This window comes from Lethenteron reissneri, chromosome 41 (genome assembly GCF_015708825.2).
Source record: "Lethenteron reissneri isolate LAM-NWPU_2019-01 chromosome 41, ASM1570882v1, whole genome shotgun sequence".
Taxonomy (NCBI): domain Eukaryota; kingdom Metazoa; phylum Chordata; class Hyperoartia; order Petromyzontiformes; family Petromyzontidae; genus Lethenteron; species Lethenteron reissneri.
Window position 1 is genome coordinate 5,243,655 of NC_083819.1, and position 127,949 is coordinate 5,371,603.

General features: G+C 47.9%; 3 protein-coding genes across 6 annotated transcripts; 1 reads left to right on the top strand and 2 right to left on the bottom strand.

Annotated features, from left to right (window-relative positions):
* Window positions 1-22,365: 22,365 nt before the first annotated feature.
* BRF1 (BRF1 RNA polymerase III transcription initiation factor subunit) lies at window positions 22,366-38,741 on the bottom strand. Of its 2 annotated transcripts, XM_061568370.1 has the most exons (19): window positions 38,545-38,741; window positions 37,838-38,066; window positions 35,782-35,862; window positions 35,056-35,229; window positions 33,750-33,781; window positions 33,571-33,643; window positions 32,449-32,598; window positions 31,500-31,593; window positions 30,813-30,939; window positions 29,675-29,717; window positions 29,441-29,533; window positions 27,924-28,259; window positions 27,072-27,133; window positions 25,982-26,063; window positions 25,799-25,854; window positions 24,708-24,967; window positions 23,832-23,883; window positions 22,972-23,218; window positions 22,366-22,688 (listed from the first exon to the last, which is right to left on the bottom strand). In XM_061568370.1, exons 2-19 carry the CDS (start codon window positions 38,022-38,024, stop codon window positions 22,645-22,647), a joined length of 2,193 nt encoding a protein of 730 aa, XP_061424354.1. In that variant the 5' UTR covers window positions 38,025-38,066; window positions 38,545-38,741; the 3' UTR covers window positions 22,366-22,644. The 2 variants fall into 2 exon arrangements, with proteins under 2 accessions (XP_061424354.1, XP_061424353.1); XM_061568369.1 differs by having other exon boundaries at window positions 37,838-38,741.
* A 9,080-nt stretch (window positions 38,742-47,821) lies between these two features.
* On the bottom strand, window positions 47,822-70,843 carry LOC133352586 (potassium channel subfamily K member 10-like). 2 transcript variants are annotated; one of them, XM_061568326.1, is made up of 7 exons: window positions 70,328-70,843; window positions 68,671-69,587; window positions 65,375-65,495; window positions 58,874-59,034; window positions 58,214-58,400; window positions 53,717-53,859; window positions 47,822-51,995 (listed from the first exon to the last, which is right to left on the bottom strand). In XM_061568326.1, the coding sequence occupies exons 2-7, from the start codon at window positions 68,857-68,859 to the stop codon at window positions 51,600-51,602; spliced, it is 1,197 nt and encodes a 398-aa protein (XP_061424310.1). In that variant the 5' UTR covers window positions 68,860-69,587; window positions 70,328-70,843; the 3' UTR covers window positions 47,822-51,599. The 2 variants fall into 2 exon arrangements, with proteins under 2 accessions (XP_061424310.1, XP_061424309.1); XM_061568325.1 differs by having other exon boundaries at window positions 68,671-69,713.
* On the top strand, window positions 68,676-109,411 carry LOC133352585 (tyrosine-protein phosphatase non-receptor type 14-like). 2 transcript variants are annotated; one of them, XM_061568324.1, is made up of 8 exons: window positions 68,676-68,811; window positions 83,156-84,716; window positions 90,183-90,323; window positions 92,809-93,003; window positions 100,482-100,610; window positions 103,187-103,460; window positions 105,773-105,936; window positions 108,355-109,411. In XM_061568324.1, the coding sequence occupies exons 2-8, from the start codon at window positions 83,727-83,729 to the stop codon at window positions 108,481-108,483; spliced, it is 2,022 nt and encodes a 673-aa protein (XP_061424308.1). In that variant the 5' UTR covers window positions 68,676-68,811; window positions 83,156-83,726; the 3' UTR covers window positions 108,484-109,411. The 2 variants fall into 2 exon arrangements, with proteins under 2 accessions (XP_061424308.1, XP_061424307.1); XM_061568323.1 differs by lacking the exon at window positions 68,676-68,811 and adding an exon at window positions 80,235-80,783.
* The last annotated feature ends 18,538 nt before the right edge of the window (window positions 109,412-127,949 follow it).

Below are 127,949 nucleotides of genomic sequence, written 5' to 3' on the forward strand. Positions count from 1 at the left end.
GAGCGGGGGGGGGGGGGTGCGAAATACACCTTATAATCTTCCAGAAAAGCAATCAGAACACGTCCAGCGAAAATAAAACAAAACGCGTCGGATCGCGCAAAGTCAAATCTGCTCTCGAGAGTTCATCCCGGTGTCGGGGGAGGCAGGGGTGGGCGGAGGGAGCCGCGCGCGTGACTTGATTCCACCAGAACTCGACGATGAATCGGCGCTGAAACCCGTGGGGGAGGAGGGGGGAGGGACGAGCGGAAACTGGCGAGCAGTGGGCCTTGAACAGAGCGCCGCACGAGCCAGGGTCTGCAAAACATCCGGCCGCGTGCAATCCGACTTGGGCCCTTGCCGCCGAGTCAGGCAGAGGCCGTGCGACCGTCTCCCCCCTCGAGTGGCACTCAAATCTGCGAGCCACCCCTACCCCCAGCCCTACCCCTACCCCACCTCCAGTGCCTCAGCCGGCCGAGAGGGTAGTGCCCGCCCCACGACGCGCCCGGAGAGCGCCGAGACACAGAGCGGCAGAAATTCGAGGACCCCCCGGCAGGAAAATTAATGAGGTCTGTGGGGACCCATTACGATCAAGCGGTGAGAAATCAATGGCGCAGACCGCGGCCGCCGTAGCGCAGAGCGGAGCGAGAGGGACAAAGTGGGCGGAGGTTTTCATTAATCCCTCGCGTCGGGGCCGACGTCTTCCTCCCCGACGTTCAAAGCTCAGCGTGGATTCTCCGCAAAGGACGCGGCACGCCACAACCTCCGCCCTCGCTCGGCGTGCCACGGATGGGGGGGTGGGGGGCGGGGAGGACCGCTGGTGCGTCGAGCGCGATGCAGCGGAATCGGACCGAGGGTCTATTTTGGCGATAAACGAGGAAGAAACCCCGATGCACGCGCGTGGATTCTGCAGCGCGTTCCGACGTGCCGTGTGCAGTTGCACCGCGCGCGGTTCGTCGCGACGTCCGACTCTTTCGCTTCCGCCGCGCTGCCAGCTTCTTCGGCTCCCTGGGTTGCCGAAGCAGCGCACCGGCACCCATAACGAAACGTCGGACATGACGGAGAAAAAAATAAGCGACACAACCCCGAGAAAAACGCATCGGAGAGTTGGTGAAAGTCCAACCCCGTCCACTCCTGGTGTTTTCCAACGTGCGCGCAGAGCGACGTGGGAACCGCTCGGGTGCGTTTGGACTCGAAAGTTTTTGGTGTTTCGTGTTCAATGAAAGTGTACGACTTGGAACAAGTGGCTGAGTTCATCATTCGAGCATTACCCCATCCTTATAGTGATATTATATTTGATGTACTGGATACAACGAGAAAGCATGGCAGAGAATGAATACCGGACCTGTAATAAATAAATACAAATTATCCACGTCTTTAAAGAATACTATTGCTTAGGTGACGTTATAAGGCAGGTTTCAGGCATTTTTCATCTGTGGCGAGCTAATTCCCTCAGCTCAGTCACCATTTAATGTGGCTAAACTCAAGCTCTCAGAATAAACAATATTCGTTTGACTGCAATGCGGCAAAACAATGCTCTCACGTGACACGGCTGAGCGCGTGGGAAAGTGCTGCTCCTTATTGTGCGGACCAGAGGTCGCCTTCTGGGAACTCAAGAGGTAGTTTTGTGACGTCCAGTTACAGGGGCTGTTCTCTAACAAGGCCTATTGCCCTGCCCTGCAAGAGCTCCAAATGGAAACTCTGTATCGTGACATGACGCATGTAGCCCTATCAGGATTGAATCTTGGCAAAATAAATATGATTATATATTTTTAAGTAACAATCTTTTTGCAGCAAGTGAAAGAATAATGAATGGCTCTGGGTTACCAGCCCCTAACGCAGCTTCCCAGGTCACCCATAACAACCTCCAGCGAGCGGCAAGTTGTATATTTGTCGCTTGTTAACCCCAGACAGCTCCCCTCCCTGCGCGTTGAGGCCCTCTCAGGTCACCGCAAATCACAAAGCCATGGCAGTGGCACGGAAGTGACCGCCGTGATCAAAGAGAAATGTTACCCACACCACCAGGCCCTCTCTCCCAGCTCAGCCAACTCTCTCGCCACCACAACGGTGCACTTCAGCGTGGCGCTTGCTCGCTCGCAGTTGCATCGGCCCTGTGTCGTAGCTACAGTAATCGTTAACCACGTTTTATTCACCAGGTTACGTGTGTATGCATGTGAGCGTGCAAACAAACATGCTCTGATAATTAAATATGCATTGTCTTTGAAACGAATTTGATAGTGGAAAAACGGTCCCATGATATGTTGAACTTCTTTGGCACCGTACATAACCAACCGTGCTCATAGGAGGTGCGGGGGGAGGACGGTGATGCCGCTGCTGCATTAGCAGCGGTGCACAAGCCCAAATAACACAAATAAACTCAACTTGTTCGTCAATAACACTGTGGCCGTGACGTTTCGGGCAATGGCTCTTCTTCATAGCGCATAAATAGAGTGACTTTACCGAAAGAACCAAAGAGTATAGATTCCTGCAGTCCTGAAAGCTTCAAAACAACACTTTTCATATTCATTATTATTCAGGCTTCATGGTGTTAAAGTGTAGTCTTCCAACTCTTTGAGTATCCACTCCGGCTCACTTCTGGCCTCTCTGCTCGTAGTGTGATGATGATGATGAAGGGCCTGTTGCTCGTCACGTCGCCCTTGTTATGAACGCTTTCCACCAAGGTCTGAAAAGCGTGAATGCATTGACGCTTCGACTCCGTCCAGTGCAATAGCCAGCGGAGAAAGTTACATCCGAATAACCGCGCGTCCTTCGCTTACAAATAGACGATAACCCACAAGGATGAACGTCTGTGTTTCACAAGGGAGATCTGGGTCATGAATATAGTCACGAATACGCATTGCAAGAAATGGTCAACATATGTAACTATCGTAAACCTGATGCAAAGCTGGATACTGCCTAAGCACAACCCTCATTAACACCGTTTTTTTATTAGGAAGCTACTGGAGATATGCACTTGTAAATCTAAATTGAAAACTAATTTTTTTAGAAGTGCTGTTTGTGTTTTGTGTTGTCGTTCCCCCGCACCTCAGATCAGCACGGTTGGCTACGTACGGTGCGAAAGAAGTTCAACATACAGTTCATATATAACCCTTAGGGAGGCCGTCATCCAGCAGTGGATTGAGCACGTGCTGATGATTAATCGCGTTCAGTGCCGCGTGATGATGAAGGTGACGAAGACGATGCGCGTGCACTGAAGTTCCTCTTTGCAAACCCTCAATTTGCCTCAAGACGAATTCGTTCGCATTCACAATCCATCTCCGATGCAGCAGCAGCATCAGCAGCTGCCGCGGTAGCAGCAAGCCAGAGAATTTGTGCTCTTGGCAATCAATGACATTTCTGCGCAATAAAGATCACTAACGAGCTCAACGCGTCCCAGGAGGTTACCACAGTCATGGCTACGATCACCGTCTCTCCGTGGCGACAGCTCGTCACCGCCCCGCGCAGAGGCCCGGTCGAGGTTCGCAAGCCGTCGATTCTGCTGCAAACTTCCCACGTGAGAGTTGGGGGGGGGAGTGGAGGGGGGGCAACCAAAATCGAACCCAGATGCCGGTGAGATGGAACGCACAGCAGCTCGCTCAAGATGCCCTCCCGAACTGCAGGCAGAGCAGCAGGTCGCCGTTACCGCCACCATCGCTCACGAGCTCAAATCCATGGACAAGCAACAACAGATTTGCGTCCACGTGCAGATGATTCTCACACATTATTAGGCCAGTGGTGTATTAGTAGTATTTCCACCACCCACCCCACCCCGGTTACGGAGCACAGACGCCAAGTGGCCAGCGACAGTACTATTGAAGCTGCGCTCGATAACAGTTGCGTGGACGTATTTTGAACTTCTTTTGCACCATGCATAGCCAACCGTACTAATCGGAGGTGCGAGGAAGGACAGCAATCTAAACACAAAAAGCAGTTCTAAAGACGAGTTTTCAATCTAGACGATTCAAAAGTGCATTGCCCCAGTGGCTTCCTGATATCGGCAGCGCGTTCCAGACGGCCAATTCGGGCCAGTGAATGTGACCGCTTGCAGCCACAAGGCAAGACCCAGATTTTAAGACTTAATGCAAACCGTATTGTTCCACCTATGACTAAACCACCTGGAATGCACCCAATCTCATCCACTCTCGGGGGCTAAGCAAGGTTCATGTTCGGACGAACATGCACGGAGAGTTGTCATAGGGTGGTCAGCGGAGGGCAGTGAAGTAAAATCCGTTCTTGTACTGCATTTCTATGGTCCCACATCGACACGTATCCCGCTTTCACAGACCCGCACTGACTCGTGGCGGTGAGGTGCAGTGATTCACCCCCCCCCCAACACCACCCACACGGCATGGGGAGGCCCTCATCCAGCAGTGGATTGACGGACGGGCCATACCTGTGCACGCAGTGCACAGTTGGTTGCTGGTGCCTATTAACGTCACGTGTTTCAGTTTTCAGTTTCATGTATTAGGTATAGCCCCGTGAGCCATTCAGCTCTTGAATCGGGTGCAACCGCAACAAACACAAACATGAACAAGAAACATCTTATATTGACGACGCGCAACAGAAAAATCCAGGAAAAAACAGCAAAGTCTTCCAGAAAAAACACCGTATATCAACGCTGTGCAAAAATCCCAGTGGGATGCAAGTCAAACATTAACAACCATAAGACAATTTCGATTACAGTTATCAGTCTAACTCTGTACTAGAACAAGCAAATATGGCTAAAACCAAAACGTTTTCGAAGTGTGCGAGTGGTCACGTGGTCACGTCGTGCCGTGCGCAAGAATGGACTCGCACAGAGGCCCGATCCACGTTGGGATGCCACCAAGGACGTAGACGGAGGAACGCCCTTACATCCTCGGTATCGAGGTTTCGATGCATTGCATGTTGAACTTCTTCGCACAGTACGTAGCCAACCACGCTAATCGGAGGTGCGGGAGAAGGACAACAAACTAAACACAAACATCAGTTCTAATTAAATTAGTTTGCAATCTAGATGTAAAAGTGGATAGCATCTGTGGCTTCCTAATATCGGAAGGAAGGGCATTCCAGATGGCAGCAGAAGCCATGTACGAGCTTTGACTGTTAAGCAAACACAAAACCGCAACGCTACATTTTTCAGCGAATTAAAATCTTTCCGTACATTTTGATTTTTTTCTAGGCTGAGAGTTGTGGAACGGTTTAGCAAAAAAAGTAAAAAGAAATTTAGAGAGGCGAGATGGAGGGAATAGATTTTTTTTTAGAAGGCGGCTGATAACCGTGAGGTTTTGTAAAGGGAATTTTTTTTTGATCGTAGTAAAATGTGCAAGATATCCTCTCGTGAGTTTTGGGCCGCCGCGTCGGCTTGGAAGCGAATGAAAGAGAAACTGTGGAGCAGACGGGTCTCTCGTTTTGGAGTGAATCTCCGACTACGGTGCGGGTTTGGAATGGCAACAGTGCAATTTTACTGCCAGCGGGAGCCATGGCAGAGGTTGCAGTGAACGTGCGATGTTTTTCAGTTCCTATCCGAGAGCAGCAAAAACAAAACACTCTTTGTATGATGGCGCAGTCGAGGGGCTTTTACATAATGCACAGAAACATGCGTGCATCAGTGCACTCGTGCCTTACTCTTAGGTTCTTTCGGTAAAGTCACGTAGGTAAAAAAAGAATAATAATAAAATAAAATAATAATAGATGAAAATAACTCAATTATTTTCATTTATTAGTGTTTTATTTTATTAATTAAATAACAATAATACAATTAAATAATAATAAATGAAAATAACTAAATTATTTTCATTTCTTATAATTTTATTTTATTACGATGGGGTGAGATTCAAGTTTATTTTGTTGAACCTGGTGGTGAGAACTAAAGAAGCCACGATGGGAGAATCATTTGCACGAGTGAGCTGGGTAGCTGTGATGACAAAAGCACACAAAAAAGCTGATTTAAGTGCAGTCATGCCTCTTACAGTGCTCAGGATGCGTTATTGGTCAACAGAGCGCTGTATAAAACAGCGCTGTAGAAGGGCATTATAACACGGCTCCAATGGAGATGCGTGCTGACATCGCTATTCTTTACCTATGAGCGATATAACAGGGCTTCATTGGGGGTTATCGGCAGCATCTCGAGAGGCGAGACAACGCAAACTCCTGTAACACCTCCAAGTCAACCCCACTTCCTGGACACGCCACAACAATGAAGCATGGGAGCCGATGCCTAATCGTAAAGAGGGTGCATCCTCAGGTCTGTCTGTCAATTCGAGGGCAACGAACGCCTTACACCATCTCCTGTCTTGGATCGGACCCGTCGTCTGAGATATTTCCACCGTTTTTTGCTTCTTTATGACCCTGCGAAAGAATCGTATAGCTCGGGAAAATGAACGTCTGAACTTCCGAAGGTCTTTATTTGACGTCCTAACTTATAAGATGTTGAAACGCATTGGGTTTGATGTAAATGAACAATAGCTGATTTCCTGAGAGCTACCGTTGTCACCACACCTTACCCACGGTGGAAATCCATAAAGGAAATGTTGCCTTTTAATTTATTGAACCTCTTTGCCCGACTTTTATCCCCATTGTACTTTCGGCGCCGTGTCAAGACACGACCAAACCATTCGGACTTCTCCAGAGCGGTCACAACTCCTTTGTCTTCGGGAATGTTCCACACAAGGGGATATCACACAGCTGCCTCCGAAATCTACATAGTAGTGGGCAGGCCCCAAACCGCTGTTCGTCACTTGGCAGTCAAACCAAAGTTTTAGATTTTTCAAAGCTGGAAATTTCGCTCATTCTAGTGGACAACCAGAATGAATGTGATGGCTTTTTTTATCCAATCATCGGCGACCAAACTGAAACCATCATCTCACTACACTCGCTCGTGTCACGTTTGCTAATAAGACATTCTTGTCGCTCGAGTTCACACCTGGCTGAACAGAATAAACTTTAAAACATTTCAATCGCGGTTGGCCAACCGGAATTCGATTTAATCTGCTTGCAAACTTCGCATCACTGCCGCCCCAACACAACAATGAAAAATAAAAAAACGTGCAAAAGTGCATTTGCCAGCGCGTGTATATATATATGTTATCCACGACATAGATCTCCTTGTCTACGTCGACCAGAGGACACGATGTTTCATGTTTCATTCCAAACTTTACGATTGCCTCGCCACTATCAAAAGCGTGGGATCTCGGCCACCATCGCGCGGACGGGGAAAGAGCGATGATGGGCACCAAAAACATCTCCACGCGTTCCGCGCGATCTGGATCCCTTTCTTCTCCGCATACAGGCACATCACGTTAACGACTAATGGGAACCACGGGGGGACCCCCCATCGCGACGTGTGGCATCGCGCCGAACGCTTCATCTGTAGTCGTGCCGAGATGCCGCGCGACCGCATGGGCTCGGTGGCACGAGAGTTTGCGGCCACAATCGGATGCCGCCAGCTGATGCACATTACGACTGGAGGCGCGATGAAACAAAGTCCGGCGAGAGAGGAGACCCAATCCCCCCACAATGTTGGGAAACGACCAAAAGAGGGGTGGGCAATAATCTTTTCGTTAGTCCACCTGCAAGGATCGGGTTTCTGATGTACTGCGGGGCGCGATTGGTGCGTCACGCAAAAAGAACGGTTGGAGCGTGCGTCCGTCCGTTCATCCGTCCCCGTCCGTTCATCCGTCTGTCCATCCGTGGCGCTGTCCGTCTATCCGAATCGCACTCGACACACCCACACACACCCACACAAAGACAGGAAATACAAAAAGCGGCCGTAATAATCAATGGGTCAGTCTCGGGATGTGAACCATCACTGATTTATACGTGTCATGACATGGGCCACGGATTCCCTGCGGTGGCCCTCCATGCCCATGTATTTCTCTCCCCCCTGCATTTCATGAGCGGTGGCGCGTTCCAAGAGACGCAACGTAAACTGAGATTTCTGTGAGGGCCCAACGGGGAGAAGTCCCGAACGACGTTCGCAAGGCCCAGAATGGGATTGGAGCCTCAATGCAAAACACTGATCCAACGTGAGTTGACCAACACCTGAAGACACAATCCTTCCAATTGGCACGCATCACAGTCAGAATAATAATAATAATAAAATGTGCCTTATTCACATATTTAAGCCTCGCTGAGTCTCAGGAATCTTCTTCAAGAGGGTCCTGCATTGAGACGTTAGGACGGTTGCAGTGATGAGCGTTCGGATTAATGTCGACGAAAACTGCGGTGCATGGAGAAAACTCGAGCACACGAGGATATAACTGCCGTATTGCCAACTCCTGGGCACCTTGAAGAGGCCAAGCCTGCCGCACCCGGCATTCACAAGAAGTCTTCTCCCATTCAAGTGCAAATCTGCTCAGCTTCTGAGAGCCGGCGAGCCCCTTTCGCCATAATTCACTCAACTCACTGCCACCTCAACAACCGAAGCGCGAGAAGGCATTTCATCAGCCACTCGATGGAGCGGTCGTTCTTCACTGACATAACCAGAGCTTAATTTCTCATGAGATGTTTTCCGGGCCAGCCAAGCTCGAACTTTCTCGAACAGAAGGCATGGGGAAAGGGGGCGGGGGGGGGGAAATATTTTCTGGAGCTCAGCCCCAGGCAGCTCCAGCTGACACAGCAATGAGTCAGTTCATGGTGTTGGCAAGCAATTTCAGACTGTGCTTGCCCAAGCTGCCAATGCCCACCTGCTTCTGACAGCCCCAAGATGTGCCTCTATGAGCAACTCACCTTGGCTTTTACTGTAAAGTGTTATGACTGTGCACGACACAGAGCCACAGTTACATAATGCGCCAACATGCAAACACCCCCCCCCCCCCCCCAGAATTCTATATTCCCGCAATATTAACACCAATATATCAAAGCTAACGCAACCTAAACACAATGGATGTTTTTATTGAACACCCAAATTCCCACCGAATGTATTAAGCGCAACGGACACTGTACATTGCACGAGTTGACATATTGTTTTCAATCCCACTTGCTTGGTGTTCTGTTTTCTAATAAATTGTCCGTAACAAGAACGGGCCCTTCTTGGCCCATTTGACTGAGCTGGTCGCCTTAAGTCGAAGCACATGTGTTGGACTTAACTTCGTGAGAAGCTCCAGAACCAGAGGGCAGAGCTGCTCAGATGCCACGGCCAGTAATGTTGTACAGACTTCGCAGCTTGTTAGGGACAGGATGGACAACATCCAGTGCTTTCATAAGTTTGATTTAACATCCTTGTCATTGGCTCGGCAGCAGCGGTGGGATAACAAAACGTAAAAACAACTACAACGCTCTTTTCTTAATTCGTGTGTCCGCTTCGCGGATAAAACATCGTACAAAGATCACAGATAGTCCGTAATGCGACGGCGGACAGAGGGTAACCAAACGTGGAAATGCATCGTCAACTCTCGCCCCGAGCGACACTTTTGTGGGAGACCTCAAGTAAAGCAACAATTAGCGCCCGAACCCGTGACGTGTGGCTCACGAACACCAATGTTCAAGTCGCGCTTTTCTCACAAGATTAATTGCAATCTTTCTTTGCACACCATTTTCGATTCCCCGGCTAGATCAAAGGTGGGGGGTGGGGAGGGGCAGTTGTTTGAGCATACTTCACCACACTGGTAGATGCGGGTCTGTCGAAGGCAGGGAACAAGAGATGTGGGACCGTAGCAGTACAGCACAACAACGGATTGTTGCTGTGCTGCCCTCTGCTGACCACCTCACGGCACCATCTCCGCAGCCGCCTATATCAACCAGAAGTACAAACTGGTTAACCGTTACCAGCACTGTCAAGGCACGTGCAAGGGAACCACAGGGCCTGTTCAGATATCGCTCACTAATGACGTTAGCCGCGGAATCGAGCTCGGGTCCGGACATGCAGGCCGGTTTTTGCGCCTTTTGATCTCTGTTAAGCTGCCAAAAGCTGTTCACGAACGAAGCCGAGAAATGGGTCCGCTGCAACTCCATTCCTGCATGGCCGGACGTCACGCTGCCTCGCTCAATAAGAGGCTAGGCTTCAGTGGCCTCGAGCAGGGCACAAATCACGATAAACGAACACAGTCCTCAATACTGCTGCTCTAATAAGACCAAAAAAAAACAACATAACCGGTGACCAGTCCGGGCAATGTCTCTTCTTTACGATGTCTCTGCTATATAAAAAAGGGCCATTATCTTGAATGTTGTCTAATATATATTTATACACGTTTTTTATATTATTTACTATTTATAAATACGTTGTTTTCCTTCGAGAGCAGTGCTAGTGACAAATTAGTCATTTTGTTTGTGCACCGCTGCCAACGCAGTACAACAATGATGTTTGACAAAGGCTGCATGTTTGTGCTGTGGCCACTTATAAATAATTGTTATGAGCACATTGTAAATGTTGTACTCAACGGTGTCACGCCACAGGGTCTCACTCTCTCATGAATGTGATCGTTTCCCTGGCAAGATACGTCCCGTACCCCTTGATGGGCTCTCACTCAGTCATAAAGAATAAATAAAATTCCCGATATAGAAACATGGATCATTAGCAGAGCTGTGGTGTCCCGACTATTGATTTGATCGCCAAATGATCGGTTGGATTGCTCGACGGATCGGATAGAACGCGGAAATAATTGGACAAAAAGGCATCACACCTTTGTTCCTGCACATGCTACTGGACGGGAGGTGATGGGCGGGGCTTGATTACATCAAATATAACACTGGTCAACACACTTTTTCTGACATAAGGTATTCCAACGATTTTAATGTAATTTTGGGGCGCTGATTCCAAATCTGGCATCAGTTTTTGTCTATCGCATCAGGTTTTTGAGATATCAAATATTGCATTTTCAATAAAAACTGCAGAAGAAAAATATTAAATAAATGTGGATATCTACATAAAATGATATTATAAACACACTATCCTAAAAATACAGCACCATATTTTAACACTAAAGCAGTCGGTGACTCGCAACAACTTGCAATCATAAGTGACAGAGTTAATTTCGGGTAAAATCAATGAAAATGGGGTATGCCGATAGCATAAAAATGAGCAAATCTGAGATCAAATTTGGAATCAGCACCTTGAAATTAGTCTAGAACAGCTGCAAGAGTCCAGGCCATAAAAAAATGTTTTTTTGTTGACCAGTGTAATTGACCTCATCAGCCACATCGCGTTGGCCGTGGTTTGTAGGAGGATTTCAAAATCGACCAAGAGAAAGGTTGCTCTCCTTCTTGGTTCTTTCGGTAAAGTCACGTAGAAGGGAAATAATAAAATTATAAAAAATAAAACATTGTATCTTCTTGGTTCTTTCGGTTAAGTCACGTAGAAGGGAAGTAATAAATAATAAAAATAAAACATAATAAAAAAATTCTCACGAAGTTTCAGCCACAACGCAAGCAGCCGTCCTCGGGTGAAGACCAGGTCTGTCGGGAAGACAGACAGCGTCTGTGTATTTTACTGTTTTATTTTTATTATTTTATTATTTCCCTTTTACGTGACTTTACCGAAAGAACCAAGAAGATGAATCCCTGCAGTCACGAAAGCTTTAAATCGAAATGTAAAGGTTGCTCTGTTATATATCTCGATCGACGGGTTCGTGAGACCCAAAGCGACGCATTGCTGATTGATCATGGCGTTAAATCGTAACAGCAGAATGAGCACAAATCACCACTCGGGGTAAAAAAAGAATTTTCAACGAACACACACGGCGAATTGGCGTGAATAAAAAAAAAGTCATATTTAAAATACTTTTTTCTAAACACGCTTTAATGAAATGTAGCGTACGAGTAATGGCAGAACTCCAGGAAGTGGCCCCGAAGCTTGCCGTGATGTAAGGGACCGCGGTGATTTACAGCACAACGTGAGTTGAGCGTGGACAATTAGACCCAAGGCGAAACATAACATGTAAAAAAGATTTAGAAATCTTTTTTTTATTTTAATGATAGAATATGGTATTGTCATCAGTATGACATAAGTATACCAAGTTTGCAGTCGATACGACATTGGGAAGTGGGTTAAAATTGAGTTACAATATTTCAGGATACGACAACAGAGTGAGTTTATCAAAAGCGTGTATAACAATGTTTTAAAATATATGTTTTTGATTTGTTTTATGATAGAATATAGTATTGTCATCAGTATGACATAAGTATACCAAGTTTGCAGTCGATAGCACATTGGGAAGTGGGTACAAATTGAGTTATAAGATTTGAGGATACGCCAGTCACTAAACTTTGAATTAGGTTGAAGCATCTTCTTGGTTCTTTCGGTGAAGTCACGTAGAATGGAAATAATAAAATAATAAAAATTAAACATAATAAAATAATTCTCACGACGTTTCGGCCACAACGCAAGCAGCCGTCCTCAGGTGAAGACCAGGTCTGTCGATAAGATAGGTGGAGAACAGGTCTGTCGATAAGACAGACTCTGTCTTCACCTGAGGACGGCTGCTGGCGTTGTGGCCGAAACGTCGTGAGAATTATTTTATTATGTTTTATTTTTATTATTTTATTATTTCCATTCTACGTGACTTTACCGAAAGAACCAAGAATATGAATCCCTGCAGGCACGAAAGCTTTAAATCGATATAGGTTGAAGCAATAACAACGCGCAAACAAGCTCCTTTCTTGTGCGACGAGGTCAAAGTAGAGCCGTTTATCAGCAGTGGGGTAGGTCAATGCAAGGTCAAGAGGTCATCATGACCAATGTCCTTGATGCCACCGCATCTCATGATCTCTCCCTCCTGCCAGATCCTTTACAAAGTCGACACGTGACATCCAATATATTTCTGCTCTTGCAATGTCATCACCTGGTTTTAGAACTTTTCCTTCTTGTGACACGGTTGACACATCCTTCAAGGACCTCTCTTACAGTCTCATCACCACCACCACTTGACATCAGGCTTCACATTCGGTGGACGACCTCTGGGTGTCACCAAGGCCTGTCTCGGTCACCTCCCCTTCTCCCCGCTGCACACGTGTCTCAACACAACGAACCAACAATCCCCTCTTGCTGACAACATCCACAACCATTTCCAAGGTTGAAATATTTGTTCCACACTTACAAGTTGCTTGCCCTACTCTGCCATAAAAAAATTCCCGGCATTCTCTGCATGCGCCTGTACTCTTAAGATGTTTTTTTGTTCATGCTTTTGTTTTTTGTTTGTTGCGGTTGCACCCGATTCAAGAGCCGAATGGCTCACAGGGCTACACCAAATAAATGAACTTGAACTCTGAAAACGAGAAGCGCCTCTTCCAGTTGCTTTGCTAAAATCCACCTCTCCCAAGCGCAGAGCGACAGAACAGGACAAGGCGTTTATCGCACCACAACTTTACTGAATGTTGAATTCACATGCTCACGCGCGATTCACGAGGGTTGTCGTGCCTCCCCTATAAGCAAGAGCGCTCCAACGCAACGGCACGTCTGCCTTGCAACGAGCGCCAGGGCGAGAACGCAACTGCGGTCCAGCGTCTGAACAGAGGCCAAGCACTGCCCACCAGCCTGCCCACCCATCTACCACCTGCCCACCTGCTCGCTTGCTTGCCTGGCTGCCTTCATAAATACCAAGCGCAGAGGCGATGGGCTGAATCTACATTTAAAACCACACGTTCGCTAACAGCGGGAGGTGTCCATCGTCCATTATTCACTTTGATCAGAAACTGCATTTGGTTGAAACGTATTTTTTTGCGCCCATTTGGTTTTTGTTTTGAGGTCTTATATTAGATTGTTTTTATTTCCTTCAAAGTGCGAGCGAATAACGGATGACGTGTGGCAGGACGTTCATGGGCATCGCATTGTTTTTATGTGTTTTGGATCATCTTTTAAGCTCTGGGTTCGGGATATATTATCGAAAAGCTTGAAAATAAATTATTCTGAAAAACTATCAAACAATTGGTCATTATCAATGAACTTAACGTTTGAAAAATGCCTGTTTCTTTCTTGCATTTTATTTGATATAGTGATTTAATAAATGCTCCTCTGGGATTCATAAAAAAGATTTTCACTTGAACGTGCTTTAATTTGGAATTTGGCTTTCACAGTAAAGCGTTGGAAATAAATTGAATAATTCAAAAATGTGAAAGCCCCTAGGAGTCACCTGGGAATGCTTTACGCTCACTTGTGATGTAGCGTACCGGTTTGAAATGAGCACGAGTTAACTTGTTGAATCCTGGAGGTGTTTATCTCCAGACAGGCGCGTGCTACTCGAGGCATGCGTGGGGCTCTTACGAAATATGCAAGGCGCACAAAGCGTACGCACGCGGCATAACATTCGACTCTTTGAGCGTTGTACGTTTTGTTACGCGCAGACGTGTGCTCTGCCCGTGGTCCAAGAAGCACACGTGATACCACCACAAGTGGGTTTTTTTTATTTTCGCTCGTGGACCACTCAACCGATGCAAACATTTCTGCAGAGCACACAGCTCCCCCACCCCTGGCCACTAAACGCAATCACACTTCTCTATAAACACCAGGAATACAAAACGATTCATATTACCGGAACATAAAAAAACATTTATTTTTTGACGCATCTATAAGGGTTTTTAGGGGGTAAATTAATCAGGGTAGCTTACCTAAGTTAATTTTTTTTTATTTTAAATACTAATAGTCCGTAACAAGAGGTCATTGTTGTTTTGTCGGATCAATCTGCATTCGCATCTCGGCCCCGCGGACCCACCTGGAGAACCTTCGCGGACCACTGGTGGTGACAGGGACCGCGCTTTCAGCACCACTGCACGATAAGAATAAATCACACGAAACGAGTATTGCTTTAGATAAATTCCTCCAAATTCGTTCCATTTGTGCTAATGGCATCATGCCGCGAAACCGAGAATCATTTTGGAAATCTCACTGAGCAGTGTGACTCGTGTGTAGAAGATTGGCCTAAGAGATCTTTCACCGGACTTCAACTAAAAAAACTGCACAGGACTTCAATTGCCCTTTTTTGATGCTATTCACAGGAGGAGGCCCACACTTGCGCACATTCTGCTACGATATTAATTTATCACGTGACAAATGTCATGGCAATCTCATAATTCTAACGAGCTGCAAATAGCCAAATGAACTGAAAATCAAATCTGTCATGGAATTTTCGTGCAGTGACCATATAGTAAACCACAATACCTTGCTGATCTCGTCAAAGAGCATAAACCATCATCACGCGAACTCATCCTCGCTAGCAGCGGCTTTTGGCTGGCCATCGACCAGGGACGGTCACTGCATCGCGTGCTTTCAGATGCACTTTTGCGGCCGTCTGGAACGCTCTTCCTTCCGATATCAGGAAGCCATTGGAGCTATTCACTTTTAAATCGAGATTCAAAACTAATTTCCTTATAACTGCGTTTTGTTTAGTTCGTTGTCCATCCTCCGGACCTCCGATTACGGTGCAAAAGAAGTTCAACACGGAGCCGACTCTCCCTTAACGGAGGAATAGAAAAATTACGAACTCTCCTGAAGTCTTCTTCTGGCGAGTACACCTCGATATTGACAATGTATGCACCCCCCCCTCTAACCTTCAATAGACTGTTGGAGCAAGTGCTGTTAGTGAGCACCTATTAATGCCGGCACATCACGAGGGGGTGGGTAGCCTCGCCTGCCCGTCCGCCTTTGTCTCCCCAATGCTATCTGCGCCGGCAAAAGACCCGTGTGGATATTCGCCACTGATATGTACACTAACCAATTGGCTATAGGTACTGTATTGCCATACACATGAATATAATCACACTTAAGACTTAAGTTTATCTGCGATAGGTGGCCGAAACCCAGATTCAAAACCACGAATCTCAACGGCGCCGTCCTCGGTACTGTCATGCCTGTGACACCTGGTCGCATCTGGGCAACTTAAAACGTTTAATTAAATCCACGAAGTGATAAATAGCCAGACTTACATGTCAGCTAAACGTAACATTTGCTCCACTCTTTTTGAGTGCCGGTGCCGAATAAATACGACACTCGCACGCGCTTCGCATCCCCACTCGTAGCCCCCCCCCCCCCCCAAAAAAAATCACAGCGCCAAATCGTTTAAGCAATCGCAAAAACACATCGAAAGCCAGTTAGTGTAAATATTTACTCGATTTTTCTCTCCCCCCCAACCACCCCCTATCCACACCCCCTCCACCGCCCGCACGCGCCAGGCACGCTCACACCGCGGCGTTAATGAGAAGCCGGTGTTCGTGGGACGGTGCGACATGGCCCAGAGGAATCTGCCGACTTTTTTTTTTGGAGGTTTCGGAGCCCTACCGTGAACTGCCGCTCGCACTCACTCTGCGTTGGGTAGGCCGATCACTTCGTTTTTTTGTGGGGGGGTGGTGGGTGGTGGGTGGAGGTCGGCACATCCACATCACAGAGGTCGCAACCGGGTACCCGATACCCGTACCCTACCCGATACCCGGCTACCCGTAACCGGCCGGGTAAGGGTAGCCGTTTGCGACCCTGGTGCGGCCGGGTACGGGTACGGGTAGGCCTTGTGTCACTGGTGAGTAACCGTTTGTCACTCATTTCGGGTACGGTACGGGTAGGGAACGGGTACCCGTACCGTACCCATTTGCGACACTGGTGCGGCCGGGTACGGGTACGGGTAAGGAATCAAAACCCGTTTGCGACCTCTGCCACATCATCACCCATGGCGACTTTGTCCCGCACACACAGGCGACTGAGTTCCGTCAAAGCCAACGGAAACTGAGTTAGTTGCGCAAAGTCGGCGTTGGTGGATGATGATTGGTTTGCAGAGCACGCGACCTCGACGCGTGGCGGAATGTGCCCGCCCGCGATCCGATTGGAAGTTGAAATTCAAGTTGCCCCTCTGGGTGGAACAGCAATCAGAGTTGTTCAGATTTGGGAAACTGCGAACGGTAAAAGGTGCACGTACTGCACCTTCACGTAAAAAAAACAACACCTGCAATTATGGGCAAAGATAATCTCCGAGTGACAATTTCGCAAAATAATTCCCGGCTGTAGCTTTGTATTTCATGGCCATGTTTGCGCCAAGCTCTCTCTGGGCCAAACTTTCCTGATAATTATACGAGTGAATAATGAATGATTTATTCATATCGATTTGAAAATCCACTCACTGCTTTGATTAATGTTTCCCGGCAATGTATGGTTTGGTGAAGGAGAGACCCAGGATTGCTTTAGATATAACTTCACTGCTGATCTTAGCCATTATCTGGAATTAAACTCTGGTGTCCAGTATCCACCACTCCAATGAGTTAATGATACAATAAAGTGTATATAGCGCCTTTAACAATTCATCCAAAGGTGGTTTATCATATATAAATATAAATGTAAACTTAGCCCATCATTGCTCAAACGTTCCTGCGACACGAGCCAGGATGGGATAGCGACCCGGAAAATCCTTACACGTCCGGAACACCACATCCATAATACCTTTCAATATATAACTGTGGCTAAATGCCCCCCCCCCCCCCGGGGGGTTTTCCCACTCCAATCTACCAGCGGCCCCAAATATAAAAAACACAGAAACAAAGCCCCGACTCAAGCCACGAGGAGGCGACGGCTGCCAGCGGACACTTTGTGGCGCTGTCTTGGCAGGTGGCGTGGCAGGCGGCCAGCGTCACACCGGGACATCCTTATCCCTTGCGGCCTTCATTTCAGGCCAAGTCTTCCTGCCGGGGGAGGGGGAGTCCCCCCCCCCCCCCAGTACCCCCCGCTCCGACGCCAGGTGTGACGGCTGGAATGAGACCCACGTCGCTGGGATTGGAACTAGATAGTGATTGGGGCCGTGGGGATGGGTTAGCACACTTGCACGTTCACTCACGCCACGTGTTCGTGATAAGCCCTCCCGGCATTCCACCGAGCAATAGCTGAGCCAAACCACGAAATAAAACAAAAAAACCAAGGCCCTTTCAAAATACCGCATGTGCCTGACGTCGAGGACCAACAGCAAGATCCGCTCGCTGAACTGGACAAGAAAAGTCGATCACAAAAAAATCCTCTGCAGTGGCAGACGTAAAATACGTTTGCGAGACGATTTTTCTTTGCCAAGCAGAAAGGCCGTGCGTGCTTCAAATGCTGTTGCTGTGCCGTCTCCGATAAGCACGGTTGGCAAGGTACGATACGAAAGAAGTTCAACATACATACACGGGCGATACAGTGGCGAGATGTTAACTACCTCGACTGGTATACTGGAGGCCGTGGGTTCGATCCTGACCCAAACACCTGCTGTATATTTGGAGTTTTGATGTTCTCCCCGTGGTCGCGTGGATTTTTCTCCGGGTCCTCCGGTTTTTCCCTCCACATTTAGGATCAACACGCGTTTATAGTGTTTGGCTGCTATACATTTTCCACGCTATAAGCCAATTCGTTGAGCTATCATTTGAGGCCACGCCGCTTTTGAAAAAGAGCTACATAGCTCAGAGGGCCTTACCTGGTCAAATAAAAGAAAAACACGTTTAATAGTTTTAACATGTTCCACAGCGCCACCCCTCCCTCCTTCACAAACACATACTGACCAGAATGCAGCATGGCGAAATAATTCCCCACGATAGACCCACACAGGCGTACGGCGCGGCGAGGAACACTCATCCAGCAGTGGATTGACAAGAGGGCTGTACACGCAAGTTGTTCGTTGCAGTTTTAACTCGGATTTTTGGGTAGATGCTTTCTGTAATTTCTGTAATTTCTGACGCTTTTTTTAACCTTTTTTACGTACCGATTTAACTTCACAAACTTTGCTGGTTAAATGTGAAAACGTTCTCGCTTTTCAATGGGAATCGTAGAGAAGCATTGCTCTGCAAGTGATTACATGCTCTTCTTTCACCTCGAATAAAGAGGAACAAAAACATAAAAAAAACCGACGTAATTATACTTAGCCCAAACGGAGGTTTACATTCGGAGGGCAATAATTGTTCATTCATTTAATGCACAATTAAGTAAAGGAATGTGGCAGAATGCATTAGTGGCACTTAGAAAAAGCAGTTGAGAAAATATTGGCCCGGAAGTGATTAGATTTGACTGGACTTGCCAAGTAGCGGAAACGTGGAGCTCATTATGTGCCTCCGAGTTCAACAGGCCACTCCCTGCTGACGAGGCAATAAAATCAAAAGCGGCTCAAGGGACTGCTTCCTTTAATTAAACGCTCCCGGAATATATTGACATAGGTCCATAGGCGGATGGATAGTAGTTATAAACCCAAAAAAATTATAATACATACATGCCCGTCAATCTACTACTGAACGAAGGACCCTACACACACAATGCCTGTTATGAGGGTTATTTATGCATACTTCACCACGCTGGTCAGGTCGACTTCGTGAAGGGGGTTAGCTGTGCCGATGGAATCAAACTCGGTTCACTCGGTCCATGGAGCCGAGACCGAATATTCCACTTGCTGGTACCGTCTGAGGTGACTTACCTTTTAGTGGTTTCAATTCCTTCACGTGGCCAATAACGGTGAAATATGCGATATAAACACATTCCTGCGGAGGGAGCTGGTAGGAACGTTGGGTTGCTCGGTCAATGGCCAGGGTCAACGGCGGCGTGGTGTATTCCACAAATATGGCCGACTGTGAGGGCGGGCACAAGCCGGCGTGAGTAGGTTAAACGTTGAGTTTTATAAGGGCACCACGGGGTGACCAGCCCCTCCCCACCCAGCCCCACTCCTCCCACCCCCACCCAGCCCCTCCCCACCCTCCCAACCCAGCCCCACCCCTCCCACCCCCACCCAGCCCCACCCTCCCCTCCCAGCCCCACCCCTCCCACCCCCACCCTGCCCTCCCCACCCAGCCCCTCTCCACCCAGCCCCACCCCTCCCATTTTTGGATGCACGACGGACGGACAGACACAATAATCCCCTGTGGGCTGGTGTAACCAGGAGGTTCCTACCAGTATAAATGAATGTGGCTCACTGCTTTGTAGAATCGGCATGCGCTTTCTTCCAGAACACCGCAGAGTTTTGCTAAGTAATAGTTCCGACTGAGAAATGTACGGGTTTGGTCTGTGTGAATGGTGGCGTGCCCAGTGTGCAGTGGTATGACAGGAATTAAGCTTTACTCAGCTGTTCCCCGTCTCGTAATCAATTTAATGCTTGCGGAAATCAGTTGAAAGCCTCATTCGTTCACCGCACGGGAGACACGGATTGAAATTGGGCGTTCTACTGCCTCCTACTGCTCAAACCATCACACAACATCTCAGTAGAAGGGAAGTAATAAAATAATAAATATTGTTTTATTTTTATTATTTTATTACTTCCCTTCTACGTGACTTTACCGAAAGAACCAAGATGATTCCCTGCAGTCACGAAAGCTTTAAATCGAAACATCTCAGTAATAAACACATTCCTGCTGGAGGGAGCTGGTAGGAACGTTGGGTTGCTCGGTCAATGGCCAGGGTCAACGGCGGCGTGGTGTATTCCGCAAATATGCCCGACTGAGGGCGGGCACAAGCCGGCGTGAGTAGGTTAAACGTTGAGTTTTATAAGGGCACCACGGGGTGACCAGCCCCTCCCCACCCAGCCCCCCCTCCCACCCCAGCCCCACCCCTCCCCACCCCCACCCCTCCCCTCCCCACCCAGCCCCTCCCTGCACGACGGACACAATAATCTCCTGTGGGCTGGTGTAACCAGGAGGTTACTACCAGTACAATCTCCACTTGTCGGGCGCATTCCATCCGTAAATCCTAAGGCGTCGTCGTCGTGGATGGAAAAGAAAGAAAAAATAGAACCACGGCAAACGGCCAGAACTAAGAGGGGGGTAACGGCAAATTGAAATTGGCGACTTTTCAGGGCAGACTTAAATAGCTCAGAGGGCGTCGGTCTTATTACGGCAGCGCTGCGCAGTTCTCCGATGAGGTTCGTGTTGTTACCACGTGTTGTGGTGGGGCACGATGTCCGACGTTTCGTTCAACGTGTTTGGGACGTCTTTTGAATTCAGTTTCTGAAGCTACCGATGCTGCTGCCGCTGCTGTTGTTGTTGTCTGCCGGCAGCCGAGTCACTTTTGGAAGAAGAATAAAACAGCTTCACAGGCTCTCAATGGGTTTGACTCGGGGAAATAAACTTCCCGTTTGGATTCTCGCAGCGCGTGGCACAAGCAAGAATGTCGGGGGCAACATGCTGCAGAATGCGCGGGTGCAGCCCAAACGCATACACGCCCGAGATCTTGGTGTGCATAACGTTTACTGCTCCCGGACATTTACTCGTTACAGATTAATGCAAGTCCAGCTTAAATGACTGCCACTCACACATTTATGGGCAATTCATAAGTGAAATGAATGTATGTTCAGATCCTTGGTATACTGTATACCCCGATTTAAAACACACAGGGTATTTTATTTGACCAGGTGAGGGTCCATGCAAGTTGTAGTTCAGATTTTAAACGAATCTTCGACAAAACCATACCTGGGTACAAGTTACTTGTTATACTGGTACACGTACGGCCATTTTTTCATTCCAATGGTTGGTGGGTGAAAGACTTCCCTGCGCCGTGCGGATAAGCGAGCCTTATTAGAGCATACTTCACCACGTTGGTCAGTGCGGATTGGTGCCGACGGGGTGCACAGACTTGCGATCATAAACGTTTAGTCCAACGTTGTTGCTGCTCTGACCTCTGCTGCCCACCACGTAGCCCCAGAGCCAATTAGAGCAACCTTCAGTGCACCGTGGTCACACGATCCAGGCTCTATCCTGGCTTAGATTCTGACGGCTGATGAGATTCAGTGCATTCTGGGCGATTTAGCCAAAAGGCTTAATTGTTATCATTGGCTTGTTGTTACGTCGGATTAATTAGCAAATAGTCGAAGCATTCTGGGTTGTGGTTCGAACATCGGCTCGCAATGATCGAAAAAGATCTCCTCTTGTGAGCAGATTCCCAACTGTGTGGAAGCTGGCTCTGCAGAGAACTGGCAGCCCAAGAACATTGTTCTCTCTGAAAGATGATTTTAAAACCATGAAGCCTACTGCAAGTTTATCAGAAGGATGAAATTAGCAATAACACTATGAGGATAATGCGTGTACTCTATACACTGATAAGGCATCCACAATATAGGTTTTTGTGGGTTAGATCGCGTAAATGTGTCGTAAAAAGCTGCCAACACTTGGACACAGCCAATTTGTAAGGTTTGTCACGTAAACAGAACATGCCAATTCGTTACTAGTACAGCACACCGGTGTGTTGGAGAGCAAATCCACAACATTAACAATCTGAGTAGGACGTTTCAGCAGTAATTACAACGAGCATCATCAGGCTACAGTTTTTCGTGGATTTACTCTCCAACACACTGGTGAGCTGTATTAGTAACAAATTGGCACGTTCTGTTCACGTGACAAACTTTACTAATTAGCTGTGTCGGGTGTTGGCGGGTTTAACGACACATTTATATTTACGTGATGTAACCCAAAAAAACCTGTATTATGGATATTGATCGCAAAAGCCTACGTGTGATGTTAAACTGTTAAGGCAATTGTGCACGCTTAAGCAGCCAGCAGACGTTTGGTTTAAACAAAATTGTATTGTAGTTTTGATGCACTTTACAACATTTGATTGTAATTATACACGTAAAAAGCACAACTTGTGCAGCGTTTTCACTGCGCCGCATATATCAATCCAAAACGGCATTTTCTCAAATGGAAATTCATGAATCCTCATCGCTTTTAAAACAAAGCAGGCACTCGCCTTTGTAAAGAGACAAAGTCAGTGCTTGAGCCATCCTCGGGTTTAAAAAAGTCCTCGCTACATGATTTGTAAATAAATTAATTCTTCATCCTCCTTCAGTAGGCGTCGTCAAATTCTTCATCGTCATCGCAACCGTAGTCTGCAGCAACAAAAAAAAACACGAACGCACACAGATTTGCGATCACAATCCGGCTCATGTGGAACCCATATTTAGCATCTACCGAGAGAGACCGCCCGAATAAACGAAATATAAAATGACTTTCCGCGACAGGCACTCTCAATTACATGTAACTTAAATGTCATTTCATTACCTTTGTAATTTAGATATAAATTACATCCCCCGTGTTCCGGAAAACGTACCTCATTAAGCAAACTGTGTATAGCCGAAACACGCGTTTCTCCGAATGCCGACGAACACTCACCAGCCTGTCCCATGAGCGCGAGCGCGCTGACGCACGGCTCCTCCTCCTCATCCTCCTCTTCCTCCTCCGCCGCCGCCGCCGCCTCCTCGTCAGCCTGGAAGCGAACGGGCCCGCTCTCCACCACCACCGCCGCCGCCGCCACGTGAGCTGGATCCGCGACTCTTGCCGGTCCCGAGGCTTCCGTCAGGGCCAGGGCAGGACCTCCCAGTGCTGGGACGGCCGGTGGTTCTTTGCGCACGCTGGCAGTCTTGTGTCGTAAAAAAAAAAAAAAACATCAGACATCGGCAGCGGTGGTGATGAGAAAGTCCTGATTTTGTATACGAGAAGCCAGTGGCTTGAAGGAGGATGCAAACCAAAATAACTGTCATTTTATTTTTGATAGGTGTTTAGGAGGAGGATGCGTGTAGTTATTCTGTCTGTGTTTTAAGCTTCCTGAATGAAAAAACGACTTTCAAATTAATGGTCGCCGCAGTGGTCATGGAAGTGACACCCGTTGAATGCTAGAATGGAGCACTAACTTCTAAATCCTTTTCTCTTAGGACCAAAAAATCCGACAGCCCAGAACATTAGGGTTACTTATTCTGGATTAGTGACCTTAACTACTTCTATATCTACAAGATAACAGCTGTTTGTATTTTGGGTTGAACACTTCACCCCAATGAAAACTGTAGCCCAACTATTACAACCACACGTGTTCTTCATGGAACATTGACAATTATCAATAAAACCAAATGAGTGTAGAGGTTGGGAAATGCTAACCTGAAGGGAGTTATGTTCCTTACACATTCAGGAATATGGCAAAGTATATTTTAAAAAAAAGAGGGATGCGTCAGCCAATCAGACAAATGAAAATCACTTACCTTGTCCAGGACTAACTTCTTGGCCGACTGAGATGACAATAGAGGCTTTATCCTAAACACAACAAGACCGCAGCAACATTAATACATGTGCACTGATATAGATATGTTAGCAAAAACACGAAATAATTTTAAGTATAGAAAACACAAGACGTGTTTTGGAGAGCTTGTAATGTGTATGCATACTGTGTGTAATGTGTACGAATATTGTATATAAGTGTATGTGTAATTTACACACGCGTAATGTTTGTGCACACTGTTGCGGGGAGCGGTAGCGTAGCGATTAGTGCTACGCTGCCCTACGAACCCAGCAAACAGAGTTCGATTTCCACTCACGGCCAACACCAGTGACGACAATCTGAATTGGTCCAATGTGAATTGGTGCGGTGTGTAAACATCGGCACTGGGGAGACAAAGGCGGCCACGCGTGGTTCTGGCCACTAACCCACCCCCTCGCGTGCCGTGCCGGCCTTCATGGGTCCTCGCTAACAGCACTCGGCCTAACAATCTGTTAAGGCTATACTGGGGGCATCTCTGTCTTATGAGTGTTAACAGCATGCTGCTTGGTCTGGTATACAACACGTTCCTTCGGAGTGGGCAGGTAGGAACTTGGTTGGACAGCGCATTCGTGCACGACAGAAAGCTCGCAGTCACGTGACGCACTTCAACCAATCCGGGAGCGTACATGTTTTGGAGGGGCTATGCACGACAGACAAAGAATCCCTGGTGGGCAGTGTGGAACTGTTGTTCCTACCTGTATAAAGCTATCCCTCTACTGCACAGCTGTCTAACGACGGGGGCGGCACAACAACGGGAGGAAGGAGCTCTTAGAAATCTCGACGTCACCAGCCTGGACGCAAGGCCGCGATGTTGGCTCACCTCTTGCCCAGGGAGTTGATCGAGGTCAGCCTCATGCGGTCCCGGGACTCGGGACGCGGCGATGCCGGTACGGCCGTGGTGGCCGCAGTGTCATCGCGACGCGGCGTCGAAGCCGCTGAGCCGCCCCCTTTGTTGTTCAGGTCCTTGAGCACCTCGTAGTTGATCTTGCTGGAGATCCTCTTCTGGGCCAGCATCTTCTCGATGGCCTCTCCTGCCGTGCTGGCCCGGATCGGCTCTCGCCTCTTGCCCGACTTCTTGGGCTGAGGATGCGAAGTTAACCGTCATATGGGCATTCAGTCTGACTTTCAAGATTGGAAAAATTTAATCAAGAATATAAAATGCATCGTAAATGTCCCTCCAACTCGTGCACTGCGCTCATTCTCCTCCGAGATAGATATATTTTATATTTGTTATTAAACGATTGGGAAAGAATAATAACAAATATAAAATGTATCTCACACGTCCCTCCAACTCTTTGCACTGCGCTCATTCTCCTCTACTGCGCCGGACGTCTGGAACTCTTTCCCCTCAGTCATGCGTGCTGTCGATTCCCTGCCCCTGTTAAAGTCTGGGGCTCAAAACATTCCTTTTTCCTTCTACCTACGACGGACTACCTTTCCCTACACAAAATATACCCATCGCTGTCTTGAGATGAGATGCTGTCACATGAGGTCACCTATCCCAAAACGACCACCACAAATTGAAGAAAACCAGTTTGGTAGAACTGTGTGCCAACAAATAGCGCCGATCGTATTTTATTGGAAAAAGTGTATTTTCGAAAAGGTATAACGATGCACTGATTAATCGACGAATCAAGTCTTAAGCTCATGATACATACATCAATTTGCGTGAGTGAGAATCAGTATTTTTACTTCTTATGTATTGTAGGTCATGGATTCAGGTGGCCACCCTTATACAGCCAGTCGTGTCCGCAGAATGCACTACACAATGTTACAAACGATCACATTGTGGAATGGCGACCCTGAATCGTGAAAACACATTGAATCACCGGGAAGTAGACACGAGTATTATGAGACCCCCACCAGAATTATTCTTTTTAATCCCACCAGAATCTTGCATGGATCACTTACCTTCTTCTCCTTGTATATGCCAAGTTCCTTCTCTTTGGCTTCTCGGTCAGCTTTTTCTTGAAGGAGTAAGACAGACAAAATGTTACTGCACTGATCTAAAACCGTTTCCTTATTATATTAAAGTGGTTATTTTACAAATCCTCCGCAGACACCCTTCAAGATTCACGTGGGAAAAATATATACCTTGTTGTTCCTGGAGAAATGCTGCATTCTCTTTCATCCAGAGTTCTGTTTTGATGTCAATTTCTTGCTTGCTTAAAAGGTACTGCAAAAAAACACGATACATTATACCCATCTGAAAAATCTTTAAGGTATAAATAGCAAATACATTTGTATTGAAGGTGAAATTAGACATCCAATCATATAAATTTAAGCTCACAATAATTGCATCAAATAAGACAAAGTTTTGATGTTTTATACAATAAATGCACATAACCCATGCAACCACTAGAGGTCACCACAGTCGCCACAATAAAATGATTGCAACCCAGAATTGTAATAATGAACTCAAATCGCCAGGGGGTAAATTGCAACATTCCTGACCTAACCCATCCCTAATCAAGAGGTTTACATCCAGTCTGTCGACCAATCATTGTCCAGTATACACACTCTTAATCAATACCTGCTTCGATTGGGGACGGGAGAACTGTCATTCTATTTCATTGCCCACCCGCGTTGCCAGTCGCTCAAGGTTAACGCATTGCCGGAAACAATTACCTTGAAATTGTGGAGTAGATCGTGGCCTATAATTCTCTGTGACAATATTAACAGTGCGAGGTGTATTGTTGGTGCAGTGGTCAGTTTATTCCTAGCGAATTCCATTCCTGGCAATGGCTAACATCGGTGAGGTATCTGAACTCTCACACCCACACTGACCAGCATGGTGAAGTATAGGTCATGCAACCTTCATAAGAAACATAGCAGTGGGGATGGCTTCATCTATTGATGGTTTAACAAAGAGCTGTCATTTATGTTTTTACTAAAATTGTGGGGTAAATGTGATTATTGTTTCCAGCTTACATTATTTAGAATTGATTAAAAGCCAAACAAATAAAACGTCTGAAGTGCTGGTGTACTGCATGCTCATTCTTAACAAAACAAAATTGCTGTTCATTCACTATCCTCATACAACCTTAACGAACACACTTCTATTCCCAGGTATGACGGTCATATTAGAACCTTATGGTATTGTTTATTTTTGCAGCAGACGATCCTTCCACCATCTACAAGGCTGCACTTTTAAGGTACAAAATTTCAGGCCAACGACACTCACAGCTTCAATTTCCAAGTCATCAATGTCGGTGAGGTCCAGGTCCCCATCTTCCTCCTCCGCAACTGCACGTGCAAAAATAACAACAGAATCAACTTGCTCTGTTGTCCCTTTGCAAGCAGTGAACACTCTTTTTTTAAATATATATGAAAGTTGTACAAATTGTACCGTTGTTGCATGCTGCGTGACTAAACCGAATAAGCGTTTAAAAACATTATTTTGACAAATTTATGGTAGCAGTGACACAGTGGTTGGTGCACCGCGCAATTAACTCGGCCACTCATGTTCGATGCCTGGCCACAGTTAACATCAATGGTGAGTGACATCTGAACCGGTCCTGGGTGCCACCTTCACCAACCCTCACTGACGGGCATTGTAAAATAGTCAAATAACTCCCCTTGGAGTGGGGAGCTTTTCATCCAGCAGCGGATTGACAAAGGTCTAAACATAATTATTATATTTTATTATATTAAGACGCTTAAATTAGCAATAACTGATCATTTGCAAAACGATAGATATCATTCTCATTGACCTCGTATACATAAATAAAAATCCAGCCATCCTCAATCCACCAATGGTCTGCGTACAGCAAGTCGTTCAAATAAGCTTTTCGAGCCTACTTCACGTCACTGGTCAGTACGGGTTTCTGAATGGGTAAAGGGCAGGACCAATTCCGATATCACTTGCCACTGATGTTAACCATGGCTGGGAACTGAACCGGATCGCCGGGTTCACAGCACAGCACGCTAACCCCACTGCACCGCCCCATTGACCTTGTGTCCCCACAACACACCTTAGGATCCCGCCACACCACGGCAACCCTGGTGTAGGCAAGCGGTTCAGAGTGTCACCTACGTGGCTCTGCCTCATTGATGGCCATGCACTCCTCGATGGACTCCTTGAGGCCCAGGCTGGCAGCGGTGGGCAAGGGCCCCAGCACCGCACGCAGGCTGTTGTCCACCTCCAGGCCGGGCGAGCGCCACACCGCGGGGCTGCGCGGTGGACACGGCGAGTCTCTCGGCGGCTCCGAGGGCTCGCGGTCGCTGCGTATCTCCGACTCGATGTCGTCCGTGCCCAGCGGCAAGTTGGCGTCCATCAGCACGAGATCATCCTCGTCCTGACCATCCTGACCGGCGCCCTCTTTGTCCTCCTCGAGGTCAGGCATCAAGTCGTCCTTGCTGTCGCTGCACACTGGCAGGAGAATCGCGATCGGTATTTGGAGGTTGAGGACAGGATTTTTACCTGTTGAAATTCATGTGAAGCTTTTCTTGGTAACAACATGATTTGCACATCGCTACGGGTTAATAATCAGAATACTTATACTGGAGGAATTCGATGAGCTATAAAGCTCTCTTTAACAGATGTCAAGTGAGGGCGGCTAAGATCGTTACAACATCAAACAGTACAAACACATGATAGTCGTCCAAAGTACAAGAAAGATAAACAAATCACCCAAACACATACAAATAAAACTAACCATACCCATCCTACCAGGCAAAGCTCACCGAGGTATTCAAAAGCAACCTGGCCATGATGGCCAGGGGGGGGGGGGGGGCAGAAAATTACTGAGTTGAAGCCAAAGGAGGGGAAACGCCCATGAGAGATGTCAGTCACAGAGATGGAGGGATGAGATTGGCTCGATTGCAGGCGATGGGTGGACTGTTGCATTGTGGGACTGAGGGTTGGCTTGGGGGGCCTTCATCCAGACTAGACAGATTACGGTTGATGATGATGACGAAAGGCAATTAATGCCTATCAAATTCAAATGTATTTTTTAGACCAGTTGAGAACTGAAGACTCCAAGATAATCTAATTTCCAAGAGTGACCAAATCACGCGGAAATGTGCCAATGTCATCAGATCTCAGATTTTAAGCTTGGATAGACATTGAACGGGTTACCACCATGTATAAAACAGATGTTGTAGGCTGCTGTGAAGCTACTCACTGGGAAGCAGAAGACAATGATGCACAATAAATTAGTGGAGTCCAATGCACCCACATCTATGCCCCCGGCCTTCAACAACCCACACGGACCAACGTGGTGAAATAGTAAAATAACTATCGAGACCCGTACGGCATACAAATTATGTTTTTGTACTGTTTGTTGTTGTAACGTTTTTACCCGCCTCTAAAGCACATCTGTGAAATAGAGCTTTACAACTCATCGGAGTCCTCCAGTATAAATATTCTGATTCTGCTATATGTACGTACGTATGTATGTTGAACTTCTATCGCACCGTACATAGCCAACCGTGTTAATCGGAGGTGCGTGATGGGAAGATGTCCTCATCCAGCCATGGATTGACATGTACAGAGTGAAAGTAACAAGTGAAGGAGTCTGCTCATTCCAACACCAGGTCAGACAGCTGTACCTTCCTTGAGCAAGCTGGCATAAAGTCCTCTCAGCTTGGGCCTCCGCGATTCAAGCTCGGTCTCAATCTCCTGCTGGAAAGAGCTGATCTCCTCTGTGAGTAAAGTCACACACACACACAGGATTAATGGTGTATGAACGTATGTATTTGATTCATTCTTTAAGTATGTCTTGTATGAAACCGAAAACAAAGTTAAGATAGTTGAAGGGTACGATGAATCGGATAAGGCCCCACCTTCATATTCATCGAGTTCTTGCTTTGATACTTCCAGGTCCATCTTTAAAAGTACAGGGTTCAAAGATGTTAGTAACTCATACTCTTTGGTTCTTTCGGTAAAGTCACGTAGGTATAAAATAAATCACGACGTTTCGGGCAGACTGCCTCAGCAGCAGGCCATGCTTTCCCACCCGATGACGGACGCTTGTGTTGCGCCCGAAACGTCGAGATTTATTTTCTACCTACGTGACTTTACCGAAATAACCAAAAAGTATAGATTCCTGCAGTCACGAAAGCTTCAAATCAAGATTGTTAGTAATTGTATACACTGATTATAAAAATAAGAAAAAATAAGCAGATGTACGCAGAAGTAATAACCGAGTGCAACTTGACAGTTACCCCCCCAAGATGCAACAATGAGGAATGATTAATTATCGTGATATTTGCATTGTCTTGCATATGCAATAATAATGTTTTTTTTATCTATATTTGTTGCAATGATTTACGTGATCTCTGCAGCCAATCGAGGCGTTACCATTCACTGCAATATTTAAACAAATCATTCTTGAATTTAATTACGGTCACGAATTAGGACAATTCATCAAATCGCCTTGCGGGTGAATCGTTACCCCACAACAAAGAAGCAAACACTTTAATATTCAACGTCTTCACAAGTTCATGAGATTACAACACGGTGTTTAAAGTTTCATCTACAGGCTAAACACTTTTTTTTTACTATACCAGTCTGCCAAAAAAGCAAAACACCCCAAGATTTATTTCCGATTAGCCACAGAAATTTCAGCCGAGCAAGAGCATGCAAGTAGAATCCTGCATCGAGTGTGGTACCCGTGGGTGGGAACCGAGAGGTACAAAAGTGGGTCACACAACTAAGTCTTATTTACGGCTTGCCGTTCGGGTGCCTGTCGGGTCACGTCTCCCGCGTGAAGCAGTAAAAAAAACTAATTCGTTCCGACTCACTCTTGCGGGTACCCGACGCAATGCAGGACTCTACATGCAAGCAGCGTGCACTTGGTGCGACGCGTAACAGCCCTCGGGTCGGTTTTATCCGCGAGTGAAGATTTACTGCAAGCGGCGACCATAACAGCCGTGTTCTCCCGGCACGTCCGGGCAAGGCTGGGTGGAGAGGTGGCCATACCTGCTGCACTTTGGCCTTGCGTTTGCCGCTGATGAATGAGGGTGGGTCGCACTCCGCCTCCAAGTCAATGCGCATGAACTCATCGATCGTCAGCTGGCTTGTGGGCGTATCCTCAAACTCTGTGAGCCTGCAGAGCAGGATAATGACGACGGCTTAATATCTCAGTAGGGTCCGAGAGTCATTGACTCAGAAAAAAAACACGAACATGTCCCTGCACTCAGCACACCACATCCTCGATTCCTCCCGCTTTGGTGACTACAGTAACAGCAGCAGCCACTAATCAATACCAAGTGGCGGTATCTTCTTCCAAGCTGGGTATGCACTGAGATCATGTGGTATGATAAAGCTTTTTGGCAGGAGACAGGACAAACTGGGTGATGTTACAAGAAAAAGGTGTAGATTTTTGGTCGTGTCTACAACACATGGAATAAATGGAAATATACCGTATATTAACAGGATTTATCACAACTAAAAAGAACAAATTATATATGAGCTGTATACTACTAGAAAAATGTGTTTATTCTTGCATCCGATGAGCAAATGTTATGGGTCAGAAAAGTATGTGCCCTGACATCGAGCCGGTTTGCCAAGCCAATGCAAAGTTCAACTGAGGGGCAAAGCTTTGGGGTCACTGGCAAACATTTCACAACGGACAAGAGCAGATCAATCTTAATAAGCAAAGTTTACCTTTTCCTTAAGGTCGACTCACACACTTTCACCACGCGAATTACTTCCTTTACGGTCCGTCTGAAGTCATGCATGCGTGATGCGACCAGCAATGCTGCAAAAGCAAAATGCAAATCAAATAATAAATTCATAGATAAGCAGACCAGTGCATCGAACCTGCTATGATATATATAGATCAGAAATGTGGACATTAAAAATGGAACAAAAACTCAAAATATACATCACTAATTTATTTTATACCTACGTGACTTTACCGAAAGAACCAAAGAGTACAAAAGTGGACATGTTTGGAATCACACTAAAAAACAGAAACACGTGGATTATAAAACACACACAAGTCATATCACATTGCCTGTTAAGTGGGATTGGGCCAGGTACATCACGATAAAGGATGATGGCCTGTGGTTGAGACTAATAACGGAGTGGCAGCCAAGACAGGACATCCACCGGGCAGATGGATCGATGAAAACAGCCCACGTGCAAGCGCTATGTGGAATATCACGTAGCGGGATCATGACCGCAACAACTTGGGAGGCTGTTATCTAGCAGTGGATTGATCGTGGCTGATGAGGAGCATAGATCAAATATCAAAAACAGGAAATTATAAAAGTATTATTTAACACGTAGGCTTTCGCGACCAATATTATTCATAATCAACTTTTTGGGTTTAGATCGCGTTATTTATAAATGTGTCGTAACCCTCCACCACCCGACACGGCCAATCAGTAAAAAAGTGTCACGTTGACAAAAGACAAAGTTATTTTGTCAACGTGACACTTTTTTACTGATTGGCCGTGTCGGGTGGTGGAGGGTTACGACATATTTATAAATAACGCGATCTAAACCCAAAAACGTTGATTATGAAAAATATTATTGTTATGCCTTTGCTTGCACGCTGCCTGCAATGCGGTATGCGCAGTATCGGACGACATGGACTGAGAGGCGATACCGGCTCCGCAGAGGCCTGAGGGGCGGCGTCCTGTGTGCATCCAGTCGCGTTTCATTCGCGCCACCAGGCGCATGGCCGTCATGGACACCTCGTGCGTCTTGTCTCCAAACTCCAGCATGTGGGCAAACCGCGGAATGTACAGGCAAGGGTCTGCAAGTACGCACACGCACGCGCACACACACACTCATCAGCACGGATTTGCAGTGTAGCACGTACTCGTAATAAATGTGGGTATATACCGTGTCCCACATATAATGGGACTTTCTGGAGCGCTATCAAATATTTGAAAAACGATTGCAAGAATTGTTTTTATTGAAGAGTATGAAAAGTAATGATAACTTTTTAGCTGCGTCTCCAAGCTGCGATAAAAAAACATCACATGCCAGGCAGTCGAGAGTTTAATACTGCAAAAAACTACTGTAGAATTGAAATGTGTGTTCTCAAATTATTCTGTGTTTTTTGGTGGTTTCAGTGGTAGTATTTGATATATATAAACCAGAATAAATACCATTACAAGTTGGAATTGGATTAAAAAAAAGATATCCGAATGGATTAAAGGGTTTTGGTAAAAAAAAAATTGATATACTGGGGCACCCCACCCCCGAATTAGTCTGGTATTTTATTAATACACTTAAGTTCAGTGTTTATCCAACTCTAGTAGTTGTGACCCCTAACGGTGCAACATCCTGCGATCACAATCTGGTCCATGCACCGTGATGCAGCTTGATTTACGTATGAATTAAGAATGTCAGCAAAAACGAACAGCTGCACTGTGGAGGGCCTTACAAGTACCAGTGTCTGGAAAACACTGCAGTCGTATATGTGCACTAGGATCACAATCACAATATTGCCAGCATTACACGGCGCAGCCACTGAGTGTACAGGCAGTGGTTCTGCTCCAGGAACCACGAGCCACTGGAGACCAGGCACTTGGGGTACAAAGAGAAATGAAATAGCAGCACAGGGCAAACCATTTCATTCCTTGCACCAGGGACGATGCCAACAATGCTACACCACCGCATAGTCGCCACCCACAATGGTAAGTGCAAAGGTAATTACAGGCGATATTAGGGAAAGATGTATTGATCAATAATAATAATATGTATACAATAACAGCCATACCTATCGCCGGGGCATTGATGCACAGGGATCTTGCCAAAAGAAGGAATGTTTTTCCAAGTACATAAACATTTACCTGAAGCACAAAAACAAATTGAAAATGATTACATTAACATCAAGCACTGTTACAGGTTACATTTTATGAAAACACAATGTAATCGATAAAAATGATTGGAACTTACTTGTAAGAGGTCACTGAAATCCAGCAACATATCTGGAAGTCACATGAATTAAGGAAACCTTTCGGGAAAAATGTTTTGGTGCATAAAAGTAGACTTTGCTAAAACATTAAACTCTTGCAGGGTGTCAATTTTTGGACTCAATATAAAACTGAAAAAGGCTGTGAGCAGAACTTAATTGAAACTTACAATAGACTGTTTCTTGCAGTCACAACTATATTTCTACGTATGAAAACATGGACAACTTTTTACTGACTACAAAACTGCCAATGATTTAATAACCTAATGCAAGTCTGTTTACAAAATATACTCCCCTACGTTGTGAACCAGGAAACCCGAACTGAAATTGCGGCTATGGCTAATACCAGTGGCGACACCTGTAAAAGGTCTATCCTTGTCACTAAACCACAACGGCCAGGATGGTGAAGTATCGTCAAACGACCCCCTTGACCAATACGGCATGCAGAGGCCTAGTAATATGTTTCAAGCAATGAGACATTCAAAAAAGTTTGCATGTCTCTAGCACACCTTTGTACCCACAGAAAACATATGCCAGTTACACAAAGGTTCGTATTCATAACTATAAAATAATAAAGTCCAAACTAAATAAGTAAAACCGCTTAAGAATCTACTCATATCGAATGGAACAAAGTCGGCTTTAAATGCCAAACGAGTATGCTTCAAATACCTGTAAAAGGTCTATCCGTGTCACTAAACCACAATGGCCAGGATGGTGAAGTATCGTCAAACGACCCCCTTGACCAATACGGCATGCAGAGGCCTTCATCCAGCAGGAGATTGACAAAAGGGCTGTAAAAAATCACGCTCATGATTTTCCACCAGTCCATCATCTACTCCAGGGGTCCCCAACCCCCGGGCCACGGACCGGTATTGGTCCGTGGCCTGTTAGGAACCAGGCCGCACAGCAGCAGGAGGTGAGAGCGGTGAGTCTGCGCGTGGCCCGCCCATTATTTTATTTACCACTTCAGTCCGTGCGTCTTTCCCGCATTACGCACTTGTCTCAGTGACAGTTTTGGGAAGCCCACAAGCTCTAACCCCTAGTAGCCAAAATGAGTAAAAAACAAACGTCGCTGGAGAGCTTCTTTGAAAAGGTGGAAAGACCCAATGATAACCCCCCCACCCACCCGGTCCGTGAAATAATTGTCTTCCACGAAACCGGTCCCTGGTGCCAAAAAAGTTGGGGACCGCTGATCTACACACCATTGCCGTGCAAAATGAATATCTGCGAAAACCAGAATAATTTAAATAGAAACAATGTTCATTGTCGTGCAGCTGCTGTCCAGGATACGTGGTGTGCTCTCTGTGCGGCACACCAGATACAAGCAAGCTGCCACCACGTGGGTCATCTTGCGACCACGCGTAAGCCGCTTGCTCACTGCCATCTTGAAGAAGTTGAACGCCGTGTCCAGGCAGTGTTGATTCAGCTGCAGCTGGCTACCCAGCTGGGTTATGTGCCTCCGACCTGTTCAACAGATTATTCATTACACTACATTAGTAATATATTCTGAATCGAGCAATATGTTTCAAGCAATGAGACATAAAAAAAAGTTTGCATGTCTCTAGCACACTTTTGTACCCATAGATAACATATTCCAGTTACACAAAGGTTCGTATTCATAACAATAAAATAATAAAGTCCAAACCAAATAAGTAAAACCGCTTAAGAATCTATTTATATCGAATGGAACAAAGTCAGCTTCAAATGCCAAACTAGTATGCTTTAAATAAAAAGTCTTACATCAGAATCTATTTAACATCAGTTCCAATCTTAATTACCCTTGAGATATTATCACAAAAATTGATGCCTTGGCACAAATCCACAACAGTTTTTCAACATACACAATCAGTTTTCCACATCTTTGCGATTTGCATATGTAAGATTAATGAGCATGTTAGACACGTACCACATACAAAGCAAATACCCTATCCAAAAATAATAAAATTCAGGGTTTGTTAATACATTACACAATACAAGTAAATTTGCACAAGGGTGTCAGCTGGGTGGGGAGCTCACCATTCTGTAGCGTAAGTGCACGAGACTCTTTTCCAAGGCCAGTGTAGAGACCTGTGCCAAATGAGGGTGCTTTGCCTAGACCTACAAAGCAAAGCGTTGCGGTTAAAACATGCACCCAGGGTCAATAAAATATCTGCTGGGTTCACTTTAATCACAAGAGTAAAAAAAATGGTATCCCTTGCAACTCAAACAGTGTATATTGTGCAATGATCTTATCAAAATTTTGGTTTTGTTGATAAAACTCGAGTACCCTTCTTTCTTGTTGGGTGCACAGTTTTATATTTTGTATATTGACACGATGACATTTACACCCAATAGGGTGATCCACTCATAGATACTCCACTAAAATAAGAGGGAGTTGGTTTGGGTTGTTCAACAGTAACCCATAACTATTGTCAAAGTGGATTTAACGATTCTAATTGTCGGCAACCGGTAACCGCTTCCAGTGAAATATTAGTACAGTAATGCACCAATTTGCACGCTTGAAACTACAAGCTGTGATCCCGTTGAAAGCTAAAAGTGAAGCCCTGCAATTGCTTGCTCGTGAAACTGCTGGAGGGTGTATGGTCTACTCTTCTTCACTGACCAGACGTATTAGAAGGCCGAATACTTTACCCCACCACACGCAACCTGCCAGTCAACTGCGGTGCACTCATTTATACTGTTGGGTGGACAGAGGCAGCGGAATGATTTTTTTAAAATTACGTATTAATTCAACTGCCGCGATGAGATAGATACAAACCGGCCACCTCTGCATTACAAGTTCAGTGTGCCAACCATTACACCACGGCAGATCCCTACCTAATCTGTTAAAACGGTAAAGTTGTTGTTTATTGCGAAAAATGTCTACATGTGGGGCTACTGGTTTCACTGTTTGTTTTCTTAATACAAAGGGTTTGACAACCCTGGTCATTATTACAGAAATAATTGTTTTATTTCAAAGCCACTACATATTAGGGGCCGTCCATAAATGACGTCACACACCTGGGGGGGGGGTCAGACATTTGTGACGATGTGTGACGAAGGGGGGGTTTGAGAAATGTGACGTCACATAAAAATGCGCAACTTTAAATAGACAGCACGTTCTACTTAATTAAATATACTTTTAATGTTCTCCTACAACATCAGAGTGCAGCGCCACATTAAATACGCACTACAATGACAATATTTTAAAGCGATTTGAAGCATGTTTATATTTTGGGGGGGGGCAGAGCTTTGTGACGTCATATTTGAGGGGGGTCTGACTTTCTGTGACGAAAGGGGGGGTCAAAAATCGTCCAAAATCGCGTGACGTCATTTATGGACGGCCCCTTACCCACAAATTTATGTACAATTATTAAATCTACCTGTCAGACACCGACCCATTGCTGTCACAATATTCAATCAGTTGACAGGATGGTCATTAGAGATCGAAATCTATTGTTTTTTTTTCAGAAAGGTCTTGCATTTGTGATGTTTGGTTTTATTTGAGATTAAGGCCACGGAGCTATAAATCTTTTTTTCTGATGCGACCTGATCATAAATCATAACTCAACGAAGTGGTTCACAAAGTGTCAATTTCAGCTAAATACTCTCTAAATGGCGGAGGGAAAACCCGGAGGACCCAAAGAAAAATCCACGCGACCACGGGGAGAACATGCAAACTCCAAATAAACAGCAGGCGTCACAGGGTTGGGATCGAACCCACGACCTCCTGTATACACAGGCGAGGTAGTTAACATCTCGCCACCGCGGCGCCCAAGCCAAGGTGCCTCCTCCTGTGCAAACGAGCATTGGAGTGAAAATTTTGCATTCGTAAGTTGTTATGCCGCACGACAATATCTCGATAGCATAACAAGTTCTCTAACTGAGATGCATTTTCTTGTGCCACTCCCATCCACGCTACCCGCTGCTGAAGTTTCACGGTGCCATCACAGCCCTCGGAGGTGTATGTGACTGAAGGCGAGGTGATGATGATGATTTAACATGGGCAATTTACAGCAACTATTAGAGGCGCGCTATGAATGCAAAACAGGATTATGGCAAAACACACGCAATTAAAACTGAAGTGGCAAACCTTCCGATGAGACGAACTGCCCGACAACCGACGACGCTCCTCCACCGCCCTCCTGGAATTGCACCTCGGACACGATGATGTTGTCCTCAAGCACCGAGCCACAAGCCGTGCAGACAGCATCCCCGCGAGCCGAGTCTGTCTCGATGTCACTGCAGCCGCAGTTCTGGCAAACCTTGCCACCGGCCATAACGCAGGCGAGATGTCCCAGAGGCCGAATGAGGAGGAGGCACTGCCGCCACCAATATGACACGGGGATCACCACCCACGAAACGAACAACCACAACTACCACCAATCCCACTCGAGTTCCTACCTAAACCTCCACCATAATTACCACCTAAGCCATTTAAACCATCTGCACTACTTCCAAAACTGCATCTAAAGCACCATCAACTACAACTCGAACCCCCCACACACGCGCACAAACCACCAACACCTCTAGAACCATTAATTACGTAACGCTGCCACTAAAATCTGAATAACCCAACGATCACCTCTAAAAAACACCTAAACCACCACAACCACCAATTCAAATCTATAACTTATGAGAAAAGCCCATTATAACGGAATAACAATGCCGTCCCATTCGTTTCACCACACGGTAGGCCGCGAGTCCCAATTAAAAGCCTTTGTTTCCTGACGGCCCTGCCGCGGAATGAGGCTAAGGTCCGCCGGCGGAGTAAGACCACGCGGTGTCCCCCCCACTAACCGCGAGTCCAAGAAGGGGCTGCTTTCACTTTCGCCGCTCATCTATTGCATTAATGTGTGTTCACTGCGAGGCAGTGTAGCCGCATCCACTGTTAATTACGAATAATTGTCGTGCTAATTAAGCCATTGTCTCCCTTTCTACTGCTGCTGTGAACAAGGCCTCGAACCGGTCCCATTGAAGTCAGCTGGAGTTTGAGAGTGAACTTCCGATTCTTTACTACCATTCGATTCCCACGTACTCACTGCACGAGTCGAATCGTCTAATCGAATCGCTTATTTCGATTCCTAAATGACCTGTTAATTCATTGCAATGTAGAATCGAAATTATAGGCTCACTTACATAGGAATCGATCCTTGTCGAGTGGACCTGGGGAATGGAACCAATTCTTAACAGCTTAATCCGCTGGAACCTTGAATCTTTAATTATCATGATCCATCCACTGCTGGATGAAGGCCACTCCATCGTACCAATATGCCTGAAGAAAAAAGATACTTCATAAAAACACATGGCGCTTTTTTCAATCTGTGCATATTACCTGCATTTACAGGAAAATATATAATAGGTTTGGGCCATGACCCTTCTTCATAGCACATTTAAACTGCAGAAGGGCCGTTGGCTGAAACGTCGCCTATATTTTTTTTCTTTTAAAGCCACAAACATTGACGACATGTCCGAGGCTTCGTGGTTTAGGTCCTCGAGCCCTCTGCAGGAGCTAGGAGATGAGGCCCCCGTCAGGGGTAGAAATCTCCGATTAGAATCTGTAATTCACCGACTCTCATAGCAATTGGCGAATAACTTCGAGCTGAATTTGCACGATGAAGTCATCCAGACACTAGGGGGCGACAGTGCTGTAGCCCTGCAGTCGATCTATCTGCAGTCAAACGTCCTGTACGGACGCAGTGGGGTGTTATGAATAATGTAATAGCATCATGACTCATGGTACGAGCCCTACTAATGGTGAAACTAATCATAGCGGTCGTCATCTAGGACAACAGCAGGGTTTAACAAAAATGATGATGCAATTACAAAATATAAAATAATAGTTAAATTAATAATTTAGCTGTCGGTACAAACCTCAAACAGCGTTGGCATGTGGTTGGAAAAGTTGGCCCAACGCTCCATGTTTACTGGGCTTGAATCTTGCCTGATTTCGTAAACGAAGCAGAGTTTGAGACGGCATAGATTGGAGACTGCCTGGGAATACCAAATATTGCAGCCCGCAGGGCAATATACTCTCAAATCTTTCGTGTGGAGCTGTTGAGTGTGTGGCAGATTCGTCAGTTGCCTCCCACAGTTCAAAACGTTCTTTGGTGGAATTAGCTAAACATACCAATGCAGGACCCTCCTGAAGAAAAGAGTCCTGACACGTGGTGGGGATTTATTTTGTAAATAATGGACATGTATTAGTATTATTAATTCAGATTTGTAAAGTTGAATGTTGTGGTAATGGGGTTGAACGCATCATGACAATTATAATACATATCCAAGTAAGAGATATTCTAAAGAGTTCAGTGAAGGAGAAAGATGGGAATTTTTTTAAAAATAGCACATTCTATGCAACCACACATAGCCTTTATCAGAAAGCACAAGGTATACATCACTAAAGTAATGGGAACAATTATTCGTAGTTTTTTCTTGTAGACTCAGAATAAGGATGGGACGTGACAACCATAAGTACCTCTCTGTATGTTTGTCTATGCTAAAGTAAGGTGGCACTTAAAAAATCAATTGGTTTGAGATGCGGATAATCGTAATACTCTAAAGAAATCTAGAGCTCTTTGCCAATCCACCGTTGGGGGGGGGGGGGTTGTTTCATAGCTTTATTTTGGTGATTTCGAAAAGTGTATTTGTTTAGCAATGTTTGTTTGTTGTAGTACAGAGTTAGACTCATGGCCTTAATCTAAGTTGTCTTGTGGTTGTTGTTGTTGTTGTTTGACTTGCATCCCACTGGGATTTTTGCACACAGCGTTGGTGTACGGTTTTTTTTCTGCAATATTTTGCTGTCTTTTCTTGGATTTTCTGTTTGCACTTAGTCACATATTCACTTTAAGTTGTTATTTGTTCATGTTTTAGTTTTTTGTTTGTTGTGGTTGCACCCAATTCAAGAGCCGAATGGCTCCCAGGGCTCTATACCTAATCAATGAACTTGAACTTGTTTGACCATGCTTCGCCATGCTAGTCAGTGCGGATTAGTGAGGGAGGGGTCTAAGCTGGATGGTGCACTATGGGAACCTCATTTGCCAGTAAAAATATGATAATTGTTTTTTTACCCTTCTATCTGGCAACAAAACTGACACCTTTTTACAAGGAGTCATGTTTGCATAGACCGCAATACCTGCAGTCATAATACAAACAAAAGAACATAACTCTGATAATGTGCACTGTCCTTGAAGTTGATTGGTCCACACCCGAGACAGCTTACCTTAGAGCCTAGTCTCACATGGGTTGGCGTCATCTGGTCCAACCCATGTGAGACTAGGCTCTAAGGAAAGCTGTCTCGGGTGTGGACCAATCCACTTCAAGGACAGTGCACATTATCAGAGTTATGTTCTTTTGTTTGTATTATGTCTGCAGGTATTGCGGTCTATGCAAACATGACTCCTTGTAAAAAGGTGTCAGTTTTGTTGCCAGATAGAAAGGTAAAAAACCAATTATCTGGACGGTGCAGTTAACACCATGATGCTATACCGTGGCCAGATAATCTATTTACTGTAATGTTGAACGGTTCATCGTGCAGTGCGCGAACCACTTTACCAAGGCTGTACTCCAGTCAACATAAGCGGAGTCAAACATGTGAACAATTAAGGGGGGGGGGGGGGTCGGGGTGGGAGTTCCATACATCAGTGGATGATAATGATCTTTACTCAGAGTGAAATTAGACAACGGTTGCTATATAGCAGTGCCACACTACGCTGACGATCCCCAATAAGGATGACACCGGTGTACAAATACCATTCATAAGTTCAAAACTAAACTGAGCTCACGTCAGTAACGCTGTAATATTTGTCAGTATTTCGTGGCAAGGCTGCTAATTAAAATTCGATCCTGGCCTAGACGCTTTAAGTGCTTTATTTTTGGTGCAAGAGTGGCCACCTCATCTCGCAAATTAAAGAAACCCGCGGTGCCTGCGTATACTCGTCCGCACTTTTCAAATGAGCGGGAGCTGTTTGCGGTGGCCAGCTGCTGTGGTTGGAAATTACTGCCTGCCCTCTGCCCCCCAGGGGTAAAGACCCTCTCGTTTTAGGACGGCAGTCACATCGGGCACGAGATTTTTTCCACGGGGCCAAGTGGCTTGGGCACGAACACTAAACGCGAGAGAAACTCCAAACCAACATCCGATATAACAACAGAGACCCCACCGAGCCGATAGCCCTTCCTAGAGATGGTATTTCCACAAATAACACAACTGCCAAGCCTCAACGTCACAACAGTCTCAGCGGGGCGGCGGTGGTGTAACGGCATCATTTGAGAATGTTTCGGGAGCCGCCTTTGACTCTGGGTTGATGGACATAAATTATCTGATGTTACAAGCCAGAGACATGTGTTGTGATGGTTAGGATGTTAAAAACGAACAGTACCAGCTCGTTCACGTGAAAAAATGTCCTCATAAGCACGCACCACATATAATCTATCATACGGGGCCTTTAAATTTTTACGCGTAAATCATTACGGCAAGAGTAAGGCTTTCACGCCATGCAGTGTGGGCTTATGCACAAAGACAGACTTGATTTGGCTAAGTCCGAGTTAATTATTTATACTGAGTTAAACAGCATGCTTGTGATTGAAAGCCAAAAGTATAATTTCATTACAGTATTAACTAATATAATCAAGCTGGGAGAGTGGTGGCACAGAGTGGCTTGTGCACTGGCCTATGAATCCAGCAATATGAGTTTCAATTCCAGCCACGGCAACAGAAAGATATCAGTGAAGGATATCTGGAATCCTGGTCCCATCCTTCACCAACCCACAATGACCAGAGTTGGAAAGGATTTGGTCCAACAAAATAGTAACAAAGGACTGTACATGAATCAAGCTACAATTATGATATTGAAAATTAAACATATTTGTTTGCATTAATTTCAATATTGGCATTAGATTAGCATCTTATTTTAATTATTTCCAAACTGCATGTATTTCTCATTTTGACCGATTAGAAAAGTCAATCACACTACAGAAATGAACTCATCGATATAATAAGCAACTAATCTGTCTAAAAACAGTCAACTAAATTATTTATTTTATTTATCACGTGAAGCTCATTGAGCTGTTAACTGTTTTTTCAAGGGCGACCTGGGCCAAACATCGAAGTGGCTTATCATTTGTGGAATATATAGTAGTCAAGTAATGTAGACTCGAGAGAACTTCTCGTAATTTAGGGTCAGATGAGTGTATGACAGATAGCGTGGTGGGCGTCAGGTGAGTTGGTGACGGTCAGGAGATTGATTGGCGTCAGCTAATCCCACCCGTACGACGGACTGCCCTCACGTATCCCATACTCGGCTACCCTGTGCGTCTGTTTTTGCAGCGGTAGTGTAGCGGTGAGCACGTTGCGCTCCAAACCCGGCGAGCCCAGTTCGATTCCCGCTCACGGCCAACACCAGTGACGATTATCTGAACCGGTCCTGGGCCTCCACTAGGTCGACTCAGCCTCAAACGAGTACCTGGTGTGGTATGTAAAACATTGCCGCTAGGGAGACAAAGGCGGCCAGGCGTGGTGTTGGCCACCCACCCCCTCGTGTGCCGTACCGGTGCTCGCTAACAGCACTTGCCCCAAAAGTATGTTCAGGCTATACGAGGGATTCATAAAAAATATACGGGGGATCTTTGTTTTTGTCTTGCAGCCGTTATCCCAGTGAACATGCAACATTGAGTCAACGTTGGTCCAACGGTTCCAATATTTATGCCAACGTTGGGACAATCTTGTACGTTTACTGGAATGGGCCCCTTTCGACACACGGACTGCACTATGCCATCATGTCTTCATCCTTTACCTTAAAGGCCATCGTACCGCCAATAAAAATATATTTTATGACGCCACTGGGAATTTTATCCCAGGCAAAAGCCAAACGCACTTCAATTAGGAGATTTTCCATCAGACAGCAAGACACTAAACATAAAACAGTGCAAAGGCTTGGTAGTAGCGTTAATGGTACAGTACAGACCAGCTGCTGGGGTCACCATCTCCCCTGGTTTTCCCAACATTGTCCTCTTTTTTGAGATAGCTGACGTACTGGGAAATCTCACGTCTTCCTGGGACGTTAATATTCCTGTTTTCTGTCAGCTGAGGACGAATAATACTGGTCAACACACTTTTTCTGCCATAAGGTATTCCAACAGTTGTAATGTAATTTTGGGGTGCTGATTCCAAATCTGGCATCAGTTTTTGTCTATCACGTCAGGTTTTTGAGATATCAAATATTGCATTTTCAATAAAAACTGCAGAAGAAAAATATTAACTCAATGTGGATATCTACATAAAATGATATTATAAACACACTATCCTAAAAATACAGCACCATATTTTAACACTAAAACAGTCACTGACTCGCAACAACTTGCAATCATAAGTGACAGAGTTAATTTCGGGTAAAATCAATGAAAATGGGGTATGCCGATAGCATAAAAATGATGTGATAGAGCAAATCTGAGATCAGATTTGGAATCAGCACCCTGAAATTAGTCTAAAACAGCTGCAAAAGTCCAGGCCAGAAATTTTTTTTTTTTTGTTGACCAGTGTAATTCACCGGTCAAGACGATGCATTTTGCATTTAGGTCTCCCCTCTCCTGGCATTGTGAGATCTTCTTCCATCACACGTCTCAGTTTTTTTCTTACACCTCAGAGGTGGCAACCCTAGCCGCTGCGCGTACACACACTGCCACTCATCACACACGTGGAATAAGCGCGGCTGACATCCAGAGGTCGCAGCCTTTAAAGAAACTTAAAGAATGCCGCCCGAAGGTGGAGAGACATATACGCCCAACTTGTGGGACCCAACAAAGACAAAGATCACCCAAATATCCTTTAACAGGCTGTTAGGGTAAGTGCTGTTAGCGAGCACCTATGAAAATCGGCACGGCATACGAAGGGGTGGGTGCCCAGGACCACGGTGGACCGCCTTTGTCTCCCGAGCGGCTATGTTTAAACACCGCACCAGGTACTCATTTGAGGCGGAGTCGACCTAGGGGAGGCCTAGGACCGGTTAAAAAAATCGTCACTGGTGTTGGTTGTGAACCCATTCGAGCGGCACTGCTCTCCAAATGTGGCGCTCCAACTGAGCCGAGCATACACACACGTAAATGTATTGTCCTGATTTCATTCTCACATAGCTTTCAAAAATAAATTGAAATTCATTCTCATGTAGCTTTCAAAAATAAATTGGTAAACCGGAGATCAAAAATCTCCGGTTTACCAATTTCTCAGGACAGCTATATCGTGTACTTAAAACATATATTTATATATATAGGACGTTCTGTAAAAACCAGGACAGGTTGGCAATCCTACCACCATCGTTGATGCTCAGACATTGCACATTCGGGTAAGGCGCCACCATAAATCACATGCGCGTGCGATACCGGGAGACGCGCCGGTTGAATGGTTCGCCCTGGCTCGGCAGTCATCGCCACTGCAACAATACAATCATACAAATCAATAGCCCATGTCTTAGTGCATCAGATCTGAAGCACAACTTCGGTGGGTAAGTAAAAGGGGCATTTGCCCCCGCCCGCTACCCAACCCACAATGTGTGCGTGCGTGTGTGTAACCGTTTGTGTTGCGGTAGGGAGCTGGTCCTGAGCCAGTCAGTCAAGCCATGGCACCCGGGTCTGTCCCATGACCTCCTATCGCCCTGGCGTGACCTCAAAGTGCATCTAGCCTGGCACAAGCGCTGTGGTCATGTTACCATCAGTTGATGGTGAATGGCAGCTGTTGTCAGTCATGCATATGACAATAAATGTGAAATGTCTGTATATATATATGTGCATGCATACACATAAATGCCGAAATAAAACAATTTGCTCCCTACAAAATAGTGACTGGGTAAGCCCCAGTATGCTACTGGATTCCTCCAGTGTAAATACATATTCTGATCTGACAACCAGCCCATGGTCAAGGTGCAGCCCTGCAATTGCTTGGGGAAGGGCCTCCACTAGATGGGCTCTCAAGAGTCCCCTCGAGGGGGTATTTTGCCTACTCTTCCATGCTGACCGGACAGGAGTACCCACACTTTACCCCACCACACAGGAACTGCCATCCGATGAACCACGTGGTGTACCCGTGTGTACTGCTGCGTGAACAGACGCGCGGAGGTTTTAAATCAATCTGACGACTTCCCATTCGGGTGAATTTGGTATCCTGACACCCCTGAGATATGTTCAGAGTGGTCATACCGTACAACGTCACATATGCGACCGTCATATATCTGCCTTGATCCGTCAAGCGCTCACACTCAGTGCAGTATTTGTGCACAGTGTTGTAACCGAAATGTTCTGGAGACGTTCACGTATCCGATCCGTTCGCATACCCACCAATATACACGCTCAGTCCTCAGCCAGTCGGATATGCGACCTTGCGCTTTACTGTTCAATGTTGGGGCATTTCTTTCGTCTTCCTCGTTTCGTTGAGCACTAGCTGATATCTGGCCAAGATTGACATTAGAAATGACACAATGTTCACAATAATAGAATAAACGCAAATGCGCATTGAATAACAAATTAACTAAGACGGGCGGCTAATGGATTGCTTAGACGCCAATGTGGAAAGCTTGTTTTGTGCAGCGTTTCTCGTAAAAAAATAATACCCTACTTAATGGTAAATGAAATTCAATCGCCATTTCCGTAATCTGATAAACAATCTGCAAGCGGTCGATCGCAGAGAAACTTTTCCCAAATCCTGCCTCGAATTTCTTTAATGTGCTGTCCCCGAGTTGGATGTAACTGAGAGTATTTGATGCAAAGTTCTTGAGTAAGAATGTCATGGGCAGAGTTCAACAGAAGGCCACGGCCCCCAGCGTCTTTGGGAAAGGACGTGGCCACGTCGAGAAAGAGAGGTTATGTTGACACGAATCTTCCTGAAGAATTCATACTGGTAGGAACCTCCTGGTTACACCAGCCCACAGGGGATTATTGTGTCCGTCGTGCAGGGAGGGGCTGGGTGGGGAGGGAGGGGCTGGGTGGGGAGGGGAGGGTGGGGGGGGGCTAGGTGGGGAGTGTGGGGCTGGGTGGGGAGGGGAGGGTAGGGAGGGGCTGGGTGGGGAGGGTAGGGAGGGGCTGGGTGGGGAGGGTGGGGAGGGGCTGGGTGGGGAGGGTGGGGAGGGGCTGGGTGGGGGGTGGGAGGGGTGGGGTTGGGTGGGGAGGGGCTGGTCATCCCGTGGTCCCCTTATACAACTCAACTTTTAACCTACTCACGCCGGCTTGTACCCGCCCTCACAGTCGGGTATATTTGCGGAATACACCACGCCGCCGTTGACCCTGGCCATTGACCGAGCAACCCAACGTTCCTACCAGCTCCCTCCGCAGGAATGTGTATAAAGTGCGATAGGCTAATAGATATGTAAAACAAAATCAACACATTCGTCAATAACACTCTGTGCCCTCCGATTAGCACGGTTGGCTACGCACGGTGTGAAAGAAGTTCAACATATTTCTGCAAAAGAAATATAACCAGCGACGTTTAAGGCAATAGCCCTTCTTCATAACATATCAAACGGATCATTTCCACTGCCCAAAGCGTTGCTGATCATATTCTTGGTTCTTTCGGTAAAGTCACGTAGAAGGGAAATAATAAAATAATAAAATAAAACTATAGAAAATTCTCACGACGTTTCGACTGCAACACAAGCAATCATCATCAGGTGTGAAATCCACAGCAAGAAAATTTTCAAATTTGATGATTGCTTGTGTTGCAGTCATAACGTCGTGAAATTTTTTTATTGTTTTATCATTTTATTATTTCCCTTCTACGTGACTTTACCGAAAGAACCAAGAATATGAATCCCTGCAGTCACGAAAGCTTTAAATCAAAAAGTTGCTGATCATATTTGTCTTCATTAAAGGCAAAACACTTTGATTGAGGAATATGTTGAGTTGTGTTTGTTAATTGTGCTTATGCACCACTGTCAACAAAGTATCAAAAATTATTTTATTTCATGGGCCTGTCGTTCTTCAAGTTGATTTTTCACTCTTTCTGAATAAAATGATGATTGAGGCATCATTCCACGATTGAAGGCTCCCTGTGTGATTGGATGATGACTTTTAAAAAATCCACCCTTAAAAACCACAGTCTCTTCACATCTGTGCGTTTTAATCACAGTGTCGTAAGGTACAATTATTGTGCAGCAATATTACATTGCAACAATAACACGAGCAACAATGTACATCAGTTCAATAAAAACAAATTATTACAAAAAAAACATTTATGAGCGAATAACGAAAGAGGCTGAATAGTGCAATAACGCATAGCGCTACAGGGGGGGGGGGGGTAGTCCCACAATTCAGGTGACCTCACAACATTTATCCTAATACCGTATTCACCGGATTATAAGATGCTCCGGAAAGTAAAATGCACTCCAAACTTGTGTCGATAAAGTTACACAGATCTGGTCTCACATGGTTGGATACGTACGGTGCAAAAGAAGTCCATACATACATATGCCCAAGTTTAACACAACCCCAAATTTCCTTCATAACACAGGGGCCAAATTGCATATCATCCTCCGGAGAATACAGCGATACATACAGGGTGTCCTGCTGAAGGTAGTTTATCAATAGATTGAGAAACTGTAGATTATTTCATGGATTAGTCAATGATTTAACACATACACGGAACTGTATGTAGCATTGCCAATCTCAGCGTGCTCTAAACATTCGGTTCGTCTGAGTAATTCTGACACCACAGTCTCTTTATGAGCACAAAGTGTCCACCGAGCAAGGAATTATGGAATTACAGTCCGACTTGGTGTATTATACCCGAGTAAAAAGCCACTCCATGATTAGACCAAAGATTGCCCGCATTCATAAAATTTTCAATGCGTATATCCCAATTGGTGTAACTGTCCATGGGTGAAAAGTATCCAGCTACATTACTTCGGGATCGTTCCACTTTAGCATAATTTTCAATAGCATCCATAGGGTACGAATCTTAATTATCTCCCTCTCCTCGGCCTCTTCTCCCCAGAAAGAGCACGTAAAAATGTCGATTCTTGAAGACGAATAAAAAAATCGAGCTTTTGGTATTACATTTTTTAAAATTAAAGCTTAACGTTAGGCTTCACCATTCTCCCTGCTAGCGCACCGCTTGCACACGCGTGAAAATGTCGATGGTGTTCAATGATCCCTCCGTGCAAGGTGATATTTATAGAGGAGTATGTGCCGGTCGACATGACCCCCGTTCCTTCCAAGAACCGCAACCCTTCCGCTCCCTGCTGAGAGTTTACCTGCACCACTCGTTAATCAACACATTCACGAGCCTCCCGATTGCTGCTGTTCCCACCGCTCATACAATCTAACTACAGGATACCTCCTCACATCCGCAACCCTACTTTTCTTCTAGATTTGAAGTTTTCGTGACTGCAAGGATCCATACTCTTTGGTTCTTTCGGTAAAGTCACGTAGGTGAAAATAATAATAAAATAAAAAAGTGAAAAACAACTAAATTAAATCACCTATTTTTCTTATTATTCGTGGATTTTCCCATCCTGATTTTAGAGGCCCGGTTCCCCGGTATGCTCTTCTATTCACCGGCCCCTTTTTCCCAGCATGCACATCGAGAACATAGATCGTCACTCCTATTATCCACCAAAAAAAGAATCGCAGGTAAAAGGTGCTTGAATGGGAAATGCGTCCTATTATCCGCAAAATTATCCACGTTTCTTTTCCTGGGGATAATAGTGATCCTCAGTGTTCGTGCCCCACACCGCTGCGGATCAGAGGAGTTTCTCCTCTGCTCTTGGTAATCTATGGGCACATAATCCGAAAAATGTACAACAAAAATACCTTTACACTCACACTCCTTTAAGTATGTGCTGCTCTTCACTCGTCGAGGGTCAGTGTCTTGTAGCGCACATGAATGCAAGCACGCGAAGAAGTAAACCGATTCCAGTAAGTCCTCACTTCACGAGTTTTCACTCAAAGCATCTTCGATATAACGCGGTTTTTCCATTAAGATCCCAGGATGAAATGCGCGTTGTAAATTTAAATTATTATTAGGAGGAACGCGCAACGTTATAACGCGGTTTCTGAGCGGCCAGTGACGAACTACTTTCTTGAGCTGCGGCAGCTGTGGGATTGTGAGAATTCTGGGTATGCACGCGGAATGACAGAGTACGCAGGCGTACCCTCATCTCGCTTCTTTCGTCACGCCGTCTTACTGCGTACATCGTATCTCGCAAAACCACATCTTTTACATGATTTCTTACGAGGAAATTGTTTTTTTGGCTCGCGTGTCCCTTTGCTTAACGCGGTGATTTTCAGGAATGCACCTACTGCCGCGTTAAACGAGGGATTAATGTCCTGTAATGAGCAATAAAAACAGGTGAAGTGTTGTACGTCTTCACCGCCATTCTACGGCGATAAACCAACAAAAAATTTACAACCTGACTATCATGTTTTGCATTATTCGTGTTTTGCCTTCATCCAGGCTACATATCCCTCCCATTACCCCAGATAATACTTGCAACAAAGCACCTTACATCGAGTAATGCATTTTAAATCCAATTTGGGAGGCAATTGAGAATGTCTCTTTTTACACGCTTTCTATTAACTCACTCTGTTGTTGTTGTCGTTGTATCCTCAAATCTTGTAACTCAATTTTAACCCACTTACCAAGGTGGTATCGACTGCAAACTTGGTATACTTATGTCATACTGATGACAATACTATATTCTATCATAAAAAATAAAATAAACGTTTTTTTTACAATCTTTTTTACATGTTATGTTTCGGCTTGGGTCTAATTGTCCACGCTCAACTGACGTTGGCTGTAAATCACCACGGTCCCTTACGTCATGGCAAGCCTCGGGGCCACTTTCTGGAGTCGTGGAGTTCTTCCATTACTCGTAGGGTACATTTCATTAAAGCGTGTTTTTTTTTGTTTTTTTAACTATTACTTATTTAAGGGACAACTAAAACTGTGGCTGAAAACCGTAGTTCCCCCATCATTCACCATCAGCACCCAGCTGACGAACAGGTCCGTGCAGGGCAACGATGATTTCCTAACTTCTTGAAATGAGTAAACAAAGTCTGACCTTCGCAAGAAGGTCAAAACCGAGGCGCTTTCCGGAAGGGTTTGCGCACCTCTCGCTGAAGGTAGCGGGGCCACGCTTGGCAATCGCAGCAAGCACCACGTCGTAATGGGCACCATGCAATGCGCCAGCATGCGTCGCACTCGGCCTCTAAGAGACAGCACTCACTCTTAATAAATCACGTCACTCGTACCCATTTTTCCCACTGGCACGTGCGAGCCATAGCGGCGCGGTGCCCTGATTGTACGCGTGGTTTATTTTTTGTCCACCGGTTATTTGGCGTGCCGAGCCGGAATCAAATCGGTGACATACGCTGGCCTCGCGAGACACGAATCTGGCTCGGGGCCAAGCAGGGCCAGAGATAATTACGCATTCATCGCGTGCGACGTCAATCAGTAGGGCTCAAATGCAGCATCACCGCGTCACCTACATATTGTCTCGACTCAATAACCGCGTGCAATGACAATGGCACGGCTCAGCTTCTGCAGTGGAAAACAACCTGGCCCCTCCCCAGCCAGCCCGTGGCTTGGCACGGCCGCGTCACCTGCTCGGGTGTGCAGTGGAAAATAAGAGGGAGTGAGTGACGGCAAACACACACGCTGTTGTCTACAAAGTAAATTTCACACAGCCGTGGCTCTCGGCTCCTTCTCGTCATCCGCAAAGCCGGCCCTGACCCGCGTCCCCTTCCGGTTGGCCCTCTCGAGCGCCGGGGTCTGCGTTGCGTCGTCCAGGTCCGACTCGGGAAGCGCGAACGGTGGCTTGCGCTCGGGCGACTCTCGCTCCACGGCACCGTTGTTGCCGACGTGAGCCGCCGGGTTCTTAGTCGACGCCTTCCGGCCGAGCGCCTTGGTGAGCATTTTTGCGCCGGCGTCGTCCGGCGAGTCTGGATTCTGCCAGCCGGGCCAGAACGCCGGGCCCGTGCCGGCTTGGGCCGTATCGTCCTGGCCGGCCGTTCTCATTTGGAAAAGGGGGGTGAGGAGGAGGAGAAGCGGCGCCCTCGCTGCCAGACTGTTCGCCGCCGCTGAGCTGATCGAGCTGGTCGCCGTCCGCGGCGCCAGCACCATTCGGCTTGCGCTTGAAGGAGCCCGGCATTCGCTGGCCAGGCAGCGCGGTGCTGGCCGCCTTCAGCTTGTCGTGAATGCCGCCCGTGAAGCGGCTTCCCGACTCCTTGAAATCGGCCGTCCACTGGGAGGCGTGCGCCGAGATGCCGCCCATCTGCGCAGGGATGACAGGAAAACCGCGGAACACAGGGAGTTGGTGGGGGGTGGGGCGGCACGACCAACGGATTCACCGACAGGACCGCTACTCGCGGAAATTTCAGTTCACTCTCTGAAACTTTACAGCGTAGGTTGAAAGTGGTTATGCATATCTGTTATGTCTGTCGGAGGAAAGAATATCAAATATGAGTTTAGGATGAAGTTGTCTTTCTATTAGGACCTTACCCTATTGACAATTGGGTTGCCCAAAACCAGAACAAAGAGGCCAATTTGATCATATTTTAACGTATTTTTTCCTGCCAGCTACCGATAACATAATCCACGTGTAAACACAAATGTTTCCTAACCTTTTAGAATAAGAGTCAATCAGTGGAGCGGTGGTGCAGTGGTTAGCGCACTGCGTTATCAAACCTGGCGACCGGAGTACAACTCTCGGTCACGGCTAACATCAGTATTGACTGATGTGGCTATACAACCTCCACGGCCGACACACCATGGAGTGACGTTCATGCAGCATGTAACTGATAGGGCGAAATGGTGGTGAGATGTTAACTACCTCACCCGGTAAACAGGAGGTCGTGGGTTCAATCCCGACACTGAAGCCTGTACATTTGCTGGTCGCGTGGATTTTTCACTGGGTCCTCCTGTTTTTCCTTCCACATTTGGAATCAACGCGTGATTGGAGTATTTGGCTGCCAATAATTTCCGAGTGGTAAACCACTTCGTTGGGCTGTTGTTTGTGGCCAGGTCGCGCCTGAACAAGAGCTACATAGCTCAGTGGGCCTTACCTGGTAAAATTTATTTATAATATTCAATAGCTTACCGTGTTAAAGGACTGTACAGAGCCCTTTATTCGATTAAACAATACTCGGGAAAACATATATTTGTATGGCTAGCAATGTCAGTTTAACACGTAGGCTTTCACGACCAATATCTTGCTCCAAATGCGGTAATCCCCACGCAACACGCAAACAACCATCGCACACAGCAGATTCAAGACACCGATGCCAGTGCAGCGAGCAAGGTCAAGATTTACCACCCCACCCCCCACCCCGGGGGGAGAGATATTTGCACTGCCCTGCCCCTCTCACCAAAAGAGCGGCGTTGATGTTGCGAATGCACAATGACCGAAAATATACTTGGGGCGTCACGCCGCTCGGCCAGGGCACTCGGTCTGCGAAATGCCTGCACGCGCTCTCGCCGACACGAGGCAGCGTGGCAGGCCGCTGGTCTTTGTTAGCCTGTCGTGAATTTACAGCGGCGCACCACTTAGGGTGATTGCTTTGCTGCAGACGGGGGTGTCAGAAAAAATCTTGTATTTTTGGAAATGTTTAATATTTATAAGACGTGATGGTCCAATACTAAGGGGGCGGGGGGGGGGTGTAATACTGTTGTCTGGCTGTCTATGAATAACCTCGTTAAATAATGGGTTTTGGAAAGAGAAATTCTATACAGTTTTTTTGTTACAAAAACACAATGCACGATCGAATTGTGCTACAAAATTGGAGTGTGACGGTACGTGACCCCCACCCCCCAACACCACCCCTTGGCGAATCCATGACTATTCAGAGTCCGCAATTTCGACTCGCGCGCATTGGTCATCTTTCACAGCGGTGGGGAATGCAGCGGCCTCTAGTGTCTGCAGGGTTCGCCCCGAATGGAGGACGGGTGTGCGGAGTATAGAACAGGGGGGGTGTGGGGGGGGGTCCACGCACGAACCTCATTGCGCGTCTTCTCCGACAGCTTGCGGAGCCAGTCCCCGATCATGCTGAGAATGGCAGCAAAGTAGGCCATGCCCAGGAGGATCCAGAACCACACGAGCGGCTTGTACCACTCGCGGTACACGATGTCGCGGTTGCCGCCTGTCGTCGCAAGCGCAGCGTGGACGGCGGCACAATGGCACGGGTCAGAGTCAGGCCTGTCTCAACACTGATGCGTTCTCGCGGCCCTTTATAGTGGCGGACGCGAACCGTGCCGGACCGGCGCGGTTTGTTTCTTGTCGCAACGTACGTATGTGTAGCAGTGTATGTATGTTGAACTTCTTTCGCACCGTACGTAGCCAACCGTGCTAATCGTAGGCGTGGGGGTGAAGGACAACAAATTAAACGCAAAAAGCAGTTCTAAAGAAAGGAGTTTTCAATCTGAATGAGTGCCATAGCTCCAGTGGCTTCCTAATATCGGAAAGAAGAACGTTCCAGACGGCCTCAGAAGTGCACCTGAAAGCGCGCGATGCGGTGACCGCCGTCTTTGTTCAATGGTTAGCCAAAAGCCGTGGCGAGGATGAGCGGAATTCGCGTGACGATTTATGCTCCTTGACCAGATCAGCAAGGCATCGCGGTTCATTTGCGGCAAGCACTCTGTGCGTAATGAGTGCGGAAGAGCCGCTCGACTCTTCAGTTGTTGGCCGCTATCCAGAGGTCGCAACCGGGTACCCGATACCCGAACCCTACCCGATACTCAGCTACCCGTACCCGGCCGGGTACGGGTACCCGTTTGCGACCCTGGTGCGGCCGGGTACGGGTACGGGTAGACCGTGAGTCACTGGTGAGTCACCGTTTGTCACTCATTTCCCAACGTCTTGTCTCTTCTCACAATTCAAGTTCCTAGAATCAACCCACCCGCGCCTGCAACATGGCTTCATCCCAGAGGTCGCAATCAGGTACCCGATACCCGGGTATGACCGAGTACGGGTACGGGTAAGGAATCAAAACCCGTTGGCGACCTCTGCCGCTATCCCTGACTTAACGCGGTTGCACACTAGACGTGCCTGATGATTGCTCAACACATCCCTGCGATGTGGAGACTACCGATTCGATTTTAGACATGCACGTGCCAGCCTTTTCCCGGCAAGCCAGGGTTTGGCACCTCAGTGGCCACGGAAAGTGAGCCTCGCAACTCGTGCGTGATAGACCGACCCTCGCTTCCGCGGCGCTGGATCTTAGGCGTGCGCCGACACTGCCCGTTGTTACGATTCAACGTCGTTATGCAGTGGCCCGGTGCAACAGGCCGTAGTATACCCGGGGTTAAAACGGCCTAGGCTAGATTATACCCGGGTATATTATGGCCTAGGCCAAATTATACCCCTCTAGGCCAAATCATACCCCCATGATAGTAATAGTGTTGAGCGATATACACATGAATTACTACATTTTTCCAACATTTTATTTAAAACTGTAAACACATAGACTTTGATTGCTTCAACCAGAAAAACTTTAATAATAACCCTAACCCTATCCCTAACCCTATCCTTAACCTTAACCTTAACCCTATCCCTAACCCTATCCCTAACCCTATCCTTAACCCTATCCCTATCCCTAACCCTAACCCTAAAAATGCTTCAATTGATCAAATCGAGATTTTTACTTCCATTTAAACTCTTTTTAGATATCGATTGAAGTTCGTTTGAACTTTCACATGGGGCATGTTCTGGCCTGGAGGGGTGTATGGTCTGGCACAGTCGAGTTTAACCCCCCGGGGGGTATAGTTTAGCCTTGGACACTTTATCCCCCCGGGTAGACTCTGGCCTGGGCCAAACTATACCCGGGTTTAATCGGGGCAGGGGTTATTTCAGCCTGTTACACCGGCATTCATTACCGTGCGGTCCTCGATGTACTCAGAGGTTAGAGGCCACCTGTTGACCTTCCCCCGGTTTGGCTTTGAACCCGGGCCACCGTCAGCAATGGAGGCAACCGTTGTTTCACGTGTCCCAACGTTGTTCTATTTGACGTGGTGGTCAAACACGGGGCCGAGGAAGACGCGTACGCGAGGAAGGTGAAGCTATCGCTTTCACGCGTTTGCTCCACTGGAGCGACTGGAGAGGGTGGGGCGAGGAAGTGGCCCGGGACTGAGATGCTAAGATCATGGGGCTGCATCATGCCCGTGTCGTATTGCACCAGATATCCACCTTTCTCGTGCCCGGTGTTTTTTTGTCGTTGCCGTTACTTACCCACACGGCAAGATGTACCACTTAAGCGGACCCGTATCGATTTAAAAATGGATAGCTGTGTTATTGTTGTGTCTTTTGCGGAGTCTTAAATCTGGTTTACACTCCAGTGCTCTCTGCGTGACGTCAGCACGCGGTGGGAGGGAATTCATCGGCTGAAAGAGCGATCAGCAACCCCTCCTCCCAAACTGCCCCGTAGATGCCTTTACAATTATACTCTTAGGTTTTTTCGGTTAAGTCACGTAGGTAAAAAAATTATAAAAATTAAATAATAATGAATGAGAATAAATCAATTAAATCACGACGTTTTGGAGGCAACACAAGTCTCCGTCTTCAGGTGGGAGCGTCACAGCTAAATTTACTGTGTCAAGATGATACTTGATACAGTAAATTGATTTATTTTCATTTATTATTATTTTCATTTTATTATTTTTTACCTACGTGACTTAACCGAAAAAAACCTAAGAGTATGAATCCTTGCAGTCACGAAAGCTTCAAATCTAGCCATTACAATTGTATGGGACGCTCATCCAAATGACTTTCATTACTCAAGAGACCGACAAGGGGGTTGGGGGTGGGAGAGGAATTGAAACCGCCCAACCTGTCTGATCCTCAAGCCGGCATCTGAAACCACTGATGGTTTTTAATTGTCTGTCAGATAAACAAATAAAGAAATACTAACAAGTTGTAATTAATCTAAATGCATTTCGGCCTGCTATGATGGCGAACAATGCTGCACTGGAATCAGTTTTGAAATAAGTGGATAATACCACCAGACCGCCAATGTGATATACTCGTAATTGAAAAATGGATTAGACTTAATTTCAGACTTCAAAAATAGACATGCCTCTGTTTGATGGGCGACCACCATGCATGACAGGTGTTATAGGTTGCAGGGTCTATGTCGTGAGCAGAGGAGGGAAGTGCAGCAAATATCATCGTTGTACTCGACCTTAAATGCTGCACTTCTATGCTTTACACCTTCACCGACCTGCATTGACCAAGCGTGGTGAAGTATGGCAAAATATTTCGATTTAAAGCTTTCGTGACTGCAGGGATTCATCTTCTTGGTTCTTTCGGTAAAGTCACGTAGAATGGAAATAATAAAATTATAAAATAGAACATTATAAAATAATTCTCACGACGTTTCGGCCACAACGCAAGCAGCCGTCCTCAGGTGAAGACCAGGTCTGTCGGGGAGACAGCGTCTGAATGAAACAGCACCATGCTTGGGGGATGGCAAAATAACCCCCCATGACCCGATCGGTGTGGGGAGGCCCTCATCCAGCAGTGGATTGACCAACGGGGCTGTGCGTGTACACGCGTGCACAGTTCAACAGCATATCTCATTCCTGTTTTATGATCTGGCTTGGCTCGGGAAGCCACGGGCAAACCCATCAATTCCTAAAAATCCCCGATGAATTTCACTCCTGCTCGTAGCGCTTCGGGGGCCTTCCTAACTGAATTCTGAAAAGCACCGAGCAGAGACGAAACAGCTGTCTCGACGCGACAGAAACACTTGCCCAAAACGCGCTAATTGCTCAAGACGCCGCCCTTATTTCACCCGAAGCAGGAGGGCGTTACATTTGTATCCTCTTCATGAAGTGAAAATCTACGCTTTGCTCTCCGATGCGTTGTCGTTCAGTTACACGTGTTGTTTGTCACGATGTGGGAAGTTTCTCTCCGAGTGGATTAAGATTAATCGTACCGTCCCACAAAGACGTGCGTTGAGATTAATTGAAATGCACACTCCCTTTCTCTACGTGCCACGTCCTTTCTCAAAGACGCAGGCGATCATGGCCTTCCATTCAGCTGTGCCCATGATATTACTCAAGAACCATGCATCAGATACTCCCAGTTGCATCCAACTGGGGGACAGAACAATGATGATCACTAGATGCCAGCCGACCACGGGAGCAGGCAGGGTTTGGGAAAGGTTTCTCTACAATCGACCACGTGAAGACTGTTGATCAGATCACGGACCTTTGCAATTAATTTCAAATACCATTGTGGCTGTGTTCAAATTATACTGAATGAAATGCACAACCATGTATTTATTTATCTATGTATCTATTGCATAAGACAATGTGGTGACCGTACGTGATTAATAGTTTCTTGCTTCTGGGTCCGATAGATCAAGGAAGGGGGGGGGTCGGGGGGTTAAATCTAGTGCCTACGTTTTGCAGCGTTACCACGGCTACGATCCACGTGCCGTACCCCAGCGGGGCCCCGGTGAGCGTTCGGTGAGGAGCAAAAGCCCTCTGCGTTCCCACCTGCCACGTAGTCTCCGAAGCCGATGGTGGTGAGCGTGATGACCACGAAGTAGATGGCCTCCAGCGGCGTCCACAGCTCGATGTGCATGAAGATGATGGTGGGTAGCACCACGAAGAGGCCGCATCCCATCATGATGAAGATGATCGTGGAGATCACCCGGATCCACGTGGCGCTCACGTGCCACTTCTGGAGGCCGGCGAACAAATGCCCACGCGCGCACGCACGGGCCGAGAATACGAGAGAGTACAATTAGAACAAAAGTATTATTACTAATAAGGGTTTTCCCCTTTTTTTCTGGCAACAAAACTGACACCTTTTGCAAGGAATCATGCTTACATTAACCACAATACTTGCAGTCAAATGCAAACAAAAAATAGTACTCTGATAATTTATGCATTGACTTTGAAACTGATTGGTCCACACCAGAGACAGCTTTCTTTAGAGCCTAGTCTCATATGGTGTTCGACCAGATGACGCCAAAAGGCCACCATAGAGGAAAACGCTCATCTGTGAAAACTACTGGACATCTCTGATAAAGAGCTTAGTAGCTCATCGGATTCCTCCAGTATGAATAAACAACACGATTCAAGAAAGTAGGGAATGCCGATGTTATGAGTGGGTGACGTTATGGAGGAGCGTCACAGCAGGAGGGGGCTCACCATGAAGACCTTCTCGACACGCGCGATGGCCTTGCCGAAGATGGTCCCCAGCTGGTCGCCGACGCCGGCGAGGAGGAAGCCGAAGATGGGGATGCCCACGAGCGCGTACGCCGTGCAGAAGATGCGGCCCCAGTCCGTGCTGGGCGACACGTTGCCGTAGCCTGGCGACGACACGGAGGGACGCGAACACGGAATAATCGATCGTGACCGTCGTCAACCGTCGTCATCGTTTTTTGTCGCCCTCAAATCGTCGGCGTCATCATCGCCGACGACGGATCAAGTATCGAGTGTGTGCATGTTGAACTTCGATTTAAAGAAACGTCGTGAGAATTATTTTATTATGTTTTATTTTTATTATTTTATTATTTCCATTCTACGTGACTTTACCGAAAGAACCAAGAAGATGTTGAACTTCTTTCGCACCGGAGGTGCGGAGTGTGCAGGTGGTGTAACTGCACCGGGGCCCACGGGTTGGCGGGGCCCAGGTGCCAGGCTACGATGATGGCTTGGGGGCCCTGGCAGTTCCAGCTTTAGGCAACATAGGAAATTGGCCTGGAGTGCTGGCAGACTCGGGAGGGGCACCAATGTCAAGTTCTTTAGTCTTGGGGGGGAGCGAATGACACCGGGGGTGTCATGTGACCTGCTCACGTGACATCAAGGAACCTCGGCCTGTATCGGTAGAAGTGCGCGCAGTGATGGGACACGAGGGGCCCCATTGCATTCCTTGCACCAGTGACCCAAGCGACGCCAGTGACTGCTACAACCTTTTCGTCCACTACGGCCTCACCAAATCCCTCATGAATCCACGACGATTCAAAACGCTGCCGCCAGATTGCTCACCCACGCCAGCAAATGTGGTGAGCAAGCCACCCCCAACACCGCACTATGCTCCCTCCACCGGCTCCCGATCCAATCCCAAGATCAACTTCCGGGCTGCGTTCGCCATCTCGAAGATCCTCCGTTTTTTGGCGAGAGAGCACTGAGACCATGAACTCGTTCCGCTTGACAACTTGATTTAACCAAGGGCGGTTGAACCACAAATTTAAACCCAAGATATCGACGGTGCCAGCGCCGACGCACGCTGGTATCCTAATCCACCCAATCACCGCAGCAAGAGGTCTCCATAAGCCAGGGGACAGTGAGTGAACACTTGGACAAACTGGTCACTCGCAACTGTGTGGCTGTCAGCTTTAAAGGGGCACGCGGACATTTGAAACTGAAAGGGCAGAGGTCTGCGAGCAGGGGTCAGGGGGCAGAGGGGCACATGAAAGGGATAATAATTTACGCTGAAGCCCAGACAGTCTCGGCCACCTTGGGCCACCCCGTGCCATCTGGCCATGAGTGTGAATGTGCCCCACATTTCTTATATATATATAAAAATAGAGCGGTAGAGACACGCTGATCGCCAGGGGTGGGTGTCGGCCGTGGAACTTTGCGATACCGCCGTGGAGTTTGGCTCCAGTCTGTGCGAAGTAACATCATCGTCTGGTCAAGATGGGGTCACGCCGGTGCTTGCCACTTAACGACAAGGTGTGAAAAAATAATCCTGGGATTTCAAAAAGAAAAAGTATAAATGTGTGCAAGCGTCCAAGAAATTCCGTTTTCTTACACATATATATCAAAAAGGAAAATATCTTGTTCACGAAAGACAATCATCGCTTGTGCTCACGACTTGTATATGCGCTCGAAAAAGTGTAGCTTGTTTGCCAGCTGCGTATCGTTTTACTCTGCGAATGAAAAATAAAGATTAAGATTTATTTTTGAAATCCTTAAATATAGTCGTAACAGCTGCACACTGCCGCTCGTACATAAATTAAGAATGTAACAGTCGGAGGAATGATAAACACATCTGCGGTGTGTTCTACAGACATACGAAGCAATCGGCGTTTAGTTATTGCATTAAAGACTAGCAGCATTACAGATGTACAGAGTGATCCATTGACATAAACCCAGTTGTCAGAATCTGCCAGGGTTATGATGGTACACGCTATACTGGCGCTACTCAGAACACCACGCACATGAACCGGATTCTATTATTACGCTACCAATGTTTCCGCAGAGAGGAAATGAACTTACAGACACGGGCCTCATTCCAGGGCTTCTACGATTCCATGTGGAGCGTTGTGAATGCCCCCACGTGCTAAATCGGTTGAACCTGGGTCCCACGTGCCGTGACGCGTGGGTGTTATGGGAGGAGACGTTTTTCGATTGTTTTTTTTTCGTCGGAGATGGAGCAATCGCATTGCCCCAGCATTCGCCTCTGGATATTTTCTCTTTTAAGGGCCAGGTCAAAGACCTTGTGTGTGTGTGTGTGCGCGTGCTGCGATAGTGTAGCGGTGATCGCTACGCTGCGCTACGAACCCGACGACCCGTGTTCGATTCCCGCTCACGGCCAACACCGGCGACGGTTATCTGAACCGGTCCTGGGCCTCCCCAAGGTCGACTCAGCCTAAAATGAGTACCTGGTGTGCAGTGTGTAAACATCGCCACTGGGGAGACAAAGGTGCTGGCCACCCACCCCCTCGTGTGCCATGCCGGCCTTCATGGGAGCTACCCGCTAACAGCACTTGCCCCAACAGTCTGTTAAAACTTCACTGGGGGATCTTTGTCTTTGTGTTTGTGTGTGTGTGCCGCAAGATATCGGTGACCTCGGCGTAAGTGTCGTCATCACGGAAGGCTTGTAAAGCAATTCACAGTGGCTACGTTGGACAAAGTACATCCGGCGAGAGTTAAAAAAAATATATATAGTAATTTACGTTGTTATTGAGATCGGTGGGCGATGTGTCGAGGCTTTTAATTTAAATAGTATTCTCCCCATACGTACAGGACTGTGGTAATTTCTCCCGATTATTTTAGTGGGGTATCTACAAACGGATCGCGCTATACCATTGCGAAGGTGTGTTGCCATCTGAAGGGTGCGCAGTCACAAACCTGTCAACCCCTTATCAGTGCCTACCTTATTACAGACCAATTCAGACCTTATTGGTCACCCAGTGCCCTTATCAATCTCAACGTTCATCCTACAAAGTCCCATCACATGGGAGAAACACAAACAAATAGACAAAACAACTTAAATTAAATTGCCCGTATCGGAACGGCTGTACACCGTACGGACCTAAAAGCTCAATTTCCCTGCACAAGAATACGGGTGGGTTGACAGGGAAGCAGTCGCCACGAATCATCGTCCGTCATCTCGGACGAATGCCGAGCCCACCATTACCACCGCTACGACACCCAACACGCGGCGTGGTAACTCGAGAAAAACGTGACCCGCGGACATCTTTCTCCGCGCTCGCCCGACAGCGCGGGCACTGCAAGAAGCGGTCCGCTGCGTGCCACTTCCACGTGACCATTCGCGCATTTAATTGTGGGTGGCATGGGGGTCCAGCTTGCGGTCGGGACGCTGGTGCTTTCCGTTTGATTTATGAGTAAGGGGATCACGAGTGAGCGGTGGTTACGTGGCTAGCTCTTGGCTGGCCATCGAACAAAGACCGTCGTCGCCGCATCGCGCGCCTTCAGACGCGCTCCTGCGGCCGTCTGGAACGCTCTCCCTTCCGATATCAGGAAGCCACTGGAGTTATGTACTTTTAAACGTGGATTTAAAACTCATTTCCTTAGAAATTATTGTTGTTCTTTCTCCGCATCGCACCTCTGATTAGCACGGTTGGTTTACGTACGGTGCGAACGAAGTTCAACGTACATACCTACAAATATGTCAACCTGAGTTTGATTCCAGGCGCTGGCTAACATCAGTGGTTAGTGATATCTGAACCAATCCTGAACCTCTCCCTTTTCACTCACCACCACTGGTCAGCATGGTGAAGTATGGTCAAATGACCCCCCCCCCACCTCGACCAACAGAGCATGGGGAGGCCTGCATCTAGCAGTGGATTAGCAAAAGGGAGGTTCAAGTTGCGTTTTTCAAGTTTATTTTATTTCACCACGTGGTGAGAACTCCAGAGACGGCTGAGTCGCACTTGCAAGAGTGACCTGGGGCATTGGTCTGTCTGTAGGCGGCGATGATTGCTGTGCATAATTCCCATTGAGTATTTTAACACGTAGTCTTTCGCGACCAATATTATCCATATTAAAAGGGTTTTTTTGGGGTTAGATTGCGTAAAAATAAATGTGCCACTAAACCTGCCACCACCCGACGCGGCCAATTAGTAAGGTTTGTCATGGTAACAAAACGTTGCCAATTGGTTACTACTTCGGCACACCGGTTGTGTGTTGGAGATTAAACCGACAACGTTGACAATTCGAGCGCTGTGGCGTTTCTCTGGTGATTACAAACTGACTCTAATTGAGTGACTTTCGGGTAAATTTCGAATTAGCCTAATTTTGACCTTCATTATCTGTGGGCAATGGGTAACGATTTGTGGTCCGGATGCTGGGCTTCCTCTGTGCATGTGGGAATACACGTACTCACAAATGTCTTTGCACACGGGGGAAATAAATGCTTCTACAAAACACACCGGATGCAGGCATTGCACTCTCCAGGGTTAAAGCGTAGTTCTAGAAAGCGTAAAGTGCTCATAGCACCTTGTTGGAGAAATGTGTGCATTTACGCCACGTGGCGATGAGATTTAACATGGAAGAGCAACTCAATGGCTCCACATTATCCTATAGCCATTCACCAGCGTGAGTTTGCAACTGTCATAAATGTTTATAGCCGTGGCACTCAGAAAATGTTATTTTTGTGGGTTTGACAGCGCTTTTCTCCACATCCCTGGAGTTTTGTGCGTTAAAAAATACTACCGAGCGGATGCCCGCCAATATTTACTTTGTTTTAAGGATGAGGATCGATTTCTCCGTGGCGTGTGCGATAAGCGGAACGTAATAATGAAAAGCCACCCACATATGCACCTAGAGAGAAAACAATTATCAATGCATATTATCTAAATTTCGATTTAAAGCTTTCGGGACTGCAGGGATTCATCTTCTTGGTTCTTTCGGTAAAGTCACGTTTTATAATGTTTTATTTGTATTATTTTATTATTTCCCTTCTACGTGACTTTACCGAAAGAACCAAGAAGATGGATATTATCTGTTGTGAAATATGGATCAGAAACATGAATGTTAGCAAAGGAAATGTAAAAACAGCTGAAAACATCTGGCCACGGTGCCGAGATGTTAAGTACCCCACCTGGTATACAGGAGGTTGTGGGTTCGATCCCGACCCTAAAGCCGGTGTATCTGAAGTTTGCATTTTCTCTCCGTGGTCTTGTGTTTTTTTTTTCTCCGGGTCCCCCAGTTTTTCCCTCCACATTTAGAAACATGCGCTCAGAGTATTTTGCTGCTATAAAATTTCCGCATGATAAACCACCTCGTTGAGCTATCATTTGTGGCCAAGCACGCTTCTGAAAAAGAGCTACATTTCTCAGTGGGCCTTACCTGGTAAAATAAAAACATATGCGTTAATAGTTTTAGTTTAGAAAAGTGCGCAGAGAAGTGTGAAGAAGTGCCTGCTGGCGAGTAAACGAGGAACTTTGGGTCACAGTGGGGCCCACGCTGCTGGTCCAAGGGTTCCAACCACATGCCAAAGTTGGCCCACAGTAATAACCAGGGCAGTCGATGGATTCGAACCGCTAACCTCTGCAACGGGCGGCAAATGCACTCCTGCTGGGCCACCGCCTCTAACCAATGACCACGACATCTAACCAGCAGTGACCATGACGTCTAACCAACAGTGACCATGTTGGTCAGACTGCCCCTCGCCTGAGCAGCTGCTCTTAACGTAAACCTGCACAATCGGCAGTTCACCAGCGTCGATTCAAGAAACACTGTGCGTCGAAACAGCTCTGCAGTTGTTGGCGATTGTCTCGAATCACCGGGGCTAAAATGCCGTGGCGGCCGATGGGCCGTGTTCAGAAATACTTTGATTTGTTCTAGATTTGAAGCTTTCGTGACTGCAAGGATTCATACTCTTAGTTTTTTTTTTCGGTAAAGTCACGTAGGTAAAAAATGAAATTAAAATTAATAAAAAAATAAAATAATAAAAAAATCACGACGTTTCGGAGGCAACACAAGTCTCCGTCATCAGGTGGGACCGTCACAGCCAGATTTGCTGTATCAAGTGAGGCTTTGATTTGTGTTGTTGTCGTCGTCGTGTTTGAATGTGGAACGTGTCTGTCTGTCAAGTCTGTCAAGGAGACGTGCCGAGTCGCTCTCAGCTATCGTGGTTGAGCACGGTGCCGGCAAAGAAGAAGAAGAAGAATGCGCTTCCTAAATCCCACAGGCTGCTGCTGTTGTTCATGAACGGTTGGCTAGAGGGCCCACGCCAGATTCGTTCCAATGTTGGAAACGGTGCCTGTGAAGGAAGGCGTGCCGAGTCGCTTTCACCTATCGTGGTGAACACCGTCCCGGCGAAGAAGAAGGCGCTTCCTAGATCCCACAGGCTGCTGCTGTTGTTCATGAACGGTTGGCTAGAGGGCCCACGCCAGATTCGTTCCAATGTTGGAAACGGTGCCTGCGAAGGAAGGCGTGCCGAGTCGCTCTCACCTATCGTGGTGAGCACCGTCCCGGCGAAGAAGAAGGCGCTTCCTAAATCCCACAGGCTGCTGCTGTGGTTCGTGTTGTTGGCGAGAGGGTCCACGCCGGCGCTGATGGCATCTTTCACGTGCTGCGTGTGCGTGGATGTGCCGCGGACACAAACAGATGCGGAGATGAATGCGGATTAATACACAGAAATGCCCGGCGACACAATGAATTTCCCATAAATATGCTAAATTCCTCTTGATATGCAAATTATTTTGTCAAGGTGCTCCTCTTCCCCCCTCCATCCCAGCTTAAATATACGCTGCCAAGCATGGTCGTGCCCATTCAGACGCTGTCTTCCCCCCGACAGACCTGTTCTTCACCTGAGGACAGCTGCTTGCGTTGTGGCCGAAACGTCGTGATAATTATTTCATAATGTTTTATTTTTGTTATTTTATTATTTCCATTCTACGTGACTTTACCGAAAGAACCAAGAAGACTAACGACTGCCGTAGAGAAAATGTGACACGGTTAATGCGTTCGGGATCAAGACGTCATCACGGCCAAAGCCGCTGATGCCCCCCTCACCATCGCGACCACAACGGTCGAGAAACGCAGCGACGACCCCCGAGAGCTGTCCTGACAGTCTACCCCACCTCTTAGGGTCTCCACCCGGTCACCATGCCTGGATGTAACATCGTTAACTCGAATGCTTCCCATTTCTCTGTTGAAATGTAGCCTTCGTGAGAGCGCATTTCCTTGCATGACTCGTGATTTGTATTTTTGTTTTCTTGATGCAGTCTCAACACAGCTGCTCCCAATTTTAGAAATGGTTTTGATGACATCTAGATATTTTTGGTTGTTATATCAAGGCCTTGGATCGTGAGAGCTAATGAATTAAATCAGTTTCCAGACTGAGGCTCACTTCTCTGCTTGCTCCTTTCTTTACTCTAGCCCCTCTCTTTCCTTCCCTCTCATTCCAGATATCTTGGCCGGGTCATTCAATTCTCTAGAAGTGCTTTTTTGTGTTTAGCTTGTTGTCCCCACCCCTGCACCACCGATAAGCACGGTTGGCTACGTACGGTGCGAAAGAAGTTCGAACATACATACGTCATTTATTATTTATATTATTACTTCTATTAATTTTATTTTTATTTTTTACCTACGTGACTTTATCGAAAAAGCCTAAAAGTATGAATCCTTGCAGTCACGAAAGCTTCAAATCTAGAATTAATACATACGTAAATTAATTTAAAAAACGGACGCTTTTTTTGCGAGTATCAAAGTATGAAAAGATAAGAATAGGTTTTACCCTTTCTGGCAATAAAACAGGAGGTGTTAAGAAGTTTCAAACAGCAAATATAAACCTTTTTCAAGGAATCATGTTCGCATCAGCCACACGTATGCTTGTGGTCTGACACTGGTGAGACGAGGCCCTGGTGTAGGCCAATCAGTTTCAAAGACGATGCCATATATAATTATCAGAGCATGTGTGTTTACATTTTCACCACAACGAGTGTGTGTGGTTAATGCGAACTTGATTCCTTGCAAAGGGTTTCTGTTTGGTGTTTGAACATCTCAACACCCGTTTTATTGCCAGAAAGCGTAAAACCTATTCTTATTTTTCATACTTAGGAGCCGTCCATAAATGACGTCACGCTATTTTGGACAATTTTTGACCCCCCCCCCCCCCTTCGTCACACGACGTCACAAAAGTCAGACCCCCCCTCAAATATGACGCCATAAAGCTCTGCCCCCCCCCCCCCAAATAAAACATGCTTCAAATCGCTTTAAACTATTGTCATTGTAGTGCGTATTTAATGTGGTGCTGCACTCTGATGTTGTAGGAGCAAACATTTATTAAAAAGTCTATTTAATTAAGTAGAACGTGTTGTCTATATTCATTTTCATCGTCACACATCGTCACAAATGTCTGACCCCCCTCCCCCCCTAGGTGCGTGACGTAATTTATGGACGTCCCCTTACATAAATTCCTTCTGCCCTTATCCTCCCTTTCCTACGCCTCTCTCCTCCTTCTCTTTCCCTGCTGCTCATCTTCAGCCGTACCACCCTCTTTGTCCATCTTGGGTACCTTTGTCCCGACATCCCTTCAATTCCCCCCGTTGCTCTTTCCACGTCAATTGTATCCCTGCCGCTACTCCCCACGCGCTCGGCGTGCCACGGGTACCACGGCTTTATGAATACAAATTAGTTTTGGACACGGTCGTGGTGGCAATTACCAAATGTATTTCACGTTCGTATTGACCAAAGTATGACTCCAGTTACTCGTTGGAAACGGGAAGACTGATTGGACAATCTTCAGCAGGAGCAAAGATCATTAGCATCCTAGGTGGCCAAACGTCACTGGCAGGCCTAATAATGTATTTTTATGGGCAGTAAAAGTTAATGATGTGATAGCCCCATTCATTTGAAAAGTTTCTAGGCGTGTCACGTGGTTCACTGCGGCTGGCTATATCAATACAGGAGGGTAGTACCGCAACACGTTCTGCCACCTTGCGTGGTACTGACAAGTTCAATCAATCCAATAACTCAAATGAATACTAATTGTAATCCGAATGTTCATCCACTGCTGGATGAAGGCCTCCCCATGCTGTGTGTTGGTCGTGGGGTTTGTTTGACCATACTTCGCCAGTCTCGTTAACGTGTGTTGGAGGAGAGGTGTGGGGGGGGGGGAGCAGGTCTGATTGGAATATCACTCGCCATCGGTGTTAGCCGTGGTCGGGGAGCAAACTCGGTTCGCTGGGTTTGATGGTGCACGCGACCATCAACAATGCACCCACTGCTCCACCGCGAACCCTTTAACCAAGGAAAGCCTCACGCAGTCTCTGGACTCTTTGTCGGAAGGTTCCCGCTACCTACATGGCGGATACTCGGTGGCTACATCCATCAATGGGCGTTTGGCTTCATGCGCGACGGAACCGGGAGAAGCCGGAGGCACCCCCCACCCCCCCAAACACGTCGCACGCGACCTGATAACACACGCAGAGCGCCGCACGGACAGATGCAATAATCGGTTACCCCACTGCCATCTCCTGGCCACCTTGCGGACAACATACAAACGACCCCAGAGGGCTTCTCAGGCAGTCGCCCGTGCAAATACGAACCAGGCTCACGCTCGGCTCAGGCGACAGGACCTCACACAGCTTGGCGTGGAGTCGCGTGCACGTTACGTTGAACTTCTTTCGCACCGTACGCGGCCAACCGTGCTAATCAGGAGGTGCGTGGTAACGGCAACACAACACACAGCACCAATTCCACGTCGTCACTCGCCTCCATCTCCTCATTCATCCACTGCTCACCTGTATGAGGGACATCATCTCGTGTCGGCTCACGCACTCGTGCTTGACGAGGAAGTCCACCCTCTCGGCGTTCATGGACGAGCGCTGGCTCATCTCAAACGGCTGCTCCAGCGCTTGGAAGACTAGAGCACCTGCCACCAGGTACACCAGCACCACGGCCAGCAGCACCAGCACCGCCTGCCACTTCATTGCCCCAGCAGCGGCGGCAGCACTAGCAGCGGTAGTAGTTGTAGCAGCGGTGGTGGTACTAGCAGCGGTAGCACTAGCAGCAGCAGCGGCAGCACTAGCAGCGGTAGTTGTAGCAGCGGTGGTGGTACTAGCAGCGGCAGCACTAGCAGCAGTAGTACTATCAGCAGCAGCGGCAGCACTAGCAGCGGTAGTTGTAGCAGCGGTGGTGGTACTAGCAGCGGTAGCACTAGCAGCAGTAGTACTAGCAGCAGCAGCAGCGGCAGCACTAGCAGCGGTAGTATATCAGCGGTAGTACTAGCAGCGACAGCACTAGCAGCAGTAGTACTATCAGCAGCAGCGGTAGCACTAGCAGCGGTAGTTGTAGCAGCGGTGGTGGTACTAGCAGCGACAGCACTAGCAGCGGTAGTTGTAGCAGCGGTGGTGGTACTAGCAGCGGTAGCACTAGCAGCAGCAGCAGTAGCAGCAGCAGCGGTAGTACTATCAGCAGCAGCGGTAGCACTAGCAGCGGTAGTATATCAGCGGTAGTACTACCAGCGGTAGCACTAGCAACAGTAGTACTATCAGCAGCAGCGGTAGTATATCAGCGGTAGTACTAGCAACAGCGGTAGCACTAGCAACAGCGGTAGCACTAGCAACAGCGGTAGCAGTAGCAGCAGTAGTACTAGCAGCAGCAGCGGTAGCTGTATCACGACCAGCAGCGGCAGCAGCAGCAGCAGGAGCAACTGCTTCTGCAGCAGCGGTAGCAGCAGCGGTAGAAACAAACCAGAGCGCACTGAATGAATGAGCTCAAAGCTCAGTGCTAAAGAGAAGACATATACACGTAGAATGTATGTATGTAGCAGCAGTAGGAACTCCTACTACAACAGCAGCAGCAGCAGTAACAGCAGATGAGTAACGGCAGCTTGAGTAGCAGCGATACGTAGCGGCAGTAACAGCGCAATGGTAATAGCAGCAGCAGTAACAGTGATAGCAGCAGTAGGAATAGCAGCAGTAGCAGCAGCATCAGCAGACACGAGCGCACGTGATGTGTTGAATCAGAATATGTATTTAGACTGGAGGAATCCGATAAGCTATAAAGCTCAGAGCTAAAGGGTAAATATATAACACTTGTATTTATATGTGTATATGTATGGGCATGCAATGTTTTGTCACTTTACTTTAGAATTATATTTGAGTATGGAAGGATAAATCATTACGAAGTACTCTATTGTGCATCCTACATAGAACCGTGGTTGTATATTTACAAACCGTATTAAAACGTCTTAAATTAGCGATACAATTATTTTCTTATCTATTTGAAATGACTGTGTTAAGTTAAAAAGATCCATGAAAAAATCAATTTAGAAAGCAATGACGAAGAAAAAAATGTGTAATAATTAAAAAATACCATACAATGTATACAGAAGATACAGAGAACACAGAGAACGCGTTTAATATTTGTAAATTCCACCTGCCCAACGATACTCACATCGCGGCTACCAACGGTGAGAACGAACAAGTGACGAGACACTCCCAGATGACGGTGATTGTGCTTGAGGCGAGTGGAGGGGTAGGCGTGGGGGGGAAGGGTAGGCGAGTGAGTGGAGGGGTAGGCGTGCGAGAGAGAGCGAGAGAGGCAGAGGAGGGTTCGTCTAGCTGGGGTCTAGACCGAGACGGAGAGAGACGCAAGCGCGGCGCGCTTCCACGCCTCGGCGAGAATGAATTGCCTCCGCGGAAACTCGACGCTTCGTGGCTGTGAGATGGCTCATTTATTTATATATTTACCTATTCACTCTGAACGCACGCCCGGCGTGGGATATATTTAACTCGTTTAGGCAACGATAGGACCAGTGCACCCGTCTGCAAAGACAAAGCCAAAGACCCCCCCCCCCCACCCCGTATAGCCTTCACAGGCTGTTTGGGCAAGTGCTGTTTGCGAGCACGGTGCACGAGGGAGTGCGTGTTCAGCACCACGCCCAAACGGCTTCGTATGCCCAGTAGAGATGCTTAACACACCGCATCAGGTACTCATTTGAGACTGAGCCGACCTAGGGGAGGCCCAGGACCGGTTCAGATAATCGTTACTGTGTTGGCCGTGAGTGCGAATCGAACTCTGGTGGCCGGGTTTGTAGCGCAGCGCGCTAACCGCTACACCACCGCTCCCCGTCTGCACACACATCACATCCACGTGTGCGTCTGTTGAACTTGTTTCGTACCTTACGTAGCCAACCGAACTAATCGGCGGTGCGGGTGAAGGACAACAAACAGAACACAAAAAAACAATTCGAAAGAAATAAATTTGCAATGTAGATTTAAAAGTGCATACCTCCAGTGGCGCATGCAGTGGCTAGGCACATTGTGGGGAGCGGTGGCGCAGTTGTTGGAGCACTGCGCTACGAATCCGGAAAACGCGAGTCGCGATTCCCACTCGTGATTGATGGCAACGAATATTTGAACCGGTCCTGCGGCCCTCGCCTAGGTCGACTCAGCCTCAAATGACTATCTGCTCAGAGTTTGCTGAAATGAAGGCTGCTGGGTAATTTAATGGTGTACGGACTGTCTTTAGGGATATGGACTAAACCGTATTTTATTTTTACGTGGAGAGACAGAAAGGAGGTTGATTTATTCACGCGTTTTACTAGCGCCACGGATGAGACGTGGCATTCAATGGAACCTTGGTAAATTAATCTCGAAAAAGGCTGAGCTCTATTAATAGCCATGACTAATATTCTTGGTTCTTTCGGTAAAGTCACGTACTGTATATGAATCCCTGCAGCCACGGAAGCTTTAAATTGAAAATTAAAGCCACGTCTCAATTAGTGAGCCATCATCATTATTGGCTGCAGGCATCCTCCAGTATGAATATGCGATATGTTTGGATTTAAAGCTTTCGTGACTGCAGGGATTCATCTTCTTGGTTATTTCGGTCTTTCCGACAGACCTGTTCTTCACCCGAGGAGGGCTGCTTGCGTTGTGGCCGAAACGTCGCGAGAATTATTTTATAATGTTTTATTTGTATTATGTTATTATTTCCCTTCTACGTGACTTTACCGAAAGAACCAAGAATAAGTATAACCAGTAAAAACTAAGTTTTTCACTATAAATCCTTTATATGCATGGCGGCTAGAGTCCTCTCGTCCTCTGGCTTGAGATGGCTGCCACCTATGGGTCAGATGATTGTCTGCCAGTATTAAGCAATTGGTAATTAAATATTTAATTTGTTTTCCCTAAACAGTGTAAAATTTTGGGGAAAAAATTTCACGAACATTAATTGTCTCGCACAACGAGTCTGTGTGCAAAATGTCAGCTCGATTGGATCACGGGAAGTGGGTTAAAAAACGACCGAAAGATTTGCACGGTCGTAAGCAAGCACGCACGCAAGCAAGCAAGCGAACTTAATATAAAGGATTTAAAAATATGCGAGATGTAACCATTGGCGCTCGCCAGCAATCCGGCACTGTGCAGGAGGCAGGGAGAGTTGGTGGCTGGGACAAATGACAACATGAGCATCGAGGTGCAATACTCTCACTCGCCCGCAGAATGCGGCACAGCAAAGTGTGAACTGATATCATCTGTCCCTTCTGTGTGGGATCGAGTGCTGCCCCCTCGCATGCGTGACTTTTCCCTGTAGATTGAGCCCCAAAATCGGAAGCGATAGAAAAGTCACGTCCACGCTTTTACAGGAGAAATGTGGTGTCACGTTGCATCGGACGAGGTCGCTCTTGTTAGCACGAAACACAATTGACGTTCGTACACCATGAACATTCACCCGAAATAGATCCAAAATTGTCCTTTAAAATCCTCATTTTTGAAATTCAAACTCACCCATAGTGCGTACTGGCTGCCGAGGGCTCCTTTACCATTCTAATAAATTAATTTATCGCCTCTTGCCCCCCTCCCCTCTGCCCCCCATCCAAACCTCACACGTCAGATGTTGATTATTGCCATCGCGCTCTGGGAAGCAGAAGGAGGAGTCCACACATTCCAATCTTGCCCTGATTGGTGTATCGACCTCGCTGGCACCACCGTTTGGCAAGCTCACTCGCCCCGCACCGCCCTGCCTCCACCACGTGAACCGCCATCCCCGCAATTCCTGCTTGTTCCATAAACTCTCATTAGCGGGCCCTCTCATCCGTCTTTGTCTCTCTCTCTGCTGTCGGAAACGCGCAATCGCGTTGACACGGTTTGGACTGTGCAAAAAAATGTGAACTACGTGTGGAAGGTCCATGTAAAAGTGACATGTGTGAAAATATACTTACGTGTATACAGTCAAACAACAATGTGGGTATAAATCTGTAATGCCACTGCATCAGGCTACGATTGCTCCCCGTGTTAATTCTGCGGAGGACACTTGCATCTTTGACAATCTCCAATTTGCGCGGTTGGCTACGTACGGTGCGAAAGAAGTTCAACATAATACAATCTGTGGTTTGTCTAGTAGAATCACGTCGGTAGCATTCATCATTTGTCAATGTGGGCTATTCCAGATTCCTTCTTTTTAGAAAGTGGTACATTATTCTCGAGTGTAATTTTTATTCTGGCTGAGAACTCGAGCAGACGCTCACCTCTATCATTCCTCACTCCAATGCCAAACCTACGACTCATCTTGTCAACCCGCGCACCGTCTACTTACGTTCACGTTAAAGTCGCCGCACGAGCGTGGAAGAGGAGGCCAAAACACCACCAAGAGGGGCTCTCTGGAGCCCTCCGTAGTGGAGGCCCCTCTGCCAGGAGTGGCGTGAGCAACCAATTGCAAGCACTTCACCTGTACCTTTACCATACCACAATGCCAAAAAATGCTTATTAAAAAACAATATTCAAAGGGGGGGAAATGTGATCCGGGGAGGCCAAAAGGAAACCGGCCAAGAACGGAGAGGCAACTTCAAACGCGTTGAGTTGATGGATGCAATGGTCCGGAGCCCCTGCTGAGTGTCGCAGTTATCGATCTGGACGCAGGAGAGCGATCTCTGTGTGGAGCGGCGCTGTCCACTCGCGGGTGACTGCTGTGCACACGCCACTTGCCCGACGCGCCTGCCGCGTTGCGCTCAGCGGGCAGAATAGCAGGCGCATCACGTGGTCTCGCCGAGCCACTATCCACCTCGCTCCCGCACATGAACCGATTCCGATCGGCGACGTGCGGTGCGAAAGAGGTTCAACACACGTGCGTGACATTTCGTCGCTCCATCTCCGCCGCGGTGGGCGTCCGTCGGCCTCTCCCGGTTTCGTGTTTCCCTCCTTTGGCTGCCGTTGCATCGCCAGGCTTGTCCCTCGGGCCTTCTGGCTCGCTTGCCACCGTCCTCTGCACTCAAATATAACCCTCGTGACTGACACAGAATGTGGGCTTCGTCCATCCTGTAATGGATTAAGTATTGTCTGGAAAGTAAATATTTACATTATAAATATATACTCTGTGGTTCTTTCGGTAAAGTCACGTAGAAAGAAAATAAATTAAATAATAGAATACGACGTTTCTATTGCAACAGAAATAGTCGTCATCAGGTAGAAAACAAACCTAGTGAACTTCTACATTTGAGAGAGAGAACAAAACACAGACACGGAGACACACAGACAGACACACAAGCAGAGAGAGAGAGAGACAACACAGAGACACAAAGAGAGACACACAACACAGACACACAGAGGATATAAATATCGATTTAAAGCTTTTGTGACTGCAGGGATTCATCTTCTTGGTTCTTTCGGTAAAGTCACGTAGAAGGGAAGTAATAAAATAATAAAAATAAAACATAATAATTATTATATAGAAGGGAAGTAATAAAGTAATAACATAATAAATAATTATTATATAATTATTATATAATATTATTATATAATAATTATTATTACTTCCCTTCTACATGACTTTACCGAAAGAACCAAGAAGAGGATATAAATATATAGCTAGATACGACCCTTCTTCATAGGTGCTCCCTAACAGCACTTTCCCCAAGAGTCTGTTAAGGCTATAGGGGGGCGCGGTAGATCTTTGTCTTGTTGCGAATACTTACGAGTTGCGTGTGGTCTGATGGCCCGCGTACGCGTCTACACATTTGGCGTCACAATCAACAGGAGCAATCAATGCACCGCAGAGTCCCATTTCATTCCAAGCGTGGCGAAAAAGCAGGGATGCACTCGCTATGGCTGCCTTTGGCGATTCGAAATGTGGACTCATAATCGCAGTGCCGTTCGTCACGACGGATTTTAATGGGTCTCATTTGGCCAGCCGATAGCCCTGCTGTATGGCATCGTCTGGTCGTGTACGTAATGAGAGAGGTTTCATCGAACTTCTGCCAGACAATCTGGAATGCGTTCAAATTCACGTTGTACACCGATGAGTTAAAATTCGCCGCAGTGCACCCATAATACGACACCACGCTGGAAACCAAACCTCACCTACCAGGAATCTTTAAGACTCTCTCTGTAAACATCAATAGCTGCATTATGTCGTTATTTCCTGTGACAGCAAACAACAACAAAATCCCTTGTTGTGATTGGTTCTAACTAACCTTCTATTTAAAGTACAAATTCACCGAGGCAGCAACTTGATTGCTATTGTAGGACTTGCTGTAAATCGTAATTAAACATCCATCATGTTCATTATCAAGCCTATGACCAAATGACTCTCAAAAACGCGCGATCTCATCAGATCTCAGAAGCCAAGAAGGATTTGAACGTGTGATATATTCCATACAGAATCACTTCCATTTGGCAAAATCTGTGGCTCTTTTTGTACTCGCAAGTCATTTGGAATTAAGCGAATTGCACTACATAAGTGTGACACCTGGAAAACTTTCGATGAAAACAATTTTTTTTGACAAATGTCCATGATTGGCATTCAGGGCGGGACTCGGACACAAAGAGGCCCTCTGTGCAAACGCACCCACGATTGACTCCCATCTCGCCCCGGGGTAACGATTTCGCCGTCGGCTGCCGCCGATAGACACACATGGAGCAGCGACACGTTCCCGTTTCTTCCCTCCGTGGACAAGAAGTCAATTGCGATGCTTACAATCTTAAAATCCCCCCCCCCCCCACCGAAAAAAAATCCAATCGAAGTCGTACATTTTATTTCTCCACATTAAGGCCTAGCCCCGTGAGCCATGTGTCATTTATGTCGCAGCCTCAAATGAAAAAAAAGCAGCAAAATTTTACTGTTTAAAGAGAAATAAAGAAATGAGCCAAAAATGTGTGTCCCGCGCGTGACGTCACTCCACATGAGCCCCCCCCCCCCACTCATTAATTATCGTGAACGAGTGACGTCACTCCACATGCCGCACCCCTCCCCAATAACCATGAAGGGTGACGTCACTCCACATGGGGCAACCCCGCTCATTAATAATCATGAGCTGAACAATTTTTCTATTGAATATTTCAGATTTACTGCAATATACACCCGTCCTTTGACGGGCAAACAAGCTAATTTAGAAATCAAAAACGTGGGCTTTGGTTGTCAAAGGAGAGAACACGCCGTGATGACATTTGCCCGCCGTGGAAACAAAATAATATCAGGTTGATTTGAAGCTTTCGTGAATTACTCTTTGGATTTTTCGGTAAAGTCACGTAGAAATGAAATAAAATAAATAATAGAATACACGACGTTTCGATTGCAACACAAGAAACCGTCATCAGGTGTGAAATAATGCAAGCTCGGAGAGAGACACACACAGAGAGAGAGACACACACAGACACGGGGAGGGACACACACAGAGAGACAGAGAGAGAGAGAGACAAACACACACACACACAGACACAGAGAGAGAGACACTATATATAATGCTTCGCCACAGAGGCGTTGTTTCTCTGTGTCTCTGTGTGTGTCTCTCTATGTGTGTGTCTCTGTGTGTGTGTGTGTGTCTCTCTGTGTGTCTGGGGAGCGGTAGCGTAGCGGTTAGCGCGCTGTGCTACGAACCAGGCGACCCGAGTGCGATTCCCGCTCGGGGCCAACACCAGTGACGATTATCTGAACCGGTCCTGGGCCTCCCCTAGGTCTACTCAGCCTCAAATGAGTACCTGGTGCGATGTGTAAGCATTGCGACTGGGGAGACAAAGGCGGTCGGGCGTGATGCTGGCCACCCACCCCCTAGTGTACCGTTCCGGCCTTCATAGGCGCTGCTCGCTAACAGCATTTGCCCCAACAGTCTGTTAAGGATTTCCCTTATCGGCCTCTTCCCCCCTCTTTTGGACCTACCTCTGGTGCTAGCAGCCACACCACTAACTCCTCGTGCCCCTCGCCGGCTGATAATAGATGGTCGCAAACAGCGCTTGCCTCAACAGTCTGTGAAAGACAACACGGGGGCGGGCATTCGATACGGTTGTGTGTGCCAATGTGCGCGCGCGCGCGTGCGTGCGTGTGTGTGTGTGTTGTACACCTCAGCGTGATGCGAAGCAGAGACACTGAATTCTATTTTACATCATCCCTCTCGAACGGCGCCAAAGCCACTCAAGAGCTTCTGTGGCTCATTACGCAAAGCTACAGCTGCCTCTGGGAGATGCGCTCGATGTCCGAGCCAGGCGTCTTGCTGACTCCAAGGAAGGCACAAGCCACGTGTGTGTGTGTGTATATATAGTATGTACCATCAATTGCCGATGACATCAATTGCCTAAGACCTAGAATGCACCCGAGATCGTCACATTGCGGAAGCTAAGCGGGGTTTGAGCCTGGGTAGTGCCTGCTTGCTTATTGGATGGTGCATCGTTTCAACCCCGAGTGATTATGTAATGCGCCAGGGAACGTGGGTAGGCAGGAGAAGGAGAAAGGGCGATATTCCAGTCTGTGCCCACGTTTAAGATAAATCAAATTCACAATGGAACCTGCCTTTGCAGCCCTAAGATCAGAGATAACATATACCATTTTCGTCGCGGGGAAACCTCACCCATCGCTCATCATGACCCAATATGTCTTACATCATCGTCATAATCGTCATCATCAGGCGAGCGGTAGCACATTGGCTAGCGGACCCACGCGATGTTCCCAGTAACGCGAGCTTACTTCCCGGTCACGGCTACCACCAGCGACGAGTGATATTGGAATTCTGAACGAGTCCTGCGATCCCACGGAAACTCGTCTCCCCCGTTGTGCCGCGAGAAACTGGTGACCAGAGTTCGATTCCCGGCCATGGCCAACATCAGTGGCGAGTGAGATCCGAACCGGTCCTGGTTCTCCGACCCTCCGATTCACCAGCCTGCACTGGCCCGCGTGGGTGAAGTATGGTCAAACAATGCCCCACATCAACCAGCAGTAGATTTTAATTTTGGAGCTTTCGTGACTGCAGGAATTATTCTTTGGTTCTTTCGGTAAAGTCACGTATAAAGATAAAATAATAACATATACCATTTTTTATCTTTATACGTGACTTTACCGAAAGAACCAAAGAATAAAAAAACAGCAGTAGATTGTCAGAGTGCCGTACATGAACAGGTTTTACCTTGAGGGCGGTCAGAACAGGCGTGGTCAGAACAGGGTGGCTCGCGGATTTGTTTTTTTACGTTGTCTTATCGGCGAGAAATCGTAATTCTTTGCATGTGTCCTGAAATTCCGCATCAGCACGGACCGTAAACACAGCTGACACTGAAACTGAGAAATGCATTGCAGTGATGTTTTGGCTACTGGTGCCCCAATCCCACGTTCATACCGCGCGGTTTGGCTACGTGCGGTGGGTGCGAAATCAGTTCACCCTACATGCATACATACCGATGCAACTCGCTCGCTCATTCATCGGCACGGTGGAATGTTCGGAATTCGGGTGTGTGTAAAAATAGCGTGAGTAAGCATCTTCCTATTCTCTCAGGTGTACAAGTACCCACGGTTTGCTATTGCCAATCCACTGCTGGTTGAGCGTCTCCTCCCCATGCCGTGCCAATCATTGTGGGCTGTGTGGCCGCACTTCACCACGCTGGTCAGTGGTGCAGATTGCTGAAGGTGTGGAGTATGGGGGGGGGGGAAATAAACAACATGCGATAGATAATTGGTTTTTTACCCTTCTATCTGGCAAAAAAACTGACACCTTTTTTACAAGGAGTCATGTTTGCATAGACCACAATACCTACAGTCATAATGCAAACAAAAAACACAACTCTGATAATGTGCACTGTCCTTGAAGTTGATTGGTCCACACCCGAGACAGCTTTTTTTAGAGCCTAGTCTCACATGGGTTGGACCAGATGACACCAAAAGGTTCCAATGGTGAACATGCGATAGATTTCGCTGCACTGTCCGTCTGCTGCGCTACGCGTATCTCCACAGCCGATAACAACCTGTTGTGCACGGTGATGGCTCATTCATGCACTCGCCAGGCTCAAACCTGCTGAGCCTACGATGTCTTTCAACCACCATCATCTTACGTACAGTTGCATAGCTGTTGTAAAGTGCTTTGCGATAAGGCGCTATGTAAACCTATGTCGGATAAGACACGATGAGATCGGTGATTTTGGTCATAGGCTATGCTCACACATACGCACTGATGTTGTTTGACCATACTTCAGGACGCTGGACAGTGCAAGTAAAATTAAAGTGTCGTGGGGGTGGCAGAGGTGGCCCATGACCAGTTTAGTTATCACTTGATCACTGATGTCAGCCGTGGCCGGAAATCAAACTCACCACGAATCAACGTCCCTCCCTTCTCCGCGACGGTGTTCCTAAAAATATTCGAATGATTCGTGTGTTTAAGCGCTGTCGTGGCTACGCGTTGTGGAATGCCACTTGTCAACATTGCACAATGTTAACTAAAACATCCTTTATAATATATACAGCACCTCTAAGTGGCTGGGTTCGAATCCGGGTTTTAGCCACGCATGATTAAACTCTATACTCGAGAGCTTAGGTCAATTGTCGTTTCAATTTTATGTTGAACTTCTTTCGTATCGTACGTAGCCAACCGTGCTAATGGTAGGTGCAGGGGAAGGACAACAAACTGAATACAAAAAGCAGTTATATGGCAGGGACGAATATCTCATATGATAATTAATCACTGTTGACGTCCTCGACAAAATGGTAGTAATTTTATCGACCCCCCCACCCCAACACTCCCGGAGAGATGATGGGCTGCGTCGACCCACAACCAGGATTTTAATTCTCAACCTTCCGATTTCGAGCCTCTCCCACTGAGCCACCTGGCAGATTGCTCTGCTTAGTTTCCAGAGCATCTCTCGGCGAGGAAGAAGGGACATTTGCCTGAAACGTCACCCATTCTATAAATATTTGCGCGTGCGCCTCTTTCCTTTTAAGGGCAGTGCATGCGTTGTGGCAAACCATGTTAAATGCCCGTACCTGTACAGTGCTTTAACACTCGACAGCCTGACTAGGCGGGGCTGACATTCTTTCAGTTTTCGTTGCATGCCGACCTGGCACTGGATTCCTGTTTCGACAGTCATTTAATTTTACACACCCATTTGAAGCCCAAGGCCAAACAGTGCTCGGCGAGGCAAGCGACACCCAACTGAAACTACGCTTGAACACTTGTCAGGTACAAAGGCGCGCATTCGCCAGGGCGCATCTGTGGTCTAATTCGTCCTGTCCTGCCAAGGCCTTCAATTAATTAATAATAGCGTCGTTTTCTGCGCTTTAACATCGTTGACTAGTCGCAATTTTTTTTTAAGAAGTAGAAGAAGAATGATGATGGTGATGTACGGGTGAATGAGCGGTTCCTGCTTGTCGAAGACGGGATAATTCAGCGTCGTCGTCGAAATGTGTGGCCGGCTTTCGTGACGGCCACAAACTAAAAAGTAAAGTGGCTCATGGGGCCCACGCAGTTAAAATAGACGGACAAAAGTCAACAGGCAAGAGCTAATCTCGCCGTCTTTATACAACAGCAACAAATATCGAAAAAAGTGCCACCGTTTAAAAGGCCCTAACTGCATCAGCTGCTTCTTAATTAAACTCACTTGAAATGTGGAGACAACGCGATCTGCAGATGCTACTGGTCATCATCATCACTCCGTGATGTGAGGTGGGTAGCAAATCTTATTTTATTTTCGCTCAGCGTGTGAACAAAGCAGCAGCAGCAGCAAGGGGTTACGATTTTGTTGAAGGTCATTAGCCACTCCACGGTATCGAGAGGGGTAGCTGAGTGGAGCAGTCCGCTTGTTACACCAGAGTACGCGTGGTTGTGTTGGGGTAGCTGAGTGGAGTAGCCAGCTTGTTCGACCATGGTACGTGTGGTTGTATTGGGGTAGCTGAGTGCAGTAGACCGCTTGTTTCACCAGGGTACGCGTGGTTGTGTTGGGGTAGCTGAGTGCAGTAGACTGCTTGTTTCACCAGGGTACGCGTGGTTGTGTTGGGGTAACTGAGTGGAGTAGCCTGCTTGTTACACCAGAGTACACGTGGTTGTATCGGGGTAGCTGAGTGGAGCAGTCCACTCGCTCCACCAGACTACACGTGGTTGTGTTGGGGTAGCTGAGTGGAGCAGTCCACTCGCTCCACCAGACTACACGTGGTTGTGTTGGGGTAGCTGAGTGGAGCAGTCCACTCGCTCCACCAGAGTACACGTGGTTGTGTTGGGGTAGCTGAGTGGAGCAGTCCACTCGCTCCACCAGACTACACGTGGTTGTGTTGGGGTAGCTGAGTGGAGCAGTCCACTCGCTCCACCAGAGTACACGTGGTTGTGTTGGGGTAGCTGAGTGGAGCAGTCCACTCGCCCCACCAGACTACACGTGGTTGTGTTGGGGTAGCTGAGTGGAGCAGTCCGCTTGCTCCACTAGAGTACACGTGGTTGTGTTGGGGTAGCTGAGTGGAGCAGTCCACTCGCCCCACCAGACTACACGTGGTTATGTTGGGGTAGCTGAGTGGAGCAGTCCGCTTGCTCCACCAGAGTGCACGTGGTTGTGTTGGGGTAGCTGAGTGGAGCAGTCCACTCGCTCCACCAGAGTGCACGTGGTTGTGTTGGGGTAGCTGAGTGGAGCAGTCCGCTTGCTCCACCAGAGTGCACGTGGTTGTGTTGGGGTAGCTGAGTGGAGCAGTCCACTCGCTCCACCAGAGTGCACGTGGTTGTGTTGGGGTAGCTGAGTGGAGCAGTCCGCTTGCTCCACCAGAGTACGCGTGGTTGTGTTGGGGTAGCTGAGTGGAGCAGTCCACTCGCTCCACCAGAGTGCACGTGGTTGTGTTGGGGTAGCTGAGTGGAGCAGTCCGCTTGCTCCACCAGAGTACGCGTGGTTGTGTTGGGGTAGCTGAGTGGAGCAGTCCACTTGTTACACCAGGGTACACGTGGTTGTATTGGGGTAGCTGAGTGGAGCAGTCCACTCGCTCCACCAGAGTGCACATGGTTGTGTTGGGGTAGCTGAGTGGAGCAGTCCGCTTGTTACACCAGGGTACGCGTGGTTGTGTAGGGGTAGCTGAGTGGACTACCTGCCTATTGCATATATGTAGGAAATATCCGCACACTCTTTTTCCTCCACGTGTTGTACGGACACACGTTAGAGTGGGTCCCCACCGCCGTCGTGAATTATTGCATTTCACAAACATGCTTTATCTGGCCTAGGAATGTTGCGGGTGAGTTTTTTAAAGAGTTGACGGTGGTGGTGGTGGTGGTAGAGGCGCGTGGTCCCAGACCAAGAACATGCAGCAATTCTGCACGGAAATGTATGTACGTTGAACTTCTTTCGCACCGTATGTAGCAAACCGTGCTAATCGGAGGTGCGGGAAGAAGGACAACCAACTGTAGGTCTCTGTGTGAGTCCATGGGTCTCTGTGTGAGTCCATGGGTCTCTGTGTGAGTCCATGGGTCTCTGTGTGAGTCTATGGGTCTCTGTGTGAGTCCATGGGTCTCTGTGTGAGTCCATGGGTCTCTGTGTGAGTCCATGGGTCTCTGTGTGAGTCCATGGGTCTCTGTGTGAGTCCATGGGTCTCTGTGTGAGTCCATGGGTCTCTGTGTGAGTCCATGGGTCTCTGTGTGAGTCTATAGGGTTGCCGTGTGAGTCTATGGGCCTCTGTGCGAGTCTTTGTATTTATGTATGTTGAACTTATTTCGCGCCGTACTTAGCCAATCGCGCTAATCCGAGATGCAGGGGGAAGGACAACAAACTAAACACAAACAGCAGTTCTACAGAAATTGAATGTGTCAATCTAGACATAAAAGTGCACAACTCCAGTGGCTTCCCAATATCGGAAGCAAGAGCGTTCCAGACGGCCGCAGAAGCGCATCTGAGAGCGCGTGATGAAGTGACCGTCTCTGTTCGATGGCCAGCAGCCAAACGCCGCTGCTGTGTGAGGATAATTGGAGTTCGCGTGATGGAATGCCCGTTTAGTAATGGAATGCGTGTTTACTTCGAAATTGCGCCCGCATGATTACATCGTCTGATGTTTTTACGTGTTTGTCTTTGGCAGTTAAAACCTTCCTGGTGGTGGCAACCTCCTCCCACCCCACAAGAAGATGATTGTGGAAGCCAAGTAAATGATTTACGACTACTCCTGTTGTAGCGGTAGCGGAGACACACACACACGTGGATACACACACACACGACTAACACACATATCGGCGCCGACAAACACACACACACGAAGACAAAACAAAACAGAGACGCACATACACAGACACACACACGCACAGGCACACAGAGACACACACAGAGACACTCAAACGTACAACCACCGTTCGCCGCCAAGTTGCGGCGACGTCATCACGGCGCTTGTGCCAGGCTAGGTGCACATACATACACACACTGCCACAGACACGGACACACACGTACGTACATACAAAGATACAGACACGCACACATACAATCGCACAAAGACGTGCACACAGACACATAAAGACACACATACAGACACAGAGACATACAAACACACGTCCACGCAAGGCTAAGGACACGTACAATCGAGGCGCACGCGGACACTCACAGTTCCACCGTCGCCTCGCCGTTCACCGGCGAGACCAGAGACAGCGCCTCTGGTCGAAATGTCAAGGCAGACAAACAGAGATCTTCTCAGCAATGGGCCCGCGAGCAGTGTGACTCCGAAGCAGCAGCCCAATGGACCCACCTCTCCTCGCCACGGCATCCTCAAGACCAAGCCCCGCAGAGACCATGGCCAGGGTGTGGACGGGAGGCCGCTCGAGACGACGGCCGATTACAAGGGCAAGGGGATTGAGCGACAAGGAGACTTGCATCCGTCCGACCGCTCCTCGGAACAAGTGAGCGGTTCGAACCGCTTCTCTCAAGAGCCAGACACCTCCAAACACTCCCTGGAACGCAGAGGCACCTACAACGTCTCCTCGGAAGATGCGGCTCACGCGAACCGCTCCTCGGGAAGGAAGGATCGCTCCCAAGGTTCCTCGGAAGACCTGGGAACGTCCGACCACTCCACTGGTGCCCGGACCTCTCGCCGCGCCTCGGGAAATCTAACAACGTCCGCGCGCTCCTCAGGACGCACGCATCCCTCCCAACACTCCACGGAAGAACATCGGAGATCCTCCACCATCTCCTCGGGGGGTCTCGGCCCCTCCGCCGACGACCCCGCGGGGCATGGCCACCAGCCGGCGGAACGCCTCGAGGGGGCCCGGCCTCAAGGCGGCACCGTCCCGAGACGAGGCTCAGCGGACGGGCCGCCGTCGACGGCGCAAGACTCCTCCATCCTGATACCCTACGTGAACGTGCCCTACAACACGAGGCTGCAGCAGGCGCTGGCCAGGGCCGCCCCGTCGCGCCTCAGGTCCATGCGCGGCTCCCGGTCCCTCGATCTCCTCGAAGGCCCCTCCGGCACCGGCGCCGCCGCCGCCGCTCCCGCCGAGGGCGACGGGGACCGAGCGCCGAAGAGGCCCGAGTTCGACCCCGGAGCCGGGTCGTCGGTGAGGCTGCGCAAGTGGGCCAATCCTGGCCGCGAGAGGCCCACGTCGGAGATTCTCCTCCCGTCGAAGAACATCCGATTCGAGAAGCCGGACGGCGTGACGGTGAGGTGCACCCACGGCACGGGCGCGCACGGCACACGATGGGCTAATGCGCACAGCACAACCGGGACAGCACTCATGGCATAGTACACAGGGCAGCACACGTACACACACAGGTACACCTGGGAAAATGCACGCACAGTACACACGGCAGCACTCATGGCATAGTACACAGGGCAGCACACGTACACACAGGTACACCTGGGGAAGTGCACGCACAGTACACACGGCAGCACTCATAGCATAGTACACAGGGCAGGACACGTACACATAGTACAACTGGGCAGTGCACATAGGTTAGTACACAGTCTAATGAAGGCGGTACACGTTGCAGCACACGGCACAGTCTGTGTGCGTGATGGGCTGTCCCTGGGCGCTCCGCTTTCCTCCCACGGAGATCAAAGTGCACGCATCGTGAACAACAGCGTGGCACTGGCCAAGCATTCCAAAGAAGGAAACCCTCCTGAAAATATAAGAAACCCACCTCACCCACTGGGATTTTTGCACACAGTGTTGGTGTTCGGTGCTTTTTCTGCAATATTTTGCTGTCTTTTCTTGGATTTTCTGTTTGCACCTTGTCACATATTCACTTTAAGATGTTTTCTTGTTCATGTTTTAGTTGTTTTGTTTGTTGCATTTGCACCCGATTCAAGAGCCGAATGGCTCACAGGGCTATACCAAATAAATTAAACTTGAAACTTGAATATCTTGACACTCGGCGCAGCGAGGCGTCTACGCGAGGGCACGTACAGCCCTTTGTCAATCCACTGCTGCACGCTGGTATATCCCCAGGCCATGTGTGCCTTTGGGGGGGAGGGGGTATTTCACCATACTTCACCACACTGGTCAGTGCGTTTTTGGTGAAGGTGGACGGCATTGCAGTAGCGTACAGCAGATGATGTTTCACGTACGCGATGGATTTCGATCTTGTTTCGTCTCAATGCGTATTTGTACAGAGTTGGGGAGTGGCTCGCGCACTGCACCTGGCGATCTGAGTTAGATCCACTGCCAGGGCTAGCGTCAGTGATGGCACCTGAAGCGAGAGCCCCCCCCCTCCCCCCCTCTCTCCCACCCCAACAGCAGTGGACTGACAAAGGGCCGAACACGATTATTAATGTACAGAATCCAAAATCAAAGTCGCACTGGTCAAGCGAACATTTGACAGTCTTTAGAAGTGGTTGGATAAAAACAAAACTCCACATTCCCGTGACGGGGACCAGTCCATCCATAGAACACCCACCGTAGACCTCCAGCGACGAAGTGCTGCTGCTCGCGTGATGGGACGCACGCTGTAACAGTGGCACAGCGGACTTGGCATGGGCCCTGCGGTGAAAGGCATCAAATGGGGCAACCCCTTCTTGTCCAATTGCCGCCCCCCCACCACCACCAACTCCTCCTCCTCCCCTCTTCATAGCCCGGCGCCTGGGCCCCTCCTCTTACGCGTGGGCCCCGGTGCAGTTGCACTGCCTGCGCACTCGACAGCTGCCACGCCACCACATGCCCACGATGACACATCCGCGGGCGTGTTGCGATGCTTATTTCTTGCAGGCGACGGTTAACCATTCACGTGCTTGGTATTTACGGTGGTGGTGGTGGTGGATATTTGTAAAAGTTGCCCATCAGGGTGAGTGGAGTAGCCCGACCCTGCGGCGGTGGAGGGAGTTAAAATGATTTATTTCTGCAAAACACAACTCAAAAAAAAACTTGCAGCAGTTTCATTCAAACTCGTTTGGTACGGCACTCACGTCGTACCTGTGCGGCTGAAGTGTCTGGCGATCGGGCAGAGATGGTTACGAGTATGCTGGTCTCAGCTCTGCTTGAGCTGCACAGTGTGGCTTTCCAATAATTGCAATGTCTGTTAATCATTGAAATGTGCACGTGCAGATGGCGAGTCCACATTGCGCTGTTGTAACGATGGTGCCACCGGTGGAATTTCAACTTGGGGGCCTAAGCATGTGCATGCAATGAACTCAGGGGGTTTGTGCCTGCCAGGCAACGGTGTTCTTGTTAATACCAAAATTAATGTGGCTGTCAGCGAGGAGTGGATATTGAATTAATGATCAACAGATAAGAGCCTCTTCTTGTGCCGTGTAAAAAGAATGAACAGTTTTAGGCCATAAGCGGATCAGTTTCTGTGGGATCAGTGTTGTCAAGAAACATTTAAACATGCACATCTTGGATGACTTTTTAAATCCTTTATATTAAGTTCACTTGCTTGCTTGCGCGCTTACGACCGTGCAAATCTTTCGGTCGTTTTTGAACCCACTTCCCGTGATCCAATCGAGCTGACATTTTGCACACAGACTCGTTGTGCGTGACAATTTATTTTCGTGAAAATTTTTTTCCATAACTTTACACTTTTTAGGAATTTTTTTTATATTTAACTACCAACTGCTTAATGGTGGCAGGCAATCATCTGACCCATAGGTGGCAGCCATCTCAAGCCAGAGGACGAGAGGACTCTAGCCGCCACGCATATAAAGGATTTATAGTGAAAAACTTTGTTTTTACGGGTTAATATTTTTTACTTTACTTGAATGTATAATTTTTAGTTTAGATCGTTTGGTCTTTTTGCCCCAATTTAATTCAATTGTGATTATTATTATTTTGTTACGTCGGGCCATGAAGTGAAGAACCCATTCAGAAAAGTCATAGGACGGCCCAGACGGTGATGTTCACAGAACATCGTCAAAATCCTTCACGCGGCCTTCTCATCCTATACACAGGAGGGGGCCGACTTCCCCACACACTCTGGCAAGAATGTGCTTGTCATACGACGGTCAATAAAAGATATAGATATTTATTTTCATTTTGAGAACTGCAGTTTAGGCAAATTCATTGCAAAACCGAATTTAATATGATGGGAGTTTTTGTGTGTCTGTGTGTGTGTGTGTGCAATCGTTAGTCACCGGGCGGAGACCATCAACTGACTACGCTCGAGAAGCCGGTTTAGGCACCTCGAGCAAACAGTATCGACTTTCCGAGTCTCATCAAAAGTCAGCTGTGTATCTCTGTTGCGAAATTGATAAAAAAAATTATTGCCTGAACACCTGTCGAATCATGTGTTCAGTGTAAGACGAATACAGTCAAGGGGGTGTGTGTGAATCATTTGTCTCATCATGACTGCAAGATACGGAGTCATATTTTCATTTTGAGCCAGCAGACGTAATTAATAATGGACTGATCGATTAAATATCACTATTAAGCTACGGGCATTAAATCTTACGCATGAGAATGGATACGTTTAGATTCAAGCAACGTTCATGCAAATGTTGTATCCATTATGCTAATGGACAGAACTAACGAGGCTGATCAAACGAGATGGAAGAATTGAGGAAGGTTGCACAGACATTGATAGTACAGACAAGACGAACACACAGGACAGTACGTACCAATCATATTGCACAGCAGACAAGAGAGAACACACGCACACAAGACAGTACAGACCAATCAATCAGATCGGATAAAGAGTTCAACCAAGACAGTACAATTCTAGATTTGAAGCTTTCGTGACTGCAAGGATTCCTACTCTTAGGTTTTTTCGGTAAAGTCACGTAGGTAAAAAATAAAATTAAAATTAATAAAAGTAAAATAAAAATCACGACGTTTCGGAGGCAACACAAGCTTCCGTCTTCAGGTGGAACCGTCACAGCACGATTGCTGTATCAAATAAATATGGTACAGACAGTACAAACCAAGACGGTGCAAGAGCCGACAGAACAAACTAAAACGCTCTTCTTGGTTCTTTCGGTAAAGTCACGTAGAAGGGAAATGATAAAATAATAAAAATAAACCAATAAAATTATTCTCACGACGTTTCGGCTACAACGCAAGCAGCCGTCCTCAGGTGAGGAACACAAGCTTCCGTCTTCAGGTGAGGACGGCTGCTTGCGTTGTAGCCGAAACGTCGTGAGAATTATTTTATTGGTTTATTTTTATTATTTTATTATTTCCCTTCTACGTGACTTTACCGAAAGAACCAAGAAGATGAATCCCTGCAGTCACGAAAGCTTTAAATCGAAAACTAAAACGAGTGTACTCACGAGAAAAAAACGACGGGCAACATGAAAATAAAAAAATTCTTGAATCATGATGCTAAATCGTGACAATTCCTGGAATTGCAGTGTGGAATGAATCATTGCATGCCGATTTGGGCAATCGTGGCTGGAGGGGGAGAGGGAGGATATTATATTGCCCTGCGATATCATTAAGGAGCCAGAGAGCGGGCGGTTATTAATAAGCGCGGGTGAGGCTGCCCGCTCTGGGGGACAGCCAATTACGAGTGGTGTCACATGGGATGGGCGGTTACAAGAACCTCCAAAAACATGATCAGGGGTCTCGGAATGTGACGGCGCTTAATTGTTGTACGTCGCATTACATTTTCTCTCTCTCTCTCTCATAAGTGCAGAAATTGATTTGCACATTGGACGCTGGTGCACAAACACGCAGCAGTGGACGTTTCATTTGAGATATAAAAAAAACAGAGGAAAGAGACATGTATTACTTCCGAATTTTTGCTGACATCCGAACGTCTCTGACGTCCACGTGAGCGGGGTAACATTTTTCACTGAACATTTCCCAGGTCGCTGGAAGAAGAGATGGCACATGACTAGGGGCCACAGTCACAGTGATATGTATACTCGATGTGGTGTGCCGGGAGCGGAAATATTATCCGGGCCGCTGGCCGACGGGAATGGATGGCCACGTGACGAGTAACCACGGCAATATGGAGGGGTATACTCGATGTGGTGTGCCAGGTGCGTGCTACAAATATTGGCTGCGTCGTTGACTCGGGGTGGCCATCCTGTAACAGACCAACAGGCAAGAAATGCCCATGAGTTCTGCAATGAGTCAAGTGTACATATATAAAATTATATCATACAACTTATCGTGAAACTTTAATTCATTATTATTTGCTACTGTGGTTGTATGTGCTACATTACTGCCCTACGATAGAGCCGTATGCAAATGGTATTAAGAGTCGCATGCGGCCTCGGGAGAGACTCCAGTTGGCAACCTGCCGAGTCCTGGACACACCGCGGCTGAAGACTGAGCCTTGCCCAGTGCCGGATTATTATCCCAGCAGCGAAAGTAGCTACAAATGCTAAATGTGTAGTAGCTACATGTGTAGTAGCTATATGTGTAGTAGCTACTACATGTGTAGCAGCTACGGGCCCCGCACTTTCAAGGGCCCCGCGCTAAATGCTTTCAAGCTATCAATTCCGGTTCAGTGAGTCTGCACTTGCTCTATTACTATAGTACTATACTGCCTTCAACTTTTATGAACGACTGGGTGTTTAAGGTTATCGATTTGTCGTATAGCAAATGTAAAAAATACAATTACGGTACTTCACTATTCAAGTTAGAAATTTGTGTTTTAATGTTTGCGTTTTTATTTTATTTAGGGCCGCTTTTAACATATGCTTACAGGCCCCGCACTAGCTTAATCGGGCGTTTGCGCGTGTGCAGAGACCCAAGAAGTACAACACCAGCACGGGGGATTTCACGAAGCCGAACGTCACGACTCTACCCAGGATGAATCTGCCCGGTGTGCCCAACTTCACCACCGTCAGCCGGAGGCACACGGGAGACAGCCCCATTGCCGATCGGGTAAAGCACCGGCGGTCACTCTCAAGCACGTCTCGTCTTATTTTAAATTACACACCTGTCAACCCCTTATCAGACCAATTCAGACCGTATTGGTCATCATGGGGAGCGGTGGTGTAGCGGTTAGCACGCTGCGCTATGAACCCGGCGACCCGGGTTCGATTCCCGCTCACGGCCAACCCCAGTGACGATTATCTGAACCGGTCCTGGGCCTCCCCTAGGTCGACTCGGCCTCAAATGAGTACCTGGTGCGATGTGTAAACATCGCCACTGGGGAGACAAAGGCGGTCGGGCGTGGTGCTGGCCACCCACCGACCCGTGTACCGTTCCGGCCTTTATAGGTGCTTGCTAACAGCACTTGCCCCAACAGTCTGATAAGGCTACACGAGTGATTTTTTTTTATCTCAACGTTCATCCTACAAAGTCCCATCACAATGGAGAAACACACGCACATAGACAACACACTTTGGTTGTCCGTATTGAAACGGCTGTACGCCGCATGGCCCTGAAAACTCCCTGTACAAGAATACGGGGTAAACCGTGATGGGTCGACAGGTGTTGTATTAGCAATTTGACCAGCAGAACGGTGTGATGACGTGAGATGAGCCTATGAGAAGGATGGTAGTGCGTGATGAATATGATGGCGTGTGAAATAAACGATGGCGAAAGATGACAAATGAGTGGTCGATGATAATGATCGGATGGGATGGATGGGTAGGGAGGTTGAGAAGAGGGATGATGGAGTTAGTGAGGGGGAAGGGGAGCTGGGGTAAGCAAGGGATACGAAAAATAAACAGTGAGGCTGATTGTTTGACAATTATGTACACCATTGGAACCTCATTTGCCAGTAAAAAATATGATAATTGGTTTTTTACCCTTATATTTTTTACTGGCAAATGAGGTTCCAATGGTGTAAATGCTTATCCCGAGCTCTCATACTCTGATGGTGCATTGTCTTTGAGTTGTACGCCTTTTGGCGTCATCTGGTCCAACCCATGTGAGACTATGTTTTTTGTTTGCATTATGACTGCAGGTATTGTGGTCTATGCAAACATGACTCCTTGTAAAAAAGGTGTCAGTTTTGTTGCCAGATAGAAGGGTAAAAAAAACAATTATCATGTATGTACACATACAGTACACGTACGGCATGGGCATACGGTACGTATGCTTTACCTGATAAGATAAAAAAAATAGTTTCGTTTTATTTGTATGACTTTTTTAAAGTGATTTGGTTACCTTTTCTATACTTTGCACTCTTATCGTGTTGTTGTACTGTTTGCTGTTGTGACGTGCGACCCGCCCCTACTGGACACCTGTGAAAACGAGCTTTATAGCTAATCGGATTCCTACGGTATAAATAAATATTCTGATTCTGATTGGGGTGACTGGCAGATGCACCACTTGCACTCCTACCCTGTGTCAAGTCGCGTGCTTTAATATCGCAACTCTTACCTCCCCAAGCTTACTCTTAGTTTTTTCCTACTCTTAGTTTTTTTTCGGTAAGCTTCTCTCTTCCGAGCTCTAAATGCGTACAAGTATGACAAGAAAGCTTTTATCTGCATCGGGCACGTAGATATTTCATCCACATAATTGCCCGCCCGCCCGCCCGCCCGCCTGGCTGCCTTCTTACAGACGATTGGCAATATAGTTGATGAGTACAAAACTTACATACGGGCGACATTTCACTGTAATGTTCCATAAAGGATAAATAATGCAGAGTGACGGAAACTCGCGTGCATATTAAATTGTAAGGGGTAGAGCGGAGTTGTCCCGTCACGCTACGAAACTGGTGGCCCGAGGTCTCATTCCCGGCCACGGCTCACATCAGTGGCGAGTGATATCCGAACCGTTGCTGGTTCCACATCCCTCCGATGATTCACCAACCTGTACGGGACAAGCACGGTTAAGTATGGTCAAACAACCGCCCTTGACTGCCACAGTGTGGGGGAGGCCCTCGACCAGCAGTGGATTGACATTTGGCTGTAATTTTGTTAATTGTTCATTTTGTTTGGCTCATAATGGTCATGTCATTGCACTGAGTTGGTATTGTTGGAATCTTGAATTCAAAGCCAGGCAGCTATCCATGATCAACAAACGTTTATCAAGTTGAATCCAGAAAAAAAACGACATAGAATGTGGGTATTCACTTAATCTTGTCTGCCCACGCTATGTAAACGGCGATTAAACTAATCAATGTAATCTCAGGAAATTCACATTGAGAGGACATTATGATTTTATGATGATTAGGATTCATTTCAGGATTTTAGCATTATTACCAAGACAGACAATTGGAGCCACGCCCGGATGGTGGTGGTCGTGGTGGTCAAATTGAATGTCACATTGCAACTACGCTGCCCTTGCAAGATCTGGCAGAAGGAAGGCCGCAACGGGGAAGTGCGGCGACGACATACAGCATCGTCCATGATGACCTCTCCTCGTTGACCCCGCGTCCTGAGATTGATCCGCCGACTGTGCGATTCTCCACCAGGGATCGCAGTTGGCGGAGCGGGTGCGGCGCGGGGATGCGGCGCAGGAATTTGGGCATATCCCGTGGGGACCCGGGGAGCGAGGGTCGATGGTGGACTCGGAGAGGATCCGGCAGCCAGCGTCCTCCGTGCCAGCGTCTGCGCCGCGGTCTCCCCGGGGAAACGTCACGCGGCGCGCCACCTCCTCTCACGTCCGGGTAAGCAGCGCACAGCGACGCGTGAATGCGCAGGGACACAGACGCGTGGACACGCGGACACACAGACGCGTGGACACGCAGACACACAGACGTGTGGACACGCGGACACACGGAGACGCGCAGAGACACAGACATGCGGACACGCGGACACACGGAGACGCGCAGAAACACAGACGCGTGGACACGCGGACACACGGAGACGCGCAGAAACACAGACGCGCGGACACGCGGACACACGGAGACGCGCAGAAACACAGACGCGTGGACACGCGGACACACGGAGACGCGCAGAAACACAGACGCGTGGACACGCGGACACACGGAGACACGCAGAAACACAGACGCGTGGACACGCGGACACACGGAGACGCGCAGAGACACAGACATGCGGACACGCGGACACACGGAGACGCGCAGAAACACAGACGCGTGGACACGCGGACACACGGAGACACGCAGAAACACAGACGCGTGGACACGCGGACACACGGAGACGCGCAGAAACACAGACGCGCGGACACGCGGACACACGGAGACGTGCAGAAACACAGACGCGTGGACACGCGGACACACGGAGACGCGTAGAGACACAGACATGCGGACACGCGAACACACGGAGAAGCGCAAAGACACAGGTGTGCACGCATGCAGAGACACAAATGTGCTAACAATAGACACACACACGTTTAGACACACAAATGTGCAGGCACGTGGCCAGACATGTCCATGCTTGGAAATACAGACATGTGTATGGATGGACAACACACGTGAAAACACATGGACACATTGATACAGGAACCCATGGACTTAGACACATGAACACACAGGCACCTCTGCACACAGACACGGGGTTCAGTGGACGATTAGACATAGCCACTTAGTTCTCTGATTCACGTGGACACTTTCATGTAGGTTGGAACATGGGCCAGACACACACAGACACTCGAACCAGTGCTCACTCTAAGCCTAAAATCCTGTTTCCATAGGACACATGACCCGAGTTTGAACTCGATTTGCCATTCGGGCAGTCGGTGAAAACAATCTACTTGATTTGTTTGAATTTTCCAAGCCGGGTTTGCATCGAGGCATGGCCTGAATTCTCTACGTCAGAAACAGAATATGCCACCAGCTGTGTCAATCGCAGACGGTCTCGTTTACTGGAACACACTTTTTAAAATAATATTTAATTTAACATGTAATAACGTTTAATTTTGTCATGAACCCAACCTTAATCTTTGACTCGCAATTATGTCTTAGGAAAGTTTTATTCACTTTTACAGGGTGATCCATTTATGGATAACCGCTTAAAGTAACAGGGAGACTTTGTAGAGACAAATAACATTGTATATTTCGAAGCCTCGATTAACAACATGAAATCTCTCGACATTCTCCCGACACGCATCGTCCCGTATTACCGGTGCAGTGATTTGCCCAACAGCATTCAACGACTGCGTAACGCCGAGGTCATTTGAAAGGACAGGTTCATTGCAGGTCTGTAGGGTATTTATGAATGGATGACCCCGTGCATGTCTAAGAGCTGCCCAATTCACGTGACAGAATTCCTGTTCAGCACGAGCTGGACAGGAATGGGGGTGCTAGGATGAAATGAGGTCAACTCAAACAGGTCAACTCACTCAGGTTAACTCTCTCAGGTCAACTCAGGCTAGCTCGAGCCATCTCGGGTCACGTGTCCCGTAGACACTGGGTGGCGAGTAGTTTCAGGTTGACAAACAAAGGCAAAGATCCCCCGTAAAGCCTTAGCGGACTTTTGGGGCAAGTGCTGTTCGCAGGCACCTATGAAGGCCGCCACGGCAAACGAGCTGGGTGGGTGGCCAGCACCACGCCCGGCCGCCTTTTTCTCCCCATTGGCGATGTTTAGACACCACACACCAGGTACGCATTTGAGGCTGAGTCAACCTAGGGGAAGCCCAGGACCGATTCAGGTAATCGTCACTTGGTATTGGCCGTGAGCGGAAATCGAACTCGGGTCGCCAGGTTCGTAGCACAGCGCGCTGACCGCTGCTCCACCGCTCCCCATAAGGGTGACACCAGACAGAGAGGCGCAGACGTGTGAGTGGGCACCAACGCAGCTGACACTGCCACTACGCTAATCGGACGCGACAAGAAGCCGTGCAGGCTTACTCAGCCCCTGTAAATAATACATCTACATTTTTGGAGAAAATATGAATAATACACGAATATCCATTTTACAGGGCAATCCGTACGGAACAATATTTCAAACGTGCCATGAGCTTCTGCAGCCTTCGTTTAATCCGGTTACGTTTGGGTTAAAGGTAAAGGCGCATGCCTGCAAGTGCCTCTTCACGCCACTGCTGGCAGAAGGGCCAGCAGTGTGTCTACACTTTACTCCGCCACAAATCACCTGCCGGCTCTTGGCTTGCCATCGAACAAAGACGCTCACTGCACCGCGCGCTTTCAGATGCGCTCCCTTGCGGCCGTCTGAAACGCTCTTCCTTCCGATATTGGGAATCCATTGGGAACGATGCACTTTTAAATCATCTCGATTTTAAAACGAATTTTTTTAGAACTGATTTACGTTCTAGATTTGAAGCTTTCGTGACTGCAAGGATTCATACTCTTAGTTTTTTCGGTAAAGTCACGTAGGTAAAAAAATGAAATTAATTAAAATAAAATAATAAAAATCACAATGTTTCGGAGGCAACACAAGTCTCCGTGACTTTACCGAAAAAACTAAGAGTAACTGATTTACGTGTTTAGTTTGTTGTCCTTTCTCCGCACCGTCGTCGCGAAAGGTTTGGCTGCGCACTGGTCTTGTAACCCAGAGGTTCCATTCTATCTCCACGGTTGGCTACGTGCGGTGCGAAAGAAGTTCAACACACATCGGAGGAGGGATTCAAGAAAACTTGCCCCATTCATTCAACAGCCGTGCCGTGGAGATAGAATGGAACCCGGCGACCTCTGGGTTGCAACACCAGTGCGCAGCCAAACAATTCGCGACGACGGTGCCAGCGTTTAAAGTGTACAAGACGCACGAGTGTGGTTAATGTACGGGGCGAGGGGAATCAGTGTTGCCACAACAGGCGACTTGCCCCATTCCAATGCTGTCCAAACCTGTTACGTATAAGGGTTGTAGCGAAGGCCCCGATGAAGGTTCGTGTAGGTCCTGGGCACTTCTCTTTCGTAGGCCTTCAGCGATAACTCTCTGGAGATGGTACTGCTGCTGCTGCCGCCCTGATGTGACTACACTTGCACCACTGTTCGGAATGAGATGGTGCGAACAATACCACTTCAATGTGTTCTTTGCTAATTTTGCAGTGAAAAAAAATCTCTAAATGTTAATCTCCGATTTTTCGATGTAAAGCTTTCGTGACTGCAGGGATTCATCTTCTTGGTTCTTTCAGTAAAGTCACGTAAAATGGAAATAATAAAATAACTAGTATTTTATTATGTTTTATTTTTATTATTTTATTATTTCCCTTCTACGTGACTTTACCGAAAGAACCAAGAAGATGAATCCCCGATGTTAATTTATCTCACCTTATGAAGAAAAACCCACTGACATTGACATAGCTCTGCCTCTTTGTATATACACGCTGACAATATTTGCTGTACTCTTTGGGTCTTTCGGTAAAGTCACGTAGATAGAAAAATAATAATAATAAATCACGACGTTTCGATCGCAACACAAAATATAGCGGGAGAGCTGCTGAGGCAGGAAATAAATATATGTTTGCTATGTATAAATATAGTTATTTATTTATTCAAGAAGATATCTTGGTTAAAAAAAATTATCATACAAAAAAAAGTCACATTTATTTTTCGTAGTCCCCTTTCAGTTTTCGTAGGTCCGAGGCACAGTTCCTACACAGTGCCTACTCCATACCTGTCAACCCATACGATTTACCCGTATTCTTGTACAGCGAAATTGAGTTATCAGGTCCATACGGCGTACAACCGTTTCTATACGGGCAAAAATATTTACGTTTAGTCTATTTGTGTTGTTATTCTTAGGTTTTTTCGGTAAAGTCACGTAGGTAAAACGTTTCGGAGGCAACACAAGCTTCCGTCTTCAGCTGTCGTGGCTGTGACGGTTCCACCTGAAGAGGGAAGCTTGTGTTGCCTCCGAAACGTCGTGATTTTTATTTTATTTTACTTTTATTAATTTAAATGTTTAACCTACGTGACTTTACCGAAAAAACCTAAAAATATGAATCCTTGCAGTCACGAAAGCTTCAAATCTAGAAATATTTGTGTTGTGTTTCTCGCTTGCGATTGGAACTTTGTATGATGAACGTTGAGATGTATACGGGTCACGTGGTGACCAATAAGATCTGAATTGGTCTCTAATAAGGTAGGGGTACTGATAAGGGGTTGGACAGGTTTGCTGTACCGTGCCTATTTAATAACACGAGCCTGGGTGTGGCTGCCCACATTTTGCCCCACCGCCACCACATTTTTTGTTATCATACAAAAAAAAGACACGTCACATTTCCATACTCTTTGGTGCTTTCGGTATCGTTTCCTGGCCGAGGTGGACATGACGACGATTCTCGTCAACGCTGCAGTCGATTGGCGTCGCAACGGAAGGGGAATTTGTTGGAGGCTTAATTCATATTCGGTCAGAGGGAGTTCGTTCAAAATGGCACAGCGACTACTGCTGCTGCACCGCGCACAGACCCTTCATGCGAAGACCCCCCCCCCCCCACGTAGACTTGTGGAGCGTGAAGGAAATTCGCTGTTAGCGAGCACCTGTTGAGGCTGCTAAGCTGCACGAGGTGGGGGGGGGTTGCGGTGTGGTCATCACGCTAAGGCCGGCCGATGTCGTCTTCCCAGCACTGACGTTGACACACCGCACCAGGTAGCGAGCCAATTAAGATAACTTGGGGGAGGCATTTTTATAGGATCATAAACCACTTGCCGCTGATGGTATCCATGAGCAGGGATCGAACCTAGGTGACCGGGCGTGTGGCAACCGAGCACGAATTACTGCATGCACGCACACAGTACTCACAGTGCACACAGTACATTTACTCACAGTACACACACATCACACACGCACAGTAGACACACACAGTGCATACACAACACACACTCACAGTACACACACATCACATACACACAGTACACACATCACACACAGTACACACGCAGCACATACAGAGTATACACACATCACATACACACAGTACACACACATGACACACACAGTACACACACAACACATACACACACAGTACACACACAGTACACACACATCACACACAGTACACACACACAGTACACACACAACACATACACTCACAGTACACACACAGCACACACAGTACACACACATCACACTCACAGTACACACACACAGTACACACACAGCACATACACACACAGTACACACACATCACACACAGTACACACACACATCACACTCACAGTACACACATCACACACAGTACACACACATAGTACACACACAGCACACACACACAGTACACACACAGCAAACACACCGTACACACACAGCACATACACCCAGTACACACACAGCACGCACACACAGTACACACACATCACATACACACAGTACACACACAGCACGCACACACAGTACACACACAGTACACACACAGTGTACACACACACAGTACACACACAACACACACTCACAGTACACACACAGCACATACACAGCACACACACACACAGTACACACACCGCACACACACCGCACATACATTCAGAGTACACACACACACATAATTCACACACACAGACACGTGTGTGTGTGTGTGTGAGCTTAAAATACCAATTTCACCCAAGAGATCATCTGACATAACTGGATTTTTCAGAATGTCAACGACAGTGTAGAATCGTGGCCTGGGTAATTAACGAACAACATTAAAGGGGCCGTCCATAAATGACGTCACGCACCTAGAGAGGGGGGCGGGGTCAGACATTTGTGACGATGTGTGATGACGAGGGGGGGGGGGGGAGAAATGTGACGTTACATCAAAATGCGCAACTTTAAACAAATATAGACAACACGTTCTACTTAATTAAATAGACTTTTTAATAAATGTTTTCTCCTACAACATCAGAGTGCAGCGCCACATTAAATACGCACTACAATGACAATAGTTTAAAGCGATTTGAAGCATACTTTATTTCTTGGGTGGGGGGGGCAGAGCTTTGTGACGTCATATTTGAGGGGGGGGGGTCTGACTTTTTGTGACGCCGTGTGACGAGGGGGGGGGTCAAAAATCGGCCAAAATCGCGTGACGTCATTTATGGACGGCCCCAAAGTGGATACACTTCAACATTACCATGTCTAAGGTCATCCACGAACTCGCTCTCATCCTCACGTCACCCATCTCATCTCAACTCTACTCTCCAGCGAGGGTTAGTGGATCACACACAGATGTCGTGGCCGTTGAGGAGTTTGACATAGCCTGGCTCGCCAGAAGGCAAAGTCGCAGCAAGTGGACTCATCGCCACCTGTACGGGGATAGAGCGTTGCTCCCTTGCGCGCGTGGATTTTCTCCGCTTTCCTCGCGCACGTATCACGATAATAAAAGCACACGTTCGCCACGAACTCGCTGAAAACATTTAAAACGTCAAAACCCAACGCATCACGCACGACCGCCTTTTCCTCCCCAGCGGCAGTGTTTACACATCACACCAGGGCAATGTACTCGTTTGGGGCCCGTCCATAAGTGACGTCACGCACCTAGGGGGGGGGGGGGGTCAGACATTTGTGACAATGTGGGACAAAGGGGGGGGGGGGTTGAGAAATGTGATGTCACATCAAAATGCGCAACTTTAAATAAATATAGACAACACGTTCTACTTAAATGTGTTCTCCTACAACATCAGAGTGCAGCGCCACATTAAATACGCACTACAATGACAATAGTTTAAAGCGATTTGAAGCATGTCTTTTTTTTGGGGGGGGAAGGGGGGCAGAGCTTTGTGACGTCATATTTGAAGGGGGGGTCTGAATTTTTGTGACGTTGTGTGACGAAGGGAGGGGGGTCAAAAATCGTCCAAAATCGCGTGACGTCATTTATGGACGGCCCCATTGAGGCCGTGTCGACCTAGGGGAGGTTTCAGCACCGGTTCAGACAATCGCCACCGCTGTTGACCGTGAGTAGGAATTCGAACAAAACACCGCTCCCAGAACCGGCCCTAGACCTTTGGCGGCCCCAAGCAAAATTTGGTTGGAGGCCCCTTTGATGTATGATTTTTTTCACCCACTAGCTAGCAGTGACTCTAGGGGGCCCTCTGCTGGCCACGGGGCCCTTTGCAATTGCAAGGGTCGCTTAGTGGCTGGGCCGGCTCTGACCGCTCCCCACTCTCACCCCTCGTTCCGCTATTAACATTCTGTTATGGTGCAAGTTCTGTTAGCGAGTAGCACCTGCGGATGGCCGGACACGGCACGCGCTCACCACCACACCTGCCCCCCACCCCACACATCCCCCACCCACCTCGCTTTTGCCACGCAGGTGCGAGTGAACGGAGAGATGTGGCACTACATCGCCACCCAGTGGCCTCAGCCGCACACGGAGAGCGACTTCTGGCACATGGTGTGGGAACACGGAGTGAACGTCATCGCGGCTCTCACGCCGGCTCAGGTGAGCTCAGGAGGCCCACCAGAATTCGTTTGCAGACTTTGGGGTGTTCATTTTTCCTCTGTGGAGTTCTCGTGTTCGCTCCACCACCGTCCCTGTTCTGCAATCGTTTCCTCCAGATTTTGACAGTTTACTCAGTTTAATTTATTTGGAACTAGCTTTACTTTCGCCCGGGAGACTTGGATTCACCACGCCCGGCCGCCTTTGTCTCATGCAACAAACAGTGGCGATGTTTACACACCACACCAGTTACTCGTTTAAGGCTGAGTCGACCTAGGGGAGGCCCAGGAGCAGTTAAAATATAAGTGTATTATTAGCATGTTTGCATGGTGTACAGTCGGGAAAGTACCCACATGGCAAATTTCAAGATTGTTGCATGTCGGGAAGTACGCTAAACATTTTGAACAGACACACATGATCACAACTTAGCCTTTTGCTGTATATATATAGAGATAACCCTGTGAGCCATTCGGCTCTTGATTCAGGTGCAACCGCAACAAACAATACAATTACAAGATACATTTAAAATTGCATGTACGCAAATTGAAACATCCTCTACAAAAACAATAAAATCTTCCAGAAAAAGCACCATCCTCTAGAAAATAACTGTAACTGTATTTATTTTGCTGTGCCCTTTTTTACACCTGATGAAGGAAGCTTGTGTTGCCTCCGAAACGTCGTGATTTAATTTAGTTATTTTCATTTATTATTATTTCATCATTATTATTTTTTACCTACGTGACTTTACCGAAAACACCTAAGAGCAAGAAGAGCACACAATCTTGATTTGAAGCTGTCGTGACTGCAGGAATCCATACGTAAATAGAAAATTTATAGATCCTCTATAGACACGTGTTCCATCAGCTCTTTCTCCTACGTCAGCAGTTCTCCTGCTGTGTCTGTTTCACCCGATGACGGTTGCTTGTGTTGCGATCGAAACGTGGTGATCTATTAATTTTCTTCTTCTTGGTTCTTTTGGTAAAGTCACGTAGGAGGGAATTCATAAAATAATAAAAATTAAACATACTAAAATACAATTCTCACGACGTTTCGGCCACAACGCAAGCAGCCGTCCTTCTACGTGACTTTACCGAAAGAACCAAGAATATTAATCCCTGCAGTCACGAAAGCTTTAAATCAAAATATACATTTTCTAAAACATCGCCCTCATCGACTGCAAAACACTTGTCGAGACACTCCTGACAAAAAGTATTGAGACTCCAATGAGGCTCTCCTGGGTATACAAGCGTGATCATCACTTATTAACGCTTTCGTGACTGCAGGAATTCATATTCGTTGGTTCTTTCGGTAAAGTCACGTAGATAGAAAAAAATAAAAAATAAAATGAATAAAAAATAAAATAAAAAATAAGAATAAAATTCAAATAAGAAGAGGCGGGTCCTAAAAAAGACAGGCGCGGAGCTGAAAGGGGTTTGAACTTCCCTGATGATTGAAGACAACGAAGGCACCTATTCACATCGGGCGCGGTTCGTCCACTAGGGGCGGTGGGGCACTGCCCCACCAAGAAGCTGGAGATGAGAAAACATTTTATAATAAAAAACACTATTATATAAATAGTTTTGTTGCGTTTAAAAACGATTTAACATGATTCTTTCAACGTGAATTGCCTAATGAAGATACAATTTTAAGTTGTTCATATTTGAAACCGCTGCAACGCAGTCTGATTTGTGCCTCGGGGAGGTCTCGGGGCGGCTGTGAAGGCGTCCGAGTGAGACAATTCCCTTCATTCCTTGCGATGAGCGTCGCATTTTATCCACGCCGTTTGAGACCCATTCAGGGCGGTGTAGAAGGCGTCCGTGGCTGTAATGAGAGATGATCTCACAACGCGAGGTGGCACCGTGCAAATACAGGGTGTTTCAGAAAGATGGACCCAATTTCAGAGCTCACGGCCTACACGCTCCAGGATTTTGGCAGTGTCAAAGGACTTGAGGGTCATGGGTACAGCATGAGCCCTTTGTTGATTTGTTTCGCATTGTTAATAAATGCCCACCGTTGGTAGAAAAGACAGTTATATCACGTTCATAGGAAGGCCAATAACATGACGAGGTTTTTCTGAATTAGAACACCGTCTTTTCAGAGGTCACTCACAACAGCGCCACCTAGTGGAAATGTCACGAGCCGCCACCGATTCAAATAGTACTAATCAGAGGTCGCAACCGGGTACCCGATACCCGGCTACCCGTACCCGGCCGGGTACGGGTACCCGTTTGCGACCCTGGTGCGGCCGGGTACGGGTACGGGTAGACCGTGAGTCACTGGTGAGTAACTGTTTGTCACTCATTTCCCAACGTCTTGTCTCTTCTCACAATTCAAGTTCCTAGAATCAACCCACCCGCGCCTGCAACATGGCTTCATCCCACAGGTCACAATCAGGTACCCGATACCCGTACCCTACCCATACCCGGCCGGGTACGGGTAGGGTACGGGTACCAGTTTTCGACCCTGGTGCGGCCGGGTACGGGTAAGGAATCAAAACCCGTTTGCGACCTCTGGTACTAATACAACAACAACGTCTACGATGGCACCTTGACCGAGTGCGCCACGTGCTTCCACCGCAGGTCGCCGGGGAGACGAAGCCGCATCGCTACTGGCCGCGACTGGGCTCGCGACAGCGCCCGTCCGTGTACGGGGACCTGGCGGTCCACGCCACCTTCCGCGGCACCACGTCGGCGGGCGGCTGCGCCACCACGGGGCTGCGCGTGGCGCACGCGCCCTCGGGGAAAGAGCGCAACCTGTGGCACCTCCACCACCCCGAGTGGAGCCGCGGCAACGATGACGACGATGACGACGGCGGCGGCGACGACGACGACAATGGAGTGGAGAGGTTTCTGGGTGAGTGGCGTCTGCCGCGATGGCTTTGGGGAAAGGTCTTCGTCCAGCAGTGGATTAATCATGGCCGGTGGTGACGGTGATGTCCCACCTTGCGGGCGCTTCGAGTAGGGGGCAGAGGTCGCAAACTGGTTTTGATTCCTTACCCGTACCCGGCCGGTACGGCTACCCGTTCCCTACCCGTACCCTACCCGAAATGAGTGACAAACGGTTACTCACCAGTGACTCACGGCCTACCCGTACTCGGCCGCACCAGGGTCGCAAACGGCTACCCGTACCCGTACCCGGCCGGGTACGGGTAGCCGGGTATCGGGTAGGGTATGGATATAGGGTACCCGGTTGCGACCTCTGGTAGGGGGCGATGCACAGTCTGGATGTAAGCACGCCTGATATAAGCACAGCTCTCGTATAAGCAACACACGCTTACATGGCACTGGTGGTGGGAGGATGCGCAGGGAAGCTTCTGATGTAAGCACACTTCAGATATAAGCGCACGTGCGCTTGTTCCCAGGGTGTGTGCTTCTAGTCTAGCAAACATTTACAGTTATTCGTCAATCTGGATGAAGATCTCCCTACTCCTTGTTGGGTGTCGGGGTTGTTAAACCATACTTCACCACGCCGGTCAACGTGGGTTAACAAATTGATGAGGGCACGCAGGACAGGTTGAGATAGCACTCGCCACTGACGTTAAACCGTGGCCGGGATCTGGCTGGGATTGCCGCGTTCATACACCGCAGGGGCGCTGACCACTGGGCTCGCCGCTCGTCCTGCGGCAGCTGCTTCTCGAGGAGAGACGTTTTTGTGCAGCCGGCAGCCAGCAGTGCGCGGAATCCCGAAGTGAAATTGCTCTGCGTTGCAAACGCAGCCTCAACGGGAGCCCCCCACGTGGTCACCAAGTTGGAGTTCCCGAGCAAGACCGAGGAGGCGGTGGTTGGGGGGGGGGGCTTGGTGGTGGTGGCAGGTGATGTTAACAAGCGAGCGAGACTCGGGGAGGACTCGGAGAAGAATCGGGAAGAGCACCGGGGGTGAGGGTGGTTCTTCGCCACGGCACGAGGCGACGGGGCGACTGATAGCGATGACGTGACCGGCGCGGCTGAGCGTTTATTTTCGCAGCGCCGATGAATTGGGCGATAAACGAAGATTGATGATGCCGTCGTTGTGTGACTTTGGCCGGTCGACAGCTGCGGCGTCGGTGGCGGCGATATGTTTGGCAAATATTATTTATTTATTTACGTGCCGGAGCAGAGTTGTCAACAGCATTAATTTGAGAAAAATTGCCGTGGAGGGCCCCCCACCCCCCTGTCCAACACAGAGCTCCTCGTGTAGACTTTAGTGACGTCAAGAGAGCGGTGAATGGGCCAGACGCAATTGCTCCTCTTGGGCAATCGCGAGCGGCTGGGATTGGCCAAAATCATCGCCTCCTCGTCAAAGGCGCGGGCGGATTTTGTCGAACCATTTTCAGACGTGAGTGGCCACTTTCAATCTTAAACGAAGGTCACTTTGTTACAAACTCCCCACCCCCTCCCTCCAAAGAAAAAAATTAGAGGAGACAAATATTCCGGGAGGGAACCGATATTCCCAAATATCAGTTCTTGGGGCGGGTATGAATAATAATCATTCCTAGGGGAACAATTATTCTGGATGAACGGATATTCTCGATAAATCCAGCTACCAAACCGTGCGTTGTGGACGAAAATCCCGTCAATCTAAATGTCACGAAGACGGCGAGCAGAGCGAGTGTGCATGCCCGCCAAGCTGCTGACGATAGTTGTATTCATTTATTTTATTTTCTTCTTTACCTACGTGACTTTACCAAAAAAACCAAAGAGGATGGAGCCCCCCTCAAGCTGTCCACACATGGCCATCCACGTGGAGCTATCATTCGTGGCCAGGTCGCTTATGAAAAAAGAAGCTAATAGCTCAGTGGGCTTTACCTGGTAAAATAACAAAAAAGAGTTCAGTTTTATTTAGTATTTTTTTAAAATATGTTTACACTTCCTATAATTTTCACTCCTGTCGAGTTTTTGTATTGTTTCTTGTTGTAACGTCCTGACCCACCCCTACTAGACAGCTGTGAAAAAGAGCTTCATAGCTCATCGGATTCCTCCAGTATAAATAACTATTCTAACCTCTTCACGATCTCCGCGACGATAACGATCCACCTGGCGCCCGCACGCGAGTTCATTTCACCGCTCGATCTCGCGCCGTCCGATAAACCCTCCGTGCATTTTCCCAGCACAACAATCTCATCGGCTCAACATTTTCAGTTGCGTTATTAATCGTCCCCTCCCCTCCCACCACCCCGCCACGTGCAGAGTTCCTGCAGGAGCTACAGTCGGTGCGCAGGCTGACGGGCAGCATGCTGCCTCCGAGGACGCCCCTTCCGCCCACGCTGGTGCACTGCGCCGGCAGCGACGACGGTCCTACAGGGGTCCTCATCCTCTCGGAGCTCATGGTCGCCTGCCTGGAGCAGAACGTGGTCAGTCCATCATCAACAACAGCATCATCACCGTCATCGTCGTCATCATCATCCGCCGCAGCAACATCAGTATCAGCAGCAGCAACATCAGCAGCAGCATCATCAGCAGCAGCATCAGCAGTATCATCAGCAGCATCATCGTCATCATCATCCACCGCAGCAGCAGCATCAGTATCAGCAGCAGCAACATCAGCAGCAGCATCATCAGCAGCAGCATCAGCAGCAGCATCATTAGCATCAGCAGCATAATCATCAGCATCAGCAGCAACATCAGCAGCATCAGCAGTATCATCATCAGCAGCATCAGAATCATCATTATTACCTTGATTTATCCACTGCTAGTTGAGGGACTCCCTGTGCCGTCACCATCTCTCACGGCCCCGCGATGCAGTGTATCTCTTGCGCGCGTGCTGACTCCATCGCTCTCCTCCCCACGTTGGACGTTCTCCCACGAGCGTTCCCCCGGCCACTCGGACTGACAGAGAGCACGAGCGAGGTGGCCCAGTGGCTCACGAGTCGGGGCACTGAGCCTGCGCCGCTGACTATCCTGGGTGTGAATCTGGGTTTCAGCCACCGATGAGGGTAGCGAGCGGATTGTCTGAACCTGTTTACCATTGATTGCACAATAAAAAAAATTGCAACAAAAATCGAGGATTAAAATAGATATTCTTTAACTGCCATGTGGCAAACATTTTTCTCTGGAGCAGGGCACGTGGGAATGTGCGTTGTGTGGCTAAAGAGTTCACTCGAAGGAATCTCAGAAGTAGTTATATGACATTCCCTTCCACGGCCCATTCTCGCGTGAAATGCGAGTGGACACTTTATCTCATAACGTGGCTCTGTTGGCACAATTTTCAATACGTTTGGGAAACAGACGAAACATTTTTTCTTTTTTTAATCTTAATTGTTAGCCGCATCTGTGAAAACAATCCCTGGGCAGGTAAAGTTTCCAGGATGTAATATATTATTTTTTACAGAGCACCGACACGGACAAAGGGGTGCTCGCTAACAGCACTCGGAGGCGATCCATCCTGGCTAAAAGGGAAACGTCTCCGAGTTTTGCGTAATCGGTACACACACGGGCTGGGTTTTTTTCTTCCCCCCCACCTTTACGAATGAGGAAATCCAAACGCACTCTTCTCGTTCGAAATAGGCAGGCAACGCAAATAAATAACCAAAAACTAAACAGTTGTGAAATTCCACAAAATATATATTTCAAATCTTTTTTTAAGAGTGGCAGGTAGAGGCAACCACCACTATCAACAAAAATAATTACAAAAGGGGCATACATCACAAGAGGCTTTGCACGATTAATCTTCGCACGACAGGTAAGTTCGCTCATCGTTTGTCATGTTTAGATGTGCGATGATAAGCAGCTGTGGCTCACGGTGGCTCCAGGTTGCGGAGGCTACAAAACTCCACTCGAGGTTTTTCCGGTTGAAGGTGCAGGTGGATTTGTTGAGAAGCTGGAATGCGTTGCCAGTGGCTTCGTCATCAGCGCTTTCTCACATAGAGGCCCATAGACTCGTATAGAGACCCACAGACTCACACAGAGACCCATCGACTCACACAGAGACCCACAGACTCACATTTAGGCCTATACACTCGCACAGAGAACCACAGACCCACAGAGAAGCCCATAGACTCACAGAGGCCCATAGACTCACAGTGCGGCCCATAGACTCACAGTGAGGCCCACAGACTCACATAGAAGCCCATAGACTCAAAGAGGCCTATAGACACACACTGATGCCCATGGACTCACAGAGGCCCATAGACTCACAGTGAGGCCCATAGACTCACAGTGAGGCCCACAGACTCACATAGAAGCCCATAGACTCACAGAGGCCTATAGACACACACTGATGCCCATGGACTCACAGAGGCCCATAGACTCACAGAGAACCCCATAGACTCACAGAGGCCCATAGACACACACTGATGCCCATGGACTCACAGAGGCCCACAGACTCACATAGAACCCCATAGACTCACAGAGGCCCATAGACACACACTTATGCCCATAGACTGGAATGCGCTGACGGTGGCTTCATCATCAGTGCTTTCTCCGGCAGTCAGAGTGCGTGCAGCCCCCACCGGTCTAAGTGGAGTCCAAAAATGGTGCAGCAGCATTATCACCATCACCGTCGGTGTATTAATGAAATCTTCGATAAATGGTGAGTGTTTTCCGAACCGGAACTGGGCTGCCCTCTTCACCAACCCACACTGGGATATGTGGTGAAGTAAGTATGACGAGCAACCCACGTGACTGACGCGGTGCATGGCGAGGCCTAAGTCCAGCGGCGGACCGACAAAATGGCAGCGCGTGTCCACATGCACACAAACTCCTCGCCGTTGATTCTCGTTCATTTGTTGTTGTTTTCTTGTGCTCCTCCGTCCGCTCGCCCCCGTGCCCAGAACGCCGACGTCCCGCAGGTGCTCGGCGCCCTGAGGCAGCAGCGGCCTCACCTGGTGCCCACGCTCGAGCACTACAAGTTCGTGTACCGCGTTCTCGCGCGCTACCTCGGCAGGTCGCGGCTCATCTGACTCGCGTAGACTCGGGGTGAAGACTCACGCAGAGACTCCGGTAGACTCAAGGAGACACGGGGAAGGACTCGCGGAGACTCGGGGGAAGACTCACGGAGACTCGGGAAAGACTCGCGCAGAGACTCCGGTAGACTCAAGGAGACCCGCGGGGAAGACTCGAGCAGAGACTCCGGTAGACTCAAGGAGACACGAGGAAGACTCGAACAGACTCGCGGAGACTCGCGGAGACTCGCAGAGACCCGCAGGGAAGACTCGCAGACACTCGGGAAGACTCACGGAGGCTTGCGCCGACAGTCGTTTAGATGACTTTGGCACCATCAGCGTCGACGGGCGACATCCTCTTTTTGCCCGCCGAGGCCGATCTGTGGGAGATAATTAGACGTTACATCCTGTGTGGGCATGGTGGCACGGGTGGCTGTGTCAGAACACTGAGCTGGTACTGCTCTGAGATGTTGGATTCATGCCGAGGTGTGTATGAGTCTCTCTCTCTTGGGTGATTCATAGTGGCCATGTTCCAAGAGCTAAGCCAGTATTGGTGAGATTGCGGGTTTAAGTCTGAGGTTTGGTGTCATTTTCTCTTGGGTGGTTCATAATGCTCTTTGGTTCTCTCGGTAAAGTCACGTAGGTATAAAATTAAATTAAATCACGACGTTTCGGGCACAACCCAAGCGTCCGTCATCAGGTGGGACAACCACAGCTTGTGTTGCTCCCGAAACGTCGTGATTTAATTTTATTTTCTACCCATGTGACTTTACCGAAAGAACCAAAGAGTATGGATCCCTGCAGTCACGAAAACTTTAAATCTAGATTGGTTCGTAATGGTCATGTCAGAGCACTCCGCCCGTACTGTTGGAATCCTGGCTTCAAATCCAGGCAGCAATACTAGAAACAGTTTAAACGTTTAACAGGTTGACTGCGAAACACGAAATGTTTCTTTTTGTCCACTTTAAAAGCTTGTGCGAGCCAGAAATTTTAAAACGAAAATAAAATATATTTCAGATGACTGGGACATGGGGAACCACTCTTTAGCAGAGCCACCGAGAGGGCCATTCCCTGACACACGGCAAGACGCGGGGCTCTGCCAAACAAACAACAGTCCTTCTGCTCGCGACACAACTCCGATGGCACAATATGAATATCATCGACGCTAATATAATACAAAACAAATGTTAATGAATTCGAGGAGCGGCATCCGCAAAACACGGTGCCCATTTCCCAGCGTTGCGACGAAGGTTCCCTGTCATTTAATTAATTTGGCAAACTTTCTCATCGATGGACGACAGGGGAACATCGCCCAGACGATGATAACCACGTGCTGCATTCGTGTCATCATCATCGTCGTCGTCAAGACATGAATCCGTGAGTGTGAAGCCAATGGTTGAGGTTGCAGACGGCTCGCCAACGCTGGTTTGTCCAAGGCCCTTTGGGATTGGCGCTAAAAGCCACTTCATCTCACGGAGGCGGTGGTGATGATGACGGTGATGATGATCGTGGTGGCGGTGGTGGTGGTGGTGGCGGTGGTGGTGGCGATGGCGGTGGTGAAATCCCACACAGAACAATAACGGAGGGTTTTCTTTTTTTTTACGAGCACTAAACCAACACGGTTACGTGCCGAGACGTTGGGGGTTTTTTTTTATTGTTTATTAAATCGGAGCGCGCGCGCGCGGGCTAAAGCTTCACAGCGATCGGAGTTCACGTGCTCGAGAGCGAACGCCGACACGGACGTCTGGACAAACCGGACCGAGCGAACAAAGCCCCGGAACAAAAGTTACCTCGCGTCTCCGCCTACGAAGAAAAGGGTGTCATTCAGCGGGTGGGTTTTTTTTTTGTTGCGATAAAGAGCCAAGTTCACCAAGCGGGCATCTCATTCGTACAACTTGCGGAGCCCCACCGATCATTTAATATTTGATTTTTGTTTAAAATTAACGTCTTGATGATTGTACGTCGAGAGGAAATAATCAGGGATTCATTTCAGCCGGTGCGTCTCTGATCCAGTGACCCGCAAATGATTTCCACACCCGGCTTCACCACATCAAGTATTCCTTTCGCTGATGGCTGTGGCTACTGGTCACGTGCCACTTACTCCAGTCAACCAGTGGCCCAATTATAATCGGTGAGAAATGAAGCTCTGGAAATAACGAAAAAACTGTTCCCAAACCCAAAACTTTATGACAATTTATGATTTTCTCATCATCAACCGCTGATTTAAACCGAGCCCGAATAAAGATGATCTTGTCAAGGAGCATAAGCCATCACGCAAACACTGGTCATCCTCGCAGCGGCTATTGGCTGGCCATCGAACAAAGACGGTCACTGCATCACTTGCTTTCAGATGCGCTTCTGCAGCCGTCTGGAATGTTCTTCCGTCCGAAAATAGCAAGCCACTGGAGCTATGCACTTTTAAATAAGATTTTTTTGTAAACTAATTTCTCGAGAACTGGTTTTCGTGTTTCATTTCTTGTCCTTCCTCCACACCTCCGATTTAGCACGGTTAGCTACATACGGTACGAAATAATTTCAACATACACAAAACACAAAAAAATGTCTCAAAGCAAAATTTGAAGAGCTGTCGAGCAACCAATGTCATTGTTAAGGAGCGATAACCAACAAAAGCTGAAAAAGCGTAGTGTTGTCATAGATAGTACTCTTGAGATGGGTATTTTACAAAAAATCTAAACACAGACGCACTATTGTTTTTTATTAAATGCAAGCACACAAAACAGTCTCATGCGCAATGACCTCCACAGAGTAGCCAAAGTTATAATGATCGTGCGTGCGAGAAATGAACGCCAAATCAATAGGACGCACAGCATAGCTCACTCAGCAGAGGCCAAAATCAAGAATGACCATGCCACCAGGTGCTGTCTGCCTTCCAATCCTCATCGCTGGGCCGAAGACAAAGCCAGGATCTATAGCCAGCGTCAGGACTCGAGAGCAGCAGAGAGAAATTGACTGACTGGCTGATACCTCCCGACCTGCCCTGCAGCGAATACAACGGATGTATCAGTGCGACGTTTAGAGCACAGATATAGCCTGTGCTGAGTTCCACATGTGTCTGCATTTCATGATGTTTGAAATTGATAATGGGGAATGTGGCGAGGTATACAATACGCTGTGGCTGTTATCTTCAACATCCCCAAGCATATTCTTGGTTCTTTCGGTAAAGTCACGTAGATAGAAAATAGAAATAATAAAATTAAATTAAAAATTAAATTAAATAAACCCACGACGTTTCGATCGCAACACAAACGGTCTTCATCTCTCCGCCTGATGAAGACTGCTTGTGTTGCGATCGAAACGTCGTGGGTTTTTTATTTATTTAAAATGTTATGTTTTTATTTGTATTTTCTATTTTACGTGACTTTACCGAAAGAGCCAATCATATGAATTCCTGTAGTCACGAATGTCTGAAGTAAAAAAAATCCCCAAGCATGTGAATTTCATAGAGATCCGCGGTGAGTAATTGCGTGACTTTTGCACGTAACTTAACCCCATTTTTATACGAAGAGGTCATTTCTATTGGCAAAGTGAACAACATTATCCATGAAACGTATGTGGGCTCGGGCAGGTCACGGTCACTCGAAGAGGCGATGGCCGAGGCTAATCATGGAGTGACAGCCAAACTGGGAAAAAACACGCCAGGGCAGGAGATCCGGCACGGAGATGGAGTGATGAAATCAGCTCGTGTGCAGGAACTCGCTGAGTTGGTTGCATCGCGAGGCCGTGAGAGGCGGCGACGGCTTGGCGAGGACATTTCAGCCAGCAGTGGATAGACCAAGGCTAATGACGACGTCATTGAAAGGTGCTTTGAGTTCCGTCCGAGGGTGTTGCGTGCGGCTTAATTGTAGCGCGAGCGGCTAGGGGATTATGCCGGGAGTTCTCTGAGTAAATATCGCAGCTGGGGAACTTTTATCCCACTTTAGCCAGGCTGCGAGTAGCAGCAACAACAACAACAACAAAACCACACGGAACAAAGCTCTGTATCAAGAGCGTAGCCACAGATTTATTGCCTACCCACGTGTAAACACACGCTGACAAGGGGTGACAGCTCACGCCAATGACGCAGTGTTCGCGAAATCCATTTTGATGTAAGCGATGTGTAAATAGTGTAATTTGATTAATGGATGAATAAACGATAATAATTTAACAATTCCATGGAACTAAAATTTTCCACTTTTTTTTCACGAGACAGGGTGTTTTTCTTTTTCTTCTTCCTCCTGGCATGGGTCCCACTGCTGTGGAGGTCATCTACCCACACATCTACCCCACGGTTCTTCACATCCTGGTTCACCACTTCGAACCGCGGCTTTCGAATTTAACAAATCATTTGGTGATGCTGTTTTGCTGCTGCGTTTGCAGTGGCGCACAAGCGCCAATTGACAACAAACACGGAACGCATTCGTCAATAACACTGTAGCTTTAAAAATAACTAAATATATAATAGGTGACGTTTCTGGCAATGACCCTTCTTCACAACGCATAGGCCAGAGAGGTAAGAGTATCGATTTAAAGCTTTCGTGACTGCACGGATTCATCTTCTTGGTTCTTTCGGTAAAGTCACGTAGAAGGGAAATAATAAAATAATTAAAATAAAACATAATAAAATACAATTCTCACGACGCTTCGGTCACAACGCAAGCAGCCGTCTTCAGGTGAAGAACAGGTCTGTCGGTAAGACAGCGTCTGAATTCACCTGAGGACGGCTGCTTGCGTTGTGGCCGAAACGTCGTGAGAATTGTATTTTATTATGTTTTATTTTTATTATTTTATTATTTCCCTTCTACGTGACTTTACCGAAAGAACCAAGAAGAGGTAAGAGTATGCTTGTTTTGCCTATCGGTCTCCATTCTCGTGCTTCCACGCCCATCACGTGCCTTCCCATGTGGTGTTCCCCACTTCTCTCCACGTGTCCAACTGAGTGAACTTTCATTCAACCCGTCTGGAACGCGGTGAAGTCTCCCCATTGTTGTACTCAACAGAACACACGTGGGTCACAGAGCCGCCACCACTGAGATCCTGGGATTCAAATCCGAGTACAATTGGCCAGCCGTGATTGGTTAAACCGGATCTCTCAACGGTAGCGAGTTGATGGTTTCAGCCTGTCTCAGCCAATGGCTACAAAAACACAAAATAAAGACAAATATCCCCCGTATAGCCTTCACAGACTGTTGGGGCAAGTGCAGTTAGCGAGCACCTATGAAGGCCAGTATGGCACACGAGGGGTGGTTTAACGCGTAGGCTTTCGCGACCAATAACATCCATAATAGAGGTTTTTGGGTTAGATCGCGTAAATATATAAATGTGTCGTTAAACCCGCCACCACCCGACACAGCCAACTAGTACGGGTTGTCAGAACGTGCCCAATCCGTCACTAGTACAGCAACACCGGTGTGTTGGAGAGCCAAGCCACAACATTTACAATCTGAGTACGACGTTTCGCCAGTAATTACAACTAGCTTCATCAGGCGACAGCCAGATTTGTGGAGAAGTCTCTTACTGTTTCGTTCCTTGAATAGAGGCGTAGATGTGTTGACCACCCTTCTGCGCTCTTGCACAATGATGGGGGGGAGGGATCGCTGAGGCGACGTACATGATGCATGTGCATTATGCGAGCCTTTTGAACTTGTCCTTCCTGTCCATTGTGTTGATTAAAAGAGCCTACCGACGGTAACCCCTATTGAAGTACGCTGCCCTTTGTAGGCATGCATTTAAATAATGTATTTTTTAATGATTCGCTTCCACGCAGCACTAAGGCGGTAGCTATCCGAACGGTTAAAGTTATTTTGATTTCGTTCAATTTCGATAGATTCTCTAATTCGTGTTGGCCAGTAGTCGCTAGTTTTGCACAAAACGTCAACATTATCAAAATCAATTGAGTGCCCTTGTTGGCACGCGTGTTCTGCTACTTCTGACAGTTGCATTTGAGAGAATTGAATATTTCTCTGATGTTCTTTTAGTCTCGTGCTGGTCATTCGTCTTGATGAAGCTAGTTGTAATTACTGGCGAAACGTCGTACTCAGTTTGTAAATGTTGTGGCTTGGCTCTCCAACACACCGGTGTGCTGTACTAGTGACGATTTGGCCACATTCTATTTACGTGACAACCCTTACTAGTTGGTTGTGTCGGGTGGTGGCGGGTTTCAACGACACATTTATATTTTTACGAGATCTAACCCAACACACCTCTATTATGGAGGGAGTGGTTGGCCAGCACCACGCCGGGCCGCCTTTGTCTCCCTAGTGGCGATATTTACACACCGCACCAGGTACTCATTTGAGGCTGAGTCGACCTAGGGAATGCCCAGGACCCGGTTCAGATAATCGTCATTGGTATTTGCCGTGCAGCACGCTAATCGCTATGAATAATATTGGTCGCGAAAGCCTACGTGTTAAATTAACCGCTACACTACCGCTCCCCCAGACACACAGAGAGACACACACAGAGACACAAAGAAACAACGCCTCTGTGGTGAAGCATTATATATAGTGTGTCTCTCTCTGTGTCTCTCTTTGTGTGTGTCTCTCTCTCTGTGTGTGTTTGTCTCTCTATGTGTGTGTTTATCTCGACCTAGGGAATGCCCAGGACCCGGTTCAGATAATCGTCACTTGGTGTTGGCCGTGAGCGGGAATCGAACGCGGGTGGCCGGTTTCGTAGCGCTCACCGCTGCCGCTCCCTCTGCGCGCCACGTGTGCACGGACCCCCCCCTCGCCCCATTCCCAAACAGCGCAATAACCTAAGCGCGGCACATTTCTCAAACACAGCTGCATTGGCCCAACTCATCGGGGAGAAAAGAAAAAAAACCCTCCACGTGGCGCCGTCGTGGGCAATTTCCAAAGCCGATTTGTGGGCTGCTCGCTAATTGATGGCCGTTAAATTAGTCGCGGTGACACCTGCGTGCAGGCGAGGCGGATCCCACTCCGACTTGGTGGACATCGCGGGGGGTCGCGCCTGCACAGGGGAGGAGCTCAGCAAACACAGGTGTGAGTGCGGGAAGGTCACTCACTCATCTTGGGGGGGGGGGGCAGGGGGGTCACGCGAGACGCGTTGCGGATGTACACGAGAAGGAGCTGGTTGTGGTCGAGGTGGACGTGGCGGTGGTGATGGTGGTGGAGGTGGTGGTGGAGGTGGTGGTGGAGGTGGTGGTGGAGGTGGTGAAGGTGGTGGTGGAGGTGGTGGTGAAGGTGGTGGTGGTGAAGGTGGTGGTGGACGTGGTGGAGGTGGACGTAGAGGAGTTGGTGGTGATGGTGGTGGAGGTGGTGGTGGTGAAGGTGGTGTGGAGGTGGTGGTGGTGGACGTGGTAGTGGTGGTGGTGGCCAAGCACCCATCTGTTGATCCAGCTCTTTGAAGGCGAGGATTGATCATCGAATATCCGTGTTTTTCGGTATCCGTTTACGGATATCGAGTATTAACTTTCAAAAACTCATAGAACCAATGCTCTAATTAGGGTCTGGGACGAATCTTGGTTGATTAATCAACTCTTGCGAATGATCGACTTCTTAGTTAGGTTGTGGTCGATTTCTCATGCCCTTTAAAAAGTGGTGGCTACTCTCAATGCCATGCCTCCAGAAGGCGGGAAACCCCCTGCAAGCTACGCCCAGCGCAACGCGGATGAGAATTGTGTGCAGCATGGGCGCATAGTACAGTACAACAATGAATTTAGCTGCGTTTCCCGGCGCAAGTAACGACAGTGGACTCGCATTCGTCTCCCTAAATCATGCCGACATTCTCCCTTTACGATGGCCAATGCAACCACGCGACCCGCGCGGCGTGGAAGAGGCTTGATCCAGCCGTGGATTGACAGACAACTGCTGTACATATCGACAGCCTGCTTTCTCTACTGACTACTTCGAAAGACAGCATCAACAGTAGCAGCAGCAGCTGCACGGAAAGCCCTTGCACGTGTGTGGCGATCTATGCGTGGTCCACCCAACTCCGGCTCACAGCCAGCGGATGCGCACGTGTCTTTGGCATTCATGAGTAATTAGTCCAAATCGTGTCGCTCCTCTCTCCTCCTCCTCGACGCGCCCGCATCAGCTCCCCGCTGTGCGAACCGCAGAGCCACTGCCGCGATTAAGCAGTGGCTCGTGATCCCCCTGCCCTTCTCCCCCCACCCACCCCCCCTTCTGATATAGACATCTGCAGTGGGGGCGGGGGGTACCGATGACTTTATGTTGAGCGGTGGAGGGGGGAATAGCAATAGGATAACATATTCTTGGTTTACACTATGAGAGCTCCTTTACCAGTGGCAAAATATAGTAGTAGGTTTTTACCCTTTAAACTGGTACAAAACTGAGTTGTACGCCTTCTGGTGTCATCTGGTCCAACACCAATGGAGACTAGGCTCTAAGGAAAGCTGTCTCGGGTGTGGACCAATCAACTTCAAGGACAGTGCATATTATTATCATCATCAGAGTTGTTTCTTTTTGTTTGCATTTTGACTACTTGTGTTGTGGTTATTGCAAACATGATGCCTTGTATAAAGGTGTCAGTTTTGTACCAGTTTAAAGGGTAAAAACCTACTACTATATTCTTGGTTGTTTCGGTAAAATCACGTAGATAGAAAAAAAAATGTGACAAGTTTTTTCTTTTATTATAATAAAATACAATTTTATTATAATAAAATAAAATTTATTTTCTGTTATTCTTTTTATTTCCTATCTACGTGACTTTACCGAAAGAACCAATAATATGAATTCCTGCAGTCAAAATCCAATAGGCTAATTTTGGTATGAAGCCGATGAGCGGGGTCGGCTCCGTACGGTGCGAAAGAAGTTCAACATACATGCGCACAGCTTGTGAGATTCAACGCGTACAATAGAGAAGAGGGGGCAGAGAGACGCACGGAGACACACACACACGCGCAGAGGTGAGACACACAGGGAGGAAATCATTAAGATAAACAGTGAGACACAGAGGCAGACGGAGAGCTGTGATAGAGTTACAGAAAGAAGCATGGAGACAGACAAAGGGAAAAACACAGAGACAAACACGGACAGAGTCACCGGGAGACAGAGACACAAAGACAAAGATCGCCCTATTGCCTTCGCAGACTGTTGTGGCAAGTGCTGTTAGCGAGCACCTGTGAAGGCCGCCACAGCACACGAGGGGGTGGGTGGTCAACATCACGCCCGGCCGCCTTTGTCTCCCCAGTGGCGATGTTTACACACCGCACACCAGGCACTCATTTTAGGCTAAGTCGACCCACTGCACAACTGTGCACACCCACAAACCACACGGCAATTTATAATAAAAAATAAAATAATTTTTACGCTTATTAGTGACGACCCCGGGGAGGGGGACCATGACCAGTTCTCATATTTAAATTGTCACTAATGTTGGCCGTGAGCGGGAATCGAACTCGGGTTGCCGGATTCATAGCGCAGCGCGCAAACCGCTACACCACCACTCCCCGAAGACAGAGACACGGGAAGAGACGAGCAAAGAGACGACGGAGACGACGGAGACGCGGAGACACACTACATAGACACACGCGGGCATCATCACAAACACTTTGGCTAGACCAATCAGTCCCAATGGAATCCCACGCCTGTGCACGTGCCACACATTGCCATGGAGAGCGGCCACTGGCCATGAGGATCTGGGGGAGGAGGGGAGGACGTGGGGGGGGGGGTGGAGGAGGAGGAAGGGGGGTGGTAATACCTGAATGACCCCTAATGGGCTGCGGAGAGGGGCGACGGATGAGCGTGCGCATCTCGCGAATCGAGACAGCGTGAGGCCTCTTCATCCCAGAGAGCGCCACAAAGAGGTGATAATTGCGAGGAGGTTGGGAGGGCGACAGCCGTCACATCCTGCACCCCCCGCCCCCTCCACACCCTCCCCCCCCCCCAACTCATCCCCCCAACCCTCCTCCTTCCCCCCCCCGGGGTCGTCACTAATCCACACTTCCAAACACATTTGCAATAAACACCTCTGGAGCGCGGGTAGAACATTGGTGGTGGGAGGGGGGGGGGAGTTGCTGTTCGCGTTAATTGATAATTGTCGCGCCGTGATTTAGGCGCGACTCGTTGCCACGCGCCGTCAACTTCCACCAGACGAAGAAGCCTTCGAGGTGTCTGGGTGCGTAACGCAGACAACGATCACCAGTACACACCTCTTCACCGGGCTGTTCGGGCGCGTGCTGTTTGCGAGCGCCTATTAAGGCCGGCGTGGCACGACCCCGACTAGGGGCATGCTGTGGTCAGCCACAACGGCCGGCCACCTCTGTTTCCCCCGGTGCCGAACTTTAACACGCTCACCGCAACAGGTACTCATTTGAGGCTGAGTCGACCTATGGCAGGCCCCAGAACCGGCACAAATACCCCGCCCGGGGCCGGAATCGAACTCGGGTTGCCGAGTTTCGTGGCGCGACGCGCTAACCACTGCGCCACCGCTCCCCCAGAACAATAGATTACGCGCGCTGAAGGTGATAAGCAATGTCTAATTTATTAAATCTATCGTGCATATGTCTCTCCGCATAAAACCAAATAAAAGCATGTTTGCAAAACACGTCAAGCGGCGTAAATGAAACACGCTTGAAGCAATCGAGGTCACAATGAGCATTTAAGTCATTAAGCCTCTTAAGAAGCCGTCGAAACAAATTGCTGTGTGGTTTGTGGGTGTGTGCACAGTTGTGCACTTGGGTCGACTCAGCCTGAAATGTGTACCTGGTGCGGTGTGTGCACATCGCCACTGGGGGGATAAGGGTGGCCGGGCGTGGTGTTGGCCACCCACCCCCTCGTGTGCCGTGCCGGCCTTTATGGGTGCTCGCTGACAGCACTTGCCCCTACAGTCTGTTAAGGCTGTACGGGGGATATTTGCCTTTGTCTTGCATTGGTTAGCGCACCTGGCTACGGCCACCTGAGTTCGATTCTCGCTCACGGCCAAAATGAGTGACGAATATCTTGAAAAGGGCCTCTGCCTTAACTGAGAATCTCGCGCGGGTGTGAAAACAAAAATCGGCACTGGGGAACACAAAGGCGGCCAGGAGTGGTGCTGGCCACACGACCTAATAGGTGCTCACTAACAGCACTTGCCACAACAGTCTGTTTTCCTGTACGGTCTATCTTTGTCTTTGTACAACGTTTAGAATGGACAGTGATCGCGCAATGCCGTTGAGGTCTCAATGCATTCACGGCTGGGCGTCCCCTCCCCCTCTCGCCCCTGGTATTAATCCGGATGGATCCTGTGTCCAGCAGCAGAGCGGAAGAGAAGGACAAGGTGCGGTGGTGGTGGGGACGATTGGCGAGAGATGGCGCGGAGGTTCGCGAGTGTCAGCGTGAGATGGTGAAGCGAGGGCTGCAAACACGACACTTGTGTGAGCCCAAGAGGCTGGATTCTCACGCGCAATTGCCATCGGCATTACGAGACACGGTCTATCCGCTGCTGGATGAGGCCCTTATACCCCCACGCTGTTGAGCGAACCCGGCAATGCGCGCTGATGAAGCGAGCGACCGACAACACAGCGGTGCAGTACAACGATGGCAGTTCACCGCATTGCCACCTAATGGATGCAGCGTAGCGAGTCCCACAGCCTGTAGCACCTGTTATGCATGGTGGTCGCGACCCGACTCCCTTCAGTATTGACCTGTGTATGTGTAATGGAGAGCATAGCGGAGGCGCTGTGTAGCCATCATCATCACAACCGTTATCATCATCATCGCCACCACCATCATAATCGTCATCACCATCGTCATCACGTGTGGCCGCCGCGTGGATTCGCTCTCGTCGACGATGTCTCAGTCACCAGCGGCGTCCTCGTGCGCGCAGTCTGACCACTCAACACGTGGTGGAGTCCATGGGCCGGGGGCAAGAAGTCGCTACCCCGTAAGGTGGCAACAGCTTGGGTCGAACCCATTCGTTTACATCGAATTATCATTAGTGTCCAGGATAGCCACAGTGCGCTTGTCAAACTCAGGAGGGTCATGCTGCTGCTGCTGCTGCTTCATTGGGTTTTTATTTTAAGATGTTCTCAGCCAATTAATAATAATTATACTTTCGTTTTGTATAGCTTTATTCATGTCAATAGCATCATAAAACCATGTACGTTAATTATATATGAGGGCCAAATGCCATATACGCGGTTGGCTACGCACGGCGGGAAAGAAGTCAAACACACACACCAAGCAAATGAAAACCCGATTAACCAAGCAAAATTTTAGAAAATATAATTTTTTTATTAAGAAATGGCATAAAAACGAAAAAGCATAACCAACAACAAAAGTTATCACCGCAATGAATGATGAGTGGCGTTCATTATTATTATCATCATACGTTTGGAAAGAAATCGAAGCACCCACAGAACACCCACGCCTTGCGAGAGGGGGGAGGCGGGCAACACTCAATCGCCGTACAGATGGAAACAGATGGCGATGAGTCCACCTTCTGTACCGCCTTCTACTGGCGAGCCAGAGGTATGGCACCGTGTCCTCGACGTCCGCGGCAGGTTGCGTTTCAGAACATCTGTGCGGTGATCCGCCAAATTTCGCTGCTGCCTCCAAAAGTTTTCAGTTTCATTAATTTTTCAGTTTAATTTGTGAGGTATATAGCCCTGTGAGCCATGCGGCTCACGACTCGGGTGCAACCGCAACAAAACAAACATACGAACAAGAAAACATATTCTTATTCTTAGGTTTTTTTTGGTAAAGTCACGTAGGTAAAAAACATTAAAAAGTAAAATAAAATAAAAATAGAAATTACGACGTTTCGGAGGCAACACAAGCTTCCATTTCAGGTGGTACCGTCACAGCCACGACAGCTTGTTATCTCGGCATTTTACCTACGTGACTTTACCGAAAAAACCTAAGAATATGAATCATTGCAGTCACGAAAGCTTCAAATCAAGAAAACATCTTAAAGTGACTACACGCAACAGAAAAATCCAGGAAAAAACAGCAAAGCCTTTCAGAAAAAAACACCGCGTTTCAACGCTGTGTGCAAAAATCCCAGTGGGATGCAAGTCAAACAATAACAACCACAAGACAATAGTGCGGCATCACAGGCAGCCACGTGAATGGCCACCACCGCGTTGCAAACACGAACGAATGGCTCGATAACTCCACACATCTTCTTGGTTCTTTGACTTTACCGAAAGAACCAAGAAGATGAATCCCTGCAGTCACGAAAGCTTTAAATCGAAACTCCACACATCCCCAATGGTTATCACGTGAAGGCAATGTTGTCGGCCACATTCATGAATTGCCACCACTGAAATGGTGCCACCTCAGGTGCTACCGACAAGTGGGCTCGTCTGTGCTGGGCACCACACGGGGGCCGTCTGATTGAGTTGAGCGGTGATTCTGGTGAAGGTGGAGGCGATGGTGGTGATGATGGTACTGGTTGTGGAGGCGATGGCGATGGTGGTGATGATGGTACTGGTTGTGGAGGCGATGGCGATGGTGGTGATGATGGTGCTGGTTGTAAAGGTGGAGGCGATGGTGATGATGATGGTACTGGTTGTGGAGGCGATGGCGACGGTGATGATGATGGTACTGGTTGTGGAGGCGATGGCGATGGTGGTGATGCTGGTGCTGGTTGTGAAGGTGGAGGCGATGGTGATGATGATGGTACTGGTTGTGGAGGCGATGGCGATGGTGGTGATGATGGTGCTGGTTGTGAAGGTGGAGGCGATGGTGATGATGATGGTACTGGTTGTGGAGGCGATGGCGACGGTGATGATGATGGTACTGGTTGTGGAGGCGATGGCGATGGTGGTGATGATGGTGCTGGTTGTGAAGGTGGAGGCGATGGTGATGATGATGGTACTGGTTGTGGAGGCGATGGCGATGGTGGTGATGATGGTGCTGGTTGTGAAGGTGGAGGCGATGGTGATGATGATGGTACTGGTTGTGGAGGCGATGGCGACGGTGATGATGATGGTACTGGTTGTGGAGGCGATGGCGATGGTGGTGATGATGGTGCTGGTTGTGAAGGTGGAGGCGACGGTGATGATGATGGTACTGGTTGTGGAGGCGATGGCGATGGTGGTGATGATGGTGCTGGTTGTGAAGGTGGAGGCGATGGTGATGATGATGGTACTGGTTGTGGAGGCGATGGCGATGGTGGTGATGATGGTGCTGGTTGTGAAGGTGGAGGCGACGGTGATGATGATGGTACTGGTTGTGGAGGCGATGGCGACGGTGGTGATGATGATGGTGGTGATGATGATGGTGGAGGCTACCGTCACGTGGTATTAACTAGGTAAGAAAGCGAGAGGCCAGGATGGACCCATTTGTAAGAGCGACCCGAGCGGGGGAGTTGGTGGTGGTGCTAAGTGGATGGTAGCCCCGTAGCGTCCAGGGAACGGGAGCTGATCCTCCCTCCTGCCAAGGGCTCAACACCCCCTTCTTCAACTTTTCAAGATGCACGTGAAGAGACAGATTGTCAGCGTTCGTCGGAGATGGCTGCACAAATGAGTAGAATTAACCAGCGGGCGACCCAGCCTTTCCTCATCTACATTGGGGGTGAGAGGTGATGATGTTGGTGGTGGTTAGCGAGTCGAGTTCGATGCCCGTTCACGGCCAACACCAGCGACGATTATCTGAACCGACGCTGGGCCTGCCCTAGGTCGACTCAGCCTCAAATGAGTACCTGGTGCGGTGTGTAAAACATAAGCAACTGGGGGAGACAAAGTCGGCCCGGCGTGGTGCTGGCCATTAACCCGTCGTGTGTCGTTTCGGCCTTCAAAGATGTTCGCTAAGGGCCACTTGCCCCAACAGTCTGTTACAGGCTACACGGGGATCTTTGTCTTTGTGAGTGGGTCACAGGTGCAGCTACTCGCTCCCAGCACTTGCCCCAACAGTCTGTTACATGCTACACGGGGGATCAGAAGCAGAGGCAGGTGGTCGCTGTAGTTTCGTGGGATCGGTTTAAGGGTTAGTCGCTTTGTTGGCGACCCACACCTGGTCACCGAAAGGACACGAACTTTTGGCCCGGGAGAGAAGAGGGGAGGGAGAGGTGAGGAGAGGTGAGGAGATGGGGGGGGGAGGTGGAGGTAGCCTCTCGCCCGCTTTTATCGGCCCTGGTTTCGCTTCACCTGCCAGAGTAAACACCCGCGCGCTCGCTCGCTCTCTCTCTCTCTCTACACCCATGCGCGTTGTATACATAACCTCCTTTATCACTCCACTGCTGGATGAATACCTTCCGAAGCTGTGTCGGTTGTGGGGGATGTTTGGACCATACTTCACCGGGATGGTGGGTGAAGGGGGCTTGGGGTGGCCAGTATCGGTTCAAACATGATCGCCCACTGGTGTTAGCCGTGGCCGACTATCGATCTCAGGCAGCCCCGTTCCTCGCGCAGTGCGCTGACCATTACGCACCGCTCCCCCCCCCCCCCCCCCCCCCCCCCCACTGGTTGGTAGGAGTGTTTACATTGCTTGGTAAAGCATACAAAACACAGGGTACATTAAAAAAACTGTTAATGATGCAAAGAATCATGGTTTAAAATCGACTAGTATGCCCCCGATAAATGAATCAATGTTGAACTAAATTATTTTCATGGCACAGTATTTTTCATTCTCTCGGCTGATATTTTGCCAAATCAAGTGCAGAAGGCAATTTCATGGGGGGACGATTTTTTTTCTTCTTCGTGCATTCACTGGTGGTGACCGGGCTGAGACCATCGGACTCACTGCACTTGAGAACCCGGCAAACCCCCCACGGGAGAATTCATCCCGGATTCGAACGCAGCTTCTCAGCGGTGCATGGCGGCGTTGTCTCCGACACGGCCATTGTGAACCCCGCCGGAGTCGCCAGGCCACAGCCAAGACAGACCGGCTTAACATATTAAGTCTCCGAAACAAATGAGTCAGCTCAATAATCCCCATTGTTTCTGGGAGCCCCGAGTCCCGACAGAATCCCGATAGCAAGTCGCCACGCGTCCCAGTCTCTCAGTTACAGCGCGGATTTAATGGAGACTCTGATAACCGCGTCCCTATTATCTGCCCAATCAGCACCGTGGGCTCATTCATGCGCATTCAATTAACATTTATTTGCGCGACTGCAGTTGCCTACCCCCCACGTGAATCGCCGTCCATTGCGGGGGCAGGAGAAGTTGGAGCGCATGGAACAACATCCATTGTTGTTCTGTACATCTATGCTCCCGCCTCTACGCAGCACACCGGCCTTCAGCAATTGTCGCATTGTCCGGCGTGGAGTCAAAGGATCCCCGCACGGCGTGACAAAGGCCACCATCCAGCAGTGAGACTGATAGATGCCCTGTGTGTGTATTCAGGTGCACGGGCTAAGCGTGTTTGTATGTACATTCTGTTCGTAGCTGGGAGCGGAGCGGACTTAACCGAGACGTCCATTGGCGATATGAAGTTCACACTCTTCCAAAGAGTGGCGTTGAACTTTGAGCCATTGGGTATTTGATGCCTTGTGTAGATGACTTAACAGATCTGCAAACAATCCAGAATCAAACGCTCGTTGTGGCTAAAAAAACATTATTGTAACGAAACAGCTCAACATTATTTTCGATTAGCACAGTTGACTACATGCGGTGCGAAAGAAGTTCAGCAGACATACAGACATTGCGTCCGTAAATGTGGGAATACAACAATGGAAGAAAAAAACCCCCACCGTGTTTGGATTTTCAAATCTGATGTCAATGGTGGAATGCGGCGAACTTGGGAACAAACACAGACACTCCGTCTATCAGTTTAACTCGTAGTCAGGCTTGCGCGACAAATATCATCCGCGTTCGTATGGCATTGTGAAAAGCAACAGTTTTTTTTGTTCATTATTTTTGTTTGTCATAAATGTAAAAAATGAATGCAAAGATTCCTCGTGTGCAGTCCAATGATGGCAGGATGTGCATGGATGGAGCATCGTGGTTAGAGTCGCGTAAAGAGGCCGGGCTTCGAGTTTCCAAAACTAAAAAGTTCAACAATAATTATTATTGTCATCTTATACATTTTAGAGGCCAAAAACATCGAAACGTTTCGTTTCCGGATATTTATAGTTATTAGCGAATAGTTTGCTATATATATGCATCAAATGTAAGATGTTTCGTCGTTACAGAATATCGTGAACAATTACATCAGTCGCGCACTCCCCGTACGATCGGCTGGATATATATGTAGAACAAACAAACACAATTGCTAATTTCTTTATTACAATTAAGAATAGTTTGCATATCATTGTTCGGTGACGACACTGAAATAAATATCCATTCGGTGCTGTCGTAGAAAGCAGAGCACCGACTTGTGCGGGGTTACCTGCATCTGGAAGGTGCTAGCACACAACTGCTTCTGAGGTTTCGATTTAAAGCTTTCGTGACTGCAGGGATTCATCTTCTTGGTTCTTTCGGTAAAGTCACGTAGAAGGGAAGTAATAAAATAATAAAAATAAAACATAATAAAAAAATTCTTCTGAAGAATTTCTTCACCTGAGGACGGCTGCTTGCGTTGTGGCCGAAACGTCGTGAGAATTATTTATTATGTTTTATTTTTATTATTTTATTACTTCCCTTCTACGTGACTTTACCGAAAGAACCAAGAAGATGCTTCTGAGGTCTCTCTTCACTCGCTCTCTTGCGCACACGAGGTACAGCGTGTATGTATTGTGGACTTCTTTCGCACCGTACGTAGCCAACCGCGCTAATCGGAGGTGCGGGGGGATGGAACAAAAAACTAAACACAAAAGCAGTTCTAAAATAGATGAATTAAATGTTTATCGCGTGACTATCAACCCGGTATTTTTGTTCCCCCCCCCGGTAACGCGTCCGACATCAGCGCTGTCGTGGACAATATTAGCATCGCGACAAAACGAGTAAGCAGAGCAACGAGCCTCCGACCCAACATGCGTCTCGCCATGTGCACACACGCAATAGTTTGACACATCCCATTTGTTTTTGTATTTCTAACAACAACGAAAATGGAATATAGTCAGTTTTAAATAAATCTAACTCAATCACAATTTCATTTCGATGTAAAGCTTTCGTGACTGCTTGGATTCATCTTCTTGGTTCTTTCGTGACTTTACCGAAAGAACCAAGAACACAATTTCATTGTTGCAGTTATCAGTGACTGGAATGGAACCATAAAACTCGCTTCGGTTTTGAGAACCCCGGTTCAATGCCTTGCCTCCGATTAGCTACTTACGGTGCGAAAAAACGTTCAACATCAGTGCCGCATTATTTTAGTAGCAAAAGTTTGCTACGGGCCCCGCATATCTTGTTGGTTCTTTCGGTAAAGTCACGTAGAAGGGAAGTAATAAAATAATAAAGATAAAACATAATAAAATAATTCTCACGACGTCTCGACAGACCTGGTTTTCACCTGAGGACGGCTGCTTGCGTTGTGGCCGAAACGTCGTGAGAATTATTTTTATTATGTTTTATCTTTATTATTTTATTACTTCCCTTCTACGTGACTTTACCGAAAGAACCAAGAAGATGAATCCCTGCAGTCACGAAAGCTTTAAATCGAAAGGGCCCGCATACTTTCAAGGGCCCCGCGCTAAATGCTTTCAAGCTATCAATTCCGGTTCAGTGATTCTGCACTTGCTGTATTGTTATAGTACTGTACTGCATTCAACTTTTATCAATTCCGGTTCAGTGATTCTGCACTTGCTCAATCACTATAGTACTATACTGCCTTCAACTTTTATGAACGACTGGGTGTTTAAGGTTAGCGATGTGTCGCATAAATCTGGCTGTATAGCAAATTAAAAAAAACCGATGACTTTACAAGTTACAAATTAGTGTTTTAATATTTACGTGGTTTTTTTTTATTCAGGGCCCTCTTTATAACATATGCTACAGGGCCCCGCTACTGTTCAACATACACACATAATTAGAGCCTGCCGACATCCGGATTCGAACCCAGCGTCATCTTCAGCGGTGGCCGGCTCAGCGTCTCGGACGCGGGCGTCTGTGAACCACCAAGAGTCACGTGACCAGCGGCTTTACACATCAAGTCTCTGTGTAGCGACTGAGTCATTTTAATCCCCATTGTTTCAGGCGGCGCGCGAGTCCCGCCAAGCGCTGATATCAAGTCGCCGCGGGTCTCCCTGTCTCCTCTTCCCCTCCCCAACATCGTTTGTTGTTTTAAACGTGTGTTTACCTTCGCGTCTCCATCCCAGGCACAAAGATAAAGACAAAAGATCTCTCTCCTACTCCTCCGTAGCCTTACACGCGCTTTTGGGGCAAGTGTACCGGTGCAAATAGGTACACAGACAGAAAGACAAATGCTGTATCACCTTTCGGAGTGAATAGCGAGTGCCTATTGAGTTCGGCACGGGGCACGAGGAGGTTTTCAGTGGTCAACACATCACCGTCTTCTTCTCCCCAGTGCTGATGTTTTACACTGCGTACTAAAGATTCGTTTCAGGATGAGCCGACCTAGTGGAGATTCATGAGCGGTTCGGATATCACTCGCCGCTCATGGGCTGGCCAGTCGACCGACGTTCAGGAAGTGAACCCAGGTCGGTTAGCACAACCACTGCGCCACCGCTCCCCATTCAGATGA

Excerpts from the sequence above, each read along its gene's own strand:
- BRF1 (XM_061568370.1), bottom strand. The coding sequence starts at position 38,024 with ATGGCCGGTGGCAAGGTTTGCCAGAACTGCGGCTGCAGTGACATCGAG. Across the intron at positions 30,940-31,499 it reads GAGTCGACCTTAAGGAAAAG|GCTCACAGAGTTTGAGGATA; the intron begins GTAAACTTTGCT and ends CCTGCTCTGCAG. Across the intron at positions 25,855-25,981 it reads ATTTCTCCAGGAACAACAAG|AAAAAGCTGACCGAGAAGCC; the intron begins GTATATATTTTT and ends TACTCCTTCAAG.
- LOC133352586 (XM_061568326.1), bottom strand. The coding sequence starts at position 68,859 with ATGAAGTGGCAGGCGGTGCTGGTGCTGCTGGCCGTGGTGCTGGTGTAC. Across the intron at positions 65,496-68,670 it reads AGATGATGTCCCTCATACAG|CACGTGAAAGATGCCATCAG; the intron begins GTGAGCAGTGGA and ends ACGCACACGCAG. Across the intron at positions 58,401-58,873 it reads GTGTCGAGAAGGTCTTCATG|AAGTGGCACGTGAGCGCCAC; the intron begins GTGAGCCCCCTC and ends GCCGGCCTCCAG.
- LOC133352585 (XM_061568324.1), top strand. The coding sequence starts at position 83,727 with ATGTCAAGGCAGACAAACAGAGATCTTCTCAGCAATGGGCCCGCGAGC. Across the intron at positions 90,324-92,808 it reads ACAGCCCCATTGCCGATCGG|GGATCGCAGTTGGCGGAGCG; the intron begins GTAAAGCACCGG and ends ATTCTCCACCAG. Across the intron at positions 100,611-103,186 it reads CGGCTCTCACGCCGGCTCAG|GTCGCCGGGGAGACGAAGCC; the intron begins GTGAGCTCAGGA and ends CTTCCACCGCAG.